The sequence below is a fragment of the Thalassophryne amazonica genome, chromosome 11, assembly GCF_902500255.1.
Source record: "Thalassophryne amazonica chromosome 11, fThaAma1.1, whole genome shotgun sequence".
Lineage (NCBI taxonomy): Eukaryota > Metazoa > Chordata > Actinopteri > Batrachoidiformes > Batrachoididae > Thalassophryne > Thalassophryne amazonica.
Window position 1 is genome coordinate 79325774 of NC_047113.1, and position 143108 is coordinate 79468881.

General features: G+C 44.5%; 1 protein-coding gene and 1 long non-coding RNA gene across 3 annotated transcripts; both read left to right on the forward strand.

The window, feature by feature from the left end:
* Nucleotides 1-9274: 9274 nt before the first annotated feature.
* On the forward strand, nucleotides 9275-27716 carry LOC117520486. The gene is made up of 3 exons (XR_004563662.1): nucleotides 9275-9383; nucleotides 26965-26971; nucleotides 27706-27716. It is a non-coding gene; the product is annotated as an uncharacterized LOC117520486 (long non-coding RNA).
* Nucleotides 27717-48987: 21271 nt separating this feature from the next.
* LOC117520918 (beta-1,4-galactosyltransferase 1-like) lies at nucleotides 48988-121540 on the forward strand. 2 transcript variants are annotated; one of them, XM_034182263.1, is made up of 8 exons: nucleotides 48988-49207; nucleotides 52107-52477; nucleotides 59584-59819; nucleotides 76071-76258; nucleotides 95501-95623; nucleotides 110989-111093; nucleotides 113320-113500; nucleotides 121493-121540. In XM_034182263.1, exons 2-7 carry the CDS (start codon nucleotides 52108-52110, stop codon nucleotides 113459-113461), a joined length of 1164 nt encoding a protein of 387 aa, XP_034038154.1. In that variant the 5' UTR covers nucleotides 48988-49207; nucleotide 52107; the 3' UTR covers nucleotides 113462-113500; nucleotides 121493-121540. The 2 variants fall into 2 exon arrangements, with proteins under 2 accessions (XP_034038154.1, XP_034038153.1); XM_034182262.1 differs by lacking the exon at nucleotides 121493-121540 and having other exon boundaries at nucleotides 113320-113618.
* Nucleotides 121541-143108: the final 21568 nt, after the last annotated feature.

Sequence of the window (143108 nt, forward strand, 5' to 3'; positions counted from 1 at the left end):
CGTTAAAGTCACCAATGATCAGAATGTTATCTGCACTAGTTGACAAGTTAGAGATGAATGCACCAAATTCATCTAAGAATTCAGAATATGGACCAGGAGGCCTATATACAGTGACAAAGTAATTTTTATTCTTCTGACCTTGGCACTGCGTAATATCCTGAGCAGAGCGGAGAATCAGATGCTCAAACAAGTTATATTTGTGACCCCCAACAGCTAATAAGCTAAACCTAGATTTATAAATAAGAGCAGCACCCCCGCCTTGCTTCGCATCATGAGGGATGTGACTAAAAGTATATGTTGGTGGGCAGGCCTCATTTAAGGGGAGGACAGCTGTAGGTTTAAACCAGGTTTCACATAACCCAATCATATCTGTGATGATCAATAATTAGATCATTAATCAACAATGATTTTGAGGACAGTGATCTTATGTTAATGAGACCCAGATGAAGGACCTCAGTGGGGTAGACAGTTAAACTGTTTGGATTTAGAGGTGGTTCCAGAGTAGCATATATAAGATGCCTAGAAGTAGGTTTAGGTTTGAGACATTCCATGTGTGTTGTAGGTAGCAGACACAAAATCTTTGCTATTGCTGGAACAACCACTGGGCCATCCTCAATTTCAACATCATCCAATGTAGTAATGGGTATTAAGTTTGCAAAGCATATCCCGCTATGATTTTTATGGACACATCTACAGAAGCAGGCCACAGTCTCAACTTGTTGAATTTCCCTCCCTGGCAGATAAACTGCACGATCACCATAGTGGATTTTCTGCACTAATCTTTCCGCTAAGCTAATGGATTCCACATCCACAGTTGTCATAAGCCTTGCAGGGTCTCTAATCACCTGCTCCGTGGCCTACTGTAAATTCCTAATATTACCATCCCTGTAGAGCACTATCTATGTTCGCAGACAAGATGGCGGCATCTTCCCCAGTAGGGTGGAGGCCATCTGGTATCAGCAAGCCATGGTGGCCCAAGAACAAAGGCCAGTTATCAATAAAGCTAAAGCCTTGCTATCTACAAAATTGCATCACCCACCTATTTAACAATGTCAACCTGCTAAACGCCTCATCAGTACCCCGGGAGGGGAGGGGACCAGAAATTATTAATTGATGCCAACACATCTTTCTGGCAAGGTCACAAGTCCTTTCTATGTCCATATTTGTGACCTCTGAGTGCTTCATATTGACATCATTGGTGCCGATGTGAGATGATTGTCAATCTCCCTCGGTCTGGGATTCCATGCAGGATCTCACTTCGTGTGGTAAGGATGATTCTGAGAAAGCTCAGAACTACACAGGATGACCTGGTCAATGACCTGAAGAGAGCTGGGATCACAGTCACAAAGATGACATTAGTAACACACAACGCCGTTACGGTTTAAATCCTGCAGGGCAGCAAGGTCCCTGCTCAACCCAGAACATGTCCAGGCCCCTTTGAAGTTCACCAGTGACCATCTGGATGATCCAGAGGAGGCATGGGAGAAGGTCAGGTGGTCAGATGAGACCAAAATAGAGCTTTTTGGAATCAACTCCACTCGCTGTGTTTAGAGGATGAGAACAACCCAAAGAACACCATCCCAACCGTGAAGCATGGGGGTAGAAACATCATTTTTGGGGCTGCTTTTCTGCAAAGGGGACAGGACAACTGCACCGTATTGAAGGGAGGATGGATGGGGTCATGTATTGCGAGATTTTCAACTTCCTTTCCTCAGTCAGAGCATTGAAGATGGGTCGTGGCTGGGTCTTCAGCATGGCAATGACCCCAAACACACAGCCAGAGCAACTAAGGAGGGGCTCCGTAAGAAGCATTTCAAGGTCCTGGAGCGGCCGAGCCAGTCTCCAGACCTGAACTCAATAGAAAATCTTTGGAGGGAGCTGAAACTCCAAACCTGAAAGATTTGCGGAAGATCTGTATGGAGGAGTGGACAAAATCCCTGTTGCAGTGTGTGCAAACTTGGTCAAGAACTACAGGAAACATCTCTGAAACTGCAAACAAAGGTTTCTGTAGCAAATATTAAGGTCTGTTTTTCTATTGGATCAAATACTTATTTCATCCCATAAAATGCAAATTAATTCTTTAAAAATCATACAATGTGATTTTCTGGATTTTTTTTTTTATTTTTTTTTTTAGATTCTGTCTCTCACAGTTGAAGTGAGTCTACGATAAAAATTACAGACCTCAACATTCTTTGTAGGTGGGAAAACCTGCAAAATTGACAGTGGATCAAATACTTATTCCTCCTATAATATATGCGCCACACAGATTTATTATTGAATCCAATTCCGAAAAATAAGAGCATGTTCTCCAATTCAAATAATTATCATGCCATTACCTTGAGCAGCATTATTGCAATTTTTTTTTTATCATTATTCTAGTCAAAGAAAAACAAGTCTTGATGAGCTGTGACCTGCAGTTTGGTTTTAAACCAGGTGTCTCCACAATTCACTGCACCTTTATCATGAATGATGCAACTAAAACTTTTGATAAAGTGAACTACACCAAACTACTTCAAAAATTATTAGCCAGAAATATTTGAGTCATTTCATGAGAATAGTTAGAATTGGACTTCAACATTTTCACATTTTTTACCAAATTGTATTATTTGTATTTATATCCTACAGCATTAAGGACATGTTTAACTTTCACAAAAAATATTTTTCCATCTCAGGCATTAGTTTTATTATTATTTTTGATCATTATTTCCAAATGTGGTTTCCGTTATTCTTCAGCCCTGTTATGTGCACTATGGAAGCTGTCAGAATATGGTCATAAAATGTTTTTTTAAAGAAATTAATATTTTTATATTAATCAGATGTCTCCCACACTGACTCAATAATTTTAAATACAAAAATAACATAAAATCTGCCTTTTTATCCTAAAGCCTGAAATGTGCTTATGTGTGAAAGCACTCTTGGGATTTTTCATCAAAACTGTAGTGTAGTTGAAGTATTGTAATCAAAATCAATGATCTTATAAAAGCTCTCAACATTTTAGACAGTAGTCAACAAACATTACTCTCAAATTCAGTGTGTAGGATTTTTCTATTAGCGTTATATTTCATTATGGAGCTATAAGAAGGACAACAGATATAAATTGCAAATTGAATTGAGTTTTATTAACCTAAAGTAAAAACGATTTCAACAGCATATCAACAACACTCTTACTACCCATTGCCCTAACCTCAAAGATCTCTACTGTGGAGCTGCTCTGGCTGATCTCCCTGATGTGGATTGCTGTTCTCTTTCACTCAGGTCTTTGATTGCTTTCTTTTGCCTTACCGCTACATTCTTTTTCCATCTCTCACGTTCACTCTGCTGGTATCTGTCCCTTCTTTAAGGATCAGGTACAGAACTGTGTTTTTAATGAATAATTAACAATTAATTAAAACAAAAGAACATCACCAGCAAACAAGCTCAAATAGATGTTTTTGTTGATATCAAAAATCATTGTATTCTGTTTTTATTTACAACCCCAATTCCAATGAAGTTGGGATGTTGTGTGAAATGGAAATAAAAACAGAATACAATGATTATTACAATACAATACAATACAATACAATGAGTATTCAACTGAATACACCACAAAGACAACATATTTAAAATGGATATGACACCTAAAAAATTAGGTAAAACTGATATAAATATCAAAATATACATACAGTATAGTAAGTTGAAAGTGGTTTTAATCATTATCACTGAGAAGTAAAGTTTGTACAGCTTCTCAAAAGTGTGTTTCTTGGAAAGCACGTTCCATCAGCGGTCACGTGATGTTGTGACGTCACAACGTGTAGAGTCCCGTCTTTGTCTGTTCGATTGACAACAGGAACAGATGGACCTCAGCATGGACAGTGACGAGATCGAGAACTTTTCTGACTCTTCAAGTGTGGATTATTTCTGTGAGGAAATCGAGACTGACTCGGATCCTGAGGGTGTCGCAGCAGTGATTAGACCCTACAGATTGGAGCCATATCTTTCAGACGAACATTCAAACCAGGAGCATTCTGGAAAATAATGCTGACGGAGCTTATGGCGGTGCCGAAGCAGAGGCAAGACACGTGCCAATTCCGATGGATTTTGAAAGGCTGCAGAATACAGAATGATAAAGGAGGCTTTGATTTTTGTTGCTGCTGTTTATAACACTATAATTATAGCATTTTCGATTCTAGCGTCTGTTTGTTATTCTTCCGGAGCTGCGATAGTGTAGCTACTACTTGCAGACCACCGTCATTACCTTCAGATTTTTGCCGTTCTCGAGTGCCTGGCATTGCATTCATCCGTGTTTAGTTATGTTATTTTCACAAAAGAATAGGAAATAAACGGTGAAAGTTTTGAAAAAGATCGCAGAAAACAACAGTGAACATGCTGCTGCCATGTTTACTACGTATTGCACTGATATTTTTCCAGGTTCCTTGACCATTTCAAGATTATTGTGAACATATTATTTGGGGTTGACATTTTAGGTGTTCCTGTGAGTGGTGAGAACATGGAGATGTAGAGGAAAGTGTCTGCTGTTGGGAGCAAATGTGTGTGTGCGAGCAGAGTAAGCGGCAGCCGGACATTTCCTGCACCGCACAACACTGCGGCTTTTGATCAATCTGCCTGGACTTGAAAAGGCTAAAACCTTTCGCCCTTGTGTTTGTGCAATATGCTGCGACACACTGGTCAGGCATATGGACAAACAAGTCCCTGAGAGCTGTGTTTAATCAAAGTTTCTGCCACTAAAAATAGTGTAAACAATGGCTGCCAGGCGCGCAAGCTGATACGGTCACGCAATGAGGTATTTCAGGCTTGGTGCTCAGCAGGAAGCTGGTCACGGGGCGTGCACATTTTTCAGTAACGGGATGTTCAAATGTTGTATATAATGGGAGAACCGCGTCCATTTTCCCAAAACGCTTAGGTTGACCGAATTATATAACCTTTGTTACATTTAATAAGACTATGTTGTCTTTAAGTGTCATATCCACTTCAATGTTCAAACGGATAGACTTTTTGGTTTTTGTGCAAATATTTCCTCATTTTGAAATGGATTCCTGCAACATATTTCAAAAAAGCTGGGACAGGTGCAACAAAAGACTGGGAAAGTTGATGAATGCTCAAAGAACACCTGTTTGGAACATTCCACAGGTGAACAGGTTAATTTGAAACAGGTGAGTGTCATGACTGGGTATAAAAGGAGCATCCTCAAAAGGCTCAGCTGTTCACAAGCAAAGATGGGGTGAGGATCACCACTTTGTGAACAGCTGTGTGGAAAAATAGTCCAACAGTTTAAGAATGTTTCTCAACGTTCAGTTGCAAGGAATTTAGGGATTCCATCATCTATATTCCATAATATAATCAGAAGATTCAGAGAATTTGGAGAACTTTCTACATGGAAGCGGTAAGGCTGAAAACCAACACTGAATGCCCGTGGACCTTCGATCCCTCAAATGGCACTGCATTAGAAACCAACATCATTGTGTAAAGGATCTTATCACGTGGGCTCAGGAACACTTCAGAAAACCATTGTCAGTTAACACAGTTCGTCGCTACGTCTACAAGTGCAAGTTAAAACTCTACCATGCAAAGTGAAAGCCATACATCAACAACATTCAGAAATGCCACTGCCTTCTCTGGGCCTGAGCTCATTTGAAATGGACAGACACAAAGTGGAAAAGTGTGCTGTGGTCTGATAAGTCCACATTTCAAATTGTTTTTGGAAATCATGGACGTCGTGTCCTCCGGACAAAAGAGGAAAAACATCATCCAGAGTGTTACCAGCACAAAGTTCAAAAGCTAGCAACTGTGATGGTATGGGGGTGTGTTAGTGCCCATGGCATGGGCAACTTACGCATCTGTGATGGCACCATCAATGCTGAAAGGTACATCCAGGTTTTGGAGCAACACTTGCTGCCATCCAAGCAACATCTTTTTCAGGGACGTCCCTGCTTATTTCAGTAAGACAATGCCAAGCCACATTCTGCACGTGTTACAACAGCGTGGCTTCATAGTAAAAGAGTGCGGGTACTAGACTGGCCTGCCTGCAGTCCAGACCTGTCGCCCATTGAAAATGTGTGGCGCATTATGAAGCGCAAAATACGACAATGGAGACCCCGGACTGTTGAACAACTGAAGTCGTACATAAAGCAAGAATGGGAAAGAATTCCACCTACAAAGCTTCAACAATTAGTGTCCTCAGTTCCCTAACGTTTATTGAGTGTTGTTAGAAGGAAAGGTGATGTAACACAGTGGTAAACATACCACTGTCCGAGCTTTTTTGAATGAAATGAGCAAATATTTGCACAAAAACAATAGAGTGTATCAGTTTGAACATTAAATATCTTGTCTTTGTGGTGTATTCAATTGGATATAGGTTGAAGAGGATTTGCAAATCATTGTATGCTGTTTTTATTTACATTTTACACAACATCCCAACTTCATTGGAATTGGGGTTGTTGTCGTACTGTGGTCCAACAGCATTTCACCTGCAGTCATTTACACATGCACATGGTCATGCACGACACAGTCGAGGCGGGATCCACCCACATTCTAAGTGGTGCTCACGTGGTTACGTGACTGTTTGAGCACACCAATCGTGTCAGTGTGCCACTGGAACCAACCGCAGGTCAAAGCCAGATGGACACAACCAGAAAACACTAACAACACAGAGACGTTTGGTTCCACCTGCTGTCATTTAAACCCTCTGATTCATTTTCTGCAGCTTATCTGGGTCAATGTGGCAGGAAACCAAGCAGCTCATCCCACACTTCCCCCTCCTTAGCCAAGTCCTCTAACCCGACGCTCACATTACCTACAAATGACGGCAACATGCAGTTAGCTTTGCTGCTTGATGTGCGTTTCTGGGACATGCATGCTAACATCTCTGTAAGAAGTCCTAAGTCACTTCAGAAGTTTTAGTAGGTTATGAAAATTGTGTTTCAAGACTTAGAAGTCTTTATTTCTTGCTAACATTTGCAAAATATATGTTAATATATATATAAAATATACGTTAGATGTATATAGAAAAAGAGCATTTCCGCCATCTTGGATTATTTTGTTTGAACAAGCAGCCAGCTGACATCATGCTGCTTTTTTTTTTCTTATTGGCAGTTGCCGTGTCGCATTGCTCGGTATTTGCATAAAAGACATCTGGTCTCTTTTGGCTCCGCCCAGCAGTTCGCATTGTCGCTACAAAACTCTCGCTCTGATTGAAAATTAACAGCAAGTCATAGCTCGCTATCGCTCACTGTCACTTTTAGCTAATGTGACTGTCGGGTTTGAAAGGGTTTTTCCAGAGTTAATGTGTAAGTTGTGGGGAGCGAACTGAGAAGACTCATAAACTGACAGGAAGCGGACTTAAATTTTAGATGTTGTATTGAAAGATGCCTTCACTAAACAGAAAGTTGCTACAACCAGCTTGCAAGCTGATCACACAGCTCTGTGTTTTGTCTGTGTAGTGTGGTAAGCAAAACAACAGTCTGCATCATGGTGTTCCAGAGGAGATATAAAGTTATCAAATAGACGAGAACATGGCCATGAGACATATCGTATTTTCCGCACCATAAGGCGCACCTAAAAGCCTTAAATTTTCACAAAAATCAGCCATGCGCCCTATAATCTGGTGCGCCTTATGTGCGCACTGAATTCCAAAATCTGTAAAAACGACTGACGTTGTCATTTCCCGCTGACACAAGGACGTAATACGTAAAGTACGTACGCTAGCAGCATAGCGTATGTACACTGCCAGCGATAAACCAATCAGAGAAGAGTCCGTGAGTCCGTGGTAGGTACACTTACCTCCCCGACTCCTCCGGTAGTTACCGTATACTACAGGTATCCTGTAAAACAACATTTGTTTGTCTAAGGACCCCAGAAAATGGCGCCAGCTAAGAGACATGCTTACGAGGCACAATTCAAACTGCAGGCTATTAGTTACGCGGTTGTTCATGGGAATAGAGCAGCTGCGAGAGGAAACAAGAAAATGAACTGCGCCAAGTTAAAAAGACCAAGCGGAGTTTCTGCAGAAACAAAGCGAGGTGGCCACAGCTAGAAGACCAGCTGTTCAATTTAGACACAGAAGATGAAGACTTTGATGGATTTATGACAGAACCATAATAAAAAATAATGTGAGTACCATATTGTTAAATACCGGTAGTTCAAAGTTGTTAAAAAGCTCAAATAAACTCACCATTTTGCTTCCGTGACCTTTTTTTTTTTTTTTTGTAGACTATATGTTTTAGCGTGCGCCTTTTGTAAGGTTTAAGTACCCGCTAATTGAGGCCGCGCCTTATAATCCGGTGCGCCTTATGGTGCAGAAAATACGGTACTGCCCAACAACTTACTCTTCCTGGAGGATCCCGTAGTGTTCCCAAGCATGCTGCGAAATATAATCTCTCCAGCGTGTCCTGGATCAACTTTGGTCAGATAAATATTGTTATGGTTGACCCAGGAACTGACACATAAGGCCCAAAGTGCAGACATAACCTGGAGACAGAGAATCATTTTTACAGTTTATTTTGGGTGATGTGCAGACAGGCTTGGCTGGAGTGTTCTGACAGCAGAAGAACAGCTGGGCGGGGCAGGCAGAGGAGCTGAATATGGGTGAACCGGGTGTGGTGGATCTGAAGAACAGAGACAGCAGTTAAGCAGGAGTTTCAGGAAGACAAACACCAAAAATGCAAAAATCTTCAGTGATCAGCCCTAGACGTCAGTACCACAATGGAGACTGAAACATCTGGCAGCATCTGGATATCTGAGTCATGGTTAAATCCTGCAGAGGCTTGATTGCAGATTGGTTGCTGGTGATCAGACACAGCAGCTGTCGAGGATCAGACATTTTATTTGCAATAAAAATCCGACGAGAGGGGTGGACCACTGCTCACTCAAAGCCTGCTCACAGGCGGATGACGCAACCGGCAGGCATGAAAAAACTCACGCATGTGCACGAAGGTTCAAGCTTGGCTGATGCAATCACACGTGATTCAAATCCATATGGTTTTTGCAAAAAATAAAAAGGTCAGATAGTTTTCTAACAGACTTCGTACCTGACAAACCTGTTGTGGTTTTCAAAATGCGTTTCTTGAATCACCTGAACGTCACCTCACCCACATTAAAAACTTGTTTGCCAACTTACACTTGAGGCCCGTGCTGTGCGCATACAGCGAGTTCACCAACCCTGCATGTCTGTGGAAGTGGAAGGAGTCAGAGGGAACCCACACAAACACAGGAGAACCATAGTCTGTATCTATCATGGACAAACTCTGTGTGGTGTCACACGTAGGTTTCCTGCAGAGACACAGAACAGCTGATATGAAGTCCAGATCTGGGTATTGCCATGTTGGCAGCAAGAGCAGCACTGACTCTGCCTATGTCACAATGAACCCATAAATGAAGAAAGGGGTGGAGTGAATGCAGCTTCGTGTGTGACAGAAGAAGCCTGAGCAAGCTAAGCTAACAGGCTAACTTAGGTTTGGGTGTTCATTAAATCACATTTTTGGGGACTGTTCAGTGGTTCTCAGAACAGTTTACTTTATTGTGGACATTAAAAGCTATGAGCTGCTTATTTTTTCATTAATCATACATTAACAAAGCTAATGGAAGAAGCTACCGACAGCTGCTGACGCCATTAAGGTGCAGAAGGACAGCCAGTCATTGAAATGGCTCTTGGCATGCTCAGAGGATATTAAATATTATTTTACTGAAAAGGAAAACGGAGGTGGTGGTTTTGGGACCTAGCCATCCCTGTGAGCCCTTATGTTGATTTGGGATGCCTAGAAGCATTTTTTAAACCTGTCATTGTTGATCTTGGTTTTGAGATGGATGGTGATCTTAAGATTGACAGTCCAGTTGCAGGAGTGGTGAAATCTAGTTTTTATCACGTCAGACGTTTGGCAGCAGTGAAACCTTTTCTTTCCAGGCAACACTTTGTTTGTTTGAAATGTTTATTTTGAATATCAAGGCACAAAAATAAATAACAACAATAATAATATAAGGAAAACCACAATCAATGGATATTCAAAAAGGAGTGAGAAGAAGTAAAACTTATTTACTCCCACCCCTTGTCCTTAAGTAAAAAACATAATTAACTTATACACACGATATATGGATTAATACATATAAACATACACACATAGTCAAATACAATATTCAAAACGAATATACAGGAAATGCTGTTGGTGCACAGAACAGGACGGTCGCAAGCACAAATACAACTCCCATCTCTGGATGGAGCTGCACCTTAAACGGAGAGAAAAAACAGAATCAGGCATCAGAAAGACAAAAAAATACTGTATAATTTGCCAGCATTAAACAACAAGAAAAACAGAGAAATACTAAGGTGATCGCCGGCCACTAGCCCTAAACTTCACTAAAATTTACCTAGAATTTAGGTAAAGTTGAAGCCGTGGCATACTCCGTTTCCTAATAAAATGAATTAAAAGAGTAAAAAGCGTAAAACAAAACTGTACCAATATGCTAGCCATATGAAAGGGAAAATAAGTGCGTCAAGTCTGGACTTGAAAGTCCCCACAGAATCTGACTGTTTATTGACGCAGGGAGATCATTCCACAGAACAGGAACACAATAAGAGAAAGCTCTATGACCTGCAGACTTCTTATTCACCCTCGGGACACAAAGTAGTCCTGCACCCTGAAAACGCAAAGCCCGGTCCGGTACGTAAGATTTAATTAGGTCAGCTAGGTAGGGAGGTGCCAGTCCGTGAACAATTTTATAGACTGGTAGCAGAACCTTAAAATCTGATCTCACTGGGACAGGAAGCCAGTGAAGGGGCGCCAAAATGGATGTGGTCAAACTTTCTGCTTCGTGTCAAAAGTCTGGCTGCAACATTTTGAATCAATTGCAGAGCCCTAATGCTGGACTTTGGTAAACCAGAAAATAGAACATTGCAGTAGTCCACTCTAGAAGAGATAAACGCATGGATCAGGAGCATCAGCCACAGACAGGATGGGACAAATCTTCGCTATATTTCGCAGGTGAAAGAAAGCAGTCCTAGTAATATTTCCAATGTGGAGGTCAAAGGACAATGTAGGATCAAAAATTACCCCAAGGTTCCTCACTTTGTCAGTGTGATGTATGACACACGAGCCTAGGCTGAGCATTAACTGGTCAAATTGATGCCAATGTCTCACTGGACCAAGAATCATCATTTCAATCTTATCAGAGTTTAAAAGGAGGACGTTTCAAGACATCCAACTTCTCACTGATGCAAGGAAATCTTCTAAGGATTTTATGTGAATGAGATTACCAGCAGTTATCGGCATGTATAACTGAGTATCATCAGCATAGCAGTCAAAGGTAATCCCAAAATGCCACAATATGTGCCCAAGGGGTGCTATATAAAGGGAGAAAAGCAGGGGGCCTAAGACAGACCCCTGCGGAACCCCAAATTTCATGTCACTAAGGTTAGAGGTACTGTTACTGTACAAAACACAGTGAGAATGACTGGTGAAGTATGACATCAGCCATGTAAGTGCACTCCCAGTAATCCCAAAATGATTTTCCAGCCTATCAAATAGAATATGATGATCCACTGTATCAAATGCAGCACTGAGATCTAACAGCACCAGACTGTAGTGGTGTCCGAATCCACTGTAAGCAGAAGATCATTCACCACTTTAGTGAGAGCCGTCTCTGTGGAATGATATTTTCTAAAAGCAGACTGCAGTGGCTCAAAGAGATTATTCTCAGTAAGATAGTCTACGAGCTGCCGTGACACCACTTTTCCCAGAATTTTAGAGCAAAATGATAAATTTGATATCGGCCGATAGTTTTTCAATACACTAGGGTCAAGATTAGGTTTCTTAAGTAATGGTTTAATCACTGCAGATTTGAAACATTTAGGCTGGGTTGCACCAACATAGCTTAAAATAAACCTAGTTTAGGCCTAAACTGAATTTAGTAAATCCATGTTTAAACTGGGTTTAAATTAATCTGAGATGTGTTGCACGTCTTAAATTTAAACCTGGATTACCTAAACTGGTTTAATCAAGGATTAAAATAAACTTAAATATGTTCATCAGCCGCCATTAATGGGTATGGTCAAATGTATGCATAAATAGACAAAACATACAGCTAACATTGATTGTAAACAAACAAATGATGACACATTGAATTATATAATAATATAATGGGCCGTCGCGTTCAGTGCTCTGGAATGGCCTGTTTGATATATTTGTTAACACTGTTGCGTGCCGGCCGTTACATTGTATCACTCGGGCAATGAAGATGGCATCAGTGAAGATGGCACCTCGTCAAAGGGCATCCAATTCTCTTTTGAGAAAAATTTACTGGCAGGGCTAATGGAGGAATTTGGGAAAATTATAGAGGACAAAAAAACTGATAATTTAACGACAGAAAAGAAGGAGCAGGCGTGGGCATCATTAACGGAGAGATTCAATGGGGCAACGGGAATAAAGGAGGACAAGGCTCAGCTGAAAGGCTGCTGGAAGAAACTCACTGTTGCTGTAGAATTCAACAGGGTTTAGCCTATCTCGAATATTTCTGTGTGGAACTCTATCTTGTAACTCAAGCAGACGAATAACAGCAGCCATGTTGTCCGAATAACTAATTTAAACCTCCTCCAGGGGTGGTTTATATTAAACAGGCAATCCAGGTTTATCCTTGGGTTAAAATCACTGGTGCAACAGACTCACAATTAATCTAAGTTTAAGTGGGGTACTAAATCTGAGATTAGCCATGGATTAGATTTAACCAGAGATTAGTGGAAACTAAATTTAAACTAAGTTTAAGTTTGGTGCAACACGACTAAAAAGTAAACTGAGATTAAATGTAGATTAAAGTTTAAACCATGTTGGTGCAACCCAGCCTTAGGAACAGATCCAGAAGTTAAAGAAAGATTCATAATTTCCAGCACAGTCGGCCCAAGAGTGAGCCACAGGTCCTTAAACAGATTTGTTGGTATAGGATCAAATAAACAGGTTGTGCTTTTTGTTGATGTTACGGGTTTCCTCAGCATGCCTAGAGAGATACTATCAAATTCTGTAAATCTAGGTAATACCTCAGTAATGGCGCCCACCTCAATAGCAGGGTGTAGTGGCTGGATTAAGGCATGTTGGGATATGTTTAACCTAATGTCTTCTATTTTCTTCTCAAAGTAATCCAGGAAATCTTGTGCTGTAAAAGGAGAGTAAACTACAGGTGGTACATTCATCCATCAGCACATGTTTAGTCCCACATACAATCCACATGTACCATATAAACATAATACACAGAAACACCACAAAAAAGACTAGCAAGGCTAGCCAAAGCAAGGAAAGAAAAGAATTAATAACCAAAAAAGTAATAAAACAAACAAACAAAAAATAAATAAATAACTAGACATTTGCTCCTAAAACACCTGGTGATTGGCCACACCTCCTTCACCCTCATACCTTTTGAAAATCTTATTTTTATACAGCATTTTGAACTGTCTCATATTTGAACATTCCTTCAATTCCACACTAAATCCCTTAAGTCTCACCCCGCAGACTGATTGACAAAAACGTTTTCTGGTTGTACGAAATCTTGGTTCTTTAAAGTTACATTTTCTCCTTAGATTGTAATCCCCTTAATGATTTTTGATCAGTTGTTGAATATTCCTCGGTAATAGATTATTTGTTGCTTTGAACATTATTTGTGCTGTTTGGTATTTTGCACAATGTCAGAAAGCTTGAATAATTGTGACTATACAAATAATGTGTTTGTGTGATCCTGATAACCTGCATTGTGAATGATTCATATCGCTTTTTTCTTTAGGATATTTAATGAACACAATGAGGTTTTGTAGTTGTTGCCCTAAACCTCAGCACAGTACTGCAAATAAGGAGAGACTAGCGAACAGTATAGAATGTGGTGTGATTTGCCATCTAAGACCTTTGCTTTATTTATTACTGCAATGTTTCTAGAGACTTTACTCTGTATATGTTTGATATTATGTGGTTTCCATCTGATTTTGTCATCAATAATTACCCCCAAAAATTTAATTTTATGAACCCTTGCAATTTCTACCCCCTCTACTTTTATCTTTACCTGTGTGTTCATTCTGCAATTTCCAAATAACATTATTTTTGTCTTGCCTAAATTTAACGATAATCTATTACTCTCAACCCATATTTTTAATTTGTTCATTTCTGTAGTTATTTCCTCCTGCAATTGTACTGTATTATCCCCTGAGTGAAAATATTGGTATCTGTTATGTTTTCGACGCGGGTTGAGGAGCGGACCTGCATCAGACGGAACCCAGCGCTAAAAATAACCAGAAGGTGGTTCCAATAACAAAAACAATTTATTTATTTCACCCACTGGTGCATAATAAAGTGTAAAAACTAAAATAGCGTCCTTCTGGTGGAGTGAAGGCTGGCACGCTCTCCAGTGCCTAAAAGGATCGAAGCCCGGCGCTCCTGGACCCACTACCACCGCCAAACACCCCCCAGGTGGACACGACAAACCGACTCTCTGCGAAGCATAGAAGAGGTGAGGTAAGTCAGCAGTTACAACTAATATCCTTCAAAAGACACACACTATCAGCAACACATTCAGGTCTGTATTTTAAGCTTTATGCAAATGAGCAGCTTCTCACAACAGGTGGAGGATCACTTGTCCGCGCGCCACAGCAGTGAGAAGCAAGCTGCACAATTCTCATCACAATTCAAATATACTGCGTAACAAAATACCAAGTTACTATCAACAATTAGTCAAACACTTAATCACCTCTGATGTGTGCTGACAGCATGTGCCCCTCACCCTTCCTGCTTCACGGGCTCGATGTGTCAAACCCAGGCGCGGTCCTCAGCGTCTCACGAATGAACATCACAAGGTCGAGTTCCCGGCAGTTCTGCTTGAATCACACATGACTTAAATGCAGAACGCCATCCAATTATCTGCTTCAGCTGAAAGTCTTTAAGGCTGCACGTGAGCACCATTCACAAGTGCTGCACATGATGTTGATGAGGGTGAAGGACTCTTCAGCCAGCACCTTCTCACCTTCTCCACAGACAAATCAGTTTTCATGCCACCTGGAGAGCAAAGAAAAGAAAAGAACACCAAAATGTCCAGCCACACCCCCCAACACACAACAGTACCCCCCCTTTAACGGGAAGCCTCCCGGTGACCGAACAGACCAGGCCCGAGAACAGCACCTCCCTCCGGGGTCCTCGTCAGGAAGCAGACAGCACAACGCTCCCAAGGTCCAACACAGACAGCAGGACAGGGCACCGCAGCTGGAAGGCCGGCTGGCATCAACAAAAACCCCAAAACAGTCCCCAGTACAATCCAACACACAAGAAAAAACACAAAACCCGCCCAAAACCTCCCCAGGGGACCATCCCATCCAACCCCGGGAAGAAAAGAAAAACACCCAAACGCAAAAACCCAACACAGCCCCACAAACACAATACAAACATAAATGTATAAAAGAAAAATAACAAACAACCCCCCTAGAACGACCTGCAGAGCCCAACCCCCCCCCAGAAGGCCTTTACCGCCAGTTCCAGGAGGAACAGCCAGAACCAGAATCCCACAAAGGTCCCCAGGTGTACATGGAGCAAACGGCGCCCCCCAGAGGACCGTACCATCAACCCCAGGAGGTACTCTCCCCACAACCCCGGAACCCCAGACCCGGCCACACTTGGCTAGTCGGCCCCAAGCCAATTCCCCCCCAGAGGACCGTCCCATCAACCCTAGAGGTGGAACCCGGAAGGAAACAAAACAAAATCAAAATCCAACCCCCGGAGGACTACCAAAAACAACCCCGGGGGCAAATAAAACAACCGTAAACCCTGTCACCTTCCCCGGCACCCCGAAAGACCCCAGGTCCCTCCCAGAGCCCCTCGGCGGCTCAATTTTGGCGAACGGCTCAAAACATTAAGCCAGGGAAGGGAACAGGAAAAACTAACCCAGCCCCAACCCCAAGGCACAGCGGAAAACCGGAAATACGTCCGGTGCCCCAACTCGACCATACCCCAGCCTCTCGGGAGGGGTGGAACTACCGAAATGGCGAACGGTAACAGATCGGCCCACCCCTCCGACTGAGGTATGTTTCCGCTGCACCACACCCCGGCAACACCAATGACAAACGGTACAAAGGCTCACCGAGGCTGGAGTGGAACCGGGCCCTACCAAACCAAGAAAAACGCCCCTAACACCCCCCCCCTAGGTGCAGAGGTCTTCTGAGAACGCTCAGCGTGACCAACCTGCATCACCCCACAACCCACAAGACGAACGGTCTTGGGGCAAGTGAGGTTGGGGTTAGGGATGTAGGGAAATAAAAAACAACAAAATAAAACAACCCAACAACCCAAACAGAAAATACCTAAAAACACATAAAAAATAACAATCAAGTGAGCCCAGACGGGCTTCTAACCGCCTAACATTCACTCCACCAGACACGCCTCTGACTCCCCAAACAAATTATAACCCCTATTTAAAGAAAACAAAACATTAACCCATACAAGATTTATTTTTTATTTTTTTATGTGTGTTATTTTGCCTGTCCCAGAACACCTGGAGATACGTCACCATTATTTTTCTTGACGCTTATACGTCGGGGCAATACAGTAATCTCCGCTCGTCCGAGCTGCATGGGCTCATCAGCAAGAGGAGCCAGAGTTCCCGTCGGAGGAGCCTCAGTGGGGCGAAGAAGAGGCGGCCCAGATCTGTGTCGGGGAAAGCCCCGAGATGAAAAAACCCGCTCTGATGGCCGCCCTCTCTCGCGTCCACGCTCCTTCATCCGATCATCTAGATGAATCACCAACGATATTAGCTCATCTAAATCGTTTGGCTCGTCTGGGACTGCCAGCTCGTCTTTTAATGACTCATTTAACCCATCTACAAACACTCCTCGTAAAGCTGCGGCGTTCCAACCTGACTGAGCAGAAAAAATCCGGAAGTCCACGGAATACTCCGCCGCACTCCGCCTCCCCTGCCTGAGATTCAGCAACTGTTGGGCAACGGTATTCGTTTTCACCGGATGGTCAAAAACCAGTCGGAACTCCCGGGAGAAATCCTTAAAGGATCCTAACAATGGCGAGTTGTTACTCCACAACGCTGTGACCCAAGCTAAGGCGTCACCTCGGAGCAAATTTGTCACATATGAAACACGGCTCCCATCAGAAGAGAAGGAAGCCGGTCGCTGAGCAAAAACCAGAGAACATTGCATCAAAAACGAAGCACAGGCTTCGACGTCTCCCGCATAAGGCTCCGGATGACAAATAATCGGTTCGGACGCCGAATCTCTGGGTGACGGAGTTATCTGCACCGGTATCGATGGTGCCGCAGCTGGAGCAGCAGGAAGCGGAACGGCTTGCGCTGCAAGCTCCGTAACACGGGCGTCTGTTTGTTTAATTTGGTTTGCGAGCTGCTGTAATTGCTCCCATATTTTCTCCAAGTGTTCCTGAACTTTTTTGGCAAAAGGAACCGCCTCTGCCGCTGGGTCCATTATGGAATGGCTGGGAACTACTGTTATGTGTCGACGCGGGTTGAGGAGCGGACCTGCGTCAGACGGAACCCAGCGCTAAAAATAACCAGAAAGCGGTTCCAATAACAAAAACAATTTATTTATTTCACCCACTGGTGCATAATAAAGTGTAAAAACTAAAATAGCGTCCTTCTGGTGGAGTGAAGGCTGGCACGCTCTCCAGCGCCCAAATGGATCGAAGCCCGGCGCTCCTGGACCCACTACCACCGCCAAACACCCCCCAGGTGGACACGACAAACCGACTCTCTGCGAAGCATAGAAGAGGTGAGGTAAGTCAGCAGTTACAACTAATATCCTTCAAAAGACACACACTATCAGCAACACATTCAGGTCTGTATTTTAAGCTTTATGCAAATGAGCAGCTTCTCACAACAGGTGGAGGATCACTTGTCCGCACGCCACAGCAGTGAGAAGCAAGCTGCACAATTCTCATCACAATTCAAATATACTGCGTAACAAAATACCAAGTTACTATCAACAATTAGTCAAACACTTAATCACCTCTGATGTGTGCTGACAGCATGTGCCCCTCACCCTTCCTGCTTCACGGGCTCGATGTGTCAAACCCAGGCGCGGTCCTCAGCGTCTCACGAACGAACATCACAAGGTCGAATTCCCGGCAGTTCTGCTTGAATCACACATGACTTAAATGCAGAACGCCATCCAATTATCTGCTTCAGCTGAAAGTCTTTAAGGCTGCACGTGAGCACCATTCACAGGTGCTGCACATGATATTGATGAGAGTGAAGGACTCTTCAGCCAGCACCTTCTCACCTTCTCCACAGACAAATCAGTTTTCATGCCACCTGGAGAGCAAAGAAAAGAAAAGAACACCAAAATGTCCAGCCACACCCCCAACACACAACAGGTATCATCAGCAAACAGCACAAATAAGTTTAGAAAACTTGTACATATCATTTATATACAGAATAAAGAGTTTGGGGCCCAATACTGACCCCTGGGGGATGCCACAAACAGTGTCCAAACATGATGAACAATTACCCAACTTTACAAACTGTTGTCTCCCACTTAAATAGCTTTTGACCCAATCACGCACTAGTCCCCTGATACCATTTCTTTCCAGTTTACTGATTATGTCATGGTTGATTGTGTCAAATGCTTTCTTCAAGTCTATAAACACCCCTGCAGCATATTTCTTGTGGTCTATAGCATTTGTGATCAATTCTATTGCTTCTGTTATTGCCAGTGTTGTTGATCTATTTGAGCTAATTGTGGTAATAAGAATGAGATCGGTCTATAATTAGTGAAATGATGCTTGTTCCCAGTTTTGTGTAAATGTATGACCTTGGCTATTTTCATTTTATTTGGAAATGAACCAGTTTGAAATGAAACATTACATATGTATGTTAATGGTTTGGCAATGCCCTCAGTTACCTTTTTCACTAGTGACATATCAATATCATTATAATCTGTAGATTTTTTTATTCTTACTTTTAATGACAATACCCAATATTTCCTGTTCTGTCACAGCTTTAAGAAATAAATAACAAGGATTTCTCTCTGGCATGTACTCTCTATATTTTCCAGTATCAGGGATTTGCTTTGCTAATTCAGGTCCATCGTTTACAAAGAATTCATTAAATCGATTAGCTACTTCATCCATGTTATAATTTTCTATATCCTTATCAATAAAATACTTAGGTAAACTATTGTGCATATTGCTGTTTCTTATAACATTATTTAGTACCTTCCATGTTCCTTTAATATTATTTTTATTGTCCTCTAATATCCTCTTATATCAGGTGATCTTTCTTACTTGCTCTTACAATATTAGTTAACTTATTTTTAGTTTTTTTTTTATATTTGCATTCTGCCTCTATAGTTCTCTGTCTAATAAAATCTCTGTATAGTGTATTCTTCTTTTTATACATGCATTTTTTTAACCCTCTTGTCATCCGTGGAGAAATATTATATGCCAGTTTCTTGTTGTATTTCTTAATTGGACAGTGCTTATCATATAATGAAGTAAATATTTTTAAGAATTCATTGTAAGCATGATCAACATTGTTATCATTATATATTGTATCCCATTTCTGTTCCAACAGTTCATTTCTTAGTGTGTTTATGGATTCCTCTGTCTTTACTCATCTGTATTCTATTTTTTTGTCTATTTTTTCCCCAAGGTTTATATTATTAACTCTAAATACTGGGAGATGGTCACTAATGCCATTAATTAATAACCCACTAATTGCATTTTTATCAATGTCATTTGTAAATATGTTGTCAATGAGAGTAGCAGAAGTTGATGTAATCCTACTGGGTTTGGTGATTCTGGGAAAAAGCACATACTGTACATTGTATTGATAAATTAATTTGTAGGTTTATGGTTGTTGGCATTTAACAGGTCAATGTTCCAATCTGCACATATAAAAACTGCTTTGTTACTTATATTTGAAAACATACTTTCCATTCACTGAAAATTCCAATGCTAGAATCTGGTGTTCTATACATACAGCTCACAATAATATTTGTGTTTTTATTTTTCTTACAGATTTCAATTGATAAACATTCAAGAACATCATCCACCACAGTTGTCATTCCCTCTATAACCTTAAAATCTAATGTTTTATCAATATATATAGCCACTCCTCCACCACCTTTGTTTTCTCTGTTTTTATATGTAAGTTCATAATCCTCCATGTCAAAGTCTATTCCTCTTTCAGTATTCATCCATGTTTCTGATTTTGCAATGATATTGAAAAGTTATGAAAAAGTATTCAGATAGTCCATTTTTTGGACATTTGCATACAAGCTTCTGCTGTTAAAATGAATAATTGAGATGGTTTGAGATGGTTATTCATGCTTTTGTTTCATCTTGTGTGGATTACTGCTATTTGCTTTATGTGGGAGTAACTCAGTTGCTTCTCTCCCATCAGCAGTTGGTTCCAAATGCTGCAAAGCAGCTTCTGACCCTCGAGGGAGGGAGCACATGTCTCCTGTCATGGCCGCACTTCACTGGTTACCAATATATTTTAGGTTTCATTTTAAAATTCTTATGTTTTTCGGGTGTTTATCAATTAAGTTTGTTAATAATGTTGGTATTAGTGTACAACATTAAATAAAATGAGAATTCCACTCAGCGCAAATATTACAGGAGAGACATCTCATTTGTCCACAACAAGACAGGTTGTTTGATATGTTTGTAATAAAATACTCGAAATGACACACACAGTTGCAATTCAACTTATTTCCCTTTATATGGCACCAAATCACAACGAATCTGCCTCAAGGCACTTCACACAAGTAAGGTCTAACCTTACCAACCCCCAAGAGCAAGAACACAGGCAAGGAAGAAACCTCAAGCAGACCAGACTCAAAGGGGTGACCCACTGCTTAGACCATTCTAACAGTTACAAGGTTTACAAAACAGAACATAACAACAAAAGATGAATTTGATGAGAGGTCCATACAGACATCCAGTCCACAGGCAGAGGTCATCCATCACACCATTCAATGTGCCTGTTCCCACAGCAGAGCCCGTTCCATGCCTGTTTCAGAAATTATGCTGCTGTCAAATCAAGCTCATGACATCATGGCTTCATCCGCACCTTGGACAGTGAGAAAAAAGCAGAATAGGTTGGCCAGAAAAACTACATCTAAGGTATAATTTATCAGCAGTAAATCGACAGGAAAACAGAAGAAATACTACGGTGATCACTGGCCACTAGCCCTAAGCTTCACTAAAAAACCCAAAATTTAGATAAAGTTGAGGCCGCGACCCGCTCCGTTTACTAATAACATTAATTTAAAAGGGTAAAAAGCATAGTAACATACTATGCCAGTATGCCAGCCATATGAAAGGGAAAATAAGTGCATCTTAAGTCTGGACTTGAACGTCTCTGAACATAATCTGACTGTTTTATTGATGCAGGTAGATCATTCCTCAGAACAGGGGCACGATAAGAGAAAGCTCTATGACCCACAGACTTTTTATTCACCCTAGGGACACAAAGTAGTCCTGCACCCTGAGAACGCAGAGCCCAGGCCCGTACGTAGGGTTTAATTAGGTCAGCTAGGTAGGGAGGTGCCAGTCCATGAACAATTTTGTAGGCTAGTAGCATGAAATGGGTGTATTGTCTAGGGGTGCAGGAAAAAATCAATTAGAGCTCGAATCGCGTTTCTAACAATGAACGATTCAGAATCGATTTTCATTTTCAAAAAAAATTTTTTTTTTTTTTTTTGCGGGTGCAGGTGTGCCTTCTCAGCCACCGTAGTGCTTGGCAAAACAAGGAAGCAGTGTGGGCTATGTACAGGCATGCTAGCCTAGTTGGCTACAGAGGGCTGTGTATTGTCGTCATGTTACGGTGTTTGTTGTTGCGCCGCTAAAGTATGGAGGATGAAGAAAAAGAAATCCAACCACCTCCGCGGTCTTTGAAAGCAACCATTTGGAAACACTATGGATTTTACCGTCAACCCGGCCCGGGTAAGAAAGGGCTCGACATGACTCATGCGATTTGCAGAGATTGCAATGGTAAAGTAAAGTATTTCGGGAATACTTCAAATCCCCGTTCTCACCTGGAAAGACATCACCTAGAGTTGTTGGTAGAATTGGATAATCCAGTGAAGACAGTGCCAACACGACCAGCTGATCAGCGCACGCTTCACCACTTTGAAAAACTGCCACACAATTGTGAACGGGCAAAGAAGATAACAAAATCCATCGCTTGTTTCATCGCAAAAGACCTGCGACCATACAGCGCAGTGGAGAGAAACGGCTTCAAATTCATGATTAAGACTACTGAGCCACTGTATGTCATACCTTCACGCACATACTTCACAGACACTGCTGTACCTGAACTTTACAGAGAGACAAAGCTAAAGGTCGGGGAAGCCGTGGCCAAAAACGCCACCAGAGTAGCACTTACGTGTGATCACTGGACCTCTAGGGCAACCGAATCATACGCTACATTTACGGCGCACTACATCACAGGAGAATGGCAGCTCCAGTCTCAAGTCCTGCAAACTAGGGTGATGCATGAAAGCCACACTGCTAAAAACATTCATGCAACTTTTCACTCCATCGCAAAGGAATGGAAGCTAACGCTCGCAGACCTGGTGATTGTTACAGACAACGCATCTAATGTGCTTGCTGCTATGCAGCTTGAGGAGAACCTAACACATGTATCTTGTTTTGCACACACACTCAACCTCGCAGCTCAGCGAGCTCTGAAGCTCAATACTGTGTCACAGGTGCGAGGGAGGATTAGGCGAATCACTGCTTATTTCCATCGGAGCACCACGGCGTGTGAGGCCCTGAAAGTGAGTCAGAAGGCTCTTGGTTTGGAAGATCACAAGCTGCAAATCCACGTCGCGACCAGATGGAATAGGGCATACAAGATGGTCGACAAGTTTCTGGAGCAGCAGCATGCCATATGTGCTGCTCTCGCCAATCCTGGGGTGCGAAAAAAATAACACAGCCCACACTAAGTGACACAGAAATAAAGCATGCTGAAGAAATAACTATGGCACTCAGGCCAATGAGAGACGCCACCAACATCATGTCAGAGGATTCATCACCTACACTGTCAGTCATCGCTCCATTGCTTGCCCAGCTTCTTCACGACACAGGAGATGACTCTGATAGCTCCACACTTGTCCGTGAAATTAAACGGGAGATCCATGAGGATCTGGCCAAGAGATACAGCAGTGTGAAGACCCAAAAGCTTCTCCACAAGGCCTCTACACTCGACCCCAGGTTTAAAGCACTGCCTTTCCTTGCCAGAGAACAACAGCTGGACATCAAATCAAATCAATTTTATTTATATAGCGCCAAATCACAACAAACAGTTGCCCCAAGGCGCTTTATATTGTAAGGCAAAGCCATACAGTAATTACGGAAAAACCCCAACGGTCAAAACGACCCCCTGTGAGCAAGCACTTGGTGACAGTGGGAAGGAAAAACTCCCTTTTAACAGGAAGAAACCTCCAGCAGAACCAGGCTCAGGGAGGGGCAGTCTTCTGCTGGGACTGGGTGGGGCTGAGGGAAGAGAACCAGGAAAAAGACATGGTGTGGCGGGGAGCAGAGATCAATCACTAATGATTAAATGCAGAGTGGTGCATACAGAGCAAAAAGAGAAAGAAACATTCAGTGCATCATGGGAACCCCCCAGCAGTCTAAGTCTATAGCAGCATAACTAAGGGATGGTTCAGGGTCACATGCCACTTCCAGAAATAAAATTACACTTTTTTGGGTAGGCTTAGGTTAGCTGCCAGAACTTCCACTTCACAGATGAAATAAAACAAAAATACTATAACCCCTCTTTGTGTAAAAACTACAAAACAAAAGGTTTATAGCAGCCTCTATAAAGAAATAGGCATTGCCTTTAGATTTCTGAGAGCATCCAAAATGAAATTAAACAAATACTGTTCTCTTTTTTCTTAACAGCAAATCACAAAAATGCTTGACACAACTAAATTGGCAGTAATCAAATCTGTAGGTTCTTCTACAGGAAAATAAGCTGATCTACATGGTCTGAAGAAAGACAGCTCCTCTGAGCTGTCACTACATCTCCAGCAGTAGAGAATACTCTCTCTGCTGCCACACTTGTACCAGGGATACATACGTACATAGCGTTTAGCTAATCTGGCTAGTAGAGCGAAATCTCTCTCATTGGACTTCCACCAGTGAAGGGGGTCTTCTGAGAGAGAAAGTGCAGGTACAGCCAGATACTTGTTCAGCTCCTCCTCAGCCCTGGTGCTGGCTGATTTGGGTGCAACTCTGACCTCATTGAATGTCTTGCCCAGCAGATTCACCAAAGCAGCAGATGATGTTCTCCTTTTAGGGACAGGACCTTCTTCTGGGCTTGCCTCTGGCTCCACAGGACTGCTGTCAGCCTCCCCAGGCTTCTCCTGATCCTGTAGGAGGAAAACATACATTGTTTTAGTTTTGTAACAAGGTCCCTAAGATTATTCTGTTATTTGCCTGTTTTATTTGTATTCTAAAAATATTAAAATTAATTAAAAATACTATTAACATTATTAATAATATAATTTAATATATTATTTATTGTATTCTTATGTTCTATTCTCTTAAGTATTTATAAAAAAAACTTATAACATCTTATCGATGTGTTTTACACTTGCTTTGTGTAAAGCATTTGGTTTGAAGAAATATGCTATTTATAATCAATGAAATCACATTTTATATTATACACTCAACAAAAATATAAACGCTTTTGGTTTTGCTCCCATTTTGTAAAACCTTTGTAAAAATTTTCTAAAACTTTTTCCACATACACAATATCACCATTTCCCTCAAATATTGTTCACAAACCAGTCTAAATCTGTGATAGTGAGCACTTCTCTTTTGCTGAGATAATCCATCCCACCTCACAGGTGTGCCATATCAAGATGCTGATTAGACACCATGATTAGTGCACAGGTGTGCCTTAGACTGTCCACAATAAAAGGCCACTCTGAAAGGTGCAGTTTTGTTTTATTGGGGGGGATACCAGTCAGTATCTGGTGTGACCACCATTTGCCTCATGCAGTGCAACACATTTCCTTCGCATAGAGTTGATCAGGTTGTTATATGGCTGGGGGGGCCTGGCTGCCGGTTTGTTTGTCTTTTTGTTTTCCTCCCAGGTGGCGTGCATTTGGGACTGAGTGGCTGTGTTGCTGAGGCTGTCAGGACCTCACCCTGATCACCTGCGACTCATCAGGACTCACAGCTGAGGTGCATCTGGCTGGATTGGAGCATGTTGGCATTTAAGACTGGAGTGCACAGTGTGTATTTGCCAGAGAGTCGACCTTGTGACCAGACGGGTGAGATCGTCGTCTTGGGAGCCATCTCATCAGCAGCGGACGCTGAGAATGTCCAGGTTTGATGCACGGTCTGTGAAAGAGGAGGGGGTGAGGTCTCACGCTCGTCAGCACACTTCCTGAGGTACGTTGGATTTTGTGACTAACAGTTATACAGTCAGTAAATGTGGTGTCCCTCACACCTTATTGTATTGAGCTGTATGTTAGTCATGTATCAGCTTCCACTGCGGTGGAGTTTTGTGAACGGGATGTTCCATGCCTGCAGGTTGGGAAGCTGATCAGTAATCAAGCCAGGAAGTGTTTGCTGTTTGTACACCTTTAAGTGTTCTGTGTGTAGAGTGTGGACTCACATAATGGTTCCTTCTTTCACAGACTCGGTTGTTGCGGCCACCTGGGGGGGTGTCGGCGGGGTCCTTGGGTCCGAAACAGCTTCTGGCTCCGGACCGTTAGCGCTGCTGGGAGCGCACCACGCCAGGCCGCACCTTTCTGTTATTACATTTTCACTGTTATGTATTAAATTCAGTTAGCCTTTGTACCGTGCTCTGCTTATTTCATACTGGGTCCTTCAAACGCTGGTCGGTTCTCCGAGCTGCGTCCGACACATAACAGTAGTCTCTGGCCAAACATCACGGACCCAGCGGTAGCAGAGACGGTAACGCGCCGGGAAGGCGGCAGCAGACGTTCAGTGGTTATCCGGATCAGTTGCGGGGCTCTCCGCCCGGAAGGTGCGTGTTTGAAACCCATTACTGGATACTAATTTGTGCTCTCTTGCAGCCGTGTTCCTGTGTTGTGCCTTATCCGTGGGTCGTGGTGGAGTGTGACTGGCGACGGCTTCGCGTCACACTCCGACCGGATAAGAGGTGTAAACGGGAGCTGCAAGAGTGCGTTTGTAATGGGTTCACGCGCACGGCGGAGCTCTGTTAGCACGGGTCGCTGGGCTTCCTGTGTTACAGTCATAGCCCCGTTTCCCCGGAGAAAGGTAACTACTGCGTCTGTTGTATCAGCTCCGGCGTTATTTAGTTGAGCACATTTTGGTTGTGTGTTGCACTCAGCTGCGCACACAAAAGCAGCTCGTTTGTTTTTTTCTGTCGCCCAAGGGGTTTTTTCATTTTTAGCACTCTGGTTCCCCCTTGTGGTGACTGAATCACGTTACCGTCAAGCTCTTGAGTAGGAACAGGTGTGTTCCATTTGGTTGAGCTTGACGGTATAACTCACTGATTTGTTTTGTGTTAGTTCATTTTGTGTGGGTGTTTTTTGAGTTGGTTTTTGTGTGGGCTTTTCTTTTTTGTTGTCCACTATTTGTCTGGGGGTGTGACCCTGTAGCCGTTGCTAAACAAGAACAAAAACAAAAAAAAAACAAAGAAAAACGGGGACCCAAACAACTGTGTGTTGGTCTGTTTTTTTTTTCTTTTGTTTCTTTTTGTTTCACATCCCCAGGGTTAGATGGAACGGTCCCCTGGGGGGTGATGGGGTGGTATTTGGGTTGTTTTTTCTCTTTGTTTTTTGTTGTGCCCTCTCTTCTCCTCTGACTCCAGCCGGGTGTGCCGTAGTGTCGGCATTGCTGGAGGGGTGCAGTTAGGTTGTGCTGGGCGTTTCCCAGGTGGCCTCTGCACCCGGGAGGGGAGGGGGGGGGGTTTGGGGTTTTTTTTTGTTTTCCCTCCCCCAGTTTCCGCCCTCAGGGTTTGACTGTGGTGTCCTCTGGGGGGGAAAAGGCGTTGGGTCCATCTAGCCGTGGACGGCCGGGGCTGGGTCCATTGGTCGTGAGGGGAGGCGTCTCCTGGGGTTGACGAGTGGTCCTCTGGGGGGCGCTGGTAGTCCCCGTGGGTGACGGTGGATCCCAGAGGGACCTCGGCCGTGGTTATTACTCCTGGAGCTGGCGGGTGGCCCTCTGGGGGGTGTTGGTCCCTGCGTGTCGTTTGGGGGGGAGGAGGGGGGTATTTTGGCATTTTTGTTTGTGAGCTTACATGTGGGTTGTTTTTCTTTTCTCCCCTTCCCTGGGGTTTGATGGAACGGTCCTCTGGGGGGGGGGTGTTTTAGTATTTTTGTTTGTAGGCTTGGGTTTGGGTTGTTTTTCCTTTTTCCCCTTCCCTGGGGTTTGATGGGACGGTCCCCTGGGGCGGGGGGGGGTGTTTTGGTTGTTTTGTGTTATGACTAATCACACATGTTTGGTTAAAGGCTGACCACACAGGTGTAGGAACTCCTGGCCACACCTGTGCTGAGACTGTCAAACAAGGGCAAAGATGCAGCCAGTTCAACCAGTCTGTTGGAGGACGAACGCAGACGCGGTTTCCAGCCATGGTCCCTGGAGGGGGGTGTTTCTCCTGGGCCAGGTGTGTGTGGTCGCCGGGAGGCTTCCCGTGAGGGTGGGGTACTGTTATATGGCTGGGGGGGCCTGGCTGCCGGTTTGTTTGTCTTTTTGTTTTCCTCCCAGGTGGTGTGCATTTGGGACTGAGTGGCTGTGTTGCTGAGGCTGTCAGGACCTCACCCTGATCACCTGCGACTCGTCAGGACTCACAGCTGAGGTGCATCTGGCTGGATTGGAGCATGTTGGCATTTAAGACTGGAGTGCACAGTGTGTATTTGCCAGAGACTCGACCTTGTGACCAGACGGGTGAGATCGTCGTCTTGGGAGCCATCTCATCAGCAGCGGACGCTGAGAATGTCCAGGTTTGATGCACGGTCTGTGAAAGAGGAGGGGGTGATGTCTCACGCTCGTCAGCACACTTCCTGAGGTACGTTGGATTTTGTGACTAACAGTTATACAGTCAGTAAATGTGGTGTCCCTCACACCTTATTGTATTGAGCTGTATGTTAGTCATGTATCAGCTTCCACTGCGGTGGAGTTTTGTGAACGGGATGTTCCATGCCTGCAGGTTGGGAAGCTGATCAGTAATCAAGCCAGGAAGTGTTTGCTGTTTGTAGTCTTTAAGTGTTCTGTGTGTAGAGTGTGGACTCACATAATGGTTCCTTCTTTCACAGACTCGGTTGTTGCGGCCACCTGGGGGGGTGTCGGCGGGGTCCTTGGGTCCGAAACAGCTTCTGGCTCCGGACCGTTAGCGCTGCTGGGAGCGCACCACGCCAGGCCGCACCTTTCTGTTATTACATTTTCACTGTTATGTATTAAATTCAGTTAGCCTTTGTACCGTGCTCTGCTTATTTCATACTGGGTCCTTCAAACGCTGGTCGGTTCTCCGAGCTGCGTCCGACACATAACACAGGTTGTCAATTGTGGCCTGTGGAATGTTGGTCCACTCCTCTTCAATGGCTGTGTGAAGTTGCTGGATATTGGCAGGAACTGGTACACGCTGTCGTATACGCCGGTCCAGAGCGTCCCAAACATGCTCAATGGGTGACATGTCAGGTGAGTATGCCGGCCATGCAAGAACTGGGACATTTTCAGCTTCCAAGAATTGTGTACAGATCCTTGCAACATGGGGCCGTGCATTATCCTGCTGCAACATCAGGTGATGTTCTTGGATGTGTGGCACAACAATGGGCCTCGGGATCTCGTCACGGTATCTCTGTGCATTCAAAATGGCATCAATAAAATCCACCTGTGTTCTTCGTCCATAACAGACACCTGCCCATACCATAACCCCACCGCCACCATGGGCCACTCGATCCACAACATTGACATCAGAAAACCGCTCACCCACACAACGCCACACATGCTGTCTGCCATCTGCCCTGAACAGTGTGAACCGGGATTCATCCGTGAAGAGAACACCTCTCCAACGTGCCAAACGCCAGCGAATGTGAGCATTTGCCCACTCAAGTCAGTTACGACAACGAACTGGAGTCAGGTCGAGACCCCGATGAGGACGACGAGCATGCAGATGAGCTTCCCTGAGACGGTTTCTGACAGTTTACAATATACGAGCAACAGCTCTGGTTGACATTCCTGCTGTCAGCATGCCAATTGCACGCTCCCTCAAATCTTGCGACATCTGTGGCTTTGTGCTGTGTGATAAAACTGCACCTTTCAGAGTGGCCTTTTATTGCGGGCAGTCTAAGGCACACCTGTGCACTAATCATGGTGTCTAATCCTCATCTTGATATGGCACACCTGTGAGGTGGGATGGATTATCTCAGCAAAGGAGAAGTGCTCACTATCAGAGATTTAGACTGGTTTGTGAACAATATTTGAGGGAAATGGTGATATTGTGTATGTGGATAAAGATTTAGATCTTTGAGTTCATCTCATACAAAATGGGAGCAAAACCAAAAGTGTTGTGTTTATATTTTTGTTGAGTGTAAATATAATATACAGTTGTGTACACACACAGGTATGTTTTTTTTAAAGGGTTTTAATAAATTGTAGGTTAATTTAATTTTACCTCATGCGCTGCCTCTTTTATCACATCTGCATGGATGTCCAGCTGTTGTTCTCTGGCAAGGAAAGGCAGTGCTTTAAACCTGGGGTCGAGTGTAGAGGCCTTGTGGAGAAGCTTTTGGGTCTTCACACTGCTGTATCTCTTGGCCAGATCCTCATGGATCGCCCGTTTAATTTCCCGGACAAGTGTGGAGTTATCAGAGTCATCTCCTGTGTCGTGAAGAAGCTGGGCAAGCAATGGAGCGATGACTGACAGTGTAGGTGATGAATCCTCTGACATGATGTTGGTGGCGTCTCTAGTTATTTCTTCAGCATGCTTTATTTCTGTGTCACTTAGTGTGGAGGTGTCGGCTGTGTTATTTTTTCAGGGGGCCAGGGGGCTGCAGCCCACACCTTGGAAGCCACTGTCATAGGTGATCAACCACCTTAATACTTCCACAAGCAGTGAAGCATCATTGGAATTCGCATGCATACAGAATTGTGGAACGTTGGGGATGTTTAGGGTAAAACACCAATCATTGTTAACAAGGAAAAATGCACATTTTGCACATTTTGAGTGTGTTAATGTCAGGAGCATCACAGTGCTGCTGTTCTGAAGATCTTTTGATGTTTTTCAAGCAACTCTTGTGTCTTTGTGTCCACAGATTTAACGTCTCACCACCAAGGTCATGGACAAGGACGGCCTCTACTCGCCGTCCTACAGAGAAACACCAACTGTTCACCAACACCACGGTGGGCGTGGGGACACCGCCGACAACCACATGGAAATGAAGGACAACAAAGACAGTTTTTATTTTTAGTCATTTATTTATTTTAACTTTTTGGGTTTTTTTGTTTTTGTTTTTTTGGGGTTTTTTTTTTGGTAGATAGTAGAGTGGTACAGAGAAGGATTTTTTTTTTTTTTTTTTAAAGAAGACCTGAAGGTTCAGCTACAATTTGCCAGAAGGTTCATCTGAGATGCAAACCTAGATTTGATGTTTTGGTGAAAGAAAATCGTCCTCTATAGCACTTCATCATGAAGCTGTGTAACTCAAAGATTTCCCCAGATAATGGAATAGCTGCACCGTGCCACTATACTGCTATCACAATGCTGTTACACTGTGGCGTCAACTTGCAATTTTTTTTTTAACTTGGCGCAATGTCAGTTGTGACTCACCTTTCTGCTGATTAAAGTCACTAACCAGGACTCTTGTGTATTGTTGCGGGCAAGAAACGAGAGTTGTCCGCAGTTTCACACTGGGTAGTTTTTATTTGTTTGGGGTAACCCACGATAGTTCTCTGGCGTGGACTGCACCATTAATATCTAACACATCCTAAACTGAAGTCCTTCATGTAAAGGAAAAAAAAAAATAACCCTGTATCCCTCTGTGTTTTGTTTTTGTGGGACTTCATTCATTAAGCACTTTTCCTCGGTCACTGCCACCATCTTTTAACGTCTGTTCCCGACCGCTCGTCTCTCCTCCTGAAGGGTCAATGGGTTCCTTCAAGCCACTGATTGTGGATTTTGTGGACATATTGAAAAGCCCATTTGGTGTACATTTTGCTTTATATCTCAGTCAAAAGTGCCTCAGTCACTCTCATTTTCCTGTTCTGGATTTACCTACACCACCAACACTGGATAGAGGTTCCAACTTTATGCCTGTTTGTCTTCCACTTATCAGCCAGAAACCAAGTGACAAAAAGCAATGACAGATTGTACACAGCAGAGATAACCAATGTTGTGTGAAAATGATCTGAAAAAGAATTCAGAAACCAAAAAAAAACTTAAAAAAAACCCTGACACCTCCACAGTACTGCTGTGGAGGAGGTTTGCACTCTACAAGCACGGTGCTCTAGTTATTTTTATTTTTGTATTTTCTGGAATGTGTTTGCAGGCCTTCACTGCTGAAATGGATGAATATGAACAAATGAAATGAAGTTGACCACACAAAACTTGAAATATCTTCAGTTCATACTGTCTGCAGTTAAACAGTTGTCACATTGATACGGGTTTGTATTCTTTTTGTTTTTTGCTTTCACTTTGATCTTAAAGGGGACCTTTGGGATTTTTTTAAAATGACATTATAGAACAATAAAAATGTGGCTTTGTTTACTTTTCCTGGTACTGTATTGGTTCTGTAATAAATGGTTCCTAGTAATGTTTAACCATTTGCAGCCAGAGGGTTCAAAGATCAAATGCCAGTCACATCATTCTTGGAGTAACAATGAAAGCTGCAGGTCCACAAAGGACACTGTCTTACAGGACTTTATTGCCGTGTGTCACCTGCTAGATGTTAAAGAGACAGACAGTCTGACCAGGGTGGAGGGGCGGGGCTTGCTCACGTGAAGTTAATGATAACTGGCGGAACTGATGTTATCACAAGCTGCGTCGATTGTCGCTCCTTCAGGACATTTTGAGCAAAAGCCGTGGAGACCATTTGGATTACTTCTGCTTTTTCATCCAGCAGGTGAGTGTCGCTCTGCCTTCGTTAGGACAACAGCACCACATAACACACAGTACAGGCTTTGATCCAACGTGACTTCAACACATCCACGTGCTGTTGGCACCTGAAATCCGAAGTACCGACCCGAGCAGCTTTTTGGACTTCAAAGTCTGACTCAAAGACATGCTAACAGTAGCATTGAACCCTTCAACCCTTAAAGGACCGCCCCCTCCACCCAACACTCACCATATGATTTTCACTGTGATTTTGAATAAATTTTAATTTAATTTTTAATTTAAAAGTGCAAAATAGTTTGAGTTTGTACTTTGTGAGGGACAGTATTACAGTAAGAGCCATGGAAAAGTAACATTACTTATACAGTTAATGCCAACCGCCATAAACAACCTTATATGTGTGTGTGTGTGTGTGTGTGTGTGTGTGTGTGTGTGTGTGTGTGTGTGTGTGTGTGTGTGTGTGTCACACACTTCCTACATGATCCATGAGGCCAGTTAACTGCACAAACCGTACAATTACACATATATGTAATAAATGTTAACAGAGGTGCTGTTTGGCCATGCTAACACTATCCGTTAGCATCACGCTATGTGATGCTAGCGACTTCTAAAAGACGACATTGTTTTCAAGACGTAAATGATTAAATGCATCATGAGTCACTGTTTGAAGGTGCTTACCTTCATCACACCGTCATAAACCATCTGAAAATCTACTTAACACTTATAAAAAAAATCTTACTTTTTCCAGTTGCTCCCATTTGGGGGCGCTACAGTAGGTCATTAGTCATCTGCAACTCTCTGACTTTGTCTCCGAACCGTCACACCTGAGCTGTCCCTCTGATATGTTCATTCCTAATCCTGTCCATCCTCATCACTCCCAGAGAGAATCTCAACATCTTCAGCTCTGCCTCCTGTCTTTTTGTTAGTGCCACCGTCTCTAAGCCGTCCAACAGAACTGGTCTCACTACTGTCTTGTAAACTTTCTCCTTCTCTCTTGCAGATATTCTTCTGTCACAAATCACTCCTGCCACCTTTCTTCACCCACTCCACCCTGCCTGCACTCTCTTCTTCACCTCTCTACTACACTCTCCATTACTTTGGACAGTTGACCCCAAGTATTTAAACTCATCTACTTTCACCACTTCTACTCCTTGTAACTGCACTATTCCACTGGGCTCCCTCTTATTCACACACATGGACTCAGTCTTGCGCCTACTGACTTTCATTCCCCTTCTCTCCATTCTTCCACCTCTGCAGGCTAGACTCAACCTACTCTCTACTCTCACGACAGATCACAATGTTATCTGCAAACATTATAGTCCATGGAGATGCCTGTCTGATCTCATCAGTCAACCTATCCATCACCATTGTAAATAAGAAAGGACTCAGAGCTGATCCTTGGTGTAATCCCGCCTTCACCTTGAATGAGTCTGTCATTCCTACTGCACATCTCATTGCTGTCACACTGTCCTTGTACACGTCCTGCACCACCCTCACATATTTCCTCATGCAGCCAGGAGGCTGACAACTGTTGCTTGGGAAAAAAGTCCACTAAACATCTTGTGTTAGAAGCATCTTGTTATGTGTCGGACGCAGCTCGGAGAACCGACCAGCGTTTGAAGGACCCAGTATGAAATAAGCAGAGCACAGTACAAAGGCTAACTGAATTTAATACATAACAGTGATGTTATACAAAACAACAAAAGAGTGTGCAGTCTGGCGTGGTGGTGATACGGTGCACCGGACCCCGCCGACACCCCCCAGGTGGCCGCAACAAACCGAGTCTGTGAAAGAAGGAACCATTATGTGAGTCCACACTCTACACACAGAGAGACCACTCAAAGGTGTACATAAACAGCAAACACTTCCTGGCTTAACTACTAATCAGCTTCCCAACCTGCAGGCATGGAATATCCAGTTCACAAAACTCCACTGCAGTGGAAGCCGAAACATGACTAACGTACAGCTCAATATAATAAGGTGTGAGGGACACCACATTTACTGACTGTATAAACGTTAGTCATAAAATCTAACGTACCTCAGGAAGTGTGCTGACGAGCGTGAGACCTCACCCCCTCCTCTTTCACAGACCGTGCATCAAACCCTGGACGTTCTCTGCATCCACTGATAATGAGATGGCTCCCGAGACGACGATCTCACCCATCTGGTCACAAGGTCGAGTCTCTGGCAAATACACACTGTATACTCCAGTCTTAAATGCCACCATGTTCCAATCCATATAGATGCACCACAGCTGTGAGTCCTGACGAGCCGCAGGTGATCAGGGTGAGGTCCTGATAACCTCAGCAACACAGCCACTCAGTCCCAAATGCAAGCCACCTGGAAGGAAAAACAAAAGACAGAAACAAAAAGGCAGCCAGGCCCCCCCAGCCATACAACAGTACCCCACCCTCACGGGAAGCCTCCCGGCGACCACACAAACCTGGCCCAGGAGAAACACCCCCCTCCAGGGACCATGGCTGGAAACCGCATCTGCATTCGTCTTCCAACAGAATGGTTGATGTCCTCTCCTCTGGCTGCATCCTTGCCTTTGTTTCAGTCAGTCACTTAGCACAGGTGTGGCCAGGAGTTCTTAAACCTGTGCGGTCAGCCTTTATCCAACCATGTTCGGTCTTTAGTCATAAAACAAAAAAGACAAACACAAACAACCAAAACACCCCCCCTCCCCAGGGGACCGTCCCATCAAACCCCGGGAAGAGGAGAAAAGAAAAACCCCAAACTTAAGCTTACAAATAAAGTGCTAAAACCCCCCCCCCCCCCCCCCCAAACGACATGTAGGGACCAACACCCCCCAGAGGACTTCCCGCCAGCTCCAGGAGTAATAACCACAGCCAAGGTCCCTCTGGGATCCAACGTCACCCACGGGGACTCCCAACGCCTCCCAGAGGACCACTCGTCAACCCCAGGAGACGCCTCCCCTCATGACCAACGGACCCAGCCCCGGCCGTCTATGGCTAGATGGACCCACAGCCCTTTCCCCCCCAGAGGACACCACAGTCAAACCCTGAGGGCGTAAACTGGGGGGAAAAACAAGAAGAGAGAGAAAAAAAAACATACAAACAAAACAACCCCAACCCCACCCCCTTGGCGCAGTGGAAACTGGAAGCACGTCCAGTGTCACCAACCGTGACTATACCCCAGAAGCCAACCGGGAGGAGTGGAACAGCGGTTATGGCAAACGGCACAAAACGGCGCCACTCCTCCGACTTCTACACCAGCCACAAGCTGCGGGTATATCCCACTGCCCCAAACCTCAGCCACACCGATGGCAGACGGCCAAAGGCGTGCTGAAGCCGGAGGTGGAACAGGGAATCAAAAAACACCCCCCCCCCCAAGGTGCAGAGGTTACCCGGGAAACGCCCAGTATAACCAAACTGCACCACTCCAGCAACGCCGACACTACGGCTCACCCGGCTGGAGCCAGAGGAGAAGAGAGGGAAGAAAAAGAAAATACCCCAAACCCCCCTCCCCTCCCGGGTGCAGAGGCTACCTGGGAAATGCCCAGCACAACCAAACTGCACCCCTCCAGCAACGCCGACACTACGGCTCACCCGGCTGGAGTCAGAGGAGAAGAGAGGGCATAACAAAAAACAAAACAACAAAAAAAAGAAAAAACAACCCAATTACCCCCCCATGACCCCCCAGGGGACCGTCCCATCAAACCCTGGGAGGCGAAACCGAAAGAAATAAAAAAGACTAACAGACTAACATAAGGTTGCTTGGGTCCTTTTTTTTTTTTTTTTTTTTTTGACAGAACTGCAGGGTCATGACCCCAGACACTAAATAGTGGAAAAGAAAAAAAATAAATCCCACACAAAAACCAACTCAAAAAACACCCACACGAAATGAACTAACACAAAACAAATCAGTGACGCATACCGTTAAGCTCAAACAAGTCGAACACACCTGTTCCAACTTAAGAGCTTAACGGCAATGTGACTAGTCACCAAAAGAGGGAGCCAAAGTGCTAACAAAGAAAAAAAACCCTTCGGTGACAAAAAACAAACGAGCTGCATCTCCGTGCGCAGCTGTGTGCAACACACAACCAAAATGTGCTCAACTAAATAACGCCGGAGCTGATACAACAGACGCAGTAGTTATCTTTATCCGGGGAAACGGGGCCACAACTGTAACACAGGAAGCTCAGCGACCCGTGCCACAGAGCTCCGCCGTGCGCGTGCACCCATTACAGACACACTCTTGCAGCTCCCGTTTAAACCTCTTATCCGGTCGGAGCGTGACGCGAAGCCGTCGCCAGTCACACTCCACCACGACCCACGGATAAGGCACAAACACAGGAACACAGCTGCAAGAGAGCACAAATCAGTATTCAGTAATGGGTCTCAAACACACACCATCCGGGCGGAGAGCACCCGCAACTGATCCGGATAACTACTGAACGTCTGCTGCCGCCTTCCCGGCGCGTTACCGTCTCTGCTACCGCTGGGTCCGTGATGTTTGGCCAGAGACTACTGTTATGTGTCGGACGCAGCTCGGAGAACCGACCAGCGTTTGAAGGACCCACTGACAGTGAACATATGGTCCCACTTTTACCAAAGTAGGACCATATGTACACTGGTAGTGTTAATTTAACACTGTCAGTGTTAGTTTTACACTGGTGATTTTACTGTGTACCTATGTTTTTGGCATGCAGAGTCATAATATGTAAACAGAAACATGATTTGAGTGGTGCTTTGTGGTGTTTTAGATCTACAAGTTTTTTTAAATGGATGATTTGTTATGTATTTTTTTGTTGTTGTCATCTGATTAATTAATTAAATTTATTTTCATTTATGTAGCGCCAAATCACAACAAAGTTGTCTCAAGGCGCTTCACACAAGTAAGGTCTAACCTTATTAACCCCCAGAAGAACTCCCTCTGATGATTTGAGGAAGAAACCTCAAGCAGACCAGCCTCAAAGTGATGACCCTCTGCTTGGACCATGCTACCAACGCAATTGACAAAACGAATATACAGGAAATGTTGCCGGTGCACAGGACAGGAGGGTTACAGAAACAGACACCACACCCATCTCTGTATGGAGCCGCACCTCAGAGAGAATAAAAAACAGAATCAGGCATCTGACAGACAGCAAATACAGTACGAGGTCTGTCAATAAAGTATCGTACCTTTTAATTTTTTTCAAAAACTATATGGATTTGAATCACGTGCGATTACATCAGCCAAACTTGAACCCTCGTGCGCATGCGTGAGTTTTTCCACGCCTGTCGGTTGCGTCATTCGCCTGTGGGCAGGCTTTGAGTGAGCACTGGTCCACCCCTCTCGTCTTTTTTTTCATTGTTCAGGAATGGCTCAGAGACTGCCGCTTTGCTTGATCAAAATTTTTTCAAAAACTGTGAGGCACATCCGAGTGGACACCATTCGAGAAATTCAGCTGGTTTTCTGTGAAAATTTTAACGGCTGATGAGAGATTATGGAGTGTTACTGTCTCTTTAAGGACTCCCCATGGAGCCGCAGGGCGCGCCGCGCCCTGAGCCGCCGTCGTCAGCCTGTTTCGAGCTGAAAACATCCAAATTTAAGCCTCTGTTGACCCAGGACGTTGTGAGAGAACCGAAAAGTCTCAGAAGAGGTCGGGATCAGCAGTTTATCCGGGCATTCCACTGTTAAAGGAGATTTTGTAATAAAAGATGTGCGGACGGATTCGCACGTCGGCACCCAGCCGGCGCAGCGTGGCGCCACAGGAAAAACACCTCCGTGTTGCTAACCATTCCTAAGATTTAGGTGGATTTCGATGGCTTTTAGTCGAGTGAGTATCCGGGAAATTGTTTAACAGCTGGGCATGTTCCATCTTGTCCTGTAAGGCTTCCCACGGAGGTGTTTTCCATGTGGCGCCTTGCGATGAGCAGCTGCGCGCCGACGTGCGAATCTGTCCGCACGTCTTTCATTACAAAATCTCCTCTAACAGTGGAATGTCCGGATAAACTGCTGATCCTGACCTCTTGTGAAACTTCTCTGTTCTCTCACGACGTCCTGGGTCAACAGAGGCTTAAATTTGGAAGTTTTCAGCTTGAAACAGGCAGATGGCGGCGGCTCGAAGTGCAGCGCGCCGTCCGGCTCCGTGGGCTGTCCTTAAAGTGACAGTAACACTCCATAATCTCTCATCAGCCCTTAAAATTTTCACCGAAAACTGTCTGAATTTCTCGAATGGTGTCCACCTCGATGTGTCTCACAGTTTCTGAAAAAATTTTGATAAAGCAAAGCGCCAGTCTCTGAGCCATTCCTGAACAACGAAAAAAATGACCAGAGGGCTGGACCACTCCTCACTCAAAGCCTGCCCACAGGCGAATGACGCAACCAACAGGCGTGGAAAAACTCACGCATGCCCACAAGGGTTCAAGGTTGGCTGATGTAATCGCACGTGATTCAAATCCATATAGTTTTTGAAAAAAATAAAAAGGACCGTTACTTTATTGACAGACCTCGTATAATTTGTCAGCATTAAGCAACAAGAATAACAGAAGAAATACTAAGGTGATCGTCGGCCACTAGCCCTAAGCTTCACTAAAAGACCCAGACTTTAGATAAAGTTGAGGCCGCGGCATGCTCTGTTTCCTAATAAAATGGAATTAAAAGAGTAAAAAGCATAGTAACATACTATGCCAGTATGCTAGCCATACGAAAGGGAAAATAAGTGCATCTTAAGTCTGGACTTGAAAGTCTCCACAGAATCTGACTGTTTTATTGATGCAGGGAGATCATTCCACAGAACAGGGGCACGATAATAGAAAGCTCTGTGACCCCACAGACTTTTTATTCACAGTCCTGCACCCTGAGAATGCAGATGTGCACATTTTCAAAGTCCATCAGCACGAGAACAAGAGACATGAAATGCTGTCACAAAACAAGACACATAGACTTGGACTGGTGTTATACACTATACTGCAGAAAATACTCTTTCTTTGGTAGAGCGCTTAAACTCAAATACACAAAAATACAAGTTTGGATACTTCCAAGACCAACAGAAACAATAAAAGCATTGTTTTAAGTTTGATTCTTCAACAATTTGTTGGGAAAGTGTAGTGACACGGACCCACAACAGGGGGCGTAAATGAACGGACAATAGAAGGAGTTAAATTAGAACACTTTACTGTTGTGAATGCCACAACCAAACACAGCAGATTACAGAATGAATACAAGTCAATCAATAAAGGTGTCGTGTGGGCAGGCTCGACGATAGGACACGCCCGTCTGGAGACGAACCGGAACCACACGATTTCCACCGCCACCGAACCCGAGGGATACTGGAGCCACCAAGTCCCGAAGTCCCCAGGTGGCCACCGTCTCAGCGTGTCGGATCTGGTACTGCTGGCGGAAAACAAAGACAGTCAAGTTTGGGTGTGTGTACACCCTGTAACAATAATGGTGGGAATTCCACCTCCACCTCTCACTCAATATTCTGATGAGTATGCAGTGATCCCTCAGAGGAAAAGAGTGCCGTCCTGCACTCACTCAGCTTCCACAAAACAAGGGACCGGTACTCCTGCAAACACTCACAATATACAGATTATAAGGTAACCACAAATGGCTGAGGGTATTACCTCTCACTGAAGTCGATATCTTGGCGATGTGGTGGAGGTGTCTTCCTGCTTTCATTCCAGGTGTGATGCAGATGATCGGTGACAGCTGTCATGGTTGATGAGTGACAGCTGTCACCTCGGCTGTTCCTGTAGGCGGCAGTGCCCTCTCGTGCCTGAAGCCCGCACTTCAGGCAGGGCGCCCTCTGGTGGTGGGCCAGCAGTACCTCCTCTTCTGGCGGCCCACACAACAGGACCCCCCCCTCAACGGGCGCCTCCTGGCGCCCGACCAGGCTTGTTCGGGTGGCGACGGTAGAAATCGGCCAGGAGGGCCGGGTCCAGGATGAAGCTCCTCTTCACCCAGGAGCATTCTTCGGGTCCATACCCTTCCCAGTCCACCAAATATTGAAAGCCCCGGCCCATTCGACGGACGTCCAAGAGCCGGCGTACTGTCCAAGCCGGCTCCCCGTCGATAATACGGGCAGGAGGCGGCGCCGGACCGGGTGCACAGAGGGGTGAGGTGTGATGTGGTTTTACCCTGGAGACGTGAAAGACCAGATGGATCCGCAGTGAGGCCGGGAGTTGGAGCCTCAGTGCGGTGGGACTGAGGACCTTGAGGATGGTGAACGGTCCGATGTAGCGGTCTTTCAGTTTTGAAGACTCGACCTGGAGCGGTATGTCCTTGGTTGATAGCCATACCTCCTGCCCGGGCTGGTATGCGGGGGCCGGGGACCGTCGACGGTATACATGGGCTTTTGCCCTCGTCCGGGCCCTCAACAAGGCCGAATGGGTGGTGCGCCACACCCGACGGCATCTCCGCAGGTGGGCCTGGACCGAGGGCACACCGACCTCTCCCTCCACCACAGGAAACAAAGGGGGTTGGTACCCCAGACACACCTTAAACGGGGAGAGGCCGGTGGCAGAGGACACTTGGCTGTTATGCGCGTACTCGATCCAGGCCAGGTGTTCACTCCAAGCCGTCGGGTGTGCGGAGGTAGTACAACGTAGGGCCTGCTCCAACTCTTGATTGGCCCGTTTGGCCTGTCCGTTAGTCTGAGGGTGATACCCAGACGAGAGGCTCACGGTGGCCCCCAGTTCCCGGCAGAAACTCCTCCACACCTGCGAGGAGAACTGGGGACTGCGATCCGAAACGATGTCTGTAGGTATCCCATGCAGCCGGACGACATGGTGGACCAGGAGATCCGCCGTCTCCTGGGCCGATGGGAGCTTCGGGAGGGCCACGAAGTGGGCCGCCTTGGAGAACCGGTCCACTATCGTGAGGATGGTGGTGTGCCCCCGGGACGGCGGGAGGCCCGTGACAAAATCCAGACCGATGTGGGACCAGGGGCGATGAGGCACAGGAAGTGGCTGCAGGAGTCCCTGTGCCTTCTGGTGGTCCGCCTTGCCCCTGGCGCAGGTGGTGCAGACTTGGATGTAAGCCCGGACGTCAGCCTCCAGAGACGCCCACCAGAAGCGCTGCCGGACCACTGCCATGGTCCTACGCACCCCTGGGTGGCAGGAGAGTTTGGACCCGTGACAGAAGTCCAGGACGGCAGCTCTGGCCTCTGGTGGAACGTACAGTCTGTTTCTCGGTCCTGTTCTGGGATCCGGGCTCCGTGCCAGGGCCTCCCGGACGGTCTTCTCCACATCCCAGGTTAGGGTAGCCACGATAGTGGACTCCGGTAAGATGGGTTCCAGTGGATCCGACAGCTCGGTCTTGACTTCTTGTTCGTGCACCCGGGACAGGGCATCCGACCTCTGGTTTTTGGTCCCGGGGCGGTAGGTGATCCGGAAGTCAAAACGGCCGAAAAACAGTGACCAGCGGGCTTGCCTGGGGTTCAGTCGCTTGGCGGTCCTGATATACTCCAGGTTCCGGTGGTCAGTAAAAACCGTGAAAGGCACTGACGCTCCCTCCAGCAGGTGTCTCCACTCCTCAAGAGCCTCTTTCACCGCAAGGAGCTCTCGATTGCCCACGTCATAGTTCCGCTCTGCTGGGGTCAACCTGCGGGAAAAATAGGCACACGGGTGAAGAACCTTATCGGTCTCTCCGCTGTGGGATAGCACGGCTCCTATCCCTGAGTCAGAGGCGTCCACTTCAACCACAAACTGGCGACTAGGATCGGGCTGCACCAAGACAGGTGCAGTCGAAAAGCGCTGTTTCAACTCCCTGAACGCGGCATCGCACCGATCCGACCAGGTGAAGGGAACTTTTGGTGAGGTCAGGGCTGTCAGGGGGCTAACTACCTGACTATACCCCTTAATGAACCTCCTGTAAAAATTTGCGAAGCCGAGGAACTGTTGCAGCTTCCTACGGCTCGTAGGTTGGGGCCAGTCTCTCACCGCTGCGACCTTGGCCGGATCCGGAGCGACGGAGTTGGAGGAGATGATAAACCCCAGGAAGGACAAAGAGGTGCGGTGAAACTCACACTTCTCGCCCTTCACAAACAGCCGGTTCTCCAACAACTGCTGCAGGACCTGACGTACATGCCGTACATGGGTCTCAGGATCCGGAGAAAAGATGAGTATATCGTCCAGATATACAAAGACGAATCGGTGCAGGAAGTCCCGCAAGACATCATTAACCAAAGCTTGGAACGTCGCGGGGGCGTTTGTGAGGCCGAACGGCATGACCAGGTACTCAAAATGACCTAACGGGGTGTTGAATGCCATCTTCCATTCGTCTCCCTTCCAGACCCGAACTAGGTGGTATGCGTTCCTAAGATCCAACTTTGTGAAGATTTTGGCTCCATGCAGGGGGGTGAACACCGAATCCAACAAAGGCAACGGGTATCGGTTGCGAACCGTGATCTCGTTCAGCCCCCGGTAATCAATGCATGGACGAAGACCACCATCTTTTTTGCCCACAAAAAAGAAACCTGCTCCCATCGGAGAGGTGGAGTTACGGATCAGCCCGGCAGCTAAGGAGTCCCGGATGTAGGACTCCATCGATTCGCGCTCAGGTCGGGAGAGGTTGTACAGCCTGCTGGACGGGAACTCCACGCCTGGCAACAAATCGATGGCACAATCGTACGGACGGTGCGGGGAAAGGGTGAGTGCCCGATCCTTGCTAAAAATGTCAGCAAGATCGTGGTACTCAACCGGCACCGCCGACAGATTGGGGGGAACTTTGACCTGCTCCTTAGCCTGGGAACCGGGAGGAACCGAGGATCCCAAACACACCCGATGGCAGGTCTCGCTCTACTGTACCACCACCCTGGACGGCCAATCAATCCGGGGATTGTGTTTTAGCATCCAGGGGAACCCCAGAATCACACGGGAGGTAGAAGGAGTCACAAAAAACTCAATCTCCTCCCTATGATTCCCTGACACTACCAGAGTTACTGGTAGTGTCCTGTGTGTGATTAAAGGGAGTAGGGTGCCATCTAGTGCTCGCACCTGCAATGGTGAAGGAAGCGCCACCAGAGGGAGCCCTACCTCCCTGGCCCATCTGCTGTCTAGCAGATTCCCTTCTGACCCTGTGTCTACCAGTGCTGGGGCCTGAAGGGTTAAATCCCCGCTAAGGATTGTAACTGGGAGCCGTGTGGAAATGTGTGTGTGTCCCACGTGAATTTCTTGGCCCACCCTAAGCCCAGTTTCTAGGGGCGGGCGTTGGTGTTTAACCGTTCGGGGCAATTACTCAATTGGTGCTCAATTGAGCCGCAAACAAAACACGCCCCGCGGGGAAGCCTCCTCTGTCTATTCGGTGGTCTGAATGTGGCCCTGCTCGTGTCCATAGCTTCGTCAGCAGGGGGAGCTGTCGCCCCACGGGACGTAGAGGCCAGGGAGCGTGGGAAGGGCGGACCTTTTTCGGACCCGGAAGGAAGAGGGACGGCGCGCGCCCGGCCACGCCCTTCGTCTCGTTCCCGACGGCGTTCTTCCAACCGATTGTCTAACCATATAACAAGATCAATAAGCCCATCTAATTCCCGCGGTTCATCCTTGGCCACCAGGTGCTCCTTCAGGACCGATGACAGTCCGTTCACGAAGGCGGCGCGGAGCGCAGCGTTATTCCAACCGGACCTCGCAGCCGCGATGCGGAAGTCGACTGCATAAGCGGCTGCGCTCCGGCGTCCCTGTCTCATTGACAGCAGCACAGTTGAAGCGGTCTCTCCCCTGTTAGGGTGATCAAACACTGTTCTGAACTCCCTCATAAACCCAGTGTACGTGTGAAGGAGCCGTGAATTTTGCTCCCAAAGTGCCGTAGCCCAAGCGCGTGCCTCTCCCCGAAGCAGAGTAATCACATAAGCTATTTTACTAGCGTCTGACGCATACATGACGGGACGTTGTGCGAAGACGAGCGAACACTGCATGAGAAAGTCCACGCACGTCTCCTCACAACCTCCATATGGCTCAGGAGGGCTTATGTATGCTTCAGGGGATGGTGGGAGGGGTTGTTGAACCACCACTGGAACATTCATATCCTGCACACGGTCGGCAGGAGGAGGAGCTGCAGCAGCGCCCTGAGCGCTCGCCGCCACCTGCGCGGAGAGAGCCTCCACCCTGCGGTTCAGGAGGATGTTTTGCTCGGTCATTTGATCCAACCGAGCCGTAAAGGCGGTGAGAATGTGCTGCAGCTCACCAATCACACCTCCTGCAGACGCCTGCGCTCCCATTGGTCATTCAACAGCCGGGTGACGCCCCTCGGAGTCCATGACGCTGACCGAGATATCCTGTTGGGAAAGTGTAGTGACACGGACCCACAACAGGGGGCGTAAATGAACGGACAATAGAAGGAGTTAAATTAGAACACTTTACTGTTGTGAATGCCACAACCAAACACAGCAGATTACAGAATGAATACAAGTCAATCAATAAAGGTGTCGTGTGGGCAGGCTCGACGATAGGAGACACCCGTCTGGAGACGAACCGGAACCACACGATTTCCACCGCCACCGAACCCGAGGGATACTGGGTTCGGTGACACACACAGCAGCAGCCTAGAGCATTTTGGTCAAATGATTAATACCTGAGTGCAGGAATACGAGGTCTGTCCAAAAAGTATCGGACATTTTTATTTTTTACAAAGACCATATGGATTTGAATCACGTGTGATTGCATCAGCCAAGCTTGAACCTTCGTGCGCATGCGGGAGTTTTTTCACGCCTGTCGGTTGCGTCATTCGCCTGTGAGCAGGCTTTGTGTGAGCAGTGGTCCACCCCTCTCATCGGATTTTTATTGCGAATAAATGACTGAACGATTTGGAGCTTTGCTGCATCAATTTTTTCCAGAAACTGTGAGAGACCTCCAGGTGGTAACCATTCGGAAAATTACTATGGCTTTCAGGGACAATTTTATGGGGATTACACAGATTAAGGAGTGCTCCAGTCGGTTTAAAGACCGCCCACAGCTGCTGAGAGCGCACCGCACTCCGAGCACCGATTGACAGGCTGACACCCCGCTGAAACAACCAGATCATTTCCAACGTGAAGGCTTTGTTGATCCGGGACGTTGTCTGACTTTCACAAAAAGGCAGAAGATGTCGACATCAGCACTTTTTCGGCACATTCTACTGTTACAGGAGTTTTTCTCCATGGAAAAAGAAGCGGAGGATTGCCCCACCTGCTCATGGTGCGGGACAAAACCACCTCCATGTTGGTCTCACAGGACGGCTTTCAGGTGGCTTTCAGACGGCTTCCGGTTGCTTTTCAGTCATGTGAGTATCCGAGAAATTGTGCATGAGCTGGACATGCCCCAACATGTCCTGTGAGGCTTCATCACGGCGTTGCTTTGCGCCATGTGGCTCCGTCCTGACGCGCGGAATTCCTCCGCACATCTGTCTCAATGTGCCGAAAAAGTGCTGATGTCCACGTCTTCCGCAATTCCTGTGCTAGTCAGACGACATACCGGATCAAGACAGCGTCCAGTTTAGAAATGAACGGCACATTCCACTGTTACAGGAGTTTTTGTCATGGAAAGAGGAGTGGAGGAATTCCACGTGTCGCGGCGGAGCCGCATGGCACAAAGCAACACCGTGATGAAGCCTCACAGGACATGTTGGGGCATGTCCAGCTCATGCTCAATTTCTCAGATATTCACACAACTGAAAAGCAACCGGAAGCCGTCTGAAAGCCACCTGAAAGCTGTCCTGTGAGACCAACACAGAGGTGGTTTTGTCCCGCGCCATGAGCGGCACGGTGGCGCAATCCTCCGCTTCTCTTTCCATGAAAAAACTCCTGTAACAGTAGAATGTGCCGAAAAAGTGCTGATGTCCACGCCTTCTGCCTTTTTGTGAAAGTCAGACGACGTCCCGGATCAACAAAGCCTTCACGTTGGAAATGATCTGGTTGTTTCAGCGGGGTTTGAGCCTGTCGATCGGTGCTCTCAGACGCTGTGGGCGGTCTGTAAACCGGCTGGAGCACTCCTTAATCTGTGTAATCCCCATAAAATCGTCCCTGAAAGCCGTATTAATTTTCCAAATGGTGTCCACCTGGAGGTTTCTCACAGTTTCTGGAAAAAAATTGATGCAGCAAAGCTCCAAATCGTTCAGACATTTATTCGCAATAAAAATCTGACGAGGGGGTGGACCAGTGCTCACACAAAGCCTGCTCACAGGCGAATGACGCAACCGACAGGCGTGAAAAAACTCATGCATGTGCACGAAGGTTCAAGCTTGGCTGATGCAATCACACGTGATTCAAATCCATATAGTTTTTGAAAAAAATAAAAAGGTCCGATACTTTTTGGACAGACCTCGTATATACTATTGGACTTAATATGTTCAGATATGGGCATTTGCCAGGGAGTCTCTGCTGTCTGTGGTCACTAGGGTGCGCTATAGCTACCCCTGGATTAGTGTGGCTTGATAGAGAGAGTGACGACATGACGAAATTGGTCACGTGACGTGACTCATGGTGAGTCCCATGTACAGTAAAACTCACTTAAACCGTCATCGTATAAACCAGATATTCACAGTCACCGGACAAAAAAGTCCCAAAGTTTTTGTGTGGTTTTCCATGTAATAAACACTGTATATATCAGATTTTGTACAACGGATTTTTGCTCACATCAGATAAAATGTCCTGACCAATCGCAGTGTATTTCTATTAAAAAAAAACAGCAGTCTGGACGTGCACAGTAACAGAGGTACAAAGTAAAGTTCAGCTCTGACACTTGCTGATTTGAGGAAAGTGGGATCGGAGTCATTTCTGTGATTAATCCTCTCCCTCCCAACTCTTCTGTACTTTGCTGCATGGTGAAACTGTCTGATAAGACCGATGTTTAAGTTGTGCACATATCATTCATCACAGAACCTACTGTAGACAAACTGTATCTGCATGAATTACCAACCAATTCCCATTTAAGTCAAAATGGGAGCCTTGCTACTGTCAAGACATGAAGTCTGTAAAATGTGTAAAAAAGATTATAATTTTGCCTGGGCTGAAGAGGATTAAAAGACCGACCGTTTATTTTTTTCAAACCGTGTTCAGACTCAGATCTGCAGCCTTACGTGCATCTGTTAAATCAGACACAAAACGCTGTGATTTGACACATTTCTGCTTTCAATCCTTCGTCTGCCATCATATTATAACAGTTTTTACAGTGCGCACGCTGATTACAAATGGATCAGAAAAGCTGCACATTTACAGCACAAAGTCGGTAAAAGAGGAAAATGTTCAGCTTACCTTTTGATTTGGAGGTGATGATTGTAGAAAGAAAAGCTTGTTGAGGGTCAAATTAGTCCAGAATAAAGCAAAATCCAGAGACGGAGAACTTCAAAACTGTCACATATGTCACTGTATGACACAGAGTTACAGAGCTGCAGCTGCATAAATCAGGCTTTAAATTAATTAAATAAATCATCATAAATTATAAATAAATGGTGCCATGTTCTGAGTTGACATTACTCTCCTCAATCAATGGACTCTAAAACCATCTACAGCTCAACACCTCAAAGACAAAGGAGCTGGTCATTGACTTTAGGAAGTCCAGACCAAGTCCGTCACCAGTTCTGATTGAGGGAGTTGAGGTGGAGGCTGTGAATTCCTACAAGTAGATCAGGCTGTGGCTGGACATCAAGCTGGACTGGACAACCCACACCAACCACCTGTACACGAAGGGACAGAGCAGGCTGGACTTTCTGAGAAGGTTGCGGTCATTTAACATCTGCAGGAAACTCCTGTGGATGTTCTACCAGTCCATAGTAGCCACGTGCAAGAACGAGACATCGAGGCTGGACAAACTGATCAGGCGGGCTGGCTCTGTGGTTGACATGAAGCTGGACTCGCTGGTGACGGCGGCAGAAAAGAAAACACTGGACAAACTGCTGGACAATATGGAGGATGCCAGTCACCCTCTGCACACCGTGATCCAGAGCTCTCGAGTCTCACTCATTTGGAGTGAGACTCACACTTACAAGCGGTCCTGTCAGGTCTCATGCATTCGGCGTCAGACTCAACATGTTGTCCCACTGTTATGCTAATGCATGACATTCTGAAACATTTCACCGCTATGACCTGCAAGACAAGATTCGGCAGAAAAGAACTCCTTGAGCATGTCTCAGCTTGAGAGCTCTGGTCATCAGCAACCAGAGGAGCCTCTTCAGCCACAGACTGCTCCTTCCCAAGTGCAGTACCAACAGACTGAAAAACTCCTTTGTCCCTCAGGCCATCAGACTGTACAACTCCTTACTCAGGGGGAGGAGGAGGAACAGGAAGACAGAGGACAGGAAGCAGAGGAACAGTAGTATCCAGTAAACCAGTAATAATCAGTAGGTCTGGTATTTATATTTATGTTTGCAAACTGTTTTTCTTTTTTCACTTTTGATACTCTGTGTGCTTCTTACCCTGTGTGCTGCTATACAATACTGCTGGAACCTCAATTTCTCTGAGGGAGTCTTCCCAAGGGATTAATAAAGGTCAATCTTATCTTATCTGATGCAATGGTAAGGTTAGACCTTACTTGTGTGAAACGCCTTAAGGCAGCTTTGTGTTGACTTGGTGCTATATAAATGAAAATAAATTGGAAAATGAATGAGACAAACAAATGTTTGAGGTCACCGAACATGTTCTTCAACTTTCATGTTGTTGTCGTACTCTAGATGAATGTGTGACTGTGTCTGTGTGCGTTGGCTCTGTGACGGGTCGGCGTCCTGTCCACAGTGAACCTGCGTCTCAACCTGTGAGTGCTGGGACAGACTCCAGACCCCCGTGATGTTTCATTGAAATGAGTGGGTGCAGAAAATAAATGAAAGAATAAATGTTGTTTTATTTCTACAGACTAGAAAAATACAAAGTAATCAAATAAAATCAAAGCATCATTGTTTTGAATTTGAGGTTTAAATGAACAAACTATAAGTCACGGTGGCTTATTGTTCTTTGTTTTAAAAGCAAATGTTGGTGCAGCATACCTGATAAACCTGTTGTGGTATTGAAAATGTGTTTCTTGCAGGTGAATCACCTGAATGTCACCACACCCACATTCAAAACCTGTTTGTCTACCTGCAGTTGAAGCCTGTGCCGTGCTCAGCGAGCTCGCCGCGCTCACTCAGGTGACACATAGTAAGAGCAAAGAGCAACTATGTAAATGTAGAGGAATTGTTGAGAGTGACGCAGACGCTGCCAGGACGTACAGGACCATCAAACCCTGAGCAACAAGTAAAGCTGTCTGAAGTGTGGTACACGTCATCTCAGGTGAGTCCACTCTCAGCTTGTCCTTTTTCCAGCACATTTTCTTTGAAAGTTTCACTCGCAGCAGCTTTTGTTCTTATTACTGGTTTTGACTCATTTCTAATCAATAAGCAGCAGTGATGTTGCTGAATAAATATGTGATGACATCATGATTTAGGACTTCATTTACGCTGAACATCTCAGACGCTGTCATCGCTCAAAGAGCTTCACAGAGGATAAAATACTCTGATAGTTCAAAATATCACATGATCACATAATGTCCTTTGATCGTATTGTATGAAAAACAGAAAAAAGGGGAAATTTCACACTTTTATAGTTATCTTTACAATGAAAGTGTGTTAAGAAATTTGTTCTAGTAGTCTATGATGACTTTTTCACCTTTTTTCAGCATCATTATATGCAAATATTGCCGTTTTGTGCTTGTCCCACGCCCAGACTTATGATCTTCAATGATAAAAATGAATGGTAAAGAAACGTTTTTTCTAATGTTTTAAAATATCTCTGAATAAAATATCAGTAAAATAATCAAAACATAATTGGGGTATTTAATGTCATACAACTGTTGTGATTTTTTTTAAACAAAATGTAGTTGTCCCACACTATTGCCGTAATTTCCACCACAACACTGTAATGTCCCTTTAAACAGTTTGTATGAAAGATTGTTTGGGTAGTTTCTATGGAGATAAACAGTGACATGAGAGCACATGTATATAGCGCCAAATCACAACAAACAGTTGCCCCAAGGTGCTTTATATTGTAAGGCAATGGTGTGGTGGAAATTACATTTACAAGGCCAATAGTGCTCGTAGTTAAAGAATCACCCCTGAACCCTCTCATCATAATCAAAGATCATGGGGGTGGAGACTATCCCAGCAGTCATAGGGTGAGAGGCGGGGTTCACCCTGGACAGGATGCCAGTCTACACATTCACACCTACAGTCAATTTAGAGTCACCAGTTCACCAACCCTGCATGTCTGTGGAAGTGGGAGGAGTCAGAGGGAACCAACGCAAACACAGGAGAACCATAGTCTGTATCTATCATGGACAAACTCTGTGTGGTGTCACCTGTAGGTTTTCTGCAGAGACACAGAACAGCCGATATGAAGTCCAGAGCTGGGAGTTGTCATGTTGGCACCAGTAGCAACACTGACTCTGCCTACATCACCATGAACCCATAAATAAAGAAAGGGGCGCAGTGAATGCAGCTCAGTGTGTGACAGAAGAAGCCTGAACAAGCTAAGCTAACAGGCTAACTTAGGTTGGGGTGTTCAATAAATCACATTTTTGGGGACTGTTCAGTGGTCCACAGAACAGTTTGCTTTGTTGTGGACATTAAAAGTTATGAGCCGCTTATTTTCTCACTAATCGCACATTAACAAAGCTAATGGAAGAAGCTACCGACAGCTGCTGACGCCATTAATGTACAACATTAAATGAAACGAGAATTTCACTCAGCGCAAATATTACAGGAGAGATGTCTGATTTGTCAACAACAAGACAGGTTATTTGATTTGTTTGTAATAAAATACTCAAAATGATACAGTCTCCATGACAGCCAGCAGACACATCGAGAGGATAAGATGCTACGGGAGGCAAACCAGATGTCACTCAAAGAGACCACAACCCTAATTGTGCATGACCTTATGGCTTAAACTAAGAAGTTGGAAAAATATTTTGCCCCCTGCTTTGATGGTATGCTGCACAAATGCCTCTTTTGTCACTGCTGACCTGGTAGCCCATTTTGGGGCAGCGTGGTGTCTTCGCGGTTAGCACTGGTGCCTCACAGCTAGAAATTTCCAGGTTACCTTCCAGCCTGGTCATTTCTATGTAGTGTTTGCATGTTCTCCATGTGTGATCTGTCTCCTCCCACTTCTAAAGACATTCAGGTTAGATGAACTGGTGACTGAATTGACCGTAGGTGTGTGTGCGCAAGTGTGAATCTGTTTATCTGTCTCTATGTGACTCTGTGACAGACTGGCATCTGGTCCAGGGTGAATCCCACCTCTCACCCAATAACTTTTGAGATAGGCTCCACCCCCTGTGAGGCTTGATTGAAGAAAGCAGGTATAGTGAATGAATTTGACATTTTGACATTTTATTCTGGGACACCAGATGAGTTTAAATACTTGGGGTCAACTGTCCAAAGTAATGGAGAGTGTGGTAGAGAGGTGAAGAAGAGAGCGCAGGCAGGGTGGAGTGGGTGAAGAAAGATGGCAGGCGTGATTTGTGACTGAAGAATATCAGCAAGAGTGAAGGAGAAAGTTTAAGACAGTAGTGAGACCAGCTATGTTGAACGGCTTAGAGAGGGTGACACTAACAAAAAGACAGGAGGCAGAGCTGAAGATGTTGAGATTCTTTTTGGGAGTGACGAGAATAGACAGGATTAGGAATGAATTTTTCCTAGGGACAGCTCAGGTAGGACGGTTTAGAGACAAAGTCAGAGATGTGAGATTGAGATGGTTTGGACATGTGCAGAGGAGTGACCCAGTATATATAGGGAGAAGGATGCTGAGGATGGAGCCAGGAGAAGACATGCTGAGCATGCTGAGGATGGAGCCAGGAGAAGGGGGAGGCCAAAAAGGAGGTTTATGGCTATGCTGAGGGAGGACATGCAGGTGGTTGGCAAGACAGAAGAAGACACAGAGGACAAGTTGGAAACCACTGATGTGCTGTGGCGCCCCCTAACAGGAGCTGCAGGAAGAAGATGAGAAAGAAGAAGATAAAGACCATTTAATTTTCCATAAATTCAGCAAATTGTGGCACCAACAACAAACAAGTCAGTTTAATTTGGAGAACATCAAATCAGATTAAGTTCACAGTAATTAGCAAGAAGTTTTTTTTAACTGTCTGTTGGAGAAGTTTTATTCTGTTGAAGTTGAATCTTTGTCATGTGTTTTTCAGGATGTCTGAAACCCACTCCAGCTTTCACCTCCTCAACCGAACGTGTATGGTGGTGGCGCTGCTCTGCTTCCTCCACATGTGCATCGCCTTGGTCTTCTATATCAGGTCTATAGACATCAGGTTTACCTTTGTCCAGAACCAGCAGTCCAATAATGGGTCTGCAAGCTGGATCGATAATATCAGCAGCAATGCCACCAACCATAACCAGATCGGCCTCAGCATCCAGGACGACAAGCCGGTGGAAATGAACAAAGATCAGCCCAAAGATCAGCAGGATGATCTGCAAGCATCTCCAGTGCATCCAGAGAAGGACAGTGGAGGTACAATGTCCAAACATCTGGAGAAATGCCCTGAAACGTCTCCCCTGCTGGGTGAGTTTAATGGCAGCTGGTTATGAAGACCTCATGGTTTGATTTGTGGGTAATAATAATTGTACTGATACAGCAATTCAGTACTGATACAGAATTAAACATCGACAGGCTGTCAAGACCCACGAGGAAATGAACCCAAAATACAGAAATAAAAAACGACTGCATTTAACCACAAATCTCGTCAAAGTATTGGAATTGCAGTGCAGTGAAGAAACACTTCAGAGCGGACAGACGGAGACCTGACAGCAGGACTGACAGAAGACCACAGACAGACAGAAAACAAGACAGGTGCATAAATAAAAACATGAAGTGTAGAGACAAAGATGAGTGATAAGGTGCACGCCCACAGACACAGGAGGAAGTTGCACTGGGAAACAAACACAGAGGACACAATGAAAAGGGTGAGAACTAAAGCAGTGTCCAGGTGAATACTCTCAGAAAATAACAAGGACGTGACAAAAGACACAAAACACAAGACAACAAGCCAGGAGGAGACAGCCAGAAGGAGCACAAACATGATAGAAGGTCCTCTGCATTTCACTGTACTAATTACAGTCAGACACAATCCAATCACTAGGAGCAGTGGGCAGTGACAGTCCAGCACCTGGAGACCAAGTCCACTTTATTTATTATTATTATTTTTTTTAGATATTTAGATATACCTTAGTATACACTAGTAGAGTTCTACCTTAGAATTGGAATGTATTATAGAAGACATACCTTACTGAATTTTCATGGAGAGACGCTGCCTTGGTCAGCAGACCCAATGTGCATGTTTGTGATGGTGGGAGGAAGCCCACACAGAAAGGAGCTGGAGATGGGTGGAATCGAACACCAGACTTTCTTACTGTGAGGCATGAGTGTTAACCACTGAGCCACCGTGCTGCCATCCACAAGGAGAACAAGGCCAAAAAGACCAGGCAAAGGTGGCAGGTAAGACAGATAAGAATGAAGGGGTAGATATGCAAGGGAGCAGACAGGGAGGACAAGGACAGACAGGGTGGAAGTCAAAGATAGAGACTGATGCAGCACTCTGATCCTTAGGGCCCTGTCCCACTGGCGTTTAGGAGGATTTGCAGATGGAATGCGCACAAAAGTGGCCCACATCCGCCAAACAACCGCAGTAACCGTGTAACATTCCTGTATGAGTCGGCCGCCATCCGAACACGTCCGTGATCATCCGCAGAGGCACGCATGTCCGCAGCCAGGATTTTTGAGCGGCTCAAAAATCCTGATGTGGATGAGATCCGCATCACTGCCTGAACACATACTGAAGACATACGCAAGACATACACAACCATATGCCGCATATCCCCTGTCATCCAATGATATCCGCAACCGACAGGTTGGCGCGGCTTGGTGGCGGACCGGGACAGCGTGCAAAACAGATATGACGCGTGCCCAGCATGGCCACATCACGGTCGCAAATGGTATGTCGCGCATGCAGGCAGAGTGGGCACGGATGAAACGAGTGCATCACGGCCGTGTTGCCCCTCATGGGGGCACCTCCGCGGTCACCTTCGCTTCTGTTCCCTGTTATATCCGCTTTTCTTCCTCATGTATTCGCTGATCCACCCCAGGACATTTGTCATTTCCGCCCACCTTTGTTGCGGACGCTCAGCTTTTGTCTCATCATTTCATGCGCAAATCTCCTAAACGCCAGTGGAACAGGGCCCTTAGCTCCTTGAAGACAGGAGCAGTGCTGAGAGAGGTCTGCTGACCTACAGCTGCCCTCAAACTGTGTGGAACTATTGCCTTGGAGACTGGAGGGGAGCATGGGACTGCCACCTCAGGGCCACAAAGCAGGACGAGAGTTGGGTATCTTCAGGGTTGAAGGTCCTGCAGTGAGCTCAAGCAGTTCAATTTATTTTATCAATATAGTGCAAAATGACAATGATGCTGTCTCAAGGTGCTTCACATGAGTAAGGTCTAACCTCACCAACCTCCTGAGCAAGAACACAGGAGACAGTGATAAGAAAAAGTCCCTCTGATGGTGATGGACTGCATTTATATAGCGCTTTTCCATCTGCATCAGAGGATCAAAGGATTTTACAATGATGCCTCACATTCACCCTGATGTCAGGGTGCTGCCATACAAGGTACTCACTACACATCGGGAGCAACTAGGGGATTAAGGACCTTGTCCAAGGGCAGTGAGTGATTTTCCAGTCAGGGTGATAAGGAAGAAACCACAAGAAGACCAAACTCAGAGAGGTGACCCACTGCTTAGGCCATTCCAACATTTACAAGGTTTTTACATCATATTTTTACCAATTTTTACAAGCAGAAGAAACAGAAAACAAAACCAGAAAAAACAGAATAAAAACAAAAACAAAGTCCATTAGCTAGATAGATAGCTAGATAGATAAATACTTTATTCATCCCCTATAAGGGGAAATTCATCTGCCCGAGAGCATACATACAAACACAATTCATCCATACAATAAAATACCAATAAATAAGACAAATATAAAAACACATGGAAGTAAAACTATATTAACAAGAAGCGTTAAACAATCTCATGGCGGCCGGGATAAATGATCTTCTATACCTCTCAGTCCATGATCTCATGGAGAGGAATCTGTCACTGCGGTTGCTTTTCTGAGCAACCACAGTGTCGTGTAGAGGATGAGATTTGTTGTTATTAACAGAATTCATAATACACCTCAACCTGCACTCCACCAGTTCACCCACAGAGACCGCCTCCCTCCCCATCACTGACACGCACTTCCTGATAAATTTGTCCAGTCTGTTACTGTCCCTAACAGACAGGCTGTTCCCCCAACACACAACAGCAAATAGAGCACTGACCACAACAGATTGATAAAAAAGGAAAAGCATATCGTTACAAACGTCAAAAGATTTCAGTTTTCTGAGGAAAAACAATCTGCTTTGTCCCCTTTTATACGCTGCATTTACCTGAACCGACCAGTCCAATCTATTGTCAGTGTGGATGCCGAGGTACTTGTATGTGGAGACCACATGTTTTAATGACATAAAAGGCACACAGATATTGGTGCAACAGGCAGGACATACTGAGGTTAATCTGGCACCCTGGGGCGCAGGGCCAGAATTCATTGAAGGTATAGTCAATGACACAACTCTAAAACTAATGCAGCATACTCTGAAACCGATGGTGTTGCTGCAGCATACTCTGAAACTGGTGGTGTTGCTACAGCATACTCTGAAACGGATGGTACTGCTGCAGCATACTCTGAAACGGATGGTGCTGCTGCAGCATACTCTGAATCCGAGGGTGCTGCAGCAGCATACTCTGAATCCGAGGGTGCTGCAGCAGCATACTCTGAAACCGATGAAGCTGCTGCAGCATACTCTGAAATCGATGAAGCTGCTGCAGCATACTCTGAATCCAGTGGTGCTGCAGCAGCATATTCTGAATCCGAGGGTGCTGCTGCAGCATACTCTGAATCTGATGGTGCTGCTGCAGCATACTCTGAATCTGATGGTACTGCTGCAGCATACTCTGAAACGGATGGTGCTGCTGCAGCATACTCTGAAACCGATGGTGTTGCTGCAGCATACTCTGAAACCGATGGTGTTGTTGCAGCATACTCTGAAACGGATGGTGCTGCTGCAGCATACTCTGAATCCGATGGTGTTGTTGCAGCATACTCTGAAATGGATGGTGCTGCTGCAGCATACTCTGAAACTGATGGTGCTGCTGCAGCATACTCTGAAAATGATGATACTGCTGCAGCATACTCTGAAACCGATGGTGCTGCTGCAGCATACTCTGAATCCGATGGTGTTGTTGCAGCATACTCTGAAATGGATGGTGCTGCTGCAGCATACTCTGAATCCGATAGTGCTGCTGCAGCATACTCTGAAAATGATGATACTGCTGCAGCATACTCTGAAACCGATGGTGCTGCTGCAGCATACACTGAAACGGATTGTACTGCTGCAGCATACTCTGAAACCGATGGTGCTGCTGCAGCATACACTGAAACGGATTGTACTGCTGCAGCATACTCTGAAACTGATGGTACTGCTGCAGCATACTCTGAAACTGATGGCGCTGCTGCAGCATACTCTGAAACTGATGGCACTGCTGCAGCATACTCAGAAACGGATGGTGCTGCTGCAGCATACTCTGAAACCAATGGTGCTGCTGCAGCATACTCTGAATCCGATGGTGTTGTTGCAGCATACTCTGAAACAGATGGTGCTGCTGCAGCATACTCTGAAACTGATGGTGCTGCTGCAGCATACTCTCAATCCGATGGTGTTGTTGCAGCATACTCTGAAACAGATGGTGCTGCTGCAGCATACTCTGAAAATGATGGTACTGCTGCAGCATACTCTGAAACCGATGGTGCTGCTGCAGCATACACTGAAACGGATTGTACTGCTGCAGCATACTCTGAAATGGATGGTGCTGCTGCAGCATAGTCTGAATTAGATGGTGCTGCTGCAGCATACTCTGAAATAAATGGTGTTGTTGCAGCATACCCTGAAACTGTTGGTACTGCTGCAGCATACTCTGAATCTGATGGTGCTTGCACCATACTCTGAAATTGATGGTGTTGCTGCAGCATATTCTGAAACAGATGGTGTTGTTGCAGTATGCCCTGAAACTGATGGTACTGCTGCAGCATACTCTGAATCCGATGGTGCTGCTGCAGCATACTCTGAATCCATTGGTGCTGCTGCAGCATACTCTGAAATCAATGGTGCTGCTGCAGCATACTCTGAATCCAATGGTGTTGTTGCAGCATACTCTGAAACAGATGGTGCTGCTGCAGCATACTCTGAAACTGATGGTACTGCTGCAGCATACTCTGAAACTGATGGTGCTGCTGCAGCATACTCTGAAACTGATGGCACTGCTGCAGCATACTCTGAAACGGATTGTGCTGCTGCAGCATACTCTGAAACCAATGGTGCTGCTGCAGCATACTCTGAATCCGATGGTGTTGTTGCAGCATACTCTGATACTCTGAAACAGATGGTGCTGCTGCAGCATACTCTGAAACTGATGGTGCTGCTGCAGCATACTCTCAATCCGATAGTGCTGCTGCAGCATACTCTGAATCCGATGGTGTTGTTGCAGCATACTCTGAAATGGATGGTGCTGCTGCAGCATACTCTGAAACTGATGGTGCTGCTGCAGCATACTCTGAATCCGATAGTGCTGCTGCAGCATACTCTGAAAATGATGATACTGCTGCAGCATACTCTGAAACCGATGGTGCTGCTGCAGCATACACTGAAACGGATTGTACTGCTGCAGCATACTCTGAAACTGATGGTACTGCTGCAGCATACTCTGAAACTGATGGTGCTGCTGCAGCATACTCTGAAACTGATGGCACTGCTGCAGCATACTCTGAAACGGATTGTGCTGCTGCAGCATACTCTGAAACCAATGGTGCTGCTGCAGCATACTCTGAATCCGATGGTGTTGTTGCAGCATACTCTGAAACAGATGGTGCTGCTGCAGCATACTCTGAAACTGATGGTGCTGCTGCAGCATACTCTCAATCCGATAGTGCTGCTGCAGCATACTCTGAAAATGATGGTGCTGCTGCAGCATACACTGAAACGGATTGTACTGCTGCAGCATACTCTGAATCCGATGGTGTTGTTGCAGCATACTCTGAAACAGATGGTGCTGCTGCAGCATACTCTGAAACTGATGGTGTTGCTGCAGCATACTCTGAATCCGATAGTGCTGCTGCAGCATACTCTGAAAATGATGGTACTGCTGCAGCATACTCTGAAACCGATGGTGCTGCTGCAGCATACCCTGAAACGGATTGTACTGCTGCAGCATACTCTGAAACGGATGGTGCTGCTGCAGCATACTCTGAAACAGATGGTGCTGCTGCAGCATACTCTGAATCTGATGGTGCTTGCAGCATACTCTGAAATTGATGGTGTTGCTGCAGCATATTCTGAAACAGATGGTGTTGTTGCAGTATGCCCTGAAACTGATGGTACTGCTGCAGCATACTCTGAATCCGATGGTGCTGCTGCAGCATACTCTGAATCCATTGGTGCTGCTGCAGCATACTCTGAAATCAATGGTGCTGCTGCAGCATACTCTGAATCCGATGGTGTTGTTGCAGCATACTCTGAAACAGATGGTGCTGCTGCAGCATACTCTGAAACTGATGGTGCTGCTGCAGCATACTCTGAATTCGATAGTGCTGCTGCAGCATACTCTGAAAATGATGGTACTGCTGCAGCATACTCTGAAACCGATGGTGCTGCTGCAGCATACACTGAAACGGATTGTACTGCTGCAGCATACTCTGAAACGGATGGTGCTGCTGCAGCATACTCTGAAACGGATGGTGCTGCTGCAGCATACTCTGAAACTGATGGTGCTGCTGCAGCATACTCTGAATCCGATAGTGCTGCTGCAGCATACTCTGAAAATGATGGTACTGCTGCAGGATACTCTGAAACCGATGGTGCTGCTGCAGCATACACTGAAATGGATTGTACTGCTGCAGCATACTCTGAAACGGATGGTGCTGCTGCAGCATAGTCTGAATTAGATGGTGCTGCTGCAGCATACTCTGAAATAAATGGTGTTGTTGCAGCATACCCTGAAACCATTGGTACTGCTGCAGCATACTCTGAATCTGATGGTGCTTGCAGCATACTCTGAAATTGATGGTGTTGCTGCAGCATACTCTGAAACCGATGGTGTTGTTGCAGTATGCCCTGAAAGTGATGGTACTGCTGCAGCATGCTCTGAATCCGATGGTGCTGCTGCAGCATACTCTGAATCCATTGGTGCTGCTGCAGCATACTCTGAAATCAATGGTGCTGCTGCAGCATACTCTGAAATCGATGGTGCTGCTGCAGCATACTCTGAAATCGATGGTGCTGCTGCAGCATACTCTGAAATCGATGGTGCTGCTGCAGCATACTCTGAAACTGATGGTGTTGTGGTGAAACTCTGGACCTGGCAGTGTTGCTCCAGCAGGCTCTTGGACTGCTGGAGCAACACTGCAACCGTGTGATGTGAAATGTGTCTGTCAGCTGTTATCACAACCAACTGTTTTGACATATTTATTGACAAATATTTCCAAACACCACTGTTCTTTTTTTGTGTTTCATCCTGGACACAGTTGGTCCTATATGGGTGGAGTTTAATATTCCAATCAGTTTAGAGGATATCAAAAAGCATAACCCCAATGTGATGATGGGTGGACGTTACCGACCCAAAGACTGCATGGCGCTGCAAAAGGTGGCCATCATCATCCCCTTCCGTAATCGTAATGAACACCTGAAGTACTGGCTGCACTATCTGCACCCCATCCTGCAGCGGCAACAGCTGGACTACGGCATCTTCATCATCAACCAGGTACGTACCATGGCACTGCTGTCATGGTAACATGGTGATTTTATATAACTGCTGAGTGGATCCTTGTCATTTCATTGGTGCTTTGTATGTCACATGAAGCTCGGATTCACTTATGAAACCTTCTTCTTCTTCTTTTTCTTCTTCTTTCAGCTGCTCCCATTAGGGGGTGCCGCAGCAGATCAATCATTTCCATCTCACCCTGTCCTCTAACTTCCTTTGTCTCACCAACCACTTGCATGTCCTCCCTCAGCACATCCATAATCCTCCTCTTTGTCCTCCCTCTTCTCCTCCTGCCTGGTGGCTCCATCCTCAGCATCCTTTTACATATATACCATGGGTCCCTCCTCTATACATGTCCAAACCATCTCAGTCTCACCTCTCTTTGTCTCCAAACTGTCCCACCTGAGCTGTCCCTCTGATATGTTCATTCCTAATCCTGTCCATTCTCGTCACTCCCAAAGAGAATCTCAACATCTTTAGCTCCACCTCCTGCCTTTTTGTTAGGGCCACCATCTCTAAGCTGTCCAACAACTGCTCTCATTACTGTCTTGTAAACTTTCTCCTTCAGTCTTGCTGATATTCTTCAGTCACAATTTACTCCTGCCACCTCTCTCCACCCCGCCTGCACTTCTCTTCTTCCTCCTAATCCTCCTAAACGCCAGTGGGACAGGGCCCTAACATCATTCGGGGCAGCACGGTGGCTTAGTGGTTAGAACTGTTGACTAACAGAGAGAATGTTGTGGGTTTAATTCCGACCTGTGGCCTTTCTGTGTGGAGTTGGGATGTTCTCCCCATGTTTGTGTGGGTTTCCTCTGGGTGCTCTGTTTCCTCCCACATCCAAAGACATGCGGGTTAGGTGGATTGGAATCTTTAAATTGTCCGTAGGTATGCGTGTGGGTGTGACTGTGTTTGTTTGTCTCTTTGTGGCCCTGTGACAGACTGGCGTCCTGTCTTGGGTGTACCCCGCCTCGCACTCTACGACTGCTGGGATAGGCTCCAGCCCCCGTGACCCTTAATTGGATTAAGCGGTTGAAGATGTGTGTGTGTGTCTGTGTGTGTGTGTGTGAGGCATCATTCAACTGCTGCAAAATTCAGTGAGGGCTGAAAGAAGAATTTTTGGTTTGTTTTAATGTTGAGGACGTCTGTTGAGAGCTTTTGAGAGATGAGATTTATTGTCATTGTCATTTCATGAGTGCAACAACAACGAAATTACATTTACACTCCAATTACCTCAGACAAAATACAGCAATTAATCCACAATTATTACTAGTTTACTGTAATAATGGCACACATCAGAATTAAAGACAACACATATACATTTGACATTGTTTATGTGCACTAAACTTGAAGCAGTCCGTCATCCGAATTGAGGCAAAGTGGGTGAAGGCTGCAACAGGAGGGACCCGCTCCGCCCAGCTTGGGGTGTTGAAGGCTGCAGCAGTAAAAACTGCCTTCCAGGTGGCAGGGAGGAAGCCAGGGTAAGGGGAGTGGAGAGACACAAGGGGAGGGAGGGAGGGAGGGAGACATGCATCGTGTGCAGATGAGTTAAGTTTCTGTCAGTTTCTGTCCGTGTGTGTGCAAAGTCTGATGTTGCTAGGCAATAGCAGGCTGGGGTGGGGGGTAGATAGATGAGAAGGGGGAGCCAAATTCCTTCAAAGGCTGTAGATCCTTCTGGGGGAAGAGCAGGGCATTTGACCTTCACGAGTTGATAAGGCTGCCATGTTGATGTTTGGTGGAGTGATACAGAATTCCATTTACTGCACCTCTGACCTTCTAGAGTCCAAATTTATGAAGAATATTCTCCAGTCCTCAGCAGCACATTCCTTTGCAATACAGCAATATGCTCCAAGTTGGTATCCATTTTGTGTTTCAGTTCAAGAGTTCATGCAGTCTGAGATTACACAGCATTGCCCAACTCATCCAACTCATTAATCATGATGGACAGATGAGGGGACGAGATTCTGGAAGCAGCCATCTTGCTAATATTCCTGTAGGTCAGGGCAGTGTACAAACCAATCAGCCCCAAACCTCCCACCATAAAAGCAAATAGAAATGAATCCTTAAAGTCTTCTGCAGAGAATGGAGCCACGCATGCCATGCTTCATTTCTCTCAGGTGTTCGAAAGCATAGTAGGTTCCATCTTGGCACATAGGGTCCCCCAGCCCTGATTTCCTAAATTTGAAGAATTCACAGTCTGGTGAAGCTGGAACTTTGAAGGTCTGAGCAAAGATAAAGAATAGAAAAGTGCAGAGGAGAGGGGATGAATGCGACTGTCCTTGCCGGAGTCCCAAGCTGAGCCATCAGTAACCAGCTGTTACTCTCTCATGCATCAACACACAGGTCAGCTGGTTTGATTTTGACTCAGTTTGCAGTTGACTCATGCCCCATCATCCTCTGCTGCATGCATCTGTATTTTAATGTTGCCATAGACGATGCCTTAAAAAAGGAGGTTGCCGTTCCAATGTCACATTGGTGGCTTCATGTTTGAAAAAAGGATTTCATCTACTCTCCAGCGTTTGTCCTCCAGTTTGAAGCTGAAGTGGTTCTCAGTGAATCAATGAAATGACAAATTACTATTTTAGATCATGTTTTTGACACAAAATATAGGAATATAAGAAAAATTAATCAAACATTACATAAGTGTGAACCCATGGAGCACAACTTTGTTTTCACCTCTTTTCAGGTAAATGGACTGTACAATGTCTGTTAGAAAACTATCTGACCTTTTTATTTTTTGCAAAAACCATATGGATTTGAATCACGTGTGATTGCATCAGCCAAGCTTGAACCTTCGTGCGCATGCGTGAGTTTTTTCATGCCTGTTGGTTGCGTCATTCGCCTGTGAGCAGGCTTTGTGTGAGCACTAGTCCACCCCTCTCGTCGGATTTTTATTGCGAATAAAATGTCTGAACGATTTGGAGCTTTGCTGCATCAAATTTTTCCAGAAACTGTGAGAGACCTCCAGGTGGACACCATTCGGAAAATTCAGATGGCTTTCAGGGACAATTTTATGGGGATTACACAGATTAAGGAGTGCTCCAGCTGGTTTAAAGACCGCTCACAGCGTCTGAGAGCACGGCGCACTCCGAGCGCCGATCGACAGGCTGAAACCCCACTGAAACAACCAGATCATTTCCAAAGTGAAGGCTTTGTTGATCCGGGACATCGTCTGACTTCCACAGAAATGGCAGATGACGTGGACATCAGCACTTTTTCGGCACATTCCACTGTTACAGGAGTTTTTGTCATGGAAAGAGAAGTGGAGGGATGCGCCACGGAGCCGCTCATGGCGCAGACAAAAGCACCTCCGTGTTGGTCTCACAGGACGGCTTTCAGATGGCTTTCGGTGGCTTTTCAGTCATGTGACTATCCGAGAAATTGTGGATGAGCTGGACATGCCAGAACATGTCTTGTGAGGCTTCATCACGGTGTTGCTTTGCGCCATGCGGCTCTGTCCTGACGCGCGAATTTCTCCGCACGTCTGTCACAATGTGCCGAAAAAGTGCTGATGTCCATGTCTTCTGCAATTTCTGTGGTAGTCAGACGATGTCCCGGATCAACAGTTTGGAAATGAACGGCACATTCCACTGTTACAGGAGTTTTTGTCATGGAAAGAGGAGCGGAGAAATTCGCGCGTCGGGATGGAGCCGCATGGCGCAAAGCAACGCCGTGATGAAGCCTCAAAGGACATGTACTGACATGTCCAGCTCATCCACAATTTCTCGGATAGTCACATGACTGAAAAACCACCGAAAGCCGTCTGAAAGCCATCTGAAAGCCGTCCTGCAGCAAAGCTCCAAATCGTTAAGACATTTTATTTGCAATAAAAATCCGACGAGAGGGGTGGACCACTGCTCACACAAAGCTTGCTCACAGGCGAATGACGCATCCGACAGGCGTGAAAAAACTCACGCATGTGCACGAAGGTTCAAGCTTGGCTGATGCAATCACACGTGATTAAAATCCATATGGTTTTTGCAAAAAATAAAAAGGACAGATAGTTTTCTAACAGACCTCGTATTTATTATTTATATGGTGCAAGTTCCAGCTGATGCAAATCATACAGGTCTCTCTCTCTCTCTCTCTCTCTCTCTCTCTCTCTCTCTCTCTCTCTCTCTTACACACACACACGACATAGGTCACGTTTTAGTAGGGGGTGGTACTATTTTGCAAAATTAAATGTTGCGGTGTATTACCATCCATCCATTTTCTTCCACTTTATCCGAGTCGGGTCGCGGGGGCAGCAGCTCAAGCAGGCTCTTTGTCATTGCCAGGCAGCAATATTTCAAAAGGGGGTATTTTAAAATATTTGTGCTAACACCAACCCCCAGTTTTAGCTCTGATGTCTGCGTTATAATGTTTCTGGTATTATTCTTCATGTTATCTGGTTAATTCTCTGCTGCCTGTCTTTGGTACTTTTACTTTGGCATCTCTTCCACCTTTGTTCCCTGCAGCATTACATCCTGTGTATTGCCTGCTCCCTTCCTGTTCATGTGTCCCCACACTACCATTTGGTTGCTTTTATTACCACTGTTAGACCCTTCCCTCTGTGTCAGATTGTCTAGTTTGTTCCTGCTTTCTCGCATTCTGCTTCCCACTGGCTCTGCAGTGTTTTTGCCTTTCTGATACAGACCTACGTTGCCATTTCAAGTTACCTGAATTTTGCATTTTGTCTTGTGCACTGACATACTGCTTAGACTTTGGATAATTTTTTTGCAATGCCCTCTAAAAGACTGTTGCCCGTTGGACTTATTGCTTATGTGCCTGACCTCTGTCTCTTGTCCACCATTTAGAGAAATGCTGCCCCACTTGTTAATACCCCTGTGGTCACTGAGTCAGTTTTTACCTGCCTTCATTGTCCCCTGTCTTGCTGTTACACAGCATGTGCAAGGTGCTCAACTACACACTGGGAGCAACCAGAGGATTAAACCTGCACAAGGGCACCTTAGTGATTGTAATTGTAGTGTCACAGAGGCTGTTCATTCACCTTCCCCACCCACATTTTTTTGCATGGTCGGGGAATTGTACCTCTAATTCTTGGCACCACTATCTGGTATCATCAGTTTATCATCTCTGAGTGACCTGGCATTAGTTCAGAATGCACAATATACACAAAAATAAGTTAAGTTCATGCTTCTTTTGCTGTACTTCACCAAGGTGTGTGATGGCCACTGCTGCCAGAAGTTGACTAGTGTCTGACTATAATTAATATGTACATTTATGTACAAACGTGACTTGAAAAAAACCCTTTTCCCTTCTGATAGAAGCAAGAATTAAGAGTTTTTCTAAAATGTTGTTCACATTCTTATGGTAATTTGAAATTGATGGGCTGTTTCATTCTGCAGAAAGTCGTAGTAGCAGTCAGACTTAAATAGGTCCTGAGACCCAGTGGGCCAGGGCTTATCCCAGATTTTGTAGGGTGAAGTGGATGATGGGCCGCTAGTCCTTGACGTGCTCATTCCAGGCAAGGCTGGTTCCTATTTCTGGTAACAGTTTGACTGATGGTTGGACTGAAAAGGATGTAGGCGAAGTCTCTTCTCCAACGGCACATACAGGTAGGCTGAAACGCATAGTACCTGGAATTGAACCCCAGTCTACATAGTATTAGTCCCAACTGACCAAATACAAAGTAATTAGTTCCTGCTGCCATGTGTAGAAGACATAGAAACATTATCCATCCACATGTCCGTCCATCTGCCCAGGGACTTTGCCGTGTGAAGACGCAGCACCAAACTGTTGCAGAATGAAGACATCTGGAATATAATCAATCAATCAATCAATCAATTTTTTTATATAGCGCCAAATCACAACAAACAGTTGCCCCAAGGCGCTTTATATTGTAAGGCAAGGCCATACAATAATTATGTAAAACCCCAACGGTCAAAACGACCCCCTGTGAGCAAGCACTTGGCTACAGTGGGAAGGAAAAACTCCCTTTTAACAGGAAGAAACCTCCAGCAGAACCAGGCTCAGGGAGGGGCAGTCTTCTGCTGGGACTGGTTGGGGCTGAGGGAGAGAACCAGGAAAAAGACATGCTGTGGAGGGGAGCAGAGATTGATCACTAATGATTAAATGCAGAGTGGTGCATACAGAGCAAAAAGAGAAAGAAACAGTGCATCATGGGAACCCCCCAGCAGTCTACGTCTATAGCAGCATAACTAAGGGATGGTTCAGGGTCACCTGATCCAGCCCTAACTATAAGCTTTAGCAAAAAGGAAAGTTTAAGCCTAATCTTAAAAGTAGAGAGGGTGTCTGTCTCCCTGATCTGAATTGGGAGCTGGTTCCACAGGAGAGGAGCCTGAAAGCTGAAGGCTCTGCCTCCCATTCTACTCTTACAAACCCTAGGAACTACAAGTAAGCCTGCAGTCTGAGAGCGAAGCGCTCTATTGGGGTGATATGGTACTACGAGGTCCCTAAGATAAGATGGGACCTGATTATTCAAACCTTATAAGTAAGAAGAAGAATTTTAAATTCTATTCTAGAATTAACAGGAAGCCAATGAAGAGAGGCCAATATGGGTGAGATATGCCCTCTCCTTCTAGTCCCCGTCAGTACTCTAGCTGCAGCATTTTGAATTAACTGAAGGCTTTTTAGGGAACTTTTAGGACAACCTGATAATAATGAATTACAATAGTCCAGCCTAGAGGAAATAAATGCATGAATTAGTTTTTCAGCATCACTCTGAGACAAGACCTTTCTGATTTTAGAGATATTGCGTAAATGCAAAAAAGCAGTCCTACATATTTGTTTAATATGCGCTTTGAATGACATATCCTGATCAAAAATGACTCCAAGATTTCTCACAGTATTACTAGAGGTCAGGGTAATGCCATCCACAGTAAGGATCTGGTTAGACACCATGTTTCTAAGATTTGTGGGGCCAAGTACAATAACTTCAGTTTTATCTGAGTTTAAAAGCAGGAAATTAGAGGTCATCCATGTCTTTATGTCTGTAAGACAATCCTGCAGTTTAGCTAATTGGTGTGTGTCCTCTGGCTTCATGGATAGATAAAGCTGGGTTATAATGACAATGTGAAAAAAGTTTTTGGGTTACAGGGTATTGTGTGTAGAATTTTGAGAGGAAAAAATGGATTTCATCTATTCTGGAATAAGGCTGTAACATAAGAAAATGTGGACTAAGTGAAGCGCTGTGAATACTTTCTGGATGCCCTGAAAGTTCCTCTCACGACTATCGAGCTGAGAGGCTGCTGACCTTGACTTCCTTTATCTGGGTCAAATCAAGCAGGATTCAAATGTCAGTGAGATTTTCATCACCTGAGATGTTACTGATCCTTTGGCCCCGCCCCTCACTCTCTGGTTCCAGGCACACTGAGAAAATTAACAATACGCACCATGTGAGCTGCCGTATCATAATTATGTCAGCGGTATTCAGATGTTGCACAGATATTATGACACATGTTCAGTCCAGAAAGCAGCAGAGGAAGCAGCTGAATGTTCCCTCAGGATCAAATGCTTGATGTGAAAGAAATTTTCACTTGGACCATCATATGATATGTGACACGGTGGCACCATTTAGTCCACCTGAAAGAGTTTTTTATTCATACAGACATCCATTTTCCTTTCACACCTCATTCACTCATTCATGTTTCATATCCACTGATTCTAATCAAAGGTGACGGGGGACTGCAGCTTATCCCAGCAGTCATAGACAGAACGCCAACCTGTCACAGGGAGGAAGCCTGCAGGGAACCCACGCGAACACAGAGAGAACATGCAAACTCCACACAGAAGGACCAGGTGGGAATCGATCCCATGACCTGCTGGCTGTGAGGCAACAGTGCTACGACTAAGTCACCGTGCAGTCTGATTTTGGTAATTTTCTCCATGACAAACACATCACACAGGTTGTCAGGTCATGGGAACTTCCTGTTTCAAACTAAAACAACCTGATGGCTTCTTCCTGGTAATAGAATCAATATTTTTAAAATTGGTGTGATACAAAATGTCAGCAAAACCATTGAAGCAACAAAACTAAAGATCTCACACAAATTACACTTCTGATAAGCTAATGCTAAATGACTGCCAGAGTTTGGCACAGCGGAAACAAACTGCATAGAAAGTGCACACCTCCACCGGCTGGCCGCTAACTACGGCCAGCCTACACCTCACTTGAGAGTGATCGGGGCACATTTGCTGGCATTTGGACAGATGTTATGAGTGTTTCCTATCCTGTAGTGATGCACGGGTCGTAACCTTCGGGCACCCATAGGTCGGACAGGCACCTGTCGGGTGGGCTGGTGCAGGTAAGGTTGGTCATAAAATATTTTGGGTGCAGGCAGCGTTTCCACAAAGTAATTAATAATTTACAGATATATTACAGGCTCTCTTAGGGCTGTTCATGGTGTAAGTACCTGTTGTACCTATCCTTTTAAAAATGTGTATTAAATAAGAAAACATTCTACATACATGGTATGAATTCCATCACAACAAGAACCCACAGTATTGGATGAAAAATCACCCCAAAACTTTTACCTTTTTATTCTGCTGACTGACTCATGCATCCATTCTTAAAGATAAATGGTCAAACTGGCTTTTGTGCCTCAAATGACCAATGACCATTAATTCTGTCTCAGCAGACTTCAAGACCAACAAGTTTCTGGACATCCAATTTCTCACTAATGTGAGACAATCCTCCAAGGTCCAAATCTGAGAGGAATTATCAGCATTAATAGGCATTTTAAATGGGGTGTCATCTGCATAACAATAAAAAAGTAATTCTGTCACTAGACAAATTTGTCCAAGAGGTGCAATAAAGAGAGAAAACAACAAAGGGCCCAACACAGAACCCTGCGGGACCCCATAATTTACTGGAACAAGTTTCAAAATGATGTTGTTATACAAAACACACTGATGTCTGTGGGACAGATACGATGTCAACCAAGCAAGAATCAAACCACTAATACCAAAGTCATTTTCAAGTCAAGTCATTTCCGCTGTATGAAACGCCACACTAAGATCAGGCATAAGAAGCAGTGTGGCAACATATGAGTCTGTCACCAGCAAAAGATCCTTCACCACCTCAGTAGGCGCCGTCTCTGTGGAATGGTACGCTCAGAAGGCCAACTGCAGCAGCTCAGAAAGGTCATTATCAACAAGGTAGTTCATGAGCTGCCGAGAAAACGTTTTCAAGAATTTTTGAACAGTAGGGCAAACTGGATACAAGACGATAAAATCATCTGAACCATTCTTTGGTCAGCTGTCAGAACCTTATCGACCTCGGTCTGAGGTACAAACTGTCGGTTACGAGCGAATTCCACCAGTACCACAACATCCCGGAGGACATAGCGAGAAAACCGGGCTTTCCGTGGATTACCAGCCTGCCCAGCAGGCGGTGTAGGCGGCGTAGAGACAGGAAGCAGAAGTGAGCACGTCGGTCCGGCTCTGATGCTAAGCTACATAAACAACCTCACAGGCCAGCATTACCGAGCCTCTTCCTCTCAAACGCCAGATCGATCACCGACAAAATGGACGAACTGGAGCTACAGATGGCCACAAACAGCTTTGTGCGGAACTGCAGCGTTATTTTCATCACGGAGACGTGGCTTCACCTGCTGATCCCCGACGCTGCAGTCGAGCTAGCAGGCCACACGCTACACCGGCAGGACAGAACCAGTGATTCGGGTAAGTGCAGAGGTGGAGGGCTCTGTGTTTATGTGAACCGCGAGTGGTGCTTTAGCAGCAGAGTCATTGACTCTCATTGTTCTCCTGATATAGAGGTGCTGGCAGTCTTGTGCAGACCTTTTTATCTCCCAAGGGAGTTCACAGTAGTCATTGTGTTTGCTGTTTACATCCCACCTGATGCTAACGTTAGCACAGCCCTTAGCCTCTTGCTTGCCTTTGTAAATAAACAGCAGCTGGCCCACCCAGATGGCGTTTGCGTTGTTGCTGGTGACTTCAACCAAGTGTGTTTAAAGACTGTGCTCCCTAAGTTCGTTCAGTATGTGAAAAGTGCCACCAGAGGGGAAAACATCTTGGACCATGTCTACACAAACATAAAACATGCGTACAAAGTCACTCCTCTCCCCCATCTCGCTGGATCTGACCATCTCTGCCTGTTCCTCACCCTCAGCTACACCCCCCTGCTGAGGCGAACAAAGCCACAACAAAAGACAATCCAAACCTGGCCTGAGGGAGCGCTCTCCAAGCTACAGGACTGCTTGTCATGGACTGTATGGGATTTATTTTCCAGCCACAACCTGCAGGAGTACACTGACACCGTACTCTCTTACATTAAGAACTGTGTTGACACTGTCATCATCAACAAAAAGGTCAGGGTTTTTCCAAACCAGAAGCGCTGGATGAACCATGCAGTCCAGTCATTATTTAAAAGCCGCAACACCGCCTTTAAATCAGGGGATAGGGCCCTGTACAGCGCGGCCAGGTCCGATCTGAAAACAGGCATCAGAGAGGCCAAGGCTGCCTACAAGAAAAAGATAGGACCACTTCGCTGCAAATGACCCCAGAAGTGTGTGCTTACAGGGAAAGCATTTGAGGCTTTTTCAGCATTAAATGTTGCAGATAGTAAAGTTTATGCTACTGTTAAAGCGGCAGCCCTTAAAGTCTACGAGCTGGTACCAGAAGCGTATCGTCAACGTTTTCGGTACAGGAAGAAACAGGATTCACAGACTTATTCTGAGTTTGTAAGGGACTTGTCAAATGCCTTTAGTCAATGGTCTACAGCTGCTGAAGTGGTTACTTTACAGGATTTGTCTAATTTAATTGTGTTGGAGCAATTCAAAAATTCTGTACCGGATTCTGTTGCCACATATGTTAACGAACGGAAAGTCAAGTCTCCTGGGGAAGCAGCTATTCTGGCAGATGAATATGTGTTGACCCATAAAACTCATTTTGACTCAAATAGGGAAGGTCGTAATAAAAGTGAGTCTATGTTAAAACATAAGGCACCACTGCCTGGGGTTTCTTTCCAAAAACCTCAGTGAAAGTTTGCTAAGATGGGATCAAAAGGACCAGTTAATGCAAATACCTGTAGATACTGTTTGAGTGAGGGACACTGGAAAAAAGATTGTCCTTTGCTTAGCTCCAAAAGGTCGGAACAAGTAAAGCCGGCTGTGATGGCAGCTCTGGTTACAAGTCCTGTTGCCACACCTGTCCCCCAGGGTGAGCTCTACCGCCAACAGGTTAAGGTTGGTTCTGAATCTACCCAGGGTGAGTTTTTAGCTTTCATTTCCGATGGTGTTGTGTCTTTGTTAGATGGGAATCAACAAGTTCCAATTAAAATTTTGAGGGACACAGGAGCTTTGGATTCTTTTATTTTAGAGTCTGTGTTGCCATTTTCAAAATTGTCAGATACAGGAAGTTGTGTTCTAATCCATGGAATGGGTTTGGTTCCTTTTTCATCCCCTTTACATAAAGTCAATCTTGTGTGTGGTTTGGTCAAGGGTGATGTTGTGGTTGGTGTCAGACCCAGGTTGCCAGTGGATGGTGTCCACATGATTCTGGGAAATGATCTGGCTGGTGGGAAACTGTGGGCGGATGGCAAGCCTAACATTTTCAAGGAGTTAACCGTGCCCTCTGCTGGTGGGTCCCCAGATTGCAGTCTAGATGTCTTCCCAAGTTGCGTTACTACTCGTGCTGGTTCTCGGCATAAGGCGGCAGAGAGCCAGCCTGATAATCTTAAGTTGCCAGCTGATCTTCAAATTGGAAGCTTGAAAAATTCTAGAGATTCCTTGATAGCAGAGCAAAAGGGTGACAAATCTTTGGTTGAAATTTTTGATAAAGTTGTTCCTGAAGTAGCAGTGAGGGATGGTGCTCAATGTTATTTTCTTCTTGATGATTGGTTGGTTAGAAAATATCTTCCACATAATGATCACGGTTTGGGAGAAGCAGTTTTTCAAATAGTTGTACCGACCTCCTTGCGTGGTAAAGTCCTTCAGACATCGCATGGTGTTGTGGCTGGTCATCTAGGTGTGCGGAAAACTTATGACAGAATTTTGCGTCATTTTTTCTGGCCACACTTAAAGAGGGACGTATCAAGGTTTATTAAAACATGTCATAATTGTCAACTTACTGATAAACCTAATCAAGTTGCTAAGTCAGCACCCTTGTATCCGATACTGGCAATTGGTCAGCCATATGAGCATCTCATCATTGACTGTGTTGGGCCTTTACCACGTTCGAAATCGGGTCATAGCTACTTGCTGATGGTAATGTGTCAAGCAACTAGATATCCGGCTGCCTTTCCTTTGCGTACTATCACTACCAAGTCTGTAGTTAAAGCTTTGACTCAGTTTATTTCTACATTTGGTATTCTGAAGATCATTCAGTCAGATCAAGGTTCAAATTTTACTTCCAAAATGTTTGCTCAGATTCTGAAGCAGTTAAAAGTTAAGCATAACAAGTCAACAGCGTATCATGCTCAGAGTCAAGGAGCATTAGAGCGTTTTCATCAAACTTTGAAGTCGTTGCTCCGTGCATATTGCACTGAACTATCTGCAGATTGGGAAGAGGGTTTACCTTGGCTTTTGTTGGCTGCTCGTGAGGTAGTGCAGGAAAGTACAGGGTTTAGCCCTAATGACTTAATGTTTGGGCATAAGGTTAGGGGTCCTCTAGCTGTTCTCCAGGAGGGTTGTTTACCTGAGGAGCCACCACAGAACTTGATTGCTTTTGTCAATGGGTTTAGGTTTAAGTTGTACCGAGCAGGTGAACTTGCAAAACAAAAATTGGAGTGTTCTCAAAAGAAAATGAAGCAAAAGTATGATAGGGAATGTGAATTGCGTGAGTTTTGTCCTGGGGACAGAGTACTTGCTCTGTTGACGTTGGTTAATTCTCCGTTTCAGGCAAAGTATTCTGGTCCTTAAACAGTTCTGCGAAAAGTGTCTGAGCTAAACTATCTCATTGAAACTCCTGGACATAGGAAAACTTCTAAATTGTATCACGTGAATCTATTGAAATCTTACCACTCTCGAGATTCTGATCAGAGGGATACTGGTCATGTGGAGAGGGCAGCGTTGGCTGTTGTGCCTGTTACTACCCCTGGTGGTCTTGATCATGAGGAGTGGGGAGAAGAGGTAGCTTTGGCTGCAGATGAGATTTTGAGAGGACAGTTAAAGAATTCGCAGACTTTGGAAAATCTTGGTACTTTACTTGACCACTTGGATGTTGAGAAGCATACTTAGTTAGTTGGGCTAATTAAAAAGTATCCAGCTTTATTTTCTGATACTCCAACTCAAACTCATTTAATTGAACATGACATAGACATCGGAGATGCTAAGCCTATTAAACAAAAATTTTATAGGGTTTCTGAGGAGAAGAGGCGACAGTTGGATTCTGAGGTACAGTATATGTTAAATAATGGTATTGCAGAACCATCCCATTCTGATTAGGCTTCACCTTGTTTGCTTGTTGAAAAGCCAGACTCTACTTTTCGACCATGTACAGATTACCAAAAAGTAAATGGCATTACAAAAGCAGATCTCTATCCCCTGCCTAGGATGGAGGACTGTATTGATCAGGTAGGGTCTGCCAAGTATGTAAGTAAGTTTGATCTTTTGAAAGGATATTGGCAGGTTCCACTTTCTCAACGGGCACTGCTTTTATAATACCATCTGGTTTGTTTTCATACACAGTGATGCCTTTTGGACTCCGGAATGCTCCCGCCACCTTTCAGAGGCTGATGAACCGTGTAGTCTCTGGTCTAGAAGGGTGTGCAGTGTATCTTGATGATGTGGTTGTCTATTTGGATTCCTGGGAGGAGCATGTCCGGAGAGTGCAAGCCTTGTTTGATCGGCGTGTGGGCCAGGTTGACTGTAAACTTGGCAAAGTGTGAGTTTGCCAGAGCCACAGTCACCTACCTTGGTAAAGTGGTGGGTCAAGGTTTTGTCCATCCCGTGGAGGCTAAAATACAGGCCGTAAAGCAGTTTCCTCCTCCGACTACTAAAAAGGAGCTTATGCGTTTCCTTGGGATGGGCGGGTACTACCGCTCCTTCTGTAAAAACGTTTCTATGGTAGTTGCCCCTCTGACCAACCTGTTGAAAGCCAAGGTTGAGTTTTTCTGGTCCCCGCAATGTCAGGAGGCCTTTGATTTAGTTAAGGTATTCCTGTGTTCCGCTCCGGTGTTGGCAGCACCAGATTTTAGTAAACCTTTTAAATTACAGGTGGATGCCAGTCAGATTGGGGCAGGTGCTGTACTTCTACAGGACAATGATGATGATGTTGAGTGCCCTGTAAGTTTCTTCTCCCGGAAATTTAATAAGTATCAATTTAATTATTCTGTAATTGAAAAAGAGGCTTTGAGCCTCATTTGGGCTTTACAGCACTTTGAGGTCTATGTAGGTTCCAGGTCGACTCCGTTGACTGTATTCACTGATCATAATCCACTGACCTTTTTGAAGTCTCTGCAGAATCCCAACCAGTGCCATATGCGTTGGGCTTTGTTTTTACAACCGTACACTCTTGACATAAGACACATCAGTGGTAAAGATAACATTATTTCTGATGCTCTTTCCCGTGCTCCTTTAACCTAATGTGTTTCTCTGCTCCTTTTTGCCTCACTATTTGTCCTCCTGCTCTTAAACTGCTCCCCAGGTGCCAGGGCTGCTGGGTGGAGGTACGGACAGCTGGTGGAAGGGTGCAGAAAGTACTGTATGCACGGGTATTATTTTGGTTGGGTCTTATGTACGTAGGCCTGTTTGGATGAGAGTAGTACCCTCATTTTAAGGAGGGTGGTGTCACGGCCCTCCCCTGCCTGTTGTGGGAGGCTCCCCACGGCAGGCAGGGGTGGGGCTGCTTGAGTGGTGGCACCTGTGCTGTGCTGTTAAATTGTTTGTGCTGTGCTCATTCACTCTCTCTGCTCTCTCCCCACCAGGTAACCCATTTGGTTTGTCTTCACTTCATTTTTTGTTTTAGTTACTTTTGGTTTTCACACGCCAACACATTTGCACCTACATATTCATGTGGCTTCATGCACTGCATACACCACTGATTCTTACTTACATTTGCATGCTTTGTATTTATGTTGCATTTTATTATTATTGTTTGTTAAATAAACTATTTTAATTGGCCTGAACCTTTTGAGTTATTTCCCCCTCCCAGCTAGTTTGTTTGGGTTGTGACTTGCCGTCGAGCCAGGCTTGTTACAACACGCACAACTGCTCTCCGACCCATCCCACAAACACCATCATAAAGTTTGCAGATGACACCACCGTGATTGGGCTCATCTCAGGGGGGGATGAGACTGACTACAGAGACAAGGTCAATCGACTGACAGCGTGGTGTTCAGCTAACAACCTACCGCTGAACACCACAAAAACAAAATAAATAATCCTGGACTTTTTGAAGAACAGGGCTGACCCAGCCCCGCTCTACATCCAAGGGGACTGTGTGGAAAGGGTCAGCTCCATCAGGTTCCTGGGAGTACAGTTTTCTGACAGCCTTTCCTGGACTGCCAACACCACAGAGGTGGTGAAGAAAGCCCAGCAGCGACTCCACTTCCTGAGGGTGCTCAGGAGAAACAATCTGGAGGAGAAACTGCTGGGGTTGTTCTACAGAGCCACCATCGAGAGCATCCTGACATACTGCATTACAGCGTGGTATGGGGGGTGCTCAGCAGCAGACAGGAGAGCGCTGCAGAGGGTGATCAAAATGGCCCAGGGGATCACTGGTTGCTCTCTGCCCAGCCTGGAAGACATTGCCAGTTCTCGCTACCTCAGCAGAGCTGCCAGCATCAGCAAAGACACATCCCACCCCAGCAACCACCTGTTTGACCTACGACCCTCCGGCCGACAGTATAGGTCAATCAAAACTACGACAAACAGACTCAGGGACAGCTTTCTCCCCAGAGCGATCACTGCACTGAACAATAACAAATCACTCTAATCCACACCTTTCAAGTTTCTTGTGCAGTATCTGTAAAGCAGGTGCAATTTTCCCATGCAATATGATTCCACAGTTGTATATAATTCGCGTTTTACATTTTACTTGGTCCACATTTTATTTTACCTCATGTTTATATTAGTTGTACATACAATATACTCCGAATAATTTACCGTTAAATTTCACTATCTTTTATATTGGCTAAAAATTACTCACACCACGGAAAGCACCTTTTTGGAGTTGCACTCAAATGTTGTTGTAATGCAAATTACAGTGACAATAAAGGCGATTCTGATTCTGATTCTTTTCCTCTGAAACACTTGTGCACATAATGATCAGAAAAAGTGACCAAAATGTAATGTAAATTCTCTGCGTGCCGTTTCTTGTTCAATGATGCAGGATGGAGACGGTGCCTTCAACCGAGCCAAACTGCTGAACATCGGCTACGCAGAAGCACAGAAGCAGTATGACTATGACTGCTTCGTCTTCAGTGACGTCGATATCATCCCCATGGACGACCGCAACCTCTACCAGTGTTTTGGCCAGCCGCGCCATATGTCCGTGTTAATCGACAAACTGGGCTTCAGGTAAAACAACGTGGCACCATAGACACGGGCTCTGTGACCCGTTTTGATTTCTTCATCCTGGTTCATTTGTAAATGCTGAATATGTGCATGTGTATGTTAAAAATACATTTCATATTTAAATGTGCAAAGAAAAAACTTTTAAACTATAGCAAAGCTATAATCAAGAGAAATGTAGTTTGGTTCCTGACGCTACTTTGAGAAATCAGAGCAAACTACTGGAAGACATGATTAAAGTGATGTACATGTGAGAATATGAAACAAAATACACTCATAACCACTCAACTGAGATGATCGCAGAAAATGTTTGAACAAATGAATCTGTCTGAAGGACTGAGGAAACCTGTGAGTAACTTAACATATGTGAATTTTTGTTATCTTTGAGTTCATTTTTGTTCTGCTCAAGTCCTTTTCTCATGCCTTAAATGCGTTCCTCATCGGTTGATGTCCGGTGAGTCCGTCAGAAAGTTTTACCTGTGTTGACAGAAGCTTTCCTGCCCATTTGTTTACCGTTTTTTTGTCTTGTAGTTGTTTGTTAGAAGAAGAAGAACAGCCTTTATTGTCATTGTACATACGAGGTCTGTCAATAAAGTAACGGTCCTTTTTATTTTTTTCAAAAACTATATGGATTTCATTCATATGTTTTTACATCAGACATGCTTGAACCCTCGTGCGCATGCGTGAGTTTTTCCACGCCTGTCGGTTACGTCATTCGCCTGTGAGCACGCCTTGGGCAGGAGTGGTCCCGCCCCCTCATTGGATTTTCATTGTCTGGAAATGGCGGAATGAAAAGGACTTTTTTTCCATCAGAATTTTTTCAGAAGCTGTTAGAGACTGGCACCTGGAAACCATTCGAAAAATTTATCTGGCTTTCGGTGAAAATTTTACGGGCTTCACAGAGAATAAGGTCTGTTAGTACAGCTTTAAAGACCCCTTTAAGGACGCTCGGCGCGCCGCGCTCCGAGCTGCGACGACGCGGCACAAGCCACCGGACCATTTCTAAACGGATGGCTCTGTGGATACAAGACCGTCGTGTGCTCTTTCTCTGGTTATCACAAGAGCTGGACATCAGCCATTTTCTGGCAGATTTCACTTTTAACAAGAGATTTTGTCATGGAAAGCCGCGCGGAGGCTTCGCGCATAAAGACCGATTCGCTTTGGAAGCGAGACAACGGAACACCTCCGTTTCGGCGTGTCAGAGGACAAGTTTGGACATGTCCAGCTCTCCACAATTTCTCTGATACTTACTGGACTGGTAAGCATTGAAAGCTGAGATAGGCATGTCCAAACTTGTCCACCGTTACTTCTATGATACTCATCATATCCTGTAGTTATCTGATACTGCAGACTGGGCTTCTGTTTGGCTAAAGCTCCAGCTGGGGCTGTGAATTCAGCACCAGGGGAGAGAGTACAGTTCGCGATACAGCAACATGCAGCACAGCTCTTCATTTATCCAGCAGAAAAGACAGCATGGATGTGTTTGTTTTTATAGTGCACCCGGCAGATTCTTGGCGAGAAGGCACCTCAGGGAATGAAGGTTGTTTGATGTCCTCGCTGTTGCAGTCACACTGAACTTCCATCACAGTGAGAAGACGCTCTCAGTGCATGAACAATGTGAGGAAATATGACATCATGACCCTCGAGTAAGCTGGATTGTAGCCACACTTGTGTTCAGCTTTTGAGGAATCCTGCTCAAATCCAGCTCCCCTTAGCACAGGTATATATGTCTTGAAACCAGGAAAATCATTCTGCTGAATGTGCCTCTGTGTAGTGCCAGCAAAAATGTGACATCATCTGTCCATCAGAGCCCCAAATCCACCAGAAACCAATGAGTTGATCACTATTTGCCATCAGACAAAATATTTAACAACATGTTACTACTCAGTTTACTCAACTTCTTCCATGTACGGATGATGGAGGCCACTGCGCTCACTCGGACCTTCAAAGCAGCAGAAATGTTTTTGTACATTTCCCCAGATTTGTGCCTCCAGACAATCCTGTCTCGGAGGTCTACAGACAATTCCTTTGACTTGGTTTGGTTTGTGCTGTGACTGTCAGCTGTGGGACCTTATATGTAGACAGGTGTGTCTTTTCAAATCATGTCCAATCAACCCCAGGTGGACTCCAATTAAGCTGTAGAAACATTCCAAGGATGATCAGTGGAAACAGGAGGAAGCTGAGCTCAATTTTGAGCTTCATGGCAAAGACACAGCACAGTGTAAAAGATGATGTTGGCTACTATGGACTGGTAGAACATTCACAGGAGTTTCCTGCAGATGTTAAATGACCGCAGCCTCCTCAGAAAGTCCAGCCTGCTCTGCCCCTTCCTGTACAGGTGGTTGGTGTGGGTTGTGCAGTCCAATTTGGTATCCAACCACAGCCTGAGGTACTTGTAAGAATCCACAGCCTCCACCTCAACTCCCTCGATCACAACTGGTCACGGACTTGGTCTGGACTTCCCAAAATCAATGACAAGCGCCTTTGTCTTCGAGGTGTTGAGCTGTAGCTGGTTTGTGTGGCACCAGTTAGCAAAGTCCTTCACTAGGCTCCTGTACTCCTCCTCTCTGTCATCCCTGATAGATCCAACAATGGCTGTGTCTGTGAACATCTGGATGTGACACAGCTCAGAGTTGTATCATAAGTCACAGGTGTACAGGGTGAAGAGAAGAGGGGCCAGCGCCATGTCCTGGGGTTCTCTGCTGCTGCTGAACACAGTATTAGATGTGGTGTCCCTCAGCCTGACATACTGTCAGTGAGGTAGCTGGAGATTCAAGTGACCAGGTCGGGGTCCACTTGCATCCTGTTCAGTTTGTCATGGAGCACAAGGTGCTGGATGGTGATGAAAGCACTCCAGAAGTCCAGGAAGAGAATCCTCACTGTGCCGCTTCCCTTAACCAGGTGTGAGTGGACTCGATGTAGCAGGTAGAGGATGGCATCCTCCACACCAACACCTGCCCGATATGCAAACTGCAGACAGTCCTGGGTGTGTTGCACCTGGGGTTTGAGGAAGCTGAACAAAAGCCGATGAAATGTCTTCATCAAGTGTGAAGTGAGTGCCTCTGGTCGGAAGTCATTCAGCTCACTGTGCCGGTTCTTCTTAGGAGCTGGAACGATGCATGAAGTGTTCCAGAGGGTGGGCACTCTCCCTAGCTGCAGGCTAAGGTTGAAGATACGTTGTAGCGGTTCTCCCAGTTCAGTTGCGCAGGCCTTCAATAGATGAGGACACAACTTGTGCAGGCCTGCTGCTTTCCTTGGATGAAGCTTCCTCAGTTGTCCTCTAACCAGGTCCACAGTGATGTATGGAGGAGGTTGTGTTGAGGTGGGGGAGGAGGGGGCTGCTGCTGTGATGGCCAAAATTCAGTGGAATCTTCCATGGCCTACTGTTTATCTGTTGTGAAAATTTAATGAGAATCCGTGCAGTAGTTCTGATGTAATCCTGTTAACAGCAATCCTTCAAAGCCTATATAAAGTGAAACGTGATCCAGAATCCGGATCTGGATCCACATCACTTACAAAATTTAATGGATTCTTCCATGGCCTAATATGTATCCGTGTCTAAAATTTCTTCAAAATCCGTGCAGTAGTTTTGGCATAATCCTGCTAACGGTAATCCTTCAAAGCCTACATAAAGTGAAACTTGATCCAGAATCCGGATCCAGATCCAAATCACCTCCAAAATTTAATGGGTTCTTCTATGACCTAATAGCTATCTGTGGTGAAAATTTTGTTGAAATCCGTTCAGTAGGTTTGATGTACAGTAGTGTTCAGAATAATAGTAGTGCTATGTGACTAAAAAGATTAATCCAGGTTTTGAGTATATTTCTTATTGTTACATGGGAAACAAGGTACCAGTAGATTCAGTAGATTCTCACAAATCCAACAAGACCAAGCATTCATGATATGCACACTCTTAAGGCTATGAAATTGGACTATTAGTAAAAAACAAAAAAGTAGAAAAGGGGGTGTTCACAATAATAGCAGTGTGGCATTCAGTCAGTGAGTTTGTCAATTTTGTGGAACAAACAGGTGTGAATCAGGTGTCCCCTATGTAAGGATGAAGCCAGCACCTGTTGAACATGCTTTTCTCTTTGAAAGCCTGGGGAAAATGGGACGTTCAAGACATTGTTCAGAAGAACAGCGTAGTTTGATTAAAAAGTTGATTGGAGAGAGGAAAACTTAAACGCAGGTGCAAAAAATTATAGGCTGTTCATCTACAATGATCGCCAATGCTTTAAAATGGACAAAAAAACAGACGTGTGGAAGAAAATGGAAAACAACCATCAAAATGGATAGAAGTGTGTGCGCACTGATGCAGTGACTCATCATCACACTTCAAACGAGCATTTAGGTAGAACGCCAGCTCACAAAAGAGCGATATTTCAGTCAATATTGGATGACCACAAAGTTAAAATTTGGGTGACAGTGGATGTGTGTTTCTTTCTTTTTTTCTTTCTTTTTAATATTTATTTCATTCATTTAAAAGAAAAACAGAAAAGCCAAGTTTAAAGCCATGAAAGATAACTCCAGTGGAGCAGCTAAGAGCAGGAGCTGTGCGGCAACACAGGTGGAGAGCATGCAAAAGACCGATTTTGAAGACATAACACAAAGTTAAAAGTTGTATCATGCTTTTAAATTCAGATAAAACTGAAGTTATTATACTTGGCCCCACAAATCTTAGAAACATGGTGTCTAACCAGATCCTTACTCTGGATGGCATTACCCTGACCTCTAGTAATACTGTGAGAAATCTTGGAGTCATTTTTGATCAGGATATGTCCTTCAATGCGCATATTAAGCAAATATGTAGGACTGCTTTTTTGCATTTGCGCAATATCTCGAAAATTAGAAAGGTCTTGTCTCAGAGTGATGCTGAAAAACTAATTCATGCATTTATTTCCTGGACTATTGTAATTCATTATTATCAGGTTGTCCTAAAAGTTCCCTGAAAAGCCTTCAGTTAATTCAAAATGCTGCAGCTAGAGTACTGACTGGGACTAGAAGGAGAGAGCATATCTCACCCATATTGGCCTCTCTTCATTGGCTTCCTGTTAATTCTAGAATAAAATTTAAAATTCTTCTTCTTACTTATAAGGTTTTGAATAATCAGGTCCCATCTTATCTTAGGGACCTCATAGTACCATATCACCCCAATAGAGCGCTTCGCTCTCAGACTGCAGGCTTACTTGTAGTTCCTAGGGTTTTTAAGAGTAGAATGGGAGGCAGAGCCTTCAGCTTTCAGGCTCCTCTCCTGTGGAACCAGCTCCCAATTCAGATCAGGGAGACAGACACCCTCTCTACTTTTAAGATTAGGCTTAAAACTTTCCTTTTTGCTAAAGCTTATAGTTAGGGCTGGATCAGGTGACCCTGAACCATCCCTTAGTTATGCTGCTATAGACTTAGACTGATGGGGGTTCCCATGATGCACTGAGTGTTTCTTTCTCTTTTTGCTCTGTATGCTCCACTCTGCATTTAATCATTAGTGACTGATCTCTGCTCTCTTCCACAGCATGTCTTTTTCCTGATTCTCTCCCCTCAGCCCCAACCAGTCCCAGCAGAAGACTGCCCCTCCCTGAGCCTGGTTCTGCTGGAGGTTTCTTCCTGTTAAAAGGGAGTTTTTCCTTCCCACTGTCGCCAAGCGCTTACTCACAGGGGGTCGTTTTGACCACTGGGGTTTTTCTGAAGTTGTTGTATGGTTTTTGCCTTACAATATAAAGCGCCTTGGGGCAACTGTTTGTTGTGATTTGCCGCTATATAAATAAAATTGATTTGATAACTTGTAAGGTGCGGAAGAAATAAAGAAATATATATATATACGAGGTCTATTAGAAAAGTATCTGACCTTATTATTTTTTTCAAAAACCATATGGATTTGAATCACGTGTGATTACCTCAGACATGCTTGAACCCTCGTGGGCATGCGAGAGTTTTTCACGCCTGTCGGTTACGTCATTCGCCTGTGGGCAGTCTTTGAGTGAGGAGTGGCCCACCCTCTCGTCGATTTTTTCATTGTTTAGGATTGGCTCAGAGACTGCTGCTTTGTTTGCTAAAAATTTTTTCAAAAGCTGTAAGGCACAACTGAGTGGACACCATTCGATAAATTCAGCTGGTTTTCGGTAAAAATTTTAACGGCTGATGAGAGATTTTGGTCTGGTAGTGTCGCCGTAAGGACGGCCCACGGCGCCTGATGGCGATCTGCGCTTCGAGGCAGCAGTGTCTTGCCGTTTCAAGTTGAAAACTTCCACATTTCAGGCTCTGTTGACCCAGGAAGTCGTCAGAGAACAGAGAACTTTCAGAAGAAGTCGGCATGAGGAGTTTATTTGGACATTCCATTGTTAACGGACATTTTGTAATGAAAGAATGTGCGGGCAGAGTCGTATGTCGGGCTGGACCCGACCGCGGGGGGTCGCAACAGGAAAAACACCTCCGTTGGAAACCTTAACGGACAAGTTGGAACATGCCCAAGCTGTTAAACAAGGAAGGTGTTTTTCCTGTCGCGGCGCACACAGATATGTCCGCATAAAGTCCTCATGCCGGCCTATTCTGAATCTTCTCTGTTCTCTCACGACGTCCTGGGTGAATTAAGCCTTAAATTAGGATGTTTTCAGCTCGAAACAGGCCAACGATGGCGCCTGGAAGCGCTGCGCGACGTCCCGCTCCGTGGGAAGTCCTTACAGTGACAGAAACACCCCATAATCTCTCATCAGCCGTTAAACTTTTCACCGAAAACCAGCTTAATTTCTCGAATAGTGTCCACTCGGATATTCCTCACAGGTCCAGAAAAAATTTTGATAAAGCAACGCGCGCCGTCTCGAGCAGCGTCTCAAACAAAGGAATTCAGCCGAGAGGGCGGGACCACATCTCACTCAAGACCTGCCCACAGGGAAATGACGTCACCGACACGCATGAAAAAACTCACGCATGCGCACGAGGGTTCAAGCATGATTGGTGTAATCGCACGTCATTCAAATCCATATAGTTAAAAAAAATTAAAGTGTTGGTTTCTTATCTAATTAATCGTGCGTGTGTGTGTGTGTATATATATATATATATATATATATTTTTTTTTTTTTTTTTTTTGAAAATGGTCCACAGGTGTATATAATAAAATGGCCACCTCGCAAAAGTGCGCTATTGCAGAAATAAACGGACAAACACAAAGTTAAAAGTGGATTCACATTGTAAAAATGATTGTGTTTAAAGCCAAGGAAAAAATAAAGCCAGCAAGTCACGGATGGAAAGGAAGCCACTTAGAAAGAGCCCAGAGGCGGCCGTCCATGAAAGGACAACAGCAGCGCAAGCGCAAAAGAGCAGTTTTTGCAGAAATAAATGGACAAACAAAGTTTTGTGTGTTTAAAGCGCAGAAGAAAAGCCAGAGAGCCGCGGAGCCAGCGAGGAGCACAGAGCCGGCTCTCCAGGAACCCGTGGTTCGGGTCTAGCTGGTCTGGTGCATTACAGGTGGACAGCAGCCTGGCGCACAGCGCACAACTGCGGAACTGTGCTGGAGTGTCTATTTTTGGACTGCGTTTAAATAAAAAAGAAGGGACATCTTTAAATGCTGCTGTGAATCTGAATTGAAAACCCACACTTTGAAGGGACCAGGTGTGGGAGGGCTGGAGGTTTGGACCAAACTCATGCCTAAACGTGCGCCAACATGGCGTTATCATGGCACTATGTGGATTAGTGTGGCTGATGCAAGCCATTTGAGGCTGTAATGACAGGTTGGTCATGGCTCACTAGAGGCTGCTACGCGGCACATGCGGGGTACAGAGAGGCACATAGTGGCACCTTCATAGTTGATACGTGATAGATCAAAACGTGGGTCATTCTTTGAATAATCACCCCCACATCCATGTGTGGCTCCTTCTTCAGCCTTCATTATTCGGTGGGACAGAGGCTTAAGTCACATAGCACTACTATTATTCTGAACACTACTGTAATCCTATTAACAAGCAGACAAATAAATAAACACAGATGATTTTATTACATTCTTGGTGGACGAAATAATAACCTCTCTGGGAACCACGACCACATCATGGTGGAGAGGTTTGTGTGCCGGTATGAACCTGAGAGTTGTGTTGTCTGGGATCTTTGTGCTCATGGTAGGGTCTCCCAAGGTAAATTGGTCTCAGGCGAGGGGCCAGACTAAGAATGGTTCACAAGACACCATAGCAAAATGTGGCAGAGAAAATATGACCCAGCCTGGAGGAAGCCCAGGGCCACCGTCTGGAGCCAGACCTGGATAGATGGCCTGGATAGAGGGCCCGTCAGTGAACGCCTGGTGGCTGGGCTTGCCAAGAAGCCTGGTAGGGCACAGCTTAAAAAGGCAATGTTGACCTTCCATATCCACCCTGTGGGCTCACCATCCATAGGGGGAACCGCTGGTGTCGGGTGCATTGTCCCATGGGTGGCAGTGAAAGTTCAGGTCCCTGGCGAACCAGACCCAGGTGGCAGGGGATAGTTCTGGGGATATGGAACGTCACCTCGCTGTGGGGGAAGGAACGGGAGCTTGTGCGGGAGGTGGAGTGAAACCAATTTTGATCTGGTGGGCCTTGCCTCCACACACATCCTCGGCTCCAGAACTACTTATTTTGATAGGGGTTGGATCTTGACAGAGACACCTGGAGAGGTGTGATTGGGAGGAACGGCTTCCCCAATCTTAAACTGTAGGTCGTTTGTTATTGGACTTCTGTACTAGTCATGGACTGTCCATAACGAACACCATGTATTTAACATAAGGATGCTCATAAGTGTACATGGTACCAGAGCACCCTAGGCCAAAGATCAATGATTGATTTTATGATTGTATCTTCTGATCTGAGGCCCATGTTCTGGACACTCAGGTGAAGAGAGGGGCAGAGCTGTCAACTAATCACCATTTGGTGGTGAGTTGGATCAGAGGGTGGGGGAGGACTTTGGGCAGACCTGGTAAGCCCAAAGGGATAGTGCGGGTGAACTGGGAATGTCTGGAGGGGCCCACTGTCCGACAAATCTTCAACTCAAGCCTACGGCGGAGCTTTTCTAGCATCCCTGTGGAGGTTGGGGGCATTGAACCAGAATGGGCAATGTTCAGTGTCCATTGCTGAAGCTGCAGCAAAGAGCTGTGGCCTAAAGGTCTTAGGTGCCTCAAGGGGTGGCAACCCTTGAACACCGTGGTGGACACTGGTGGTCAGGGAAGCCGTCCGACTGAAGAAGGAGTCCTTCCAGGATATGTTATTTCGGAGGACTCCAGAGGCAGTTGCAAGGTACCAACAGGCCCAAAGGGCGATGACCTCTGCTGTGGGGGAGGCAAAGCAGGGAGTGTGGGAGGAGTTTGAAGTAACCATGGAGAAGGACTTTTGGTCTGCTCCAAGGTGGTTCTGGCAGACCATGAGGCACCTCATAAGGGGAAAACGGGGAACCATCCAAGCTGTCTACAGTAACGATGGGACTCTGTTGACCTCAACTTAGGATGTCTTAGGGACATCCTAAGTTGTCCCTAGGATAAACTTAGGGACAGTGCCTCGGGAGTGGCAAACTGGGGTGGTGGTCCCCATATTTAAAAAAGGCGACCAGAGAGTGTGTGCCAATTACAGGGGCATCACACTACTCAGCCTTCCTGATAAAGTCTATTCCAGGGTGCTGAAATGGAGGGTTCGGCCGATAGTCAGACCTCTGATTGAAGAGGAACAATGCAGGTTCCGTCTTGGTCGTGGAACAACCGACCAGCTCTTCACTCTCACACAGATCCTGGAGGGGGCCTGGGACTATGCCCATCGAGTCTACATGTGTTTGATGGAATTGGAGAAGGTGTATGACCGGTACCCTGCCATCCAATCAGGGCCATCCAATCTCTGTACTCACAAAGCAAGAGCTGTGTTTGGATGCTCGGCAGCAAGTCAGACTTATTTCCGGTGGAGGTTAGCCTCTGCCAGGGCTGTGCCTTTTCACCAGTTCTGTTTGTGATACTCATAGATAGGATATTGAGGCCTCGTCGGAGGGAGGAGGGTTTCCAGTTTGGTGGGCTCAGGGCCTCATCACTGCTTGATGCAAATGATGTGGTCCTGTTGGCTTCATCAGCCTGTGACCTGGAATGAGGATCAGCACCTCGAAATCTGAGGCTATGGTTCTCAGCAGGAAACGGATGGATTGCCTACTCTGGGTAGGGAATGCGGTGTTGGAGTTCAAGTACCTCGGGGTCTTGTTCACGAGTGAGGGGACAATGGAGCGTGAGATTGACCGCAGAATCGGGGCAGGAGGTGCGGCGTTTCATTCGCTCTACCATACTGTTGTGATGAAAAGGGAGCTGAGCAAAAAGGCGACGCTCTTGATCTACTGGTCAACCTTTGTTCCGACTCTCAACTTTGGTCACGAGGGTTGGGTCATGAACGAAAGAACTCGATCGTGGGTACAAGTGGCCAAAATGGGCTTCCTTACAAGGGTGGCTGGTGTCTCCCTTAGAGATAGGGTGAGAAGTTCGGTCATCCATGGGGAGCTCGGAGTAGAGCCGCTGCTCCTTCGCATTGAAAGGAGCCATCTGAGATGGTTCGGGCATCTGGTAAGGATGCCTCCTGGGCGCCTCCCTAGGGAGGTGTTCCAGGCACATCCATCTGGGAGGAGACCCCAGGGAAGACATAGGACTAGATGGAAAGATTATATCTCCACACTGGCCTGGAAACGCCTCGGGATCCCCCAGTCAGAGATGGTCAGTGTGACCTGGGAAAGGGAAGTCTGGGGTCTCCTGCTAGAACTGTTGCCCCCGCGACCCGAACCCGGATAAGCAGTTGAAAATGAGTGAGTGAGTGGGGGATAATGCTAATAACAATAATAATAATACACCTTCAGCATTTCATTGTAGATGACATCAAATATACTACTATTAATAATAATAATGATAATAATAATAATCCACCGTCAACATTTCTTTGGAGATTAAATAAATAAATAATAAGGATGAATGCCAAAATATTAATAATCCACCAACATTTAATTATAGAAGAAATAAAATATAATAGTACTCATAGTGCTACTACTACTACTGCAAATAATAATGATACTCAACTCAGCCTTTATTTCTAAATCATGTTTAAAATGACAGCAGTCAACCAAAGTGCTGTAATTTTTATTTTATAATAACCACTACTACTACTACTACTACTAATAATAATAATCCTACACTGTCAGTATTTTTTTTGTAGATGAAATCTATATTATAGTCGCGTAGTAGTAGTGTGTGTGTGTGTGTGTGTGTGGCTTTCATCATGGAGAAACTGTGGGGAGACATTCGCTGTTTGGTATGTTTATATATTTTGGGTCAAGGATGAATGCCATCAAAACGGAAAATTGATAGGACTAATATTTTTGGAGAAAGTACGAATATTAGCTAAAAACAATGAACAATGGACTTTGATCATTACATCCTGGACTCACATGCCATTATAACAGGGTGCGGAAAATCATCTATATATTAAAATCCAAGTGCCGACTGTGTATGTGATGACAAACAGACAAACAAACAAACGCAACCGAAAACATAACCTCCTTGGCGGAGGTAATTAACAGACCAGGAAGTGATGTCACCATGACTGCAGTGTGTCTGTTAAAGATTAAAGTAGATTTGCTGCAGTCACATTTCATTGATTCTTGATGATTATTTGTCAGGACACGTGGTCATGTAATATAAACTCCAAGATGGCATGGATTTTCTATTTAAAAATTTCAGCATTTAATTACGTCCTCATCGATGATGCCTTTGATTTTAATGTTTTAATCACTACACTACTTTTATTGTGTACACTACCATTAATCACTACTGCCTCCTCGCGTTCACCGAAACGTGGTTGGAAGAATGAGACAAGAATGAGGATCTTCATATAACCGGCTTCGGGCCCTCTATTCGTCTCGACCGCTCTTCCCTCATTACAAGCAAGTCTAAAGGAGGCGGGGTGTTGTGTGGGCCCCCAGAAGAGGATGTACTGCTGGCCCACCACCAAAGGGCGCCCTGCCTGAAGTGCGGGCTTCAGGCACGAGAGGGCGCTGAGTTCCCGTCCAGCAGGCTGTACAACCTCTCACGACCTGAGCGCGAATCAATGGAGACCTACATCCGGGACTCATTAGCTGCCGGGCTGATCCGGAACTCCACCTCCCCGATGGGGGCAGGTTTCTTTTTTGTGGGCAAGAAAGATGGCGGACTCCGTCCATGCATTGATTACAGGGGGCTGAATGAGATTACGGTTCGCAATCGATACCCGTTGCCATTGTTGGATTCCGTGTTCACCCCGCTGCATGGAGCCAAAATCTTTACTAAGCTGGATCTTAGAAATGCGTATCACCTGGATCGGATCCAGAAGGGAGACGAATGGAAGACGGCATTTAACACCCCATTAGGTCACTTTGAGTACCTGGTAATGCCGTTCGGCCTCACCAACGCCCCCGCGACGTTCCAAGCCTTGGTTAACGACGTCTTGCGGGACTTCCTGCACCGATTCGTCTTCGTATATCTGGACGATATTCTCATCTTTTCTCCGGATCCTGAGACCCATGTCCAGCATGTACGTCAGGTCCTGCAGCGGTTATTAGAGAACCGACTGTTTGTGAAGGGCGAGAAGTGCGAGTTTCACCGCACGTCTTTGTCCTTCCTGGGGTTTATCATCTCCTCTAACTCCTTCGCCCCTGATCCGGCCAAGGTTGCGGCGGTGAGAGATTGGCCCCAACCAACAAGCCGTAGGAAGCTGCAACAGTTCCTCGGCTTCGCTAATTTCTATAGGAGGTTCATTAAGGGCTACAGTCAGGTAGTTAGCCCCCTGACAGCCCTGACCTCTCCAAAAGTCCCCTTCACCTGGTCGGATCGGTGCAAAGCCGCGTTCAAGGAGTTGAAACGACGGTTCTCTACTGCGCCAGTTTTGGTGCAGCCCGACCCTAGCCGCCAGTTCGTGGTTGAAGTGGACGCCTCTGACTCAGGGATAGGAGCCGTGCTATCCCAGAGCGGAGAGACCGATAAGGTTCTTCACCCGTGTGCCTACTTTTCACGCAGGTTGACCCCGGCTGAACGGAACTATGACGTCGGCAATCGAGAACTCCTTGCGGTGAAAGAGGCTCTTGAGGAGTGGAGACACCTGTTGGAGGGAGCGTCTGTGCCATTCACGGTTTTCACTGACCATCGGAACCTGGAGTATATCAGGACCGCCAAGCGGCTGAACCCCAGGCAAGCCCGCTGGTCACTGTTCTTTGGGCGTTTTGACTTCCGGATCACCTATCGCCCCGGGACCAAGAACCAGAGGTCGGATGCCTTGTCCCGGGTACACGAAGAGGAGGTCAAAACTGCACTGTCGGATCCACCGGAGCCCATCCTGCTGGAGTCCACTATCGTGGCCACCCTCACCTGGGACGTGGAGAAGATCGTCCGGGAGGCCCTGGCACGGAGCCCGGACCCAGGTACAGGTCCGAAGAACCGTTTATACGTCCCACCAGAGGCCAGAGCTGCAGTCTTGGACTTCTGTCACGGTTCCAAGCTCTCCTGTCATCCAGGGGTGCGAAGGACCGTGGCAGTTGTCCGGCAGCGCTTCTGGTGGGCGTCTATGGAGGCCGACATCCGGGAGTATATCCAGGCCTGCACCACCTGTGCCAGGGGCAAGGCTGACCACAGGAAGGCCCAAGGACTACTCCAACCGCTTCCTGTGCCTCATCGCCCCTGGTCCCACATCGGCCTGGATTTCGTCACGGGCCTCCCGCCGTCCCAGGGCAACACCACCATCTTCACGATAGTGGACCGATTCTCCAAGGCGGCCCACTTCGTGGCCCTCCCGAAGCTCCCAACAGCCCAGGAGACAGCAGACCTCCTGGTCCACCATGTTGTCCGTCTGCATGGGATACCTACCGACATCGTCTCAGATCGTGGTCCCCAGTTCTCCTCACACGTCTGGAGGAGCTTCTGCAGGGAACTGGGGGCCACCGTGAGCCTCTCGTCCGGGTACCATCCACAGACGAACGGACAGGCAGAGCGGGCCAACCAGGAACTGGAACAGACCCTCCGCTGCGTCACATCTGCGCACCCGACGGCCTGGAGTAACCATCTGGCTTGGATCGAGTATGCGCATAACAGCCAGGTGTCTTCTGCCACCGGCCTCTTCCCATTTGAGGTGTGTTTGGGGTATCAGCCCCCATTGTTCCCAGTGGTGGAGGGAGAGGTCGGTGTGCCCTCGGTCCAGGCCCACCTGCGGAAGTGCCGTCGGGTGTGGCGCTCCGCCCGTTCTGCCTTGTTGAAGGCCCGGACGAGAGCGAAGACCCATGCAGACCGCCGGCGATCCCCGGCCCCTGCTTACCAGCCCGGGCAGGAGGTGTGGCTGTCCACGAAGGACATCCCCCTCCAAGTGGACTCCCCCAAGTTGAAGGACCGGTACATTGGACCTTTCAAGATCCTCAAAATCCTCAGTCCTGCCGCAGTGAAGCTCCGACTCCCAGCTGGGAGTTGGAGCTTCACTGCGGATCCACCTGGTTTTTCATGTGTCCAGACTCAAGCCTCACCACACCTCACCCCTCTGTGCTCCCGGTCCGGCGCCGCCTCCTGCCCGGACGTCCGTCGAATGGGCCGGGGGTTCCAGTATTTGGTGGACTGGGAAGGGTATGGACCCGAAGAACGCTCCTGGGTGAAGAGGAGCTTCATCCTGGACCCGGCCCTCCTGGCCGATTTCTACCGCAGACACCCGGACAAGCCTGGTCGGGCGCCAGGAGGCGCCCGTTGAGGGGGGGGTCCTGTTGTGTTGGCCGCCAGAAGAGGATGTACTGCTGGCCCACCACCAAAGGGCGCCCTGCCTGAAGTGCGGGCTTCAGGCACGAGAGGGTGCTGCCGCCACGGACACAGCCGGGAGTGACAGCTGTCACTCATTAATTCCTGACAGCTGTCACACATTCTTCATCATCGCACTCCATAAAGACCAGACGTCATCTCCACCTCATCGCCGAGATATCATACTTCATTGGAGGTAATATCCTCAGCCGTTTGTGTCTTTTGCAATATATCTGTATATTGTGAGTGTTTGCAGGAGTACCGGTTCCTTTTTCTGTGGAGGCTGAGTGAGTGCAGGACGGCACTCTTTTCCCCTGAGGAATCACTGCGGTACTCTGCAACATATTGAGTGAGAGGTGGAGGTGGCATTCCCACCGCTGTTGTTACTGGGTGTACACACACCCACACTTGACTGTCTTTGTTCTTCACCAGCAGTACCAGATCCGACAGTCGGGGACGGTGATCACCTGGGAATTCGGGACTTGGCGGCTCCAGTATTCACCAGGTTCTGTGGGGGCGGAAATCGTGTGGTTCCGGCTCTTCTCAGGACAGACGTCTTCTATCCTCGAGCCTGCCCACACGTCACCTTTGTAATTTGACTGTAATTATATTCTGAGATTGTCTGTATGTTCGTTGTGCACATTTCACAACATTAAATTGTTACCTTTTGGCTCATCTATTGACCGTTCATTTGCGCCCCCTGTTGTGGGTCCGTGTCACTACACTTTCACAACACGGGGTATGTTTTTATATTAATGAGAGATACTGTAAGACTGTTGTGGTGCGGGAGAGAATATGTACCTCGGATACTGAACTTTTGTGTATTTCACTTCGCCCCTTCTACCTGCCGAGGGAATTCCCTCAGCTCTTCTTCACCCTTGTTTACATTCATCTGAGAGCTGACGTCACGGCAGCTTGTCAGCTGATCGAAGACGTGAATAATAATTTGAACGCGATTTTTCCCTGTGCTCCTAAATTTATCTTAGGGGACTTTAATCACTGTCGAAATGACAAAACACTGAGGTCATATGAACAGTATGTCACCTGCCCAGCAACTATGAGGAACTCCACTATTGACCTGTGCTATGGCACAGTAGCCAAAGCTTACAGGTCCATTAGTATGCCTTTCTTTGGAGCTTCGTACCAGTAAATGACGTGAACAGACTATAAAGACAGTGAAGTGTTGGTCAGAGGACTGTATTGACAATTTGAATGTACAGCGTGGGATGTCTTTTATGATTCATGTTCTGACCTGAATGAACCGACACAGACTGTCTCCTCATATATATCTTTGTGTGTTGACACTAATATCCCCCAGAAGAACATTATTGTCTATCCCAATAATGAACTGTGGGTTACTAAAAACTTAAAGAATGTTATAAATAAGAAGAAAATTATTTTTTTATTTAGGGAACAACCAGGAAAGGAAAGAAATTAACAAAGAGGTTAAGAATGAAAGTCGGAAAGCCAAAAGAGCTTATAAAGACAAAGTAGAACATAAGTATAGTACTGGTGATCTGCAGGCGGCCTGGAGAGGCATCAAATCTATGGCCTCAGTCACTAATGTCCAACAGGAAAATAACAGAGTACCAATTAGAATAGAGGGGAGCAATGAAGATCTGCCAAATGCTTTTAATTGTTTTTAGTCCCGGTTCAAGAACCATGAAAAATTCTCTCTTGAGAGTATTCCCTCTGCTACTGACTGTAGTATGGTCATCAGTGAGGAAAGTGTAAACAAACTCCTGAAGAGGGTTAATGTAAGAAAGTCCTGTGGTCCAGATGGAATATGTGAACGCACATTAAGGTGTTGTGCTGACCAACTTAGCAGTGTCCTCCACCACATCTTTCAGAGGTCACTTAGCTGTGGCCAAGTACCTGACTTATGGAAATCTTCATTCATAATCCCTGTTCCAAAAAATTAATTCCCCAAACAGTTTAATGATTTTAGACCAGTAGCACTTACGTCACTGTGTATGAATGTTTTTGAGAAAATTATAAAGAAAATCATTATTTCAAATATGGAGGGGAGCATCGACCCACTCCAGTTTGCTTATCAGGCAGGTAAAGGTGTAGACGACGCCAAGCTTTTTATCCTTAATTGCCCCTACAGGCATTTGGAAAACCTCAAGCCCATGCTTGGCTTTTATTCGCTGATTTTTCCTCGGCTTTTAATTTCATGCAGCCGCATCTTTTACTTAAGAGGTTAATGTGTAATTTTAAATTGCCCCACCGGATTGTTTTGTGGTTGTCAGATTTTTTTAACTAACAGAAAGCAGAAGGTTTTTGTAAATGGTTGTGTTTCAGAGTCCTTAGCTTTGTCCACCGGTTCACCACAAGGGTGTGTCCTTTCCCCCCTACTTTTTATTTTATATACAGATGAATGCAGAAGCGTTAGGCAAGGCAGCTACCTAGTCAAGTTTTCTGACGACACTGCTCTGCTGTCCCTTCTTCAGCGAGCTGAATCAGTACACGGGGAGGCCCTCAATGATTTTGTTTCAAGGTGTGGCATAAACTATTTAGACCTAAATGTGTCTAAAACTAAGGAGCTCATAATTGATTTTAGATGTAATAAAATTTTAGCTACAGACAGCATTATTCATGTCAAAGCTGTGGAAAGAGTTCCTGCATATAAATAACCAGGCACCTTTTTTGACGAGAAGCTGAAATTTGATGTGAATACTGCAGATATTGTGAAGCGAGGGCAACAGAGTGACTGAACTCTTTGTCTGTCAGCCCTGTTATTATGTATCATTTATTCTTTCATCTGCTGGTTTCCCAGCCTCGCACTGAAAGATAAAAACAGCTTGTACAGTATTATAAAAACATGTTCAAAGATCACTGGAGTGAAATTTAGGGATCTAACCAGTTTTTGTGACCAGCAAATTCTGAGAAAAGCAAATTGTATTTTGTCTTCTCCTGGTCACGAGCTGGCAGGTGAATTTTCCCTGTTGCCTTCAGGTTGTCGTTTTGTTTGACTTGTCTGTAAGACGAACCGTTTTTTAAAATCTTTTATTCCCTCTGCTATTCGTCTTTTAAACTCTTTGTAGGTTTTGTTTTTTTTTTTCGAGCAAGAGAGTAGAACTCCACTTTGAGAGGACGGGGGCACGCTGGTTGCATATTTTTTCCTTTGCTTGAGGAGCACACAGAGATAGCTTAGGCACTTGCAGTGAATAACGACGGTGTGAAATAATATAATACACCTAAATGCATGTTTTATCGCATGGGTGCTTTTGGCACTAATCTGATGCCACATTTACCGTTTGGTATGCTTATGTATTTTGGGTCAACTCAATGATAGCAGGTTGAGTCTAGCCTGGAGAGGTGGAGATATGCTCTGGAGAGAAGGGGAATGAAAGCCAGGAGCAAGACTGAGTATATGTTTGTGAATGAGAGGGAGCCCAGTGGAATAGTGCAGTTACAAGGAGTAGAAGTGGTGAAAGTAGGTGAGTATAGATATTTGGGGTCAACTGTGCAAAGTAATGGAGAGTGTGGTAGAGAGGTGAAGAAGAGAGTGCAGGCAGGGTGGAGTGGGTGGAGAAAAGTGGCAGGAGGGATTTGTGACTGAAGAATATCAGCAAGAGTGAAGGGGAACGTTTAGAAGACAGTAGTGAGACCAGTTATGTTGATGCAGTTTTTTTGGGGGGGGGGGGGGGGGGGAGGTGATGATGATTTCTGCCTGGGTAGTTGCCATCCAGGACTCAAAGAAGTTTGCAGTGTGATTGATGCAGCAGTGTGCAGCACCAGTGCATGCGTCAAGACATGAATACATTAGATGGACAACAGTGGTAGGACGGTTTGGAGACAAAGTCAGAGAGGAGAGATTGAGATGGTTTGGACATGTGCAGAGGAGGGACCCAGGGTATATAGGGAGAAGGATGCTGAGGATGGAGCCACCAGGCAGGAGGAGAAGAGGGAGGACAAAGAGGAGGTTTATGGATGTGCTGAGGGAGGACACGCAGGTGGTTTGTGAGACAGAGGAAGATACAGAGGACAGGGTGAGATGGAAATGACTGGTTTGCTGTGGCGCCCCCTAATGGGAGCAGCTGGAAGAAGTGGAAGATGAATGGCGCCAAAACAGATTGATTTTCCAGTCAGGCGGGGATTTGAACAAAGGATCTTCTGGTCTCAAGCCCAACAGCTTAACCGCTAGACCATCACCACCCCTGCAATATGTCGATTGCAGTTGGATTGCAGACTGCACATAGACTGCCATTGAATGGGTGTCCCACCTGGACTGCACCGTGAGTGTTTTGCACATGTGCATAACATTCAAAGCAGTTGTGTGAATGGGCTCACCCATGTAGACTGCTGACATTTGCAGACCGCACCTCAACACTTTTCGGATGTGGGTTGATTCATCATTCTGATGCCATTCAGCCTCATTCATACTATGTGTGATGGGGTCTTAGATGTAATATTAATATTACTACTGATTCTGTGTTTTGGCCACTGTGTATTTGATGACCTTTTTCTGTTTCTCTCAGGTTGCCATATCCTCAAATTTTTGGTGGTGTTACATCAATGAATAAGGAGCAGTTCCAGATGGTAAATGGCTATTCCAACAACTATTGGGGCTGGGGAGGAGAAGACGACGACCTCTACCAGAGGTACAGACTATCAACACAGATGATCACATGACCCCTGTCAGCTTTAAGGGCTCCAAGTTTTAGTTCATCTGGACCAACGTCCATCTCCTGTTTATAACTCAAAGAAAATGCTTCAGTTCTTGACTGGTTTTGATGGTTTTGTTTGCTTCATCATGGCTCCCAATATAGAATGTCATGGTACTGTTGGGCTTTTAATGTCTGTGAACTGTTCTTTTGTTAAGGTGGAATGATTGTACAGCAAACATTATTAATGACTTAAAAAAACAAGAACTGGATGCACATGTTATGGATATTTGGATTTTCTGTAATCCACACAGGGTCAAAATTATATGTACACCACAAATAATATCTGGTTAAATGTCTCTTATGTCCACCTGTTCTTTTATCCATCATCTATTCCTTCCACAATCGAATGCATGCAACAGTAACTACAACATTAGGCTTAGGCGTGGTCGAGGTACACAGGCAGGTAGTCAAAAAACACGATGAGGTTATCAGAGCAAGGCAAAAAACACGAGGAACTGAGCTGGAAAGTGGCACAAGGCACATCGATGTGGCAAGGGACCAGAGCAAGCTGTGAGGCTTAAATAGCACCCAGGTGATGAGATGCAAATCAAGAACAGGTGTGAGGTGAAAATTCCAGAACGGGAGTGTGGCCAGACAGAGAGAAACGCCCACCACCAAGAACCAAGAGAGAGACAAGAAAGAGCAGGACACAGAAAATCAGAACCACAGAAAAGACAGATCACAAAAGCAAACAAAAACTAGAGATATTCATCACGAAATATCCTGCGCGCAGTTTTATTTTCCATGCAAAGTGCAGTAATATGTACTTGTATGGGGTGGGTATTTGGTTGAAGCCTTATGTGTTTGATGTAAACTGGGATACACAATAGAAAAATTGGAGATGGGCAAATATTTATTTAGAGGATGTGACAAACAGTGATCATAAAAAGTCGGTCACGCACGGTTACGATCCTTTAAAACAAATGCAATCACTGGTGACCTTGAAATGGAAGTCAAGGTCACCGGCCTTCGAACCCATGCGAAGTACTCCTCCAAGGCATGTACCCACCAAGTATGACGTTTCTACGAGCAAAAGGTGTCGAGTTACGTTGTGGCAAAGGATTTGACAGTTGTGACCATTGGTGACCTTGAAAAGTAGGTCAAGGTCACTGGCCTTCGAACCCGTGTGAAGTACTCCTCCAAGGCATGTACCCACCAAATATGAAGTTTTTGCAAGCAATAGTTGCCGAGCTACGTTGTGGCGAACGAATTACAGACGGACAGACGAACTGATGGAAGGACGGATGGATGGACAACCCAGATGCTATATGCCCCGCCTCGCGGCGCAAGTGCCACGCGGGGCATAATAAAAATGAAACAGAACACATACCTCAAAAAGTCCAAATCCTGACAATGATGATACCACACCATGTGTGACAGCTGGTACAGTGTTCTCAAGATTGAAAGCCTCACCGTTACTCAATATTTGCCTTGTCCAACCATAAAATCTTTGTCCAGAAGACAGTTGGCTTGTCCATGTGTGCCGCTGCAAATTTCAGTCTAGCTTGAGTGTGTTGATTTAGGAGGAGGGGCTTCTTTCTTGGTCAACACTGTCAGGAACTGTGACGATGTGGCACGACAGGCAGGTGGACACAAATGCAGACTCATGGCTCAGAGGTGGAATATAGAAAAGGTTTAATCAAAAAACTGGCTGAGGTCGATACACAGGGTGACAAGCAGGCAGGTGGCGGTACAGACAGTCGTGAGCGGCGGCGTGGTCAGTAACAAGCAGAGTTCAAGCACAAGCAAACAGGTGTATCGGAGGAGGCAAAAACAGAGTCAAAAAACACGCAGGGTTCAGGCACAGAGAAGCAGGTTAACTGGCTCACGCAAAAGGCAAGGTCAATACAGGTGAAGGTCAAACACGGCAAGAAATCAGACTATGGCAGAACAACGAGAGGCTTTGAACGAGGCAATATGCACAACGAACTAGCAGTGTACTGTGGAAGACAAGGGGTTTAAAAGCAGAGGATAATCAGGGCGTGATGAGTAACAGGTGCAGGAAAGAAGGCGTGGCTAGACGAGACAGTCGAGTGACAGGTGGGCGTGTCAGACAAAAGCAGCAAAAAGAGAAATGTGACAGTGACAGAACAAATGTTAAACAATTAGGAAAAAATGGTACCAAAAATCCAAATGTGAGAAACAGAATAAACAAATGAAAAGGCAGAAAGAGAACAACAGAAAATTAAAGGCTGGATCTAAACTAGAGAAGAACTCAACATGTGGCAGGAGTGTACAGAAAAACCTGAGGGACTAATGTGATCAAAACAGAGTGACTGAATAACCAGAAAATAAAAGTCGAAGACTAACTTGGACAGAACTCAGTAAGTGGCTGACTTGTGACAGATAATTCTCAAAACCAAACTTGATAACACAGAATGACTAAATAAGAAACAGAGACTAAACTAGAACCAAACTTAACAGATCATAAAACCAAGACTAAAGTGTAAGAAACAGAAAATGAACACTCAGGGCCGGACAAAAGGACCAAGACAGGGAAACGGACGAAGACTGGGGGACAAAACCTTATTCTGGGAAGGTCCAGGGCTAAAACATGACAAACACCCTCTCAGTCCATGGAGATGTAAAACCTTCTTCATTGTGGACAGTGATGCTGGTGTTCCAGTAGTTCCCAGTTCATGGCAGGCCTGAGCCTTGGTGGTCCCTGTGTTGTTCCTGAACATCCTAACCAGTTTCCTCTCATTTGAGGGTGACAGTCTGGGTCTTCTTCCAGACCTTGGCAAACTGGTGACACGCCTGACTAACTTGTAATTACGTTCAGTTGTTTAAACCAATGATCTTGGAATCTCAAGCTGTTTAGAAATGGCTCCAAGAGACCTTTCCAATTTGTGTAAATCTACAATTCTTCTTCTTAGATCTTCACTGAGTTCCTCGGACTTTCCCATTGTTCTGAATATTGATCAGTCCAGTGAGTGCTGTCAAATAACACGTCATTCTTATGTTGGTAAAGAGAAACTTTGTCACGTTAAAAGACATTGTAGAACCTTCAGCACCACTTAGTAAAATATTTAAGTCAATATTCAGTGAGGAAAATAAGTATTTGAACACCCTGCGATTTTGCAAGTTCTCCCACTTAGAAATCATGGAGGGGTCTGAAATTTTCATCTTAGGTGCATGTCCACTGTGAGAGACATAATCCAAAAAAAAAAAAAAAAAAAAACCCAAATCTAGAAATCACAATGTATGTTTTTTTTTAAATAATTTATTCGCATGTTACTGCTGCAAATAAGTATTTCAACACCTGCCAAACAGCAGAAATTCTGGCCCTCAAAGACCTGTTAGTCCACCTCTAAAAAGTCCACCTCCCCTCCACTTATTATTCCAAATTAGAAGCACCTATTTGAGGTCATTAGCTGCATAAAGACACCTGTCCACCCCACACAATCAGTAAGACTCCAACTACTAACATGGCTAAGATCAAAAAGCTGTCGAAAGAAACCAGAGACAAAATTGTAGACCTCCACAAGGCTGGAAAGGGCTACGGGGCAATTGCCAAGCAGCTTGGTGAGAAAAGATCAACTGGTGGAGTAATTATTACACTGTAAAAAAAAATAGTTGAGAATACTTCAAATTTGCAGGCAACAGTCTGCACTAAGACTTTTATGTTGTGCCGATGATGAAATATATGTTATAGTATATAGTTCATCATCGGCACAACATAAAAGTCTTAGTGCAGACTGTTGCCTGCAAATTTGAAGTATTCTCAACAATTTTTTTTTACAGTGTAGAAAATGGAAGAAGCTAAACATGACTGTCAGTCTCCCTCGGACTGGGGCTCCATGCAAGATCCCACCTTGTGACGTATCAATGATCCTAAGGGCCCTGTCCTACTGGCGTTTAGGAGGATTTGCGGATGGAATGCGCACAAAAGTGGCCCACATCCGCCAAACAACCGCAATATCCGTGTAACATTCCTGTATGACGTGTTTGGAGGAAGAAGAATGCTGAGTACCATCCCAAAAACACCGTCCCTACTGTGAAGCATGGAGGTGGAAGCATCATGCTTTGGGAGCGTTTTTCTGCACATGGGACAGGACGACTGCACTGTATTAAGGAGAGGATGACCGGGGCCATGTATTGCGAGATTTTGGGGAACAACCTCCTTCCCTCAATTAGAGCATTGAAGATGGGTTGTGGATGGGTCTTCCAACATGACAAGAAGCATATGAAGGTTCTGGAGTGGCCTAGCCAGTCTCCAGACCTAAACCCAATAGAAAATCTTTGGAGGGAGCTCAAACTCCGTGTTTCTCAGCGACAGCCAAGTAACCTGGCTGATCTAGAGAAGATCTGTGTGGAAGAATGGGCCAAAATCCCTGCTGCAGTGTGTACAAACCTGGTGAAAAACTACAGGAAATGTTTGACCTCTATAATTGCAAACAAAGGCTAATGTACCAAATATTAACATTGATTTTCACAGGTGTTGAAATACTTATTTGCAGCAGTAACATACAAATAAATTATTTTTTTTAGATCATGTCTCTTACAGTGGACGTGCACCTAAGATGAAAATTTCAGACCCCTCCATGATTTCTAAGTGGGAGAACTTGCAAAATTGCAGGGTGTTCAAATACTTATTTTCCTCACTGTATGTATATATTTGAGCCTGTATGTATAATTGTGGCCCTGTGTGGATTAGAAACGTTCTTGTTTTTTAGTCATTAATGATGCTTGTTTTACAATCATTCCACCCTGAAAAAAGAACAGTTTAAAGACATCATTAAAAGCCCAAAATTGTCACGATGAGTGTATGAAAACGTCCAAACACAGGTGGTCTTATCCCCATCCCTGCTACAGAATAATGCTTAGACTTGAGAGATTGCATGTTCTCCCCACGTTTGCATGCGTTTCCTCTGGGTGTGAGTGAGCGTGTGAATGTGTTTTTCTGTCTACATTGTTGGTCCTGTGACTGGCAGCCTGTCCAGGATCCTCATCCTTTCTGAACCCACTTATTCCAGTTAAAGCTCATGGACTTCAGAAGATCCTGGAATAATGTTGGAATAATTGTATCAAATGAGCTGTTACTAAGACAGACTAGGAGGAGCACCATGTGCATTGTGAGGGAGCGTCGGCATTTTGCCCATGTGGCTCATTTCTCTGTGCACGATCCAGCACGCAGGTGCCTGAGTGCTGAGGACCCAAGTAGCTGGAGAAGACATCCACATTTCAGCTGGCTGGTTATTTTAGAGACATGGGAATGGACTGGTTCTCTGCCTGGGTGATTGGTGGTTGTGGATGTGATGAAGCACAGCACCAGCACATGCTCCCAGACTTGGCTTGACTTGTTTCTGAAAATGAACTAAAGCACTGTGCTCGTAGATCGCAAACCTCCACCAGCACTAGTTTCCAATTCCACAAATTTTTACATTGGAAACAATTTTCAAGGTCATAAGCTAAAATAAAATACAAAATATAGATCAAAAGGGCATTTCAATGTTTAAATCAAATTTCCGCTAAATTTGCAATATGAATCAGATGCAGTGTTGCCAACCGAACGGTCCCCCTGCCTCCACTGCGAATGCGTCTGAGACCGAGTCTGACTCTCTGAATCTGGCTTTCTGAGTCTGACTCTCTTCACCCCCGTGAAGTGTATCTGCATATGGTGAACGTGTTGAAAATGTAAAGGACTTTACTTTTCTTGGCAGTGGTGTCAAAGTTTCTGGGTCCTCAGTTTTTGAGATCAGGAGACACCTGGGAGGAGCTTATGGAGTCATGAGGTCACCGGACAGAGGTGTTGACCAATGATGATACCACTGCAGGAGAGCCAAACTCAATCTCTTTTTTTTTTTTTTTGTCCTGGTGCTCCTGTCTAACTGTGGCTGGAGAAAGCTGATAACATGCCCACATTTCACCTGGCTGAGGCAGACAGATGGTTACTTTGGAGAGGTGAGGATGGATTAGTTGTCTGCCTGTGTGGTTGCCATGCAGGGCCCAGAGTGGTTCCGTGATGTGGTGAATGTCGCACCAGTACGTTCTCTCAGACCTGACCTGACTGGATACACTGCCAACTAGACTTGCCATGGCTTTTTGGATATCACCTGGGCCCATGATATTGAACATGATGACATGATGCCGTGATGACGAAGTGATGCTCATCACTGGAACAAGTCGTTACAAAGCAACATCTTACATATTTGATGAAGAATGATCTCTTTGAGCCACTGCAGTCTGCATTCAGAATGCTTCATTCCACACAGACTGCACTTACTAAAGTGGTGACTGACCTGTTTAAGCTGTTGCTGCCAACTGCACATTGGTGTTGCTGTTACTGGATTTAAGTGCAGCTTTTGATACAGCTGATTATTGCTCCAGGTGGAGGACTTTAATTTTTTTGGGATCTTGTTCATAAATGTTAAACATTAAACATTAGGTCTCTTTCTTCTAAGTCCCTGTTGGTAAATGATATAATAATTGATCAATGTATTGATTTATTCTGCCTAACAGAAACTTGGTTACAGCAGGATGAATATGTTAGTTTAAATGAGTCAACACCCCCGAGTCACACTAACTGTCAGAATGCTCGTAGCACGGGCCGGGGCGGAGGATTAGCAGCAATCTTCCATTCCAGCTTATTAATTAATCAAAAACCTAGACAGAGCTTTAATTCATTTGAAAGCTTGTCTCTTAGTCTTGTCCATCCAAATTGGAAGTCCCAAAAACCAGTTTTATTTGTTATTATCTATCGTCCACCTGGTCGTTACTGTGAGTTTCTCTGTGAATTTCAGACCTTTTGTCTGACTTAGTGCTTAGCTCAGATAAGATAATTATAGTGGGCGATTTTAACATCCACACAGATGCTGAGAATGACAGCCTCAACACTGCATTTAATCTATTATTAGACTCTATCGGCTTTGCTCAAAAAGTAAATGAGTCCACCCACCACTTTAATCATATTTTAGATCTTGTTCTGACTTATGGTATGGAAATAGAAGACTTAACAGTATTCCCTGAAAACTCCCTTCTGTCTGATCATTTTTTAATAACATTTACATTTACCCTGATGGACTACCCTGCAGTGGGGAATACGTTTCATTACACTAGAAGTCTTTCAGAAAGCGCTGTAACTAGGTTTAAGGATATGATTCCTTCTTTATGTTCTCTAATGTCATATACCAACACAGAGCAGAGTAGCTACCTAAACTCTGTAAGGGAGCTAGAGTATCTTGTCAATAGTTTTACATCCTCATTGAAGACAACTTTGGATGCTGTAGCTCCTCTGAAAAAGAGAGCTTTAAATCAGAAGTGTCTGACTCCGTGGTATAACTCACAAACTCGTAGCTTAAAGCAGATAACCCGTAAGTTGGAGAGGAAATGGCGTCTCACTAATTTAGAAGATCTTCACTTAGCCTGGAAAAAGAGTTTGTTGCTCTATAAGAAAGCCCTCCGTGAAGCTAGGACATCTTTCTACTCATCACTAATTGAAGAAAATAAGAACAACCCCAGGTTTCTTTTCAGCACTGTAGCCAGGCTGACAAAGAGTCAGAGCTCTATTGAGCTGAGTATTCCATTAACTTTAACTAGTGATGACTTCATGACTTTCTTTGCTAACAAAATTTTGATTATTAGAGAAAAAATTACTCATAACCATCCCAAAGATGTATCATTATCTTTGGCTGCTTTCAGTGATGCCGGTATTTGGTTAGACTCTTTCTCTCCGATTGTTCTGCCTGAGTTATTTTCATTAGTTACTTCATCCAAACCATCAACATGCTTATTAGACCCCATTCCTGCCAGGCTGCTCAAGGAAGTCCTACCATTATTTAATGCTTCAATCTTAAATATGATCAATCTATCTTTGTTAGTTGGTTATGTACCACAGGCCTTTAAGGTGGCAGTAATTAAACCATTACTTAAAAAGCCATCACTTGACCCAGCTATCTTAGCTAATTACAGGCCAATCTCCAACCTTCCTTTTCTCTCAAAGATTCTTGAGAGGGTAGTTGTAAAACAGCTAACTGATCACCTGCAGAGGAATGGTCTATTTGAAGAGTTTCAGTCAGGTTTTAGAATTCATCATAGTACAGAAACAGCATTAGTGAAGGTTACAAATGATCTTCTTATGGCTTCGGACAGTGGACTTATCTCTGTGCTTGTTCTGTTGGACCTCAGTGCTGCTTTTGATACTGTTGACCATAAAATTTTATTACAGAGATTAGAGCATGTCATAGGTATTAAAGGCACTGCGCTGCGGTGGTTTGAATCATATTTGTCTAATAGATTACAGTTTGTTCATGTAAATGGGGAATCTTCTTCACAGACTAAAGTTAATTATGGAGTTCCACAAGGTTCTGTGCTAGGACCAATTTTATTCACTTTATACATGCTTCCCTTGGGCAGTATTATTAGACGGTATTGCTTAAATTTTCATTGTTACGCAGATGATACCCAGCTTATCTATCCATGAAGCCAGAGGATACACACCAATTAGCTAAACTGCAGGATTGTCTTACAGACATAAAGACATGGATGACCTCTAATTTCCTGCTTTTAAACTCAGATAAAACTGAAGTTATTGTACTTGGCCCCACAAATCTTAGAAGCATGGTGTCTAACCAGATCGTTACTCTGGATGGCATTTCCCTGATCTCTAGTAATACTGTGAGAAATCTTGGAGTTATTTTTGATCAGGATATGTCATTCAAAGCGCATATTAAACAAATATGTAGGACTGCCTTTTTGCATTTACGCAATATCTCTAAAATCAGAAAGGTCTTGTCTCAGAGTGATGCTGAAAAACTAATTCATGCATTTATTTCCTCTATGTGGACTATTGTAATTCATTATTATCAGGTTGTCCTAAAAGTTCCCTAAAAAGCCTTCAGTTGGTTCAGAATGCTGCAGCTAGAGTACTGACGGGGACTAGCAGGAGAGAGCATATCTCACCCGTGTTGGCCTCTCTTCATTGGCTTCCTGTTAATTCTAGAATAGAATTTAAAATTCTTCTTCTTACTTATAAGGTTTTGAATAATCAGGTCCCATCTTATCTTAGGGACCTCGTAGTACCATATTACCCCATTAGAGCGCTTCGCTCTCAGACTGCGGGCTTACTTGTGGTTCCTAGGGTTTGTAAGAGTAGAATGGGAGGCAGAGCCTTCAGCTTTCAGGCTCCTCTCCTGTGGAACCAGCTCCCAATTCAGATCAGGGAGACAGATACCCTCTCTACTTTTAAGATTAGGCTTAAAGCTTTCCTTTTCGCTAAGGCTTATAGTTAGGGCTGGATCGGGTGACCCTGGACCATCCCTTGGTTATGTTGCTTTAGACGTAGACTGTGGGGGGTTCCCATGATGCACTGTTTCTTTCTTTTTTTGCTCCGTATGCATCAGTCTGCATTTAATCATTAGTGATCGATCTCTGCCCCCCTTCTCGGCATGTCTTTTTCCTGGTTCTTTCCCTCAGCCCCAACCAGTCTCAGCAGAAGACTGCCCCTCCCTGAGCCTGGTTCTGCTGGAGGTTTCTTCCTGTTAAAAGGGAGTTTTTCCTTCCCACTGTGGCCAAGTGCTTGCTCATAGGGGGTCGTTTTGACAGTTGGGGTTTTTCATGGTTATTGTATGGCCTTGCCTTGCAATATGGAGCGCCTTGGGGCAACTGTTTGTTGTGATTTGGCGCTATATAAGAAAAAAGTTGATTGATTGATTGAAATGGGTAAGTTGGAGAGGGAGATCGACATACAAATTGGGGTGGCATTTGGTGTTTTATGGACACTGTACTGGACCGTCGTGATGAATAAGGAGTTGAGCCAGAAGGCGAGGCTCTCATTTTACCACTTACTCTCTTGTCCTCACCTGTGGTCATGAGGTTTGAGTAATTACTGAAAAAATAAGGTCACAGATGCAAGCGGCGGAAATGAGATTCCTCCTTCAGGTATCTGGGCTTACACTCCTGGACAGGGTGAGAAGCTCAACTATCCAGGAGGTACTCAGAGTACATCCACTACTTCTTCGCATCGAAATGACCCATCTGAAGTGGGTGAGGCATCTGGTGAGGGTGCCCTGTTCATCTCTCTTGGGAGGTCTTCCAGGTATGTCCAATTGGGGGGTGAACCCGGAGAAGACCCAGGACATGCTGGAGGGATTATATTTCCCAGCTGGCTTGGGAACACCTTGTGATACCCAGGAAGAGTTACAGGACTCAAAGATAGGGAAGTGTGGGACGAGGTGCTTAGTCTGCTGCCACTAAGACCCAGACCTGGATAGCAGAAAAATGAATCAATGAATCTCTTGAAACCTACTTTGGTATTTCTGATCAGGTGCTTGCATGGCGGTGATTTTGAATGAATGAATGACAGACAGACAAAGAACATACAAAGAACGAACATAATCCGACAATGCACCCATGCACCCGAAAGGGTGTAGGCAGAAGCAAAACCTTGTTTTTCAGGCCGATCTCAGCTTATTTCTGACAAGAATACTACAGAGTATTCCACAGTGAAGTATGGGGTACCTCAAGGTTGTGTTCTCGGCCCACTCATTCTCTCTTCATATTGTGTCTCAGATTATACATACAACCCCTGGCAATAATTATGGAATCACCGGCCTCGGAGGATGTTCATTCAGTTGTTTAATTTTGTAGAAAAAAAGCAGATCACAGACATGACACAAAACTAAAGTCATTTCATGGCAACTTTCTGGCTTTAAGAAACACTATAAGAAATCAGGAAAAATAATTGTGGCAGTCAGTAACGGTTACTTTTTTAGACCAAGCAGAGGGAAAAAAATATGGAATCACTCAATTCTGAGGAAAAAATTATGGAATCACCCTGTAAATTTTCATCCCCAAAACAAACACCTGCATCAAATCAGATCTGCTCCTTAGTCTGCATCTAAAAAGGAGTGATCACACCTTGGAGAGCTGTTGCATCAAGTGAACTGACGTGAATCATGGCTCCAACACGAGAGATGTCAATTGAAACAAAGGAGAGGATTATCAAACTCTTAAAAGAGGGTAAATCATCACGCAATGTTGCAAAAGATGTTGGTTGTTCACAGTCAGCTGTGTCTAAACTCTGGACCAAATACAAACAACATGGGAAGGTTGTTAAAGGCAAACATACTGGTAGACCAAGGAAGACATCAAAGCGTCAAGACAGAAAACTTAAAGCAATATGTCTCAAAAATCGAAAATGCACAACAAAACAAATGAGGAACGAATGGGAGGAAACTGGAGTCAACGTCTGTGACCGAACTGTAAGAAACCGCCTAAAGGAAATGGGATTTACATACAGAAAAGCTAAACGAAAGCCATCATTAACACCTAAACAGAAAAAAACAAGGTTACAATGGGCTAAGGAAAAGCAATCGTGGACTGTGGATGACTGGTTGAAAGTCATATTCAGTGATGAATCTCGAATCTGCATTGGGCAAGGTGATGATGCTGGAACTTTTGTTTGGTGCCGTTCCAATGAGATTTATAAAGATGACTGCCTGAAGAGAACATGTAAATTTCCACAGTCATTGATGATATGGGGCTGCATGTCAGGTAAAGGCACTGGGGAGATGGCTGTCATTACATCATCAATAAATGCACAAGTTTACATTGATATTTTGGACACTTTTGTTATACCATCAATTGAAAGGATGTTTGGGGATGATGAAATCATTTTTCAAGATGATAATGCATCTTGCCATAGAGCAAAAACTGCGAAAACATTCCTTGCAAAAAGACACATAGGGTCAATGTCATGGCACAGGGTCAATGTCAATGAGCAGATCTGATTTGATGCAGGTGTTAGTTTTGGGGATGAAAATTTACAGGGTGATTCCATAATTTTTTCCTCAGAATTGAATGATTCCATTTTTTTTTTCCTCTGCTTGGTCTAAAAAAGTAACCGTTACTGACTGCCACAATTTTTTTTCCTGATTTCTTATAGTGTTTCTTAAAGCCAGAAAGTTGCCATTTGAAATGACTTTAGTTTTGTGTCATGTCTGTGATCTGCTTTTTTTCTACAAAATTAAACAACTGAATGAACATCTTCCGAGGCCGGTGATTCCATAATTTTTGCCAGGGGTTGTATATATATATATGAAAGAAAACATCCTTTCCAAACTGGTTCCATGTAATGGTCCCACAGAAAACAGAGAAGCAAACAAACATACTGTAGCAGGCAGCAGAAACAGGACACAGTGTAAAATAAAACCAGTGGTGGGCACAGATCCGCCAATTAGCAAAGCTAACTTTTTTGTTAGCGGGTTAGCTTTTCAGCTAACTTCGAAAACCATCAGCGGACCAATACCAATTAGCTTCCGCTAAATTTAGTTCTGCTAACTTTTAGTCCGCTAACTTTTTTTTTTTTTTTTTGCTGGCATAGTGAGTAAAGCAGAACGGTCAAAAACATTTGTAAACATTAAAATCATACATGTTAGTTCCCAGTAAATGGGGCCTGCCTGCCTGCCAGGCTGCTACAAAAAACGCATTTGCATTCAACATACAGTGCATCAGACGTGTGGAGAAGACATCAAAAGTAAAGCAGTTTTGACTTATGGTTTAATTTATAAACTTATTCTGGGTAGTTTATCGACATTAATATCAACTCTGTCTATCTTTTAGTTTTAAAGTAATGCACTAATTTGAAGGTTTGAGCATTAACGCACACAGATGTCAAAAGACATCATGGGAGTCTCCTCTTATCACTGGTTGGTTGGTTCATTTATTTGTAAAAACCAACACACAACTTACTGTAACATGTATTGGTTTTTACAAATAAGTGTGTATTTGTAAATGCCTTTTATTTTTCATTTGTTAAAAAAGGCATTTGCAAAACTGTTTGTCACTCATTAAGTCCATGCCTCAGAGACTGCAAGCTGTTATAAAAGCCAGAGGTGGTGCAACAAAATACTAGTGATGTGTTGCAGTGTTCTTTTGTTTTTCATGATTCCATAATTTTTTCCTCAGAATTGAGTGATTCCATATTTTTTTCCCTCTGCTTGGTCTAAAAAAGTAACCGTTACTGACTGCCACAATTTTTTTTTCCTGATTTCTTATAGTGTTTCTTAAAGCCAGAAAGTTGCCATTTGAAATGACTTTAGTTTTGTGTCATGTCTGTGATCTGCTTTTTTTCTACAAAATTAAACAACTGAATGAACATCCTCCGAGGCCGGTGATTCCATAATTTTTGGCAGGGGTAGCTATGGAATTGAATTTCATAGTTACACTGATGACCTGCAGATGTACATGCCTGTTTATGTTGTAACATCTCTCATTTTGCAAAACTGGAAGTCCACAGTAAAAAAGAAACAAAGAAAACAGGAAGTCACCTAATTTTCTACTAATGAATACAGATAAGACTGAGATGATTATTATCAGTCCTGCTGCACAGAGACATCTGTACGACTACTAGGTGACTGTGTGTGTGATTCATCACAAAGGAGTTACAAATCTTCCATTGTTGTCCTTTGATCTTCACATTAGAGAGGTCACTCAGACTGCTTATTTCCATTCCTGGAACTTTGCAAAGATTTGACCCAACCCATCTATGGTAGATCCAAAGATACTGATTCATGCATTTGTGTCCTCCAGAACTGATTATTGTAACATTTTATTTTCTGATTTGGCATAAAAGTCCATAAGGCCTCTTCAGATGATTCAGAGTTTTAATGGGAACCATGAAATCTGAGCACATCACACCTGTGCTGCTGTAGCGGTTTGCGCTGCTTTGTGTTTTTACTCCTCCCACTCACTCCCCTCCGGAGGCAAATTCACAATCTCTGGCATGGGAGAAGGGCTCCCTAACAAGAACGCTAAAACCCCAGGCTCTGGCCTTGTGGCCAGAGAATCCTTTTAGCTTTTACTGCACAGCACCTCCTGCTGGCCTCCATCACACTGACATGAATTTAGTGTTCTGTTACTAACCTGTAATTCTTAAAGTTCGGGTGTCATATCCAGAGGATCCTGTCAGACCATATGTGTTGACCCGCCCATTGTGAGATCAGGATGCAGTGTGTCTTTGTGTTCCAAGGGTGAAAAAGAGGTCAGCAGGCTATCGAGAGAGTTTTCTTATTGTGCTTGTTCCTGATGGAACAGACTGTGTGTGGCTGTTAGGGCGTCCAAACATTTCCTGCCAGTCTTACAACCTAAGTTCCTCAGTTTGTAATGAACGTATGCTTTTCATTTATTTTAAATAAGTGTTGTGTATGATGTTGCCTCACAGCGAGAAGGTCATGGGCTCAATTCCCGCCTGTGGCCTTTCTGTGTGGAGTTTGCGTGTTCTCCCCGTGTTTGTGTGGGTTTCCTCCAGGAATAAGCGGGTTCAGAAACTGAATGAATGAACTTTGTCATTCTTTTCAACTTTGTTTCAGTTGTACAGCACTTATCATCTATATATTAAAAGCCCAGTGGCCTCTGTGTACGTTTGTATGTGTTGGTAACGTCGATCACGGAGAAGCTGCGGAGTGCTGACATTTACCGTTTGGTATGTTTATGTATTCTGGGTCAAGGATGAACGCTGCGAAAATGGAAAGTTGATAGGACAAATACTTTTTGGAAAAATTAGGGATATGAGGTAACAACAATGAACAATGGACGTTGATATCACCATGAATTAGCCACGGTAACCAGACGAGCTCTGAACAAAGGAAATATCTCAACCTTACCAACTGTAAAACACGACTTCAACTAAATTGGCCAAAGAATAAATACAATTATTCACAAAACTTTCAGTTAAAATCATGATAGAAACTTTGCATAATTTATTATGACCCTTGAAAAATATCAGCTACTTATTTTATAAACATGACCCAATCTAGAGCCCATGGTTCCCCACAGAGAACACGCTAGTTCTTGATTTAAAAGTACTTCACTAGTTACTATTACTACTGCTAGTACCACCACCATCAGAATTATGTCAGAATTATCAGGCAAGTATGCATGCACATCCACAGATTTACTACTACTACTAATAATAATAATAATTATTATTATTATCATTAAGGTTATAGTTATATTTCCATGGTTTCCCTTTCTGAATGACATACACAGACTAGCACCACCTACTGGCATGGAACGTTTACGCATGTACAGAACAGACGCTATAGATGGCCGTCTGCTGTAGTCTTTGCGATGTGCTCAAATGCACTTTTTTGTGTGACATCAGCTGGATGGCTGTAAGTCCACAGTTGATCTGAGTCTCTGCTAGTTGACCCGAATGTCCTCTGTGTGTCTACTGCTTGAGACTAAATCAGATGATAATCAAATGATTAACTCATAAACTCTTTGCAGCAGTTGTTTGATAAATTGTTTTACTTTTCCAACTTATTATTGTGTTTGTACTCATTTGGATGCCTTTACAGGTTTACATCAAAAGGCTTGACCTTGTCCAGACCAGCGAGCAACATTGGGAAATGTCGGATGTTCAAACATGACAGAGACAAAAACAACGAGCCAAATGCAGAGAGGTAAACTGACCTCACACAAACCAACTCTAACCTTGAGTAAATCGACTCTAACCTCACACAAACCGACTCTTACCTTGAGTAAACCAACTCTAACCTCACACAAACCGACTCTTACCTTGAGTTAACCATCTCTAACCTCACACAAACCGACTCTTACCTTGAGTAAACCATCTCTAACCTCACACAAACCGACTCTTACCTTGAGTAAACCAACTCTAACCTCACACAAACCGACTCTTACCTTGAGTAAACCATCTCTAACCTCACACAAACCGACTCTTACCTTGAGTTAACCATCTCTAACCTCACACAAACCAACTCTTACCTTGAGTAAACCCATACCAAATATGCAGTCTGTCGCTCCTGAATAAACAAGCACACAAACAAATAAATGAAGACTCAAATGTTATGTTATGCATTTTTAAAAATATATGATTTATGATATAAAGTCTTTGGAAGTAGATTATTTAAGGGTCCCAGGGTGACTCACGGCGGAACAGCTCATATGAGTGAACCACAAAAGCATCGTCCCATGCCACTGCGACGGTTTGCGCACGCAGGACACAGTGGGCCTCATGTATTAATGTGGTGCACTTGTGGCATAAATTTACTGTGTAAATTTGAAGTACACCAAAGTTGCCGTGACATGTATCAAGCAGTGCGCACCTGCCCATTTCTGGCGTACACCTGACGTGACCTTGATAAATGTGGCGGGTGAAAACAATCGGAATTATAATAAACACGCCCATAAATATTCAGACTCCGCTTCAGACACACCCTCATTTTACGACATGGAAGCCAGGAAGATGGCAAAGAAAAAGAACCACCAATCACGACGCGTGCCAATAGAGCATCAAAAGCGGCCGTCGTATGAATTGTTTTGTAGTATAATCAAAAAAGTGTTACAGTGGTCCCTCGTTTATCACTGGAGTTAAGTAGTCAGCGTTATTTTTACAATTATTATAGACATTTTAAAGCTGTAAACACTCTCAACATTCAAACCTTAGTTTGTCACAAATCCAACAAGATCAAGCATTCATGATATGCACACTCTTAAGGCTATGAAATTGGGCTATTAGTAAAAAAAAGTAGAAAAGGGGGTGTTATACTGTATATACTCAGGAACAATAGGGGCCTGACTTACTAAAGGTTTACGTGTGTAAAAAAGTATGCAAACACCATTTCTATGGCAAAAAAACTGCACAAGTTAATTTACTGACTTTGTGCACTGAGGATTGCATCTTTCCAATACAAAAAGGAGCACATGTTGTCCATTGAACAGATTCTTCTGAGCATGCAAAACTGTGGGTGTTGAACATGCACATAAGTGCGGTTTACTCATTAAACATATGTTATCAGCGCTAAAAGCAATTTCAAATGCTGAGACTGTGTCTGTAATTTAGCATATCTGAAACCTGGGCGCTAACTAAGCCAGTGTTGGACAGTCAGTATATCTGATTCAAAGTCCTTCCCCGTCAGCTGTTTGGGTATGCATATTTTTATTTTCACTCTTTTTTTGTTTTGTTTTTATTACAGAAAATACCACAATTAAACATTCATTTATAGAGACATTGTTTAAACTAAATATTCACTGCCTAAATAAAATTAAATGTGACATTTATTATGTCTTTCTATGTAATAGATCATCCAGGAATATGCAATGCCAATGCCAATAATGAATTTAGCAAAGAATTCAACCAATATACATGTACATATATGTAGAGAGACAGATGGACGTAGCTCTATATGTTTGTACATAGAGACATTTATAGGTATACTGGTTGAATTATTCACAAAGAAGAAAGACTCCACTCACTGGAATATTTCTGAAATGATATTTAGGAAGGCATCCTTTGAAGATTCAGTTATCTAATAAAGATATAAAACTTTTTAAGCTGCAACAAAACCTTTGCCAATATCACCTGAATATAGAGGCATAAAAAGACATTAATTTAGTCAGACTGAAGATATCAACACATTGCTTTTAGGGACAGTAAATTTGAGGTACTGTCCAACATCAGAGCTGTTTGGGAAAATTTTGAAAAAAGCTGGCACACATTCTTTATATATATATATATATATATATATATAGTAGAAAATGTGAGAAGTTTTGAAAATTAGCTCTTATTTTAGGTGATGTCAGCAATATCACAATGTCACTGTTCTGAAGATGTTTTAGTGTTTTTAATGTTATTTAAAGCAGCTCTTGTGTCTTTGTGTCCACAGATTTAACCTTCTCAGATACACCAAACAGAACATGGTCAAAGACGGCCTCAACTCATTGTCCTATAAAGTCATTAAAACAGAGGAAAAGGACCTATTCACCATTATCACAGCGGATGTGGAGAATCCGAGAACATCCACGTGAAAAGAAAAGAAAACAAAGCCACATTTGGGGGGTTTTCTGGTGTGTATATATATATATATATATATATATATATATATACACACACACACATATACATACAAGGTCTGTTAGAAAACTATCAGACCTTTTTATTTTTTCAAAAACCTGATGGATTTGACTCACGTGTGCTTGCATGAGCCAACCTTGAACCTTCGTGCGCATGCGTGATTTTTTTCACGCCTGTCGGTTGCGTAATTTGCTTGTAAGCAACCTTTGTGTGAGGATGGGTGGAGTCTCTCGTCATTTTTTCTTTGCAAGGAAATGGCGGAACGACTGGAGCAGCACGACTTCATCAAATTTTGCCAGAAACTGGGTGACAGCCAGGTGGAAACCATTCGGATTATTCAGACGGCTTTCGGTGATGATCCTCTGGGCATCACACAGATTAAGGAGTGGTACAACCGGTTTAAAGACGTCGGCACAACGGTGGAGAGTGCGCCGCGCTCCGATCGGCATCAACACGCTGAAACGACCGGATCATTTCCAAAGTGAATGCTGTGATGATGTGGGACCATCGTGTGATTATCCGAGAAATTGCGGAAGAGGTGGACATCAGCACTTTTTCGGCACATTCCACTGTGAAAGAAGATTTTGCCATGAAAAGAGCTGCGGCGAAATTCATCAGCACGAAGCTGATGGTGCAGCAACAGCGCCTCCGTGATGAAGCCTCACAGGACATGTTGTGGCATATCCACCTCGTCCACAATTTCTCAGATAGTCACACAACTGGAAAGCCACTGAAAGCCGTCTGAATCCTCCGAATGGTGCAAGAGCCGGGCATGTCACAACATGTCCTGTGAGGCTTCAACACAGAGGCGCTGTTGCTGCGCCATCAGCTTCATGCCAATGAATTTCGCCGCAACTCTTTTCATGGCAAAATCTTCTTTCACAGTGGAATGTCCCACATCACCACAGAGTTCACTTTGGAAATGATCTGGTCGTTTCAGCATGTTGATGGCCGCCCGGAGCGCGGCTCGCTCTCCACCGTTGTGCGGCCGTCTTTAAACCGGTTGTACCACTCCTTAATCTGTGTGATGCCCAGAGGATCGTCACCGAAAGCTGTCTGAATCATCCGAATGGTTTCCACCTGGCTGTCACCCAGTTTCTGGCAAAATTTGATGCAGTTGCGCTGCTCCAGTTGTTCCGCCATTTCCTTGCAAAGAAAAAACGACGAGACTCCACCCATCCTCACACAAAGGCTGCTTACAAGCAAATGACGCAACCGACAGGCGTGAAAAAAATCACGCATGTGCACGAAGGTTCAAGGTTGGCTCATGCAAGCACACATGATTCAAATCCATCAGGTCTTTGAAAAAATCAAAAGGTCCCCTACTTTATATATATATATATATATGCCATGTGTGGGATGAAAAGCAACGTTGTCATACAGAAACAATAGCTGTAAGAACGTTTTATCAACTACTTTAACTCTACACGTTCCAGCCGTGTGTTGCTGGCCTGCGTGTGTGTGTGTGTGTGTGTAATGTACTGTAACATATTGACTACCAAATCCATAAGGATATGCTGCGGCTGTATAATTATGAAATTTGCAAGGCAAGAAAGGCCTTTTTTTTCCCTGATATTATCGAGAGAAACATAAATAATGCTTGTGTTCTATTCTCTACTGTTGAGAGATTAACAAATCCCCCAAATTACCTAGTACCCGAGCTTCTCTCTGTACATAAATGCAACGAGTTTACATCCTTTTTCCATAATAAGATTGAGAGGATAAGATTGAACATAACATCAAAATTGCAAACAACTCATCTTTTGGAACTGTCAGGTATTGTAAGAGGGCCTCTATACATTATGTCAGAATTTAACCCAATCAACCATGAAACACTTATTAAATTGTTAAAAATCTCAGCTCTGCCACTTCCCAACTGGACACATTGCCCACTAGTTTTTTCAAAAGTGTGTTTCATCTCATTGCAGCAGATGTGCTTCTGATTATAAACACATCATTGCAAACTGGCACTTTTCCTAGGTCCCTTAAAACTGCAGTTGTAAAGACTCTGCTCAAAAAGAACAACTTGGATCCATCAGTACTGAGTAATTACAGACCTATTTCCAATCTTCCTTTTATTGGAAAACTAATTGAGAAAACTGTTTTTAACCAATTAACTGCATTTCTATCGTCAAATAATTATTATGATGAGTATCAATCAGGCTTTCGTGCTTATCATAGGACTGAAACAGCCCTTGTTAAGGTAATAATTGACATTCGTCTAAACACTGATGCAGGGAAAACATTTGTTCTGGTTCTGCTGGACCTCAGTGCGGTTTTTGATACAGTTGACCACCAGATACTACTCCATCGACTGGAGCACTGGTTGATTTTTCAGGTGTTGTCATAAAATGGCTACAATCTTACCTACAAGACATGACTTATTTTGTTCCCATAGGAAACTATTCCTCAGCACCAGCATCCTTGACCTGTGGTGTCCCTCAGGGATCAATCCTAGGCCCTTTACTGTTCAATCTCTACATGCTCCCACTTAGCCAGATCATCAGGAAGAGTGCAATGTGTTATCATAGCTATGCAGATGACACCCAAATCTACCTTGCTCTTGCTCCAAATGATTATATGCCCCTTGACTCTCTCTATCAGTGTCTAAATCAGATTACCAGCTGGATGTCACAAAACATCCTTCAGCTGAATTCTGATAAAACTGAAGTCATCATATTTGGTAAGGAGGAACAAAAACTCAAGATAGCAAATCTGCTTGAGACAAAGGGACTGAAGGCAAAGAATGTTGTTAGAAATCTTGGTGTCATTATTGATAGCAATCTGAAATTTGACAGTCATGTGAAATCAGTTACTAAATCAGCTTTCTTTCATTTGAAGAACATTGCAAAATTAAGGGACCTCATGTCAGCAACAGATTTAGAAAAAACTTATTCATGCTTTTATTACAAATTGGATGGATTACTGCAATGCCCTCTTAACTGGACTTCCAAAAAAGACTATAAAGCAGTTACAAGTTATATAAAATGCAGCTGCTAGAGTTTTGACTAAAACAAAAAGAAGTGAGCACATTACCCCTGTTCTAATGTCTTTACACTGGCTTCCAGTAAGCTATACAACTGATTTTAAAGCTTTGCTTCTTGTTTTTAAAGCATTTAATGGCAGTGGCCCAAAATACATACACGACATGTTCAAACAGTATCTCCCAAGTAAATCACTCAGGTCTCAGAACCCACCACTAAAACTAAATGTGGTGAAACTGCTTTTAGTGTGTATGCAGCTAAACTTTGGAACAGGCTACCAGATGGAGTTAAAGATGCCCCAACTCTTTTGGTTTTTAAAAACAGACTCAAGACAAAGCTTTTTAATGAAGGATATTGTTAAATTTTTTTCTTTTTTGTTTTGCGTTATCTTTTTAGCTTGTACCTCCTATTTCTTATTTTGTTTTGTTTTATACCACATTCTGTTTTATCTTGCATTTGATTTTTTAAATTATTTTTATTATTATTCTTTTACTTTTTTCTCTATTCTCTTTTTATATTTTGCGTTGTTCCTTATTATCTGTAAAGCACATTGAAATGCTTGATGTATAAAATGTGCTCTATAAATAAATTTGCCTTGCCTAATGATGTTTGCAGAATAGTCTGAAGGGTTTTGTTGTTTTTCCACGTGGGGCCTCTACAAAACCTTACATATCGGACGTTAAACCTGCTCACATCTGCTGCTTCCTGAAGTCCTTCAAAAGAACAATATCTATATATTGTTCCACTATATCTTCCATCTCATGGCAGGGGATCCTCAGTTCAAATCCCAGCCTGACCGGAAAATCACTTAGGGCCCTTGGGCAAGGGGCTGTCCTGATTTTCTGCTTTGTTTTTGTTGTTTTATTTTCATTGTTTGCTTTTGTCTTTTGTTTCTTCTCTTGCTGTCTCTTTTTTGCTTGGGTTTTCTCTGTCTCTGTTTCTCTTGTCTTTCTCTTGGGGCTTGGTGGTGGGTGTTTCCTCCTGTCTAGCCACACCCCGGTTCTGGAAGTTTCTACGTACACCTGTTCCTTATTTGCAGCTCATCACCTGGCTCTATTTAAGCTTCACAGTGTGCTTTAGTCCTTCGCCAGAATGATGTGCCTTGTGCCTTCCTTCCAGCTCTGTTTGTGGTTTTTGTCTTGCCTTGATTGCCTCATTGTGTTTTTTTGACCGCCTGCTTGTTTTCCTCGACCATGTCATAAGCCTGATGTTTTTTGTACTGTTGCTTGTTCTTGACTGCCTGACCTTGTACTGACTCCAGCAAATGATTCCAGTAAATGATTTAAGTCTACAGAGCTCTGTGTTTGTGTTCTGCAATTGTGTCCAGCCTGCTTTGTCAGACAAGCCTGATAGGTCCTTAATCCTCTAGTGGCTTCCGGTGTCTAGTGACTACCTTGTATGGCAGCAACCTCACCTTGGGGTGAATGTGAGGCATTATTGTAAAGCGCTTTGAGCATCTGATGCAGATGGAAAAGCGCTATATAAATGCAGCCCAATTACCATTTATTTACTCCGTCATGGCTTCCAATCAGAACCATTCTGATGCAATATCAAGTTATGCTGCTAACATTCCATCCATAAAGGTATCATCTGGCCAGCACAAGTCATAGGCGCGAGACACAGAGACCGATCTCATGTCAAGTCCCGGCTCTGAGACTCTGACCGAAGATCATGTCCACCTGCCCAGACAGCTTCCAATTATTTCACCCAACGCAATCAACATTCTGACTTACTAAGCTCATTTTTAGGCCCGGTCACACGGCACACAGCGAGAGCTGAACAAAGGAAAAAAGTCATGCTTTAAACAAAATCAAAATGAAACATTCGCGATGACGTGACCGACGGCGGGTATGAGACCAAGCGCAGCCAGCCCTGTTCTCATTTCCACAGCACCTGCAGGGGTGGGATCTGGTTGTCTTGACAACAGGTTTGTCTTCACAACATTAATGTGTGCACACACGCACGTCCCAGCTACACACGGCTGGAACGTGTGTAAATAAAAGTAGTTGATAAAATGTTTTTACTGCTATTGTTTCTGTATAACAACATTGCTTTTCGTCCCACACATGGACGAGTCATCAGCGATACAAGGACGTCACGTGCAGCTCGTGAGTTTCAGTTATTGATCTGTTCAGATATCATCAATGTTCACATTCGTTCTGACTTGGGAGGTTGAATGAAGTTGAGCGACAGTCAGACGGAACACCGACGTTACGGAAACTATGCAAATAATGAGGACCCGTCAAGACAAAAAGCAAAACAATACGAATGAATTGAGGTTGTCGTCGGGATTTGATCACATTTTTCAACCATTTGAAAAATCTGATGAAGCGCCAGCTACAGGAACGAATCTGGACGACGGTCAAACGATGCCTCTGAAAGTCAACGTAAGTTCAGATTTCTTATTTCGTTTGGGCTTCGGTGTCCTTCATTAGTGCCATGTGACCGGGGTTTTAGTTATACAGCACAAAGTTGTGCCAAGGAATTCACAAGGGTAAGGTCCAACCGTGTGTGTGTGCCCAGGAGCAAACACCGTGGCAACAGTGGTCAGGAAAAACTTCCTCAGGTGGTTTTTGATTGTTGGAAGAAACCTCAAGCAGACCAGACTCCGAGAGGTGACCATCTACTCTGACAAAACTACCAATAACAAACAATGACTTACAACCCCAAAGCTAAAAATGTTGGGACAGTATGGAAAAGGAAAATCAAAAAACAGTGACTCTTACATTTGACTTATTTCACTGCAGAGATTATGAAGACGAGATATTTCATGTTTTGTGTTGTCACCTTCATTTCATTTGCTCGAATATTTCCATTCAGGCCTACAACGCATTCTAAAAATAGTTGGAACAGGGGCGGCTTCCCTCACTATTCTCCTTTCAACACGGTTGCTCAGTTTTTGAGAACTGACTACTTGACAGAGATTTACCATACTCACCCTAACACCTCACACTTCATCCTAACCCCTCATCCAAACCCCTGACCCTTCACTCTAACCCTCACCCTAACCCTAACCCTTCACCCTAACCCCTGACCCACACTGTTTGTGTGTCTTAATGACTGAAAGAAAAGAAGCCTAAAGCCTGGGTTCCACCGAATAATAAGCCATGAATAATGAGCCACGCGTGGGCGTGTCAGTGATTATTTGAAGAATGATCCACATTTTAAGCTGTCACGTGTCTGCTACTAAGGTGTTTCTATGTTCCTCTCTGTACCTCACATGTGCCAGGTATCAGCCTCTAGTAAGCCACGACTGACGTGTCATTTGAGCCCCGTCCAACCTCAAGTGGCTCGTGTCACCATATATGATCCATGTCAAACTGCATGTAGCACCATGTAACGTGACGTTGACGCACATTTAGGCATGGGTTTGGTCCAAACTTCCAGCCCTCCCACACTTGCTCCCTTTAAAGTGTGACTTTCAATTCACAGCATCCAAGATGTCACATTTTTTAAGCGCAGTCCAAAAATAGACGCTGCACTGAGTGAGTGCACGCTCCCGCGCCAGGAGATACAAATTCTGATGGTGATAACTACTTTGCCTTGACACCGACTGGTGTGCACCAGGCTGCTGTTCACCTGTGTTCCAGAGTCAAATCCAGCAGTTGTGTGTGTTCACCCAGCTCTCTGTGACCACAAAAAACACTACAATGAGGTGGCGGCTTTAATTATATACACCTGCTGCTGCAACTGTGTTGTCTCCCCCCACCAAAAAAAAAAAAACATGCATAACCAGACCTGATAGAACCAAACCACAGGTTCCTGGACAGTCGCCTCTGCACTCCTGGCTGGCTTTATTTCTTCCGCAGCTTTACAGTCACCGTGATCCAACTTTTAACTTTGTGTTCATGTGTTAATGTTTGCAAAATTGCTCTTTTGCGCACTCTGGTTCTGCGTTCCTGGAGAGTCGCCTCTGTGCTTCTTTTCGCTGGCAGTCATTTTGACACTATAATCCAATTTTTAACTTTGTGTTCATCCGTTACTGGCTGCAAAATCACTCTTTTGCAAGCTGGCGTTTTGTGTAAATGCTCCTCTTGAGTGCGAGTCACTGTGTCAGTGCGCACACACAGCAGAGCTCATCTGATCCATAACAAGATGTTAAATCTATCATAAACATACTTTTCCAGCTGCTTATAAAGAAGGAATGAACATGCAACTGTTTTACCAAGCTATTAAAACATTACAAATAGTGAACTTTTAAGCTGTTCCAAATATGTTCCTCATGGAGCAGGAGAGAGAGGGAAAAAAAAGGGTCCATATGAAACAGTCCTCTGTGATTCCAGAAGCGATTAGAGGTGTTTTCAAGATCCAAGCTCTGACAGAAAATGATTATTCTGCTACAAAATAATTATTTTATATACAGCGTCCAGCACACAAAGCAGGTGGAATTGTAGTGTGCAAGAGGGCTGAGCCTGTCCAAGACAGTGTCCTGCCAGGTGCTCGGATAATGGACTTTTAACAGTCTCGTCCTCATCACAAACATGCCTATAAAATCCTCATTTGTCCTCATAGTACCTCGCTCAGAGATGAGCCTCGTTAGCCGAATATTCTGCCAGTAAGAGCCTCTCAGAGCCACTATTCTCCCACGATTAATGAATAAAGTCCACTCGTACCAAAAAAAAAAAAAAAAAAACATGCTACGTGGCTTATTATTCAATGTTCATGATTTGGTGGGACCAAGCCTTAAGGTATATTCAGTGACTCATCCCCTGACTTCTCTCATGAAAAACTGTGATATGATGATTTAATCCTTATATGACTGAAATGAGACCAAAACCAAAGAAACCCAAGTTAAGAAATAAAATAAAGAAGACCCAACATGAAAGAACAAAGATTGATGTTGTGAAAGTGTAGGGACACGGACCCACAACAGGGGGCGTAAATGAACGGACAATGGAATAAGCCAAAATACAACAATTTAATGTTGTGAATGTGCACAACAGAACAACAGACAATACAATTTAGGATGTCAGTCAATGATTTACGGTGACGTGTGGGCAGGCTCGAGGATAGAAGACGCCCGTCCAGAGAAAGCCGGATTCCACACGTCTTCCACTGCCAACGGATCTGGAGCACTCCGGAGCCACCAAGTGCTGAGTCCCCAGGTGGCCACTGCCTCCTGCTGTCAGATCGAGTACTGCTGGCAGAAAAAAACAGACAGGTGATGGTGGGTGTGTGCACACCCATTAAACAGTCAGAAACGGGTGGGAAACACCTCCACCTCTTAATCACAGTTTACGTGCAGATCCTGTCGGCAAAGTTCATCGCCTCCAACCGAGGAGCGGAGTACGCCAGCTCCCCACACACGACTACTCCGTACAAACAGGTACGTCTGCAACAATACTATTACACACAGAAGCAAAATACGTTACTAATGTGTTACTTCAGCCTGAGTTGTTTACCTGTTGGGTAGAACGATTTCTCGGCAGTGAGGTGAAGATGCTGCCCGGCTTTTATGGAGATGTGGTTGATGATGATGAGTGACAGCTGGTGCTTGTTGATGAGTGACAGCTGCCACTCCCGGTTGCTCCGGCGCCCTCTCGTGCCTGAAGCCTGCACTTCAGGCAGGGCGCCCTCTGGTGGTGGGCCAGCAGTACCTCCTCTTCAGCGGCCCACACAACAATTGAACCACAAAACAAATGTAAGTACTGAAAAGAGATCAACAACATAAAGGCGAAGACTAAACTACAAGGGACCTTACAAATGGCAAAATTAAAATAAACAGATAAGTCAACCTATGATGGCAGTAAAACAAACAGGTGATTCAAGTAGTGATTACACAAAGGAAAATACAAAGGATGGGCAGAAACTAGAACTGGAGACATGACTAAAGACTAAAGTAACACAAACAGATGACTAAAGAATACGATACGATACACTTTATTGTCCCTTCCAGGAAATTTGTCTTGGACTCCAAGAGCTGCACAAGTAAAACTGCCATGACATAATTGCAGAATGAGAATGAGAAGAAGAATGAGCCAAAAGGGATCGGAGGAGGGAGCACAGACACCCGGGAAGGGGCAAACCATGACACATGCACAATAAAACTTTACCAAGCCCTTAAGTGAATGTACATTAACAAATCAAATGAAGACGACCATGCAAAACATGAAATGTCTACAATGAAATAAAAGTCAAAGGAAATATGATAATGACTGGGTGGGTTTTGTTTTGTTTGTTTGTTTTCCTCCACATCATAGCCCCAGTCATGGACGGAAGAGAAGGATGAACAGAAGGATCTAGAACAGGGTTCGATTTAGGGTTTGGAAATTTGGAGACCCTGTTGCATTTTTTTTGGAGTCCCCATTCAGTCAGTAAATTTTGATGTTCAAATGCAATGTACAGTTGAACACAACCTGCTTACCGTACTCACACTAACCCCTCACCGTATGCACAGCTCATTGTTATCTCTCTTTTCTTTTATTTCACCTGTAATTGTATTAACAAGTCATTGACCTGTCTTTCTGTTTTAAGTTATGTTTTTCTCAGAAGTTGCAGTGCAAGTTGTGAAGGATTTATGCATTTTTGTTTGTTTGCTTTGTACTGTAACTGCAGGAACAAGGAAAGATAGCTATATATATATATATATATAGTTGGGTTCATTATTGTTCTTATTGTTGTATGATGCGTTAAAAATTAAATGGATGTTGAAAAGCTGGAAGGGAAGTATTTTCTGTCACTCACACAGACAGCAAAGACTATGTGTGAACCTTTTTCTGTTCTGTGTAAATCGACTGTTTGCATTAAGATCTGATGCTGCACCGGGTTGATGGTGTTTTACTGTCTGCATAATGTTTGATTATAAGACAGATCAGGAGAGTGGGGTGAGACTGGGGGTGCTGGGATGGGGGAGGATCTGTCGTTGAGGGAACTCATTCGCTCTTTTGCTCTGGAGACTGAGCGACGTAGAGAGCGGTTTCGACACCACATAAGTGAATGGTGACCTTGGACTCGAACTCAGCAGGAGTCGCCACACTATCGGTGGGCGAACATTAGGAGGAGACGCGGGAGTCACCGCGGCTGAGTGAGGAGGAACGTCGGACAGTGAGTGGCGGAGACACCACCGAGATGTGTTGATGGAAAATACGGCATCTTCCAAGACATCTACCAGGTAGCCTGTTTCCATGCGCTGGCTGTGGCTGTGTTGTAAGATCTACACATTGTCTGTCTGCTTTGTGCCAAGGTTTGCTGCAACCCGGTGTCGCAGACCGAACGGTCTGTCCCAAAAAATTGATCCGCCTTTTGCATCTGCTCATGTGTCATTTCAGACCACAGCAGCACATCTGAGATGGATTCTCTTCACCCAAAGCAATCAAATGGATTAATGGGATTATTAGCCATTAGATGATAAAAGTAAAACCTCTTAAATCATTCTAAAGTCAGTTTGAAGCAGAAACGAGGAAAAATTCTGTGACGCTTTGAAATGTCCGACACACAGTGAACACATCAGCTAGCAACTTGTTTAACTGTGGTGCTCTGATCTCTTCCACCGCCTTTTATCATGAAATGATGCTGAATTTATGTGGAAATGATTGTTGTAGAAAAGCTTCAGATATCTGTCACTGAGACAGATGATGACTGGAGGCAGTTTGAAGCAGAAACTGTTGTGTGGGCCGCCAGAAGAGGAGGTACTGCTGGCCCACCACCAGAGGGCGCCCTGCCTGAAGTGCAGGCTTCAGGCACGAGAGGGCACTGCCGCCACGGACACAGCCGGGAGTGACAGCTGTCACTCATTACCTCATGACAGCTGTCATCCATCTACACTTCATCATTCCACTCCATAAAAACCGGACGTCATCTCCACCTCGTTGCCGAGATATCATCTACCTGTGAAGGTAATATTCTCAGCCTTAACTGTGTCTTAGTCTGAACTCTTTTTGCAGCCGCTTTCCTGTGGTGTACCCTATCTGAAAGATTGCCGTTTGGTGTGATCAGCGACGGCTTCGCTTCACACCCCTACCAGATAAGTGGTTAGGCAGGAGCTGCACGAGTGTGTGTTAAGAGGTGGAGGTGGAATTCCCACCGTTGTTGTTACTGGGTGTGCACGCACCCACATATGACTGTTTTTGCTCCTCACCAGCAGTACCAGATCCGACACTCGGAGACGGTGGCCACCTGGGGACTCGGAACTTGGCGGCTCCAGTATTCTCCAGGTTCGGTGGCGGAGGAAATCGTGTGGTTCCAGTTCTTCTCAGGACAGACGTCTTCTATCCTCGAGCCTGCCCACACGTCACCTTTGTGGCTTGACTGTTTGCTCAAATTCTGTAATCCTCTGTGTTTTTGTTGTGCTCTTTCACAACAGTAAAGTGTTCATATTCGACTCTTTCATTGTCTGATCATTGGCGCCCCCTGTTGTGGGTCCGTGTCACTACACTTTCCCAACAGAAACATGGTGATAATCAGTGAACCACGTCATCGGGGGACCGATTTTTAGGGGGACCATTCGGTCTGCAACACTGGAGGTTCATCAGAACATGTTCCCATGTCGCATCAATCAATCAATCAATCAATTTTTTTATATAGCGCCAAATCACAACAAACAGTTGCCCCAAGGCGCTTTATATTGTAAGGCAAGGCCATACAATAATTATGTAAACCCCAACGGTCAAAACGACCCCCTGTGAGCAAGCACTTGGCTACAGTGGGAAGGAAAAACTCCCTTTTAACAGGAAGAAACCTCCAGCAGAACCAGGCTCAGGGAGGGACAGTCTTCTGCTGGGACTGGTTGGGGCTGAGGGAGAGAACCAGGCAAAAGACATGCTGTGGAGGGGAGCAGAGATCGATCACTAATGATTAAATGCAGAGTGGTGCATACAGAGCAAAAAGAGTAGTAGACTGCTGGGGAACCCCCCAGCAGTCTACGTCTATAGCAGCATAACTAAGGGATGGTTCAGGGTCACCTGATCCAGCCCTAACTATAAGCTTTAGCAAAAAGGAAAGGTTTAAGCCTAATCTTAAAAGTAAAGAGGGTGTCTGTCTCCCTGATCTGAATTGGGAGCTGGTTCCACAGGAGAGGAGCCTGAAAGCTGAAGGCTCTGCCTCCCATTCTACTCTTACAAACCCTAGGAACTACAAGTAAGCCTGCAGTCTGAGAGCGAAGCGCTCTATTGGGGTGATATGGTACTACGAGGTCCCTAAGATAAGATGGGACCTGATTATTCAAAACCTTATAAGTAAGAAGAAGAATTTTAAATTCTATTCTAGAATTAACAGGAAGCCAATGAAGAGAGGCCAATATGGGTGAGATATGCTCTCTCCTTCTAGTCCCCGTCAGTACTCTAGCTGCAGCATTTTGAATTAACTGAAGGCTTTTTAGGGAACTTTTAGGACAACCTGATAATAATGAATTACAATAGTCCAGCCTAGAGGAAATAAATGCATGAATTAGTTTTTCAGCATCACTCTGAGACAAGACCTTTCTGATTTTAGAGATATTGCGTAAATGCAAAAAAGCAGTCCTACATATTTGTTTAATATGCGCTTTGAATTACATATCCTGATCAAAAATGACTCCAAGATTTCTCACAGTATTACTAGAGGTCAGGGTAATGCCATCCACAGTAAGGATCTGGTTAGACACCATGTTTCTAAGATTTGTGGGGCCAAGTACAATAACTTCAGTTTTATCTGAGTTTAAAAGCAGGAAATTAGAGGTCATCCATGTCTTTATGTCTGTAAGACAATCCTGCAGTTTAGCTAACTGGTGTGTGTCCTCTGGCTTCATGGATAGATAAAGCTGGGTATCATCTGCGTAACAATGAACATTTAAGCAATACCGTCTAATAATACTGCCTAAGGGAAGCATGTATAAAGTGAATAAAATTGGTCCTAGCACAGAACCTTGTGGAACTCCATAATTAACTTTAGTCTGTGAAGAAGATTCCCCATTTACATGAACAAATTGTAATCTATTAGATAAATATGATTCAAACCACCGCAGCGCAGTGCCTTTAATACCTATGGCATGCTCTAATCTCTGTAATAAAATTTTATGGTCAACAGTATCAAAAGCAGCACTGAGGTCTAACAGAACAAGCACAGAGATGAGTCCACTGTCCGAGGCCATAAGAAGATCATTTGTAACCTTCACTAATGCTGTTTCTGTACTATGATGAATTCTAAAACCTGACTGAAACTCTTCAAATAGACCATTCCTCTGCAGATGATCAGTTAGCTGTTTTACAACTACCCTTTCAAGAATTTTTGAGAGAAAAGGAAGGTTGGAGATTGGCCTATAATTAGCTAAGATAGCTGGGTCAAGTGATGGCTGTTTAAGTAATGGTTTAATTACTGCCACCTTAAAAGCCTGTGGTACATAGCCAACTAACAAAGATAGATTGATCATATTTAAGATCGAAGCATTAAATAATGGTAGGGCTTCCTTGAGCAGCCTGGTAGGAATGGGGTCTAATAAACATGTTGATGGTTTGGAGTAACTAATGAAAATAACTCAGACAGAACAATCGGAGAGAAAGAGTCTAACCAAATACCGGCATCACTGAAAGCAGCCAAAGATAACGATACGTCTTTGGGATGGTTATGAGTAATTTTTTCTCTAATAGTTAAAATTTTGTTAGCAAAGAAAGTCATGAAGTCATTACTAGTTAAAGTTAATGGAATACTCAGCTCAATAGAGCTCTGACTCTTTGTCAGCCTGGCTACAGTGCTGAAAAGAAACCTGGGGTTGTTCTTATTTTCTTCAATTAGTGATGAGTAGAAAGATGTCCTAGCTTTACGGAGGGCTTTTTTATAGAGCAACAGACTCTTTTTCCAGGCTAAGTGAAGATCTTCTAAATTAGTGAGACGCCATTTCCTCTCCAACTTACGGGTTATCTGCTTTAAGCTACGAGTTTGTGAGTTATACCACGGAGTCAGGCACTTCTGATTTAAAGCTCTCTTTTTTAGAGGAGCTACAGCATCCAAAGTTGTCTTCAATGAGGATGTAAAACTATTGACGAGATACTCTATCTCACTTACAGAGTTTAGGTAGCTACTCTGCACTGTGTTGGCATATGGCATTAGAGAACATAAAGAAGGAATCATATCCTTAAACCTAGTTACAGCGCTTTCTGAAAGACTTCTAGTGTAATGAAACTTATTCCCCACTGCTGGGTAGTCCATCAGAGTAAATGTAAATGTTATTAAGAAATGATCAGACAGAAGGGAGTTTTCAGGGAATACTGTTAAGTCTTCTATTTCCATACCATAAGTCAGAACAAGATCTAAGATATGATTAAAGTGGTGGGTGGACTCATTTACTTTTTGAGCAAAGCCAATAGAGTCTAATAATAGATTAAATGCAGTGTTGAGGCTGTCATTCTCAGCATCTGTGTGGATGTTAAAATCGCCCACTATAATTATCTGAGCTAAGCACTAAGTCAGACAAAAGGTCTGAAAATTCACAGAGAAACTCACAGTAACGACCAGGTGGACGATAGATAATAACAAATAAAACTGGTTTTTGGGACTTCCAATTTGGATGGACAAGACTAAGAGTCAATCTTTCAAATGAATTAAAGCTCTGTCTGGGTTTTTGATTAATTAATAAGCTGGAATGGAAGATTGCTGCTAATCCTCCGCCCCGGCCCGTGCTACGAGCATTCTGACAGTTAGTGTGACTCGGGGGTGTTGACTCATTTAAACTAACATATTCATCCTGCTGTAACCAGGTTTCTGTAAGGCAGAATAAATCAATATGTTGATCAATTATTATATCATTTACCAACAGGGACTTAGAAGAGAGAGACCTAATGTTTAATAGACCACATTTAACTGTTTTAGTCTGTGGTGCAGTTGAAGGTGCTATATTATTTTTTCTTTTTGAATTTTTATGCTTAAATAGATTTTTGCTGGTTATTGGTAGTCTGGGAGCAGGCACCGTCTCTACGGGGATGGGGTAATGAGGGGATGGCAGGGGGAGAGAAGCTGCAGAGAGGTGTGTAAGACTACAACTCTGCTTCCTGGTCCCAACCCTGGATAGTCACAGTTTGGAGGATTTAAGAAAATTGGCCAGATTTCTAGAAATGAGAGCTGCTCCATCCAAAGTGGGATGGATGCCGTCTCTCCTAACAAGACCAGGTTTTCCCCAGAAGCTTTGCCAATTATCTATGAAGCCCACCTCATTTTTTGGACACCACTCAGACAGCCAGCAATTCAAGGAGAACATGCGGCTAAACATGTCACTCCCGGTCTGATTGGGGAGGGGCCCAGAGAAAACTACAGAGTCCGACATTGTTTTTGCAAAGTTACACACCGATTTAATGTTAATTTTAGTGACCTCCGATTGGCGTAACCGGGTGTCATTACTGCCGACGTGAATTACAATCTTACCAAATTTACGCTTAGCCTTAGCCAGCAGTTTCAAATTTCCTTCAATGTCGCCTGCTCTGGCCCCCGGAAGACAATTGACTATGGTTGCTGGTGTCGCTAACTTCACATTTCGCAAAACAGAGTCGCCAATAACCAGAGTTTGATCCTCGGCGGGTGTGTCGTCGAGTGGGGAAAAACGGTTAGAGATGTGAACGGGTTGGCGGTGTACACGGGGCTTCTGTTTAGGGCTACGCTTCCTCCTCACAGTCACCCAGTCAGCCTGCTTTCCCGGCTGCTCGGGATCTGCCAGGGGGTAACTAACGGCGGCTAAGCTACCTTGGTCCGCACCGACTACAGGGGCCTGGCTAGCTGTAGAATTTTCCACGGTGTGGAGCCGAGTCTCCAATTCGCCCAGCCTGGCCTCCAAAGCTACGAATAAGCTACACTTATTACAAGTACCGTTACTGCTAAAGGAGGCCGAGGAATAACTGAACATTTCACACCCAGAGCAGAAAAGTGCGGGAGTTGGGAGGCGAGAGTAAAAGACAGAACTATGGATCTGTGTGTGTGTGCGTGGGCCTGGGTTGTGTTGTGTTCGACAGGGAAAATGGGGGTTTTGAGCATTGTCAAGAAAGATGACTTTAAGCTTGCTTTCAGCTTGTTTTCATCTTGGAATATAATACGTGCCATGGGATTAATACACATGCTGTTGGATTAAACTGAACAGTGTTTGGTAGTTTCCTGGAGTAAGTGAGGTCATACCGGACTTTTCCATTGCAGATGGGGAGGCCCATGGAATGAACTCAGTGGTGAAGACGATGAAATATGTCTAAGAATGATTCTAACATAACAAGTATGATTAAATGAACTATTAATGTAATAAAATTAAGAGTTGATTAGAAAAAGTATGTTACAAATAAGTGAAATGAATGATTGAAGAAGCTGTTTTTCATTGCAGTCAGAAGAAAGAGGAACTGAAGTGCCTTGTGCCTTCCTTCCAGCTCTGTTTGTGGTTTTTGTCTTGCCTTGATTGCCTCATTGTGTTTTTTTGACCGCCTGCTTGTTTTCCTCGACCATGTCATAAGCCTGATGTTTTTTGTACTGTTGCTTGTTCTTGACTGCCTGACCTTGTACTGACTCCAGCAAATGATTCCAGTAAATGATTTAAGTCTACAGAGCTCTGTGTTTGTGTTCTGCAATTGTGTCCAGCCTGCTTTGTCAGACAAGCCTGATAGGTCCTTAATCCTCTAGTGGCTTCCGGTGTCTAGTGACTACCTTGTATGGCAGCAACCTCACCTTGGGGTGAATGTGAGGCATTATTGTAAAGCGCTTTGAGCATCTGATGCAGATGGAAAAGCGCTATATAAATGCAGCCCAATTACCATTTATTTACTCCGTCATGGCTTCCAATCAGAACCATTCTGATGCAATATCAAGTTATGCTGCTAACATTCCATCCATAAAGGTATCATCTGGCCAGCACAAGTCATAGGCGCGAGACACAGAGACCGATCTCATGTCAAGTCCCGGCTCTGAGACTCTGACCGAAGATCATGTCCACCTGCCCAGACAGCTTCCAATTATTTCACCCAACGCAATCAACATTCTGACTTACTAAGCTCATTTTTAGGCCCGGTCACACGGCACACAGCGAGAGCTGAACAAAGGAAAAAAGTCATGCTTTAAACAAAATCAAAATGAAACATTCGCGATGACGTGACCGACGGTGGGTATGAGACCAAGCGCAGCCAGCCCTGTTCTCATTTCCACAGCACCTGCAGGGGTAGGATCTGGTTGTCTTGACAACAGGTTTGTCTTCACAACATTAATGTGTGCACACACGCACGTCCCAGCTACACACGGCTGGAACGTGTGTAAATAAAAGTAGTTGATAAAATGTTTTTACTGCTATTGTTTCTGTATAACAACATTGCTTTTCGTCCCACACATGGACGAGTCATCAGCGATACAAGGACGTCACGTGCAGCTCGTGAGTTTCAGTTATTGATCTGTTCAGATATCATCAATGTTCACATTCGTTCTGACTTGGGAGGTTGAATGAAGTTGAGCGACAGTCAGACGGAACACCGACGTTACGGAAACTATGCAAATAATGAGGACCCGTCAGACAAAAAGCAAAACAATACGAATGAATTGAGGTTGTCGTCGGGATTTGTTCACATTTTTCAACCATTTGAAAAATGTGATGAAGCGCCAGCTACAGGAACGAATCTGGACGACGGTCAAACGATGCCTCTGAAAGTCAACGTAAGTTCAGATTTCTTATTTCGTTTGGGCTTCGGTGTCCTTCATTAGTGCCATGTGACCGGGGTTTTAGTTATACAGCACAAAGTTGTGCCAAGGAATTCACAAGGGTAAGGTCCAACCGTGTGTGTGCCCAGGAGCAAACACCGTGGCAACAGTGGTCAGGAAAAACTTCCTCAGGTGGTTTTTGATTGTTGGAAGAAACCTCAAGCAGACCAGACTCCGAGAGGTGACCATCTACTCTGACAAAACTACCAATAACAAACAATGACTTACAACCCCAAAGCTAAAAATGTTGGGACAGTATGGAAAAGGAAAATCAAAAACAGTGACTCTTACATTTGACTTATTTCACTGCAGAGATTATGAAGACGAGATATTTCATGTTTTGTGTTGTCAACTTCATTTCATTTGCTCGAATATTTCCATTCAGGCCTACAACGCATTCTAAAAATAGTTGGAACAGGGGCGGCTTCCCTCACTATTCTCCTTTCAACACGGTTGCTCAGTTTTTGAGAACTGACTACTTGACAGAGATTTACCATACTCACCCTAACACCTCACACTTCATCCTAACCCCTCATCCAAACCCCTGACCCTTCACTCTAACCCTTCACCCTAACCCCTGACCCACACTGTTTGTGTGTCTTAATGACTGAAAGAAAAGAAGCCTAAAGCCTGGGTTCCACCGAATAATAAGCCATGAATAATGAGCCACGCGTGGGCGTGTCAGTGATTATTTGAAGAATGATCCACATTTTAAGCTGTCACGTGTCTGCTACTAAGGTGTTTCTATGTTCCTCTCTGTACCTCACATGTGCCAGGTATCAGCCTCTAGTAAGCCACGACTGACGTGTCATTTGAGCCCCGTCCAACCTCAAGTGGCTCGTGTCACCATATATGATCCATGTCAAACTGCATGTAGCACCATGTAACGTGACGTTGACGCACATTTAGGCATGGGTTTGGTCCAAACTTCCAGCCCTCCCACACTTGCTCCCTTTAAAGTGTGACTTTCAATTCACAGCATCCAAGATGTCACATTTTTTAAGCGCAGTCCAAAAATAGACGCTGCACTGAGTGAGTGCACGCTCCCGCGCCAGGAGATACAAATTCTGATGGTGATAACTACTTTGCCTTGACACCGACTGGTGTGCACCAGGCTGCTGTTCACCTGTGTTCCAGAGTCAAATCCAGCAGTTGTGTGTGTTCACCCAGCTCTCTGTGACCACAAAAAACACACTACAATGAGGTGGCGGCTTTAATTATATACACCTGCTGCTGCAACTGTGTTGTCTCCCCCCACCAAAAAAAAAAAACATGCATAACCAGACCTGATAGAACCAAACCACAGGTTCCTGGACAGTCGCCTCTGCACTCCTGGCTGGCTTTATTCTTCCGCAGCTTTACAGTCACCGTGATCCAACTTTTAACTTTGTGTTCATGTGTTAATGTTTGCAAAATTGCTCTTTTGCGCACTCTGGTTCTGCGTTCCTGGAGAGTCGCCTCTGTGCTTCTTTTCGCTGGCAGTCATTTTGACACTATAATCCAATTTTTAACTTTGTGTTCATCCGTTACTGGCTGCAAAATCACTCTTTTGCAAGCTGGCGTTTTGTGTAAATGCTCCTCTTGAGTGCGAGTCACTGTGTCAGTGCGCACACACAGCAGAGCTCATCTGATCCATAACAAGATGTTAAATCTATCATAAACATACTTTTCCAGCTGCTTATAAAGAAGGAATGAACATGCAACTGTTTTACCAAGCTATTAAAACATTACAAATAGTGAACTTTTAAGCTGTTCCAAATATGTTCCTCATGGAGCAGGAGAGAGAGGGAAAAAAAAGGGTCCATATGAAACAGTCCTCTGTGATTCCAGAAGCGATTAGAGGTGTTTTCAAGATCCAAGCTCTGACAGAAAATGATTATTCTGCTACAAAATAATTATTTTATATACAGCGTCCAGCACACACAGGTGGAATTGTAGTGTGCAAGAGGGCTGAGCCTGTCCAAGACAGTGTCCTGCCAGGTGCTCGGATAATGGACTTTTAACAGTCTCGTCCTCATCACAAACATGCCTATAAAATCCTCATTTGTCCTCATAGTACCTCGCTCAGAGATGAGCCTCGTTAGCCGAATATTCTGCCAGTAAGAGCCTCTCAGAGCCACTATTCTCCCACGATTAATGAATAAAGTCCACTCGTACCAAAAAAAAAAAAAAAAAACATGCTACGTGGCTTATTATTCAATGTTCATGATTTGGTGGGACCAAGCCTTAAGGTATATTCAGTGACTCATCCCCTGACTTCTCTCATGAAAAACTGTGATATGATGATTTAATCCTTATATGACTGAAATGAGACCAAAACCAAAGAAACCCAAGTTAAGAAATAAAATAAAGAAGACCCAACATGAAAGAACAAAGATTGATGTTGTGAAAGTGTAGGGACACGGACCCACAACAGGGGGCGTAAATGAACGGACAATGGAATAAGCCAAAATACAACAATTTAATGTTGTGAATGTGCACAACACAACAGACAATACAATTTAGGATGTCAGTCAATGATTTACGGTGACGTGTGGGCAGGCTCGAGGATAGAAGACGCCCGTCCAGAGAAAGCCGGATTCCACACGTCTTCCACTGCCAACGGATCTGGAGCACTCCGGAGCCACCAAGTGCTGAGTCCCCAGGTGGCCACTGCCTCCTGCTGTCAGATCGAGTACTGCTGGCAGAAAAAAACAGACAGGTGATGGTGGGTGTGTGCACACCCATTAAACAGTCAGAAACGGGTGGGAAACACCTCCACCTCTTAATCACAGTTTACGTGCAGATCCTGTCGGCAAAGTTCATCGCCTCCAACCTAGGAGCGGAGTACGCCAGCTCCCCACACACGACTACTCCGTACAAACAGGTACGTCTGCAACAATACTATTACACACAGAAGCAAAATACGTTACTAATGTGTTACTTCAGCCTGAGTTGTTTACCTGTTGGGTAGAACGATTTCTCGGCAGTGAGGTGAATGCTGCCCCTTTTATGGAGATGTGGTTGATGATGATGAGTGACAGCTGGTGCTTGTTGATGAGTGACAGCTGCCACTCCCGGTTGCTCCGGCGCCCTCTCGTGCCTGAAGCCTGCACTTCAGGCAGGGCGCCCTCTGGTGGTGGGCCAGCAGTACCTCCTCTTCAGCGGCCCACACAACAATTGAACCACAAAACAAATGTAAGTACTGAAAAGAGATCAACAACATAAAGGCGAAGACTAAACTACAAGGGACCTTACAAATGGCAAAATTAAAATAAACAGATAAGTCAACCTATGATGGCAGTAAAACAAACAGGTGATTCAAGTAGTGATTACACAAAGGAAAATACAAAGGATGGGCAGAAACTAGAACTGGAGACATGACTAAAGACTAAAGTAACACAAACAGATGACTAAAGAATACGATACGATACACTTTATTGTCCCTTCCAGGAAATTTGTCTTGGACTCCAAGAGCTGCACAAGTAAAACTGCCATGACATAATTGCAGAATGAGAATGAGAAGAAGAATGAGCCAAAAGGGATCGGAGGAGGAGCACAGACACCCGGGAAGGGGCAAACCATGACACAATGCACAATAAAACTTTACCAAGCCCTTAAGTGAATGTACATAACAAATCAAATGAAGACGACCATGCAAAACATGAAAGGTCTACAATGACAATAAAAGTCAAAGGAAATATGATAATGACTGGGTGGGGTTGTTTGTTTGTTTGTTTTCCTCCACATCATAGCCCCAGTCATGGACGGAAGAGAAGGATGAACAGAAGGATTAGACAGGGTTCGATTTAGGGTTTGGAATTTGGAGACCCCTGTTGCATTTTTTTGGAGTCCCCATTCAGTCAGTAAATTTTGATGTTCAAATGCAATGTACAGTTGAACACAACCTGCTACCGTACTCACACTAACCCCTCACCGTATGCACAGCTCATTGTTATCTCTCTTTTCTTTTATTTCACCTGTAATTGTATTAACAAGTCATTGACCTGTCTTTCTGTTTTAAGTTATGTTTTCTCAGAAGTTGCAGTGCACGTTGTGAAGGATTTATGCTTTTTGTTGTTGGCTTTGTACTGTAACTGCCGGAACAAGGAAAGATAGCTATATATATATATATATTAGTTGGGTTATTATTGTTCTTATTGTTGTATGATGCGTTAAAAATTAAATGGATGTTTGAAAAGCTGGAGGGAAGTATTTTCTGTCACTCACACAGACAGCATAGACTATGTGTGAACCTTTTTCTGTTCTGTGTAAATCGACTGTTTGCATTAAGATCTGGATTGCTGCACAGGGTTGATGGTGTTTTACTGTCTGCATAATGTTTGATTATAAGACAGATCAGGAGAGTGGGGTGAGACTGGGGGTGCTCGGGAATGGGGGAGGATCTGTCGTTGAGGGAACTCATTCGCTTTTTGCTCTGGAGGACTGAGCGACGTAGAGAGCGGTTCGACAACCACATAAGTGAATGGTGACCTTGGACTCGAACTCAGCAGGAGTCGCCACACTATCGGTGGGCGAACATTAGAGGAGACGCGGGAGTCACCGCGGCTGATGTGAGGAGGAACGTCGGACAGTGAGTGGCGGAGACACCACCGAGATGTGTTGATGGAAAATACGGCATCTTCCAAGACATCTACCAGGTAGCCTGTTTCCATGCGCTGGCTGTGGCTGTGTTGTAAGAGTCTAACATTGTCATGTCTGCTTTGTGCCAGGTTTTGCTGCAACCCGGTGTCGCAGACCGAACGGTCTGGCCCAAAAAATTGATCCGCCTTTGCATCTGCTCATGTGTCATTTCAGACCACAGCAGCACATCTGAGATGGATTCTCTTCACCAAAGCAATCAATGGATTATGGGATTATTTAGCCATTAGATGCTAAAAGTAAAACCTCTAAATCATTCTAAAGTCAGTTTGAAGCAGAAACGAGGAAAAAATTCTGTGACGCTTTTGAAATGTCCGACACACAGTGAACACATCAGCTAGCAACTTGTTTAACTGTGGTGCTCTGATCTCTCCACCGCCTTTTATCATGAAATGAATGCTGAATTTATGTGGAAATGATTGTTGTAGAAAAGCTTCAGATATCTGTCACTGAGACAGATGATGACTGGAGGCAGTTTGAAGCAGAAACTGTTGTGTGGGCCGCCAGAAGAGGAGGTACTGCTGGCCCACACCAGAGGGCGCCCTGCCTGAAGTGCAGGCTTCAGGCACGAGAGAGGGCACTGCCGCCACGGACACAGCCGGGAGTGACAGCTGTCACTCATTACCTCATGACAGCTGTCATCCATCTACACTTCATCATTCCACTCCATAAAAACCGGACGTCATCTCCACCTCGTTGCCGAGATATCATCTACCTGTGAAGGTAATATTCTCAGCCTTAACTGTGTCTTAGTCTGAACTCTTTTTGCAGCCGCTTTCCTGTGGTGTACCCTAATCTGAAAGATTGCCGTTTGGTGTGATCAGCGACGGCTTTCGCCTTCACACCCCTACCAGATAAGTGTGTTTAGGCAGGAGCTGCCACGAGTGTGTGTTAAGAGGTGGAGGTGGAATTCCCACCGTGGTTGTTACTGGGTGTGCACGCACCCACATATGGACTGTTTTTGCTCCTCACCAGCAGTACCAGATCCGACACTCGGAGACGGTGGCCACCTGGGGACTCGGAACTTGGCGGGCTCCAGTATTTCTCCAGGTTCCGGGTGGCGGAGGAAATCGTGTGGTTCCAGTTCTTCTCAGGACAGACGTCTTCTATCCTCGAGCCTGCCCACACGTCACCTTTGTGGCTTGACTGTTTGCTCAAATTCTGTAATCCTCTGTGTTTTTGTTGTGCTCTTTCTACAACAGTAAAGTGTTCATATTCGACTCTTTCATTGTCTGATCACTGGCCGCCCCCTGTTGTGGGTCCGTGTCACTACACTTTCCCAACAGAAACATGGTGATAATCAGTGAACCACGTCATCGGGGGAACGATTTTAGGGGGACCATTCGGTCTGCAACACTGGAGGTTCATCAGAACATGTTCCCATGTCGCATCAATCAATCAATCAATCAATTTTTTTATATAGCGCCAAATCACAACAAAAGTTGCCCCAGGCGCTTTATATTGTAAGGCAAGGCCATACAATAATTTGTGTAAAACCCCAACGGTCAAAACGACCCCCTGTGAGCAAGCACTTGGCTACAGTGGGAAGGAAAAACTCCCTTTTAACAGGAAGAAACCTCCAGCAGAACAGGCTCAGGGAGGGACAGTCTTCTGCTGGGACTGGTTGGGGCTGAGGAGAGAACCAGGCAAAAGACATGCTGGTGGAGGGGAACAGAGATCGTCCACTAATGATTAAATGCAGAGTGGTGCATACAGAGCAAAAAGAGTAGTAGACTGCTGGGAACCCCCAGCAGTCTACGTCTATAGCAGCATAACTAAGGAAGATGGTCAGGGTCACCTGATCCAGCCCTAACTATAAGCTTTAGCAAAAAGGAAAGGTTTAAGCCTAATCTTAAAAGTAAGGGGTGTCTGTCTCCCTGATCTGAATTGGGAGCTGGTTTCCACAGGAGAGGAGCTGAAGCTGAGGCTCTGCCTCCCATTCTACTCTTACAAACCCTAGGAACTACAAGTAAGCCTGCAGTCTGAGAGCGAAGCGCTCTATTGGGGTGATATGGTACTACGAGGTCCCTAAGATAAGATGGACCTGATTATTCAAAACCTTATAAGTAAGAAGAAGAATTTTAAATTTCTATTCTAGAATTAACAGGAAGCCAATGAAGAGGGCCAATATGGGTGGAGATATGCTCTCTCCTTCTAGTCCCCGTCAGTACTCTAGCTGCAGCATTTTGAATTAACTGAAGGCTTTTTAGGGAACTTTTAGGACAACCTGATAATAATGAATTACAATAGTCCAGCCTAGAGGAAATAATGCATGAATTAGTTTTTTCCAGCATCACTTCTGAGACAGACCTTTCTGATTTTAGAGATATGCGTAAATGCAAAAAATGCAGTCTACATATTTGTTTAATAATGCGCTTTGAATTACATATCCTGATCAAAATGACTCAAGATTTCTCACAGTATTACTAGAGGTCAGGGTAAGCCATCCACAGTAAGGATCTGGTTAGACACCATGTTCTAAGATTTGTGGGGCCAAGTACAATAACTTCAGTTTTATTCTGAGTTAAAAGCAGGAATTAGAGGTCATCCATGTCTTGTAGTCTGTCTATAAGACAATCCTGCAGTTTAGCTAACTGGTGTGTGTCCTCTGGCTTCATGGATAGATAAAGATGGGTATCATCTGCGTAACAATGAACATTTAAGCAATACCGTCTAATAATACTGCCTAAGGAAGCATGTATAAGTGAATAAAATTGGTCCTAGCACAGAACCTTGTGGAACTCCATAATTAACTTAGTCTGTGAAGAAGATTCCCCCATTTACATGAACAAATTGTAATCTATTAGATAAATATGATTCAAACCACCGCAGCGCAGTGCCTTTAATACCTATGGCATGCTCTAATCTCTGTAATAAAATTTTATGGTCAACAGTATCAAAAGCAGCACTGAGGTCTAACAGAACAAGCACAGAGATGAGTCCACTGTCCGAGGCCATAAGAAGATCATTTGTAACCTTCACTAATGCTGTTTCTGTACTATGATGAATTCTAAAACCTGACCTGAAACTCTTCAAATAGACCATTCCTCTGCAGATGATCAGTTAGCTGTTTTACAACTACCCTTTCAAGAATTTTTGAGAGAAAAGGAAGGTTGGAGATTGGCCTATAATTAGCTAAGATAGCTGGGTCAAGTGATGGCTGTTTAAGTAATGGTTTAATTACTGCCACCTTAAAAGCCTGTGGTACATAGCCAACTAACAAAGATAGATTGATCATATTTAAGATCGAAGCATTAAATAATGGTAGGGCTTCCTTGAGCAGCCTGGTAGGAATGGGGTCTAATAAACATGTTGATGGTTTGGAGTAACTAATGAAAATAACTCAGACAGAACAATCGGAGAGAAAGAGTCTAACCAAATACCGGCATCACTGAAAGCAGCCAAAGATAACGATACGTCTTGTGGATGGTTTATGAGTAATTTTTTTCTCTAATAGTTAAAATTTTGTTAGCAAAGAAAGTCATGAAGTCATTACTAGTTAAAGTTAATGGAATACTCAGCTCAATAGAGCTCTGACTCTTTGTCAGCCTGGCTACAGTGCTGAAAAGAAACCTGGGGTTGTTCTTATTTTCTTCAATTAGTGATGAGTAGAAAGATGTCCTAGCTTTACGGAGGGCTTTTTATAGAGCAACAGACTCTTTTTCCAGGCTAAGTGAAGATCTTCTAAATTAGTGAGACGCCATTTCCTCTCCAACTTACGGGTTATCTGCTTTAAGCTACGAGTTTGTGAGTTATACCACGGAGTCAGGCACTTCTGATTTTAAAGCTCTCTTTTTTAGAGGAGCTACAGCATCCAAAGTTGTCTTCAATGAGGATGTAAAAACTATTGACGAGATACTCTATCTCACTTACAGAGTTTAGGTAGCTACTCTGCACTGTGTTGGTATATGGCATTAGAGAACATAAAGAAGGAATCATATCCTTAAACCTAGTTACAGCGCTTTCTGAAAGACTTCTAGTGTAATGAAACTTATTCCCCACTGCTGGGTAGTCCATCAGAGTAAATGTAAATGTTATTAAGAAATGATCAGACAGAAGGGAGTTTTCAGGGAATACTGTTAAGTCTTCTATTTCCATACCATAAGTCAGAACAAGATCTAAGATATGATTAAAGTGGTGGGTGGACTCATTTACTTTTGAGCAAAGCCAATAGAGTCTAATAATAGATTAAATGCAGTTGTTGAGGCTGTCATTCTCAGCATCTGTGTGGATGTTAAAATCGCCCACTATAATTATCTGAGCTAAGCACTAAGTCAGACAAAGGTCTGAAAATTCACAGAGAAACTCACAGTAACGACCAGGTGGACGATAGATAATAACAAATAAAACTGGTTTTTGGGACTTCCAATTTGGATGGACAAGACTAAGAGTCAATCTTTCAAATGAATTAAAGCTCTGTCTGGGTTTTTGATTAATTAATAAGCTGGAATGGAAGATTGCTGCTAATCCTCCGCCCCGGCCCGTGCTACGAGCATTCTGACAGTTAGTGTGACTCGGGGGTGTTGACTCATTTAAACTAACATATTCATCCTGCTGTAACCAGGTTTCTGTAAGGCAGAATAAATCAATATGTTGATCAATTATTATATCATTTACCAACAGGGACTTAGAAGAGAGAGACCTAATGTTTAATAGACCACATTTAACTGTTTTAGTCTGTGGTGCAGTTGAAGGTGCTATATTATTTTTTCTTTTTGAATTTTTTATGCTTAAATAGATTTTTGCTGGTTATTGGTAGTCTGGGAGCAGGCACCGTCTCTACGGGGATGGGGTAATGAGGGGATGGCAGGGGGAGAGAAGCTGCAGAGAGGTGTGTAAGACTACAACTCTGCTTCCTGGTCCCAACCCTGGATAGTCACAGTTTGGAGGATTTAAGAAAATTGGCCAGATTTCTAGAAATGAGAGCTGCTCCATCCAAAGTGGGATGGATGCCGTCTCTCCTAACAAGACCAGGTTTTCCCCAGAAGCTTTGCCAATGTATCTATGAAGCCCACCTCATTTTTTGGACACCACTCAGACAGCCAGCAATTCAAGGAGAACATGCGGCTAAACATGTCACTCCCGGTCTGATTGGGGAGGGGCCAGAGAAAACTACAGAGTCCGACATTGTTTTTGCAAAGTTACACACCGATTTAATGTTAATTTTAGTGACCTCCGATTGGCGTAACCGGGTGTCATTACTGCCGACGTGAATTACAATCTTACCAAATTTACGCTTAGCCTTAGCCAGCAGTTTCAAATTTCCTTCAATGTCGCCTGCTCTGGCCCCCGGAAGACAATTGACTATGGTTGCTGGTGTCGCTAACTTCACATTTCGCAAAACAGAGTCGCCAATAACCAGAGTTTGATCCTCGGCGGGTGTGTCGTCGAGTGGGGAAAAACGGTTAGAGATGTGAACGGGTTGGCGGTGTACACGGGGCTTCTGTTTAGGGCTACGCTTCCTCCTCACAGTCACCCAGTCAGCCTGCTTTCCCGGCTGCTCGGGATCTGCCAGGGGGTAACTAACGGCGGCTAAGCTACCTTGGTCCGCACCGACTACAGGGACCTGGCTAGCTGTAGAATTTTCCACGGTGTGGAGCCGAGTCTCCAATTCGCCCAGCCTGGCCTCCAAAGCTACGAATAAGATACACTTATTACAAGTACCGTTACTGCTAAAGGAGGCCGAGGAATAACTGAACATTTCACACCCAGAGCAGAAAAGTGCGGGAGAGACAGGAGAAGCCGCCATGCTAAATCGGCTAAGAGCTAGTAGCTACGCTAAGCTAGCGGATTCCTAAAAACACGCAAAGTGAATAATGTGTAAATATTTAGAGGTGATTCAGCAGAAGGAGTGCTTTAGTTAAGGCACGTAAAGATTACACTGGGAAACAAATCGTAATCTAGATAACTAGATCAATCTAACTGCGCAGATTAAACAGCTAACAGATACAGAAAAACACCGCTGTGCTCCGGAACAGGAGCAATACCGCAGTGAGAGCCAACCACCAGTAGAGGCAAGCAAGAGGGGATCATGCTCGCTAGAGACGTTTCACCGCACTTGGACAGTTGGATTCCGGACTGTGGGTTCAGGACTAGTCTGCGAGAGTAGCTACGTTTGGCTTGATATAGTTTCTCACGTTGGGAGGCGAGAGTAAAAGACAGAACTATGGATCTGTGTGTGTGTGCGTGGGCCTGGGTTGTGTTGTGTTCGACAGGGAAAATGGGGGTTTTGAGCATTGTCAAGAAAGATGACTTTAAGCTTGCTTTCAGCTTGTTTTCATCTTGGAATATAATACGTGCCATGGGATTAATACACATGCTGTTGGATTAAACTGAACAGTGTTTGGTAGTTTCCTGGAGTAAGTGAGGTCATACCGGACTTTTCCATTGCAGATGGGGAGGCCCATGGAATGAACTCAGTGGTGAAGACGATGAAATATGTCTAAGAATGATTCTAACATAACAAGTATGATTAAATGAACTATTAATGTAATAAAATTAAGAGTTGATTAGAAAAAGTATGTTACAAATAAGTGAAATGAATGATTGAAGAAGCTGTTTTTCATTGCAGTCAGAAGAAAGAGGAACTGAAGAAGTTGTTTTTAGTGCAGAGTCAGAGAAAGAGGAACTTAAGTAATGTCGCAAGCAGAGCAAGAGAAGCTGATGATAAACAACTGATCAAAATGATTAAGATGTGATAAAATATGAAATGAATAATAAGGAATGAAAATGTTGTATATGATCATATAAATTGTTTTTATGTGAAAGAGAATTGTAATGAAATGATTGAATATGATTGATGTGATTCTAAAGACATGATTTAAAAAGAATGAATTCTCAGAAAAGCTGACGTGTTAACAGAAAAGAGGAACTTGAGAAATAAGTTACTGGCAAAGGGCTGCAGATGGCTTCCAGTAAGGGAAGGAGTAGGGAGGAGGTTTTGAGTCACCATCGTCCCCATGGTAACAAAGATCATCTGAAGAACAACAAGAGTCAAGCTCATATATAAGCTGCAAAACACCAGGAAACGGGGTTATTCTTCCAGGGAGAGGTGCTGTTGTCACTTCTCCCCTGCTACGAGGAGATCACAAGACTTGACCATCTTGTGAGCTGCAATTGGAATCGTGGAGTGAGAGGATTGGAGACATAAGAGATCCTTTGAGAGAGTTTTCAACTCCCACTCAGGCCGTCCAGTCACGGAGTAGCAGAGCATTGGAGAATAATCACTGGCCTTAAGTCTGAGTGAGGAAGTTTCAACGTTTTCTCTCTCGAGGAACATCACATCATACGAGAATGGATTAGATCAACTTTTGGTTGATTGAAGAAGGAATAAACCTCTTATGTGGATTTATTC

What these genes read in the sequence shown, in the direction of transcription:
- LOC117520918 (XM_034182263.1), top strand. Translation starts at nt 52,108, where the DNA reads ATGTCTGAAACCCACTCCAGCTTTCACCTCCTCAACCGAACGTGTATG. An exon ending in GACGACGACCTCTACCAGAG is followed by an intron (nt 95,624 to 110,988) that starts GTACAGACTATC and finishes ATGCCTTTACAG; the next exon opens with GTTTACATCAAAAGGCTTGA. An exon ending in AACGAGCCAAATGCAGAGAG is followed by an intron (nt 111,094 to 113,319) that starts GTAAACTGACCT and finishes TTGTGTCCACAG; the next exon opens with ATTTAACCTTCTCAGATACA.